The 132,990-nt window shown below is 31.8% G+C and overlaps 2 protein-coding genes across 2 annotated transcripts; one reads left to right on the plus strand and one right to left on the minus strand.

Annotated features, from left to right (window-relative positions):
- Nucleotides 1-20,159: 20,159 nt before the first annotated feature.
- LOC139485952 (polyunsaturated fatty acid (12S)/(13S)-lipoxygenase, epidermal-type-like) lies at nt 20,160-82,819 on the plus strand. The gene is made up of 15 exons (XM_071270632.1): nt 20,160-20,805; nt 49,046-49,093; nt 50,534-50,686; nt 51,045-51,151; nt 51,979-52,078; nt 54,563-54,652; nt 60,318-60,414; nt 63,772-63,889; nt 64,257-64,349; nt 66,595-66,655; nt 67,933-68,077; nt 76,979-77,076; nt 78,415-78,591; nt 79,620-79,783; nt 82,195-82,819. The coding sequence occupies exons 1-15, from the start codon at nt 20,179-20,181 to the stop codon at nt 82,331-82,333; spliced, it is 2,217 nt and encodes a 738-aa protein (XP_071126733.1). The 5' UTR covers nt 20,160-20,178; the 3' UTR covers nt 82,334-82,819.
- A 13,129-nt stretch (nt 82,820-95,948) lies between these two features.
- On the minus strand, nt 95,949-128,375 carry LOC139485993 (polypeptide N-acetylgalactosaminyltransferase 5-like). The gene is made up of 12 exons (XM_071270676.1): nt 128,251-128,375; nt 120,451-120,890; nt 118,070-118,223; nt 114,540-114,706; nt 113,999-114,163; nt 113,423-113,639; nt 112,973-113,090; nt 111,996-112,181; nt 111,287-111,415; nt 104,902-105,000; nt 103,472-103,600; nt 95,949-96,756 (listed from the first exon to the last, which is right to left on the minus strand). Exons 2-12 carry the CDS (start codon nt 120,878-120,880, stop codon nt 96,595-96,597), a joined length of 1,956 nt encoding a protein of 651 aa, XP_071126777.1. The 5' UTR covers nt 120,881-120,890; nt 128,251-128,375; the 3' UTR covers nt 95,949-96,594.
- Nucleotides 128,376-132,990: the final 4,615 nt, after the last annotated feature.

Genomic DNA, 132,990 nt, shown 5'->3' on the forward strand with positions numbered 1-132,990 from the left:
CTTGGCGTTCAAACATTTCATTTGTAGCGTTCCTTATGAAGGTAAATCCGAAAAAGCGCTTCGGACGCATGACATTTATTTTGTTTAAATTTTTAAAAACCATATTCGTGTATTTTTATTTCTGATGAAGCAAGAAATGTTATTAATCACATAACTCTCAATCAAATTAAAATGTACAAATTATCGTACTTTTTCATGACAACCGTAAGAACATAACCAGACATGCATACAGATACAAATATAAATTGGTACAAAGAATAATGGATGAATATAAACTCAACGACCAGCGCCAAACAATTTAATGAGAACTGACGTAATACAAGCCGGCTGACAAAAATAGTATGCGTGTGCAGGACGAGAACTATTTTTTCAAATAGATTTTACATTTTTAATTGAGTTCACCCGTTGACGTAAACATCTATACTTTTTAAGATTAATTGACTCAGGTTATTATTATATTATCCTTCTGTATGATAGATTGCATAAACAGTAAGTACATTTTAATGACTAAGACAAATATAAATGAGCTATGATCTTTCATTAGAGTAAGAATACACCAGCGAAATCACTGACATTTAGCGGGGTTGAAAGTATGTAAACTGTTTTAGGATGTTTTTTTTTGTAAAGGATTTTATTACTAGAGAAATAAAGGCAAGTTTTAGGTACTTGGAGACCGGGCATTTTTTAGATCTTTTTTTCAAAATCTGTTATTTTATTGTCTTCTATTCATTTCAATATTTTTGGGGTTTTTCTGTATACTGTGAACAGACATATACTATAATCTCTATATAACACATGTCCGCCGTTGACAGTAAATTTGGAACTGATAGTAAAATGCAAATAGTACATGTTATTAATAGTATACAATGTATGTATGGACATAGTATACAGAAAAAGCAAAAGTACGTATGCACATTATTTGCTATTTTAAACAGTCCTTAAAGGAAATGTTTTCTGTGTCCGATCAAGGAAACACTGTACCGCTGACTTGACAATTGTTCTGCTCTTAAAATAACCCAAACGGAATATTCATAAGCGAGGATGACAAATGCAACAATGCATAGTACCTATAGGAAACAAAGGCATGGTGATTAATATATTGTGGAAGGAAGAGAAGCTAAACACAAAATGAGGTCTCCTTATTTAATCGTATTTATAGATGATTATGTATTGGTTTCAATTATCACAAAACTTCATCAATTGAATGAAAGGGAAGATGATCGAGTCAAGATCAAGTTTATTCATTTTACATATTCTGCACATTTATTTCACAGAAAATTTTTAATTGGACAAACAATTTTTGTTGATGGAAATTCAGAAAAATCTTTGACCAAGGGTATCACCAGCCTAGTCCAGTAGTCAGCACTTCGGTGTTGACATGCATATCAATTATATTGTAATTTTTATAGATTTACTGTTTGCAATAGTATAAACTAGTTGAAATACTAAGGATTTTCTTTTACCAGGCGAAGATGACTGCAGCCGTATGTGGCACAACTTTGGAGTTTTGGGTCAGCAATGCTCTTTAACTTTGAACTTGTTTGGTTTTCTTACTAACTTTATCTGAGCATCACTTATGAGCTTTATATAGACGAAACATGTTTGTACAGAAGGATGATAGATTGATATCTTTAAAGCATAAATTTGCATCTCTGCCCACGGTGACGTTTTTTAGAATACAATCCTAAAAATGGTCATCTAACATAATATTTATATATTTATGCTACAGGTTGATTCAATATCATAAAAAAATCAGTACTAAAAAGTGAAATACATGGTTCAAATCAAATACCTTTCTAAATAAAATAGAGTATATGTGTTCAAAGACACATTTTTACTGTAAGCACTTGACAGACTTTCAAAGTAGACCTTAAAATGCATAACTGCAAACAACTTATTTGTTTCTGTGTTTTATCTTATGTCATTTAGGTGGTCTAGGTCAAGAACCAAGGTCATGATCTAAATTTCAATTTTAGCTTTTAATTTCCTTGCAAACCGTAGTAAGTATTGATTTTTCTTTTACCAAATTGTTCGTAACGATAAGCATTATCCTCAAAAATTTGGTTGAAAGAGTGCCATTCCCTTAATAGTCGTTTTCTCCCATGAACAATCTATAATAAATCACATGGTAAAACCATAGTATGATTTGTATAAATAGTTATATTTGGAGACTCTTTATCTTTGAAAAAGTCAAAGTCATGATTTAAGTTTTAACTTTAGATTTTTCTCGCATTTCCTTACAAACCGTAAGAAGGTTTAAAACAAAATCGTCCTGTCCCGAAGTAACTATGTACATGTATCTATCAATTGAGGTTAGCGTGACAATGTTCTGTATGAATTTTGGTTGTTTATTATATATTTCTTCCTTGTGACTCATTAGATATACCTAATATTTATAAAGTGATTGATTTAAATATATTATCGACTTATTATCGGAAAGCTACAAAGGACACCAAAAATGAATAGTGCAAAACAATTTAAATAGGAAAACCAATGGTATAATTTACATAAAACCGATAAAACGAGACACACTTATAAACTACATCAACAAACGACAACCACCGACTAATTAGATATAGGAAGATGTGGTGTGGTTGCCAATGAGACAACTCGCCATCCAAATAACAATTTATAAAAGTAAACCATTATAGGTCAATGTACGGCCTTCAAGACGGAACATTGGCCCACACCGACTAAAAAGTTATAAAGTGCTCCAAAATTAGGAGTGTAAAACCATTCAAACCATTCAAACGGGAAAATCAACGGTCTAATTTATATAAAAAAAAAACGAGAAACGAGAAACACGTATAAATAATACAAACAAATGACAACTACTGTACATCATATTCCTGACTTAGGACAGGTGCAAACATTTGAAGCGGGATTAAACGTTTTAATGGTACCAAACCTTCTCCATAAAAAAGTTCATATTATACAATAAAACGCGAAAATAATTAAAATTAATAAAAACCAAAACTATAAAGGATTTTGGTATACCCTTACAGATATTGTTAATTTATCGTTATCATCATCAACCGTCCCTTGTCTTTGAATAATTTTACTAATGACAATACTTTGTGAAAGTTGCGGACAAGATGTAATATCTGTTCTTGAACAATCAATTAAATACAGTGGGTTTCTTCAAATAAGATACAGGCTTAAATGCAGGCTCTAGAAGTTTCTAGCTATCTCTCTAAGGGAAAACACATGATAAAAAGATTGAAGGTATTTCTATATCATGTGAGAATGCGGTAAATCTGCTTGGAGTTACTATTGATTTTGTATTAAACTTTCATTAGCACATACTTATTATTTGTAAAATAACTACAAAACAATCAAACGTTTAAAAAAAGAATTGGGGAAACATTTAAGTTAACAAATTAAGGTCACTACTTTAGTTACTGACCTTTTACATTGCATTTCTGGGTTGAAAAAAAATACAAGAAAAATTACAAGTACGATTGCATCGTTTTATTAATGAAGATCAACAGATCTTTTACGAAACAGTTCTGTCGATTTCAAACTTTCCATCACTAAAAACTCGCAGAATGCGATCAATATGTGTGTTTCAAAGCACCATAATTTATTTATTATTTTGCGTTTCTATAAACTATTTTGAATCTTGAGGGTACATGAGTACTTAAGATTGTACACATGTAAAACAGATGTGAACGTTTGATTAGTTAAATTCCAATGATGTTTATATTCGTTTATGCAATGAATTGGATGTGACATTTTATCTATAGTACAGGATAAAGCTTTACTCATGCCAAGTATTTCTTTATTCGAAACAAAGGTAAATTCTGCCCTTTCTTTTTCGAAAAATGCAAACTAACAAAGATCAATATGGGAATATCAAAGAGAGTATTTCACCTTTACTAGCTATATATAAAGGACCATTACACTTGCTACAAGGTATTTGTCAATAATTAAATTTTGTGTTTTTACTGTTTTCTGATTTGTTAAAATTATTAGTTTTATTTTCAATGTTGTCAATTTTGATGGCGACACGCCCACTTTGACGTTGTGTATTGATATGCCAACATTTGTGTACGTTGTTATTGTTAATATAAATAATATAAAAAGGTTCTTTGAGCCTTAGTTTTGATAGAAGTTTATTTATAATGAATGGCAATAATTTATTTTGATTTTATTGAACCATAAAACTAATTTTTGACTTTTCACATTTTACATAATCCGCTTCGCGGATTATTCAATGTGAAGAGTCAAAAATTAGTTTTATGGTTCAATAAATTCAAAATAGATAATAGCCATTCATTAATTGTCTAGACCTTTCTTTCATACTTTGATTATGAATAATTAATAGGACCTTCAAGTAATACTAGAATTGCAATGCATGGGTTCTGGATTTAGGTATGTTTTGGTATTTCTTTTCTGTATTCTTAGTTTGTCTTTTTTTTCAATTATTCTCTTTTCTCTATATTTTAACCCCAAATAATTATCATTTTTTTTTCTATTTGACATTTCCCTCTATGCTTGATCTTTTGTCCCACTAGTTTCTGTTTTTGATTCTGTATATCCAATACGGACCCTCGTGCTTTGCAATGACTAATTGCAACCAGATTTAAATTGGGTTATCTTCCGTTTGTCAGAATAACAAAAATATTTAGTTTTTGTCACAGATGTTATGTATATAAAGTTGAAACAGTGCACATTGTTGTTATTGCTTCTCTTTTTCATTGTTGGTTGAACCTTTTTTATATTGAAGGTCACAAACAAAGAGTAATGTATCTTGTCGTCCTAGTTCACATACACTAATTGATTGATTGTAAATGTCTTTACGCATCTTTTTGACGAATAAAACGTCAGTTCATTGAGAGATATATATTCAAAAAAAGCAATAGTTTAAAGTTGAATACTTTTAAAAGTTTTATTTTATCACTTTGATTTTATTCGGACGATAGACGATAAAAATGGAAATTGAATGTCAAATGCAATGTAGATAATAGTATTTTTTCATTTTTACATGATACCAATTAATCAGAGACGTCTCTTGTACTATGTCGGTTTTGCAATGCCGGTAGGTAGAATAAAACGGGTGTATTATAAACATTCCATACACTGACCATGATGTCGTAAATGTGTTTCTTTGTTATCATTTAAATATTATTTCTATGATAAAATCATGTTTATCCTCAACAAATTTGATTCATTTAGGCCTAACAAAATGAAAACAGCACGTTATGGATTTTATGCGTCTGTACGTACCGCTTTTCTTGATGTACCTTCATAAGAAATATTTGAAAGCCAAGGATGTGTAAGACCCGAAACAGTTGAAAAGCTATACGACCAAAAGTGACATGAAAAAATTGGTCGACCCCATTTGATGTCAACTTTGTCTGAGTAATTTGAAACCTTAGTTTCTAAATAATTTCGACACGTATTATCGGACAAATTAATAGATAATGTTAGTACCGAAATACTGACTACTGTGCTGATGATACCCTGGGACTGCGCCTACTCTCACTGTCATAGGCAATACGATGATACAAATAGATATATATATATATATATACTATCGTATGTGTCACACATCAAGTGCTATAGATGGGAATCATAAATCTTATTGATACGTTCCATTAAGATCGTTCACCATTATAACAGATGATCATTGCAGACGTATCATGAAGAAGCGAGATAGGGGTCGGGATCGCATACATTAAATTTACTACAAGTCAATAGTTTGATATCGTATTCGTAATACATATTACACAACAATCAGATGGTAATCACATATATAATGCATATCATGACACATTTAGGTATATCATGGATATTCTACATAATTCAATATTGTACAAGGAGCATTCATGGAACTACGGAAAACTTGCGTGAAGTTCCCCGGGATAATGGTTAGCAACGTCCGGGGATATGGGTTAGCAACACCCAGGCGCTATGGGTTTTGTAACGACGTGCTTTAACCAATCAAAATCCTGGAAATATCCTAAGCCCGGGATAATAACGTTTATTCCATTGCATGTTGATTTTGAAAGCGAAATCAGCATTTGATTGGTTGAAACTATCACACGTGACGTCGAACAAAACATCATATTCCCCTCTGAGTATCATATTCCCCTCCAAGTATCATATTGCCTTCTGAACGTCGGGATTGCCTTGTGCAACGTTACATTCGTTATACTTAGAATTAAAAAAAAAGGTAGACAGTGGAATAACACATTCATTTGTCTTGGCTTCGTGAGATATGAATAGGTGTTCACCCTTGAAAAGTCATATTTACCTAGGGCAATGCCCTCGTGAAATATGACATTTCTGGGGTGAACAAATCTTCAGATTCCCCTCAGGCACGGGACATAAATGTATAATATCCATTTCAGCCTTTTATTCTCGTTTGTATTTCACAAAGTGGTAAATATACAATAAGACTACGTTCTTATTCTTAGTGAAACAAAATAGTTTTTCAAAGTTTTATATTCAAAACGAAGACGTTGCATGATTGCCAATGTCATAATCATTTGTCTTTATAAATAGCTAACTATGCATGCTAAGTAATAATATTATGTAATCCATAATGTTTTGTGTTACGCCTTTTAAAGTGCATTTTTGTAATTTGACATAACACACCTCTTTAAATATAATGGAACTACAAATCGTTAAAGATATCAGAGATTAAATTGCGTAATAAATATATGATATAGGGTATTCATTTAAAGTAGATAAGTAAGGGTTAAATTGCTCTTTGTTGCGTCCATTTACTCAAGATGTTAGGGTTCAATTAAAAATCCGATTAAGAGAACGTGATGTTTCCAAAATATAAGTATGTAGGCGATTCTGAGAAAATATGTTGGTGAAATTTTTAAAACATATTAACGTTGTAATTTATATTCTATTTGACAAAAAAAAATCTGTCAACTGTTAAATTGTTTCGCACAGTGTGTTGAAATGCACATGAAATATAGCCTTATACATTTTTTTTTATATCCCAATTTCATACAGTTAAAAATATTCCAACTATTTACTAAAGCAATTAATCTTTCATGTAGATATATCAAACTCAAATTTTATCTAAAAAAACCGTGATAAAGTAACAAGTAAGAAAACAAAAACTAGAAAAACAAGGGAAATACAAAATGGAAAGTGTTGAAATGCACATGAAGTATAGCCTTATACATTTTTAATATCCCGACTTCATACATCTAAAAAATATTTAAACTTTTGACTGATTAATGATACATGTAGATATATCAATAATCAAATCGTATCTAAGAATCCCGGGATAAAATACTAAGCAAAAAGAAAATTGAAATATCGAAATACAAGGGAAATACAAAATCACCGTGTATCATCATACAGCGGATATAGGTACTAACCAAGCGGGCATGATCGATTTTTTAACTGACACAGTAACGAAAATCTTTGTTTTGTTTTATCAACATTCAGTGCACATTTCTCAACATCTGAAATTTCTGCTCCAAAATAATTTTCGCATCGATATTTTGCTATTTATATGACAACTTATATATTTTAATAAGAACAATGAACTTGTAAATGCGCAAATAGTTGTAAATGTAGACACCAACATTCAATTTCTATACAATTGTCGCCACGTTAACATGTTTTAACTGAAAGAAAGCAAATACAGGACAAAAGTAATCATAAATCATAAACCTACCTGTGATTACTCATTCCTTAAAATCTTTTGGGTAATAAACGATTAAGAACATTTTGTTTTTGTGTACGGTGTACATCAACTTAACTATGCACCGTACAGAAGGATTTATGTGGTCAGCTAAACACCGTACACAACGCTTCTTTTCGGAATGAAATATCGAAAAAAACATATGCATGAAAGATGTCAATGCCAATTATTGATAAAACTATACTTATTACACACGCACAGTGGCCTTTTATCAGAAAACGAGTTGCAATGAATATAGAATTATATCGGATAAGACGGGTGCCAACTTCTTTGACAAGTATTTGCACATGTTTTTAGTAATCATTCTTGTTTTGGGGAAATAATGAGACATCTCTAATCATCAACCTACGACCAAATAATTTTTTAAAACAACAATTATGTTCAGTTTGAGGTACACATTGATATTATGTGACAAAACAAAGATTTTCATTGCCGTGTGAGGTCAAAATCGATCACGCCCGCTTAGTTAGTACCTATTTCCGGTGTACTGATGATACACGGTGAAAATGGAAATTCCTTTATAAAATGGCAAACGCACAAGCTCAAATGTATCGAAGAAATAGAAAACAACGGTTATATTCCTGACAATGTACATATATTCTCTTATGAAAAACATGGAGGATTAAACCTAGTTGTATAGCTCCCAATCGTATGACAGTCATATTTTATTCCATAATATTGACAACAATGCAAAAGTAAAACAAAGATACATAATAGGTAATTAGAGTACAGCTGTCAACATTGGAATACAATCACTATAAACAAAAAAATGTTTCCATATTGTTGTAGACAACTATATCAGCTAGAGTATGATAAATGCACGGGGAGTTTAAAAAAAAACATAGCCTATCCAATATCTTTGAGGAAAAAAATAATTTAAATATAACAATGTATATTACATCAGAGAAATAATTGTCAATTTGTAGTTCCGATTGTCCTATGCTTACATGACTTGCTCATAGTACTTTGAAGCATAAAAAGGTGACGACAAACTTCTTAAGGCAAACAGTACGATTTAGATTTTAAAGTATCATTTAATCAGTTATCATGTGTAAAAACATTCGGCAAGTCTTAAATCCAAAATCTGAAAGAAAAAAAAAGGCTTGTGAAACAAAAGAACGACTTAAAACGACAAATAGAATATTAAAAATGTACTTATATTCGGCTTTAAATATTTTTCTTAAAACCATTCACAACATAACCCACAAAAGTAAACCAGCTCCTTATACTGGACAAATTATTTGTCAAACCATCACATGTAATTTAAGAAGAAATAATGTATCCTGTTAATGAACATGATAGTAGTTTTCTTTTAAATTTGTTAAATCCCCACCAGATGCAATCAACTATTTTTGAACGGCTAGTATTCTTTACTACTAAAATCTACTTTTCAACATCAACATGCATTTGGATTAGAATACTTTGTCTTGCTTCCTTGCTTCTGTTTTCACTTAAAATATATTTTTTTGTGTACGTAGATGGCATTACTTAAACCAGTAACTTTAAGAAAAAGCATGTACAAGTAATGTTGAAAACGAGGCTATTGTAAATACTACTGATATCAGTATCTTTTGCAAATATTATTTCTAAAGATGTCCATCCATACTGACTGTACTAGTTTTATAAATTTCCGCTGTCATCTGGTTATTTTCCAATTATATATTAAAAAATTGAATTATCTTCAAACCTATTGCCTTCCTGGTGCACTTTTCTTTCTCATCCACGCTTGTGTGTCAAATATTGGTCTTTTTGGACTGTTACAATATCATATTTTGTTTTAATCTTGAAGATTGACTGATATGAAAACTGGTTATTTTTTAAATCAAGACTTACATTTGTACTGTTGATTATAATTTGTAACTTAAACAAATACGTATGTTCCTAACATACATGTAATAGGTATTACTAATTCTTTCAAAAGCTTATTACAAAAAAAAACTCCTTTATACCTTATACTATATACTCCATTCAGATTTTATCTATTCTTAATTTTATGTAATATTATGATGTGAAAATTCATTAATACTAGATCAGTCCATTTAAGTATTTAAAATTAAAAATTATCTATATAATCATTCTTCAAATAATTACTTGTTAAGTGACCATGACTAATATATATTGATAACTAAGACCCAATGAGTTAAAAATAAACAAATATGTTTAAGGTACAGCAATGTTAATTACAGTGATTATAATCCATCATTGAAGGCCCCCAGTGTGTGTATTGTTCCTTTTTGTATGGTGTCATACATATCTCTTAAAATAGACAAAAGGTACACAAGATTACATAAGGGATTGATTTATGTAATGTATGCATATAAACTCATCATGTATACAAAGATTGAAAAGATTACTCTAGACACAGTACGATATCACTGGTTCATATAAAGACGGTTACAAACCTAAAATATAGTATTTCTCGCCGGATAAATAATTAACACAAATACATCCAAGTTGGAGGTAATTTGAAAAACCTCTATTAATAGATCGAAAACAAGAAAATGTATTTCTCTAGTTTTGTGCTATTTTCACATTTCTTGATCGGTGTGAGAAAAATATTTCTCCTCACTAGTGAAATATCTGACCCTGACAAATGATTACATGTAGTCAACATTTGATTATGACGTCAAAATGTTTTTTTTTCTGCTGATTTTTTTTTTATTGTGACGTCTTGAAAAAAGGCGATCATGCCTGATGATGTAGCATATAAAGAACACAAGTCTCTAAAAATCTTTGAAAAAGAAGGATTAAAATCATCAGAGAAACATATTTCGATGCTATAACTCATGTATTACGATTTTTCTCCACTCTCGACAGTTAAATTTTAATTATTTAAAAAAGCTCGGCAAGCCTCGCGCTTGAAAAGATATAATTTAACAGTTTTGAGTACAGAAATATCGTAATACACTTGTTGCAGTGAAAGAATCTTTATTTTTCAAATCATGCTGCTATAGCTGATTCTGAGAAATGTTGTTTGAGATGTTCTATACAGTTATGTATCCTATAAGCTGTATTGCTTTCGGAATAAAGTATTATAATGCGGTAGCCTGAGATAATTCTCCCCATTGGGTTGACAAACAAAAAAGGAACGTTGGCATGACATACCATCAGTTGTTTTCTACATCAAATCTTTTCAACTAGGTAATACAGTTACGAACGATCATTAGGAACAGTGTAATGAAAAAAACTTCATCAAAATCTACCTTGACCAAAAACATTAATCAAAAACTTTAACTTGAAGCGGGACAGACGGACGAACGAACGAACAGACGAACAGTCCCACCGACCAGAAATTACAATGCCCCTTTACTATCGTAGGTGGGGCACAAAAAGTTTGGAAATTATGTGTAATCCACCATTTTCTTCATAAAGGAATGTCTGTACCAAGTAACAAATATGACAGTTGTTTTCCGATCATTTGACGGTTCTAAATTTTCATTGGTATTTTTGTTATTTTACTTTGCTGTTTTAAAATTTTCTTTCGCACGTTAACAGTAAAAGTACATTAATTAAATGTAAATAAGCCACATAGTTCATACATCTTTTTAATGAATTTTAAATCGGAAGTATAATGATGTATCATTAGATAACACTGCTAAATTGATAAAAAAGGGTTTTTAATCATGGAATTGTTGGAAAGTTTTACTAGAACTTTCTCATAACAGATACCAAGAGGAACAGCTTTTTTATCTGTTGATATTAATAGAATTTGAAAAAAGACAATATATTACAATCATGAGATCATCGCTAGAAAATGTATTTTAAATGTATTCTTTTACGTTTTTTTTTTGTGGAATGTTTTGAAGCTAAACATTGAACATATTGATTAAATCGACACATGTAAAATTGAAATGAGTGATAAATTATGTTTTGTAGAATTGATACATCTATACATTTATAGTACAAGAACATTTCGTACCGATTCAAGCAATGTTTCTCATCATTTAAAACAAACAAAATATTAAAAATGTATTGATATTTGGCTTTAAACAAACATTATTCTTTAAACCACAGTGAATGTGAGACCCACTTATCACATTTCAGTCATTTGTATATTCAAGATTGAACATTCTGATATCATGTTTGAAATAAGTTGTATGATGCTCTGATGATTTAAATGAATGTTATCGTGGTGGGTCTAAATTGTTGAAACCACAGGAAATGTGCAAAATTGTACAGCATAATATATGCAAATATGTACATTGTATTTTTATTTATTTGTTTTAGATTAAACGTTATTTTTTTTATATCAATATTTTTTTTATTATTATTTCTTTGTATGGGAAATAATTTGTATTATATCTACACAGGATGATTCAAATAATAATCAATGTCAGACATCCAGTATTTCATTATCTAAATTGAAAGAATTTAGCGTGTATAAAGTCTTAAAATTCAGTTTTGATTTTCACTGTGAATGTAATTCACCAAACATTTTCTATTTGACAAAAGATTATTTGTTTAATTACAGAAATGCAATAGGTACATGTATTTCGACAATATGGCTTTCGAAAATTGCTGTAAGGATCCAAGTGTCAGAATATGTACAAGTAAAAAATTATATTTTTCCTTTCAAAAATAGGGTAAAAATGTTAACATTTGCTCTTTTCGGTGTTGACTAATTCATTAAATCAAATCGATCTCGTGAAAGTTTCTTGCAGACAAGTGATCTTAAAACAAGCTCTAGCTACATCATGTCCATAATGCTTAACACGAGAATTACATACTATAATATATCTTTAGAAGATACGGAAACAGCTGATGTGGAGTATTTCAGATTATTACAACATTATTTCAACTACAGAAGTAATGTGAAAATACCAACATAGACATAATGTTTTGTCACTTTCTGGTAAATAAAGGCAACATCAATATATAGGCGTTCAAAAGTCATATTTCGATAGAGAGAACTATATTCTTATCACATAATCAACTTTGTTTGTGGCAGCAGTGTATTACACGAATGAAATTGTTACTCAATAAGCACAAGATTTTGAAACCTTTTATTGCCAACACAAAAATGTTCTTCATAAATTATTTATATATTATAAGACGGATAAGTAAATACAGCTTAATTTTTTTTGGATCTAAATAAAGCATTCATGTACTTAACCAAACAAGTAATTGTCTATTTAAATTGATAAAAAAGAAGTTCATGAAAACTAGATCAGAGGAAATAATGACTTATAATGAATCATGCATTAACATTTATGTAGGACTTAGACCGTAAATCTAGAAATACAGCATTTGCATTTATTTCCAGAGAGTCATGCATTTTTTTATTTTTTCCACATATACAGGGTAAAACCGTGTAAGCCAATCGTACATTTACTAAATAGGTTGGAACAGGTAAAATGGGTATGCACATAGAGAAATGATAATTGAAATAATTCTATTCAATATATTTATACTATCAAGAATTTTAATAGATTTAATTCCGTGAAATGATGTTCATATTTGGCAGTACAAAGTATATTTTGTTAACAATGGTATTTCCTGAAATCGTATCAAAATGTGCTGACGATCATTTGAAAGCGCATCCTGTTATTTGTATTAAATAATGTGATTTACTGAGTGTTATCTAGTACGTAGATATAACAAAAATTATTTAATAGAGCCGGATATAAAATGTAGATTAACGTGTTAAATGAGATTTTTTATCATAACAAAATCCTTTTAAATGATTTTAAATGTACGCTTGTGTATTGAATTACATTCATATAAGACCTAGGGCATGGAAACCTTGTGTATTATCTTAAAATAAGGCAAACGTCGTTTAGAATTGACAAAGAAGCCAACTATTATACATAGATATCTTAAAATTGATACTTTATCTAAAAATGAAAAGAAAAATACAAACATTCGTTCATATACATATTCTTGAAATTCAATTTCAATTTGAAGCAACAAAAAAGAATGTATATCTTTGTTGACATATTTTTATTTTTATTTTAGTGTGAAAAGGATTATAACACAGTGTGACTGATGTACCTTAGTTTTGAAATGTTAACCTAACATCTCTGTTTGTTACTTAAGAAAAAGCCAGAAGTACGTCATGAATATGACAGTTTTTATCAATTCCTTAAATTTATTTGAGCTTTTGATTTTGCCAATTGCTTAGGGACTTTCCGTTTAGAATTGTCCTCGGAGTTTGGTATTTTTGTTATTTTACTTTTTGTTTTGGTCAAGTTTTTGGTTATTCTGTTATACAATTGAAAGCTTCAGCTAGTCATAAAACCAGGTTTGATCCACCATTACCAAATCAGGAATATGACAGTTGTTATTTTAAAATTCGTTTCGATATGTTTTAGATTTAGATTTTGTATTTTGCTTAGTGACTTTCCGTTACAATTTCATTGGAGTGCGGTAGTTTTGTTACTTTATTTTACAACCATAGAGACCTCAGAAGAAAATTGTTAGGCATAGTTATTTTCGTGTTCAGTTAATTTTTTTGTAAACAAAATATAAACCAATATTAAAAAGTCAATTGTTCATGATTTTGTTTTTATTGATAGCCTTCATAGTTCAAAAATATATGGTTGCTAAGGCCTTTTATGTTCATAACAAATGGCTGTTATGCACAAAAATCATTCCTAAGAATAAAAATATTACTTCCAGTATTAAAATTGTCATATTTACTATTCATAGTCTTTCAAGTTCAAAAATATATGGTTGCTAAGGTGTTTTATGTTGTTGCTAGGGACTTTCACCGCTGACCCTGACCTAATTTTATAGATCATATTGTGCTGAACTTTTTTGCAATTAAAAGTTTTTTTCTATCTCTAACCTCTTTTGAGTTATAAGCGAAAAATCATCATTTCGGACCAGAAAAACGGTTTCCGTATCCTAGGTCCATAATAGTTGGTCCAATAATTTTGAACTCCACATAACAAATGTAGATCTGGACAAGACACACATTTTCTATGTTATATTTTATTAGCCATCTTTTGCGGTTATTGAGTAAATCCGATAACAAGCTAAGGTCAAATCTAGGTCATGACCTTGACCTTTGACTTTAAGTCAATTTTCTTAGTCACGTAAATTGATGATCATTAGTGAAGATCCTAGGTGGCTACAACTTACGGTTTCTGAGTTTTAGTGGCCAACCGACATCGGTTAATTTTCGAAGGGCATAACCCTACCAATGAGTCGCTGAATCTTTTCGATTCATGTGTAACGAAGAACCAGGGTTTGTTCCTGAACAAATTTCACCCTTTGTTTTTTTCTACCTATTATGGTTACGGAGTTAGAATGATAACAAGTTTTTCGGTGTTAGGGGAGATAACCCCTATAAAGGAAATGTTACGGGGTCGTGCCCTCACCACCAGTAAGGATCTATTTTGATATGAAAATATTAAAATTTCGTTTTAAAATATTAATTTCAGCGTCAAATGACAATTTATTGTACGCTGATTCCAAAAATATAAGGTTTCAATACAAAAAGACATAAATAAGGGAGATAATTTTCTACTTCCGGTACTGTCTTATAGTTAACTTGACGCTGATGGTTTTACATACTTTTACAATAATTTATTACAAAAAATAGCTACTTCCGGTTTACAAAAGGTCACTTCCGGTTAGCTTTTTCAACGTCATATTGCTTGCAACCTAATGCAAAAAGTCTAATAGATTTAACATGAATACATATAAGGTAAAAGCAAAGGTCAAAATCTAGAACCTTAAATTAACATATGACCTTGAGGTCAATAATTAAGGACCTCAAATCAAAAGACTCTAGGTCTCTACTTTATATTATTAATGAGATATATTACCATACGACTGATATTAGATATAAAAGGGGGGAAGGGAAATCACATCACATGTGTACGTACCCTTTCGACTAAAATTATGTGTAAGGGCATGTCGCGACTAACAATTGTGTGAAAATGTTTTGTCAATATCTTATACGATTTCTGAAAATGAGAGATAACAAGCCAAAATCAAAATTTTAAATATGACCTTGACCTTAGACCTTGACTTCATTTTCATTTTTTATCAAAGGACCTCAAATCAAAAGACCTTTATCACTTATGGTTTTCCAGTTAGAAATTCATTTCACTTATATCAAACAAAAAAGGGGAAATGACTCTCATATGGTGTCTCCGGATAGCTTTGGTCAATATTGATCAAATCGTCCTGAGGATATAACGAGCAATTTGGTAAAATAAATTTGTCGGTTTCTTATACGGTTGCGACATATAAGTAATAACAGTGATGGAGAGATAACTCTTACATGAAAAAGAATTTAGTTACGCGGTGTCAGTTTCAAAAGCGTATTTGCTGTTCGATATCATATACTATATGTCTAAGCGACATCTTGCAAAACAAAAAAAAAACAGTGAAGGAAAAAAAAGTTGGCGGAAGAAAAAAAATAATAATCAGAAGAAATCCAAAAGGTCTTCCACGGAAAGGTGGACAGACCTAATAATAATAATCAGAAGAAGAAATACAGTAAGGTTTTTCCTTTTAGAAAAGGGAAATACCTTAATAATCAGAAGAAATACAGTAAGGTCTTTCCTTATAGAAAAAGGAAAGACTTTAATTATATAGCATTCGGGAAATATCCTATTTATTACAAACCCGATACAGGGTTTCTGAAATCAAATTTCAAATAAAGATTATGTTGCATCTAACATAATGTATTCTAAAGTAGGCAATTCTGAGAAACCTTGTTGGAGGAATTTCTTAAAATTATATACTTACACGGGGAAATACAATCATCTATATTCCGACAACCAAATAAGGAAAATATGTCAACTGTTAAATCATTTTCCTTATTTGTTGTATTGCATATAAATAATTACTTCATATATTAACAAAAACCTGACAATACAAATTTATTTTATGTTCAGCTATAAACTATAATAAGAACAACATTCAAAAACTTATCAACCAAAATAAAAAAACATTATATGACATTACAATTTTGTTTGTTAAGTTTCATGTTTCTGAAAAATATTTATACATCTCATTAAATAAAACCTGATTTTGATTACGAATGACTGCAAAGTATTTGTTTTTTCGATGCTAAATTCCTCAAAATTTTCGGGAAATCGCATTCACTTTGTTGCCATGGCAACCATGGCCTAGCAATATTTTGGTGGTCATTTTTCTTACTTTATCACATGAGCACATGTTTTGGTTAAGTTTCACGAAAATCGGTGACAATGCGTGCCGGCCCCCTATACAAAATGATTGGTGGTAACAGAGAATTTCTTTCAACCTGTACATATCAAGCTTGTACTGAATTCTACTAAAAGCTATTATCTGGTATTGGATTGACTCAAAGCGAAAAGTATTAAAAACACTAAAGTTACCGCAGCAGATAATATAAAAAAGAGGATGTGATATGAATGCTAATATGAAACCTCTTTACAAACGACCAAATGACACATAACGTTCATGTAACATATATAAGTCAATAATGAGCAAAACCCATACTGTAATAAATAAGGGCAACAGTAGTATATATACCGTTGTTCGAAAGTCATAAATCGATTGCGGGAAAACAAATCTGGGTTACAACCCAAAACTGAGGTAACACATCAACTATATGAGGGAAACAACGAAACATCAAAATTCGAACACTGAAGTGCAACACATACTAAACAAACAAAAACCCGCAGAAGTCTGTAAATTTTCTTGAAGATAAAAAATGACTAAGTGATTTATTTCTCAGGTTATGTGAAGATCGAAATGACTGTTTAAGACTAATATGGAGCTACTAAATGTATAAGTATAACTGTAATTTAGAATGCGACCGAAACGTTTTATGTTATTCAACAAGAATTTTCAACCTAGATTTTAAATTTAATTGTCTACTCAAAATTCAAATTTTTATGGCCCCCCTACAAAAAAAAACAACCAAATCCATGGGTAACTTCCCCAATTCAGCATTCATCAGTAACTCAGCTTACAATTTAACGAAGCTTATTTCGGCAATCAATCCTTGGTTCTATGAGAGACGTCCAGACTGATTTCTGGTGAATGGAGTTTGCCACCATCATTACATGTTTATAATCCATTCTTTAGTTTTCTATGTTGTGTCATATGTACTGTTATTTGTCTGTGTGTATTTTTCATTTCTAGCCATGGCGTTGTCAGTTTATTTTCGATTTCTGAGTTTGACTGTCCCTTTGGTATCTTTCCCCCCTTTTTGTCAACAATTCGGAATGTTCGTTAGGTGAACTACAGAGTATAGTTAGTCAAGATGTATGTGTCTCAATTTACAAATACATATTTTCAGGGGTAGTCGTAACGTTATCTCTTTACCCTGGTCAAACTACGTTTCAGAACATATACTTTTTAAAATGCATTGGCAATATTAATCACATCCTGAATTTAAATGAAATAATAGCACATGGTCCTTATACATGTAAGTGTAAAATGATCAACACAACTCATTCATTCTCGATGTTTGAATTATGAAATTCACTTGGTGATCAGTCAAATATATTAAGACAAGCATGATATTGTCGATTTCTTCAAAATGTTTTGATTTACTGTCAATAATTATATAATGCAAGCAACATATTTTAGTTTTTTAGACGGATATATTGATGAAAACATAAAAGTAGTCCCTTCAAATGAAAAAAAAAAATGGTACAGGGAATTTACAGACGCACCATTCATGTAGACAATTAATAAGAGGATATATACATAGTACAGATAAATATGTTGCACATTGATCGGAAATGCATGGTATCAAAATTTACATATATAAAAAAAAATAATGAAATTCTATTATTCCTTCAATTTGAATAAAACAAAATAACTTTGAGATTCAATTGCATATCAAAGACGAATGTGTCAACCTGATGGTAAAACACATACATGTAGACCAAGGTTGCAAATGCAAGGGAATATTCGTATAACTTAATGTTAACGTCTACAGTGACAACATTAAGAAAAGATAACACGATGACTAGTAAACATGAGAGTTAAAGCTACGATTGAGATTAATAATCAATTATGATTTTGTATATTTAGATATTGTTAGAATCTTAGTTTGTTATAGATCCTTACCAAGTCTTGCTGTTTTTTTTAGTTCATTCTTCAATTTTTGTGATCTTTCTTATGTATGCTCGGGCATTGAACATCGGTACATTTCTATTGTCCGTCGTTAATAGGCAAATAGACTTATTCTTTTTATTTGTATATTTTATTTTTATTTTTTTAGAAAATACTCCTCTTTACTCAGTATTTGAATGTAAGTTTATACTTTCTATAATATTTCTTGGAATTGTTGTTTGTAAAGATGAACCAGCAAGTGAACCGTGTTATTGCGTAAGTTCCACTAAGGCAACAGTATAAAACTGTGTGCTGACATAATTCTTCTCAAAATCACATTGCTACTTCATAAGGTAAGTACCTTTGTTCAATTGTTCATTTCAATTAGGCATTTAATCTTCAAATTATTTCCTTTAAAAATATAAACATACAGTGAATAATACGACAAGTATTTAAAATACGACATTTTTAATATGTGTCATCAGATATTTGAATGGTGTCGTTTGATTTGATTATATTTAAACTGTATTGAAACGACGATTAAGTTTTTTTTTAAAGCAAAAATAGTCACAAAGAATTAGTCCATTTGTATTAATGAAGTGAACAAAATATATTCTACTAAAAATAACACATGCAAATGCTTTATTACTATTAATCTGTTTTAGTTAAAAAAAAAAAAAAGAAATTGTACATGAAAATCTATATTATTGAAAATGTTAATGGGGATTGTGTCATAGAGACAGAAACCCGTCAAAGAGCAGAAATCAAACGAAGGCCACCAATCGGTCTTCAATATAGCGAAAACTGTTATTTGCTGTACTGAAGACCCTCCGCAGACTTTTTTCATTCTGAAAATTTTATTCCATGTCAAAACGGCATAAAAATATCATGTTCACAGATAGAAGTTTTCGGACTTTAAGTAATGTTTGACAATACAAACACGTATCAGAAGGCTTTATCATTCTAAGAGAGGAAAAACATTTAAGATTAAATCAAAAATACATAGAAAATCCTAATATAAAATACACTCTACATGCTGATACATATCATCGAGGTCATGCATGTTTAGTTGCCTTTAAAAAAAAAAGGTTTTGTAATTTGGAAATAGGTTTATATTTCTTATACATCAACTATGCTATTTGTTCATGTAGTTTGTCCTGTTTCATGACTATCCGTATTTGGAGATGAGTCGTTGTCTTAGCCTTATTACAAGTCTCACAATTCAGTGTTACTTAATACGACAGCAATATACAGAATCCTATCTGGGAATCATGTTTATTTGAAATTCAATGACCCATTTAAAAATCAAGTCATTAAAAGCAAATATTTCGTAATATACATGTGGTCTCTTCAAATTTCTTAAAACGATTTGATAATGCCTTCTTTGTTTTGTCATACATAAATAAGGACCGAGCCATAAAGTATAATGAAATTAAAATAAAACTGTCAGAACTGTTTCGTTTCAGGGAGAACTTAAAGTAAAAAGCAACATGATTAAGTATATAGTATACACAATGGTATTCATTAGTAAGGTATGGTTTAAAGAATTTTTGTTTTATACGAAATATCTATTGAATTTTGGAGACAGATTGGGGACCTTGTTTCAAAAAATTGCATATATTGGTAAATGGATGGTATGGTATACCAAATATCTGCTAAACCTTCATGACGAACTGCATGCAATACGAATATCCCTCCAACCGGTCAATGCCAATATAGAAAATGCCGTTTATAATATTACTGTACAAGGAAATGGAATAGCGGTTCAATTCAATCAAATCGAAATAAATCAAGAATTAGGTAATGGTATACACATTTTTCAAGCCGCAGCTAATGGTGTACTCCCATTGGATATTTCAACCGTGATTGTAAATAGAAATGGTAACGACGGAGACCCAGAATGGTTCTTTCGGTGGATAGAAATAGATGGAGGAAATAGATTTTCATTTCATAAAATAATAACGCAAGCAGGTTTTTCCAGTAGAAAAGATACTCTTTTACCTCAAGATGAAGGCAATCAATTTCATAGAGATCTTCGAACCTTTAATCTTGCTGAGCAAAGACTTAAATATGGATATGGATTGTATAATGGAAATGATACAGAATTACCGGTCAAGGTAGATATCAATATCAATTCCTAAATATATATACATGTTTTATGTCACTTGTATAAATACTTGCAATTAAACTGACTTGGGATTATTGAATGTTTTGACATTCTACATTATAAAAAAAAACAAACGGGCAGTTTGATCCTGTTCAAATATTCCTTCCAGTGTATGGCTGTGGATTGTTCCATAAAAATGACACAAAAGTCATTCCAAATAGGTCTGAAATCTTTTCCTCCTTATAACATTAAAAAAATACCTATAGATATTTTTTTAAAGATTTTGACATTTCCATTTTATATGGGTTTTGAGGAGAGTTGATGCATGAATACCAACGTATATGCATTTCCTTTCATGCCAATTAGGGCTGCTTTTTTTTAATTTATGCATTTCTAACGTATAAAAGATTTAAAAATATAAAAACAGACTATTGATCAAAAATTGTTTCAAAAGGACAATATTGCCTTTAAAAGTGCAACAACTACGTTTTTTTTTACTTATTCGTAGATTTGTCATCTCGATATTTTTGCCTCTTTAATTTTTTCTCCATCTGCAATAATCTACCAACGCAAGAATAATAGTTAGCGCAAAACATTGATTAAATCCCCCTTCAATGTCTATCATATTGAGCCAACTTACAATTTCAACAATTTCAATTATTTTGAGTTGTGATCTCGGTTTTACTATGCCTTAATAAATATGTTTTATTTATTGCCTTGGTTTTTCGATAAAGGGTTAACAATAAAAAAAAAAAAAAAAATCAACGGCGATAACACCAAGGAGATTTGTAGATTTGCTGTCTAACGTTCCCTTTTATCTATTATCGATTTTCCTATCATAGGTCGGTGCTTTTCTCTGTGTTATTCGGCTTCCTCCACCAATATAATCTGCCCAACACGAAATAGCTCAAAAGCGGTGCTTGAAAATTGACGTTACAACACCAACACTAAATTAATATCCTATATTAGAAAATATGCCTAAATTTCCAAGGCAGTTGTCGGTCTTGGGTGGCTGTCATTCAGCTTTCTCTAAATTTCGTCCCATAGATGTTCAATGGGGTTAAATTCCAGACTTAAAGCGGGCTTAGGCATATTTGTCATGCTCATGCAATAAATTGTCATGCTGGACAGTGTTGTTTTGATAACGTGTAACATATGGCACAACAAGCGGTCGTAGAACGTAATCGGTATAACGGGCTGCATCGACAGCATTTCCTCTGCCTGGTCCAATATTTTGATAGACAACATGGCGTACTTTATGGCTCAAGCCTTAAGCGCCTCATACCATAAAGCTCGAACCTGCCCATGGGTCTCTTTGTTTATCATACAGATATCTGAAAATAGTTTGTCCTGTCCACAGGTTCATGTCTTGTCATTTGGATATGAAATTATGTACGACTTTCGTCTTAAAAGATAATCGTCCTTGACCTAAATAATGATTCTGGAAAAAAATTTCTAAAGGTTATTAGACGACGAACGCCAACTACATGTACATGTAATTTTAAAAGCTCACTTGATCTTTCAGGTAAGGTGAGATAAAAGTAATTGACAAAACAAAAATATGCTTTCATAATATATATCGCTCCTTGCATTGGTTGTTTTTTCTGACTGGTGTTTTTTTTTTTTTTGCATCTTTCTACGCTTAATTCTCCTTTGCCTTGGATTTACGATTCTGTTTTCCAGAAAATGTTCAAAAGAAAATTTTACACTGTACAGTGTTACATGTAATGCACATAAGGTGTTGTACAATTATAAACAATCTCGTCATTTGTGTTAGATTTGTCTTTACGGATTATAAATGATATCGTGAACGTTCGAAAAAATACTTATGCGAACAGGAATGACATATTTGCCACTAGAAATTTAGCTACCAACAAAATCAACCAACCGACATAAATTATATATTACATGTAATAGTATACTTTTCCAAGAAGAGGACTTCTCATACTTTTCATTATAAAGTACAAAGGAAATCAGTCAAGTCAGTCACATTGTTGGGTGATGTTTGGATTAGTTTTATAAACCTTATCGCTATTTGTCAGCCATAACTAGATACATATATCACACAGGTTCCCGTAAAATGTTTACGTCAAAATATCTGATGCCGCCACAATAGTGGTTGTTATATGCATCAAAAGTTAAAGTGGCCGGGTCAGCCAGGATTAGCGATAAGGTGTATCATACAAAACATCCTGAACCACTTGGTTTAAATCAGCACCCCTCAGCAAGCATGACTAATTTATGCGCAGACCCACCAATCACACAATAGCCGAAAGGAATCAGTGACGTACCCATCCATATTCAGAAGTGGGAGATACAGATACTGACTTCAGTGACAGTCATGTGTTTTAACAAGCTACCCTAACATCAAAATATGACTACATTATAATGCGGCTTTAAACATTTTTACTTAATAAAGTTCAAATGTGGTCAGTTTGTTTGATGCTGTTGAATATTTTTTTTGTATACGAGACAGTCTGAGGTATTCGAATTACTTAAATTTTGTTGCAAGACAATATTTTGAATAAAAAGAGGAGAGTCTCAGGATGTTGGCAATCTAGATTGATGGGGACACATTTCTTTTGTCATTGTATTGCAATATTGTTTCCATTTGTTTTATACAATCCATCCTGACATCAAAGTATTGCTGATTTACTATGCAGCTATATAGATTTACGTAATGAAGTACAAATATGATCAGTTTTGGTTGACACGTTAAAATAATTTTATCATATGAGTCAGCTTGAGGTATCAAATCACTAAAATTGTGTTGACGCATTAAAATAATTTTGTTATATGAGTCAGCTTAAGGGATCAAATCACTGAAATTTTGTTGCGAGACACTATTTTGAATAAAAGAGGATATGCTGGCGATCTAGATTGATTGGAATAATTTTTTGTCGTCATTTTATTGCAATGTTGCTATCATTTGTATAATGCAATGCATTCTGACATCAACATATTGCTGATTCACTATGCTGTTATATAGATTTACATAATCAAGTACAAATATGGTCAGTTTTGGTTGGTGCGTTAAAATAATTTTATTATGCAAGTCAGTCTGAGGTATCAAATCACTGAAATTTTGTTGCGAGACAATATTTTGAATAAAAAGAGGACGAATGTTGGTTGTCATTGTGTTTCAAGTTGTATAATGAATGCAATCCCTTCTGACATCAAAATTTTGCTGATTTGCTATGCTGCTATATAGATGTACATAATAAATATGATAAAGTGCATATATGGTTAGTTTTGGTTGAAATGTTTAAATATTTTTATTATATGAGTCAGCCTGAGGTTTCAAATCACTGAAATTGTGTTGCAAGACGATAATTTGAATAAAAAGAGGACATACTAACAATCTACAAAATTTATATAATGCAATATATTCTGACACCAAAATATTGCTGATTTACTATGCTGCTATATAGATTTACATAATAAACTGCAAATATGGTCATTTTTGGTTGACGCGTTAAAATGATTTGATAATATGAGTCAGCTTAATGTATCAAATCACTGAAATTTTGTTGCCAGACACTATTTTAATTAAAAAAAGGATATACTGGCAATCTAGATTGATTGGAGAAAACTTTTGTTGGCATTGCATTGTAATGTTGCTGTCATTTGTATAATGCAATGCATTCTGACATCAAAATATGATTCACTATGCAGCTATATATATAGATATGCATAATAAAGTGTAAATATGGTCAGTTTGGTTGAAGCATTGATACAATTTCATTATATTAAATCCCTGAAATTTTGTTGCAAGACACTTTTTTGAATGAAAAGAGGACAATAATTATGTTTGTATATAGTTGTCTTTTTGTCTATTACAAGTCCGTGTCCCGTTTTTGTTTTCACATGTAGGCTAAACGCAACAAAGATAAAAGCTTGAAAAATAATTGTTTTTTATAATTTCACTCAATCAAGAAATGTTTTACTGCATAAATGTAAATGCAGGGGCGGATCCAGAACTTGACATCATTGGGCACCATGAGACCAAAATTATTATTATTTTTTTTTTGGGGGGGGGGGGGGGTATCAACATCATTGTTTCTTTAGTTTCACTCTATTCTTAATTTTTGCTAATTGATCTGTAATATAATTGGTCTAAGCATGCATGTAAAATTTGCCACTGGATGTTAAGCAACAAAAAATCACCTCTGTTATTTATATTTATTGGTCCCATTAATTTCTTTTCTTTGAAAACCCATTCAAATCCTTATGCATGGTGACACATTCCTAATGTCATACATGTTTGCACATGAAACAGGAAAAATATCCTGTCATATATATAACGTACGGTATGCTTGGACCATGGAAGAAATATTACTTCCATGCTTGGACTAACATATAAACGTATTAGTTCCAGATTTTATTTTATAACATGCAACTGCGTATTTTCTCAAGACAATGACAACCAAATTATTTTTTGTGGAAAGAGGGGGCATTTTATTTTAACAAATTAATAACAATTAATTAATAATAATAATAACAAATTTTTGGTTTCCTGTGAAATTAAGGAGTGAAAAGAAAATACAACATTTAGACTAAGTTTAAAAAGTTTTGTTGGAAAAAACAAGTTGTTGAAAAAAGTCACAAAAAAGACAGTTTTGAAAGGAAAAAAAAACTAACAAATGGTAATGAGAGTATTTATGAAGACATATCTTATATATCGATACTAACACTCTTGTCACCAAACATTTATTTGTACATATTTGGTTTTTAAAAAACACAATTTTGGTTAGTACTTTCTTTCCTGATTCGAAGATTTAACGTGTTATAAAAATGTTGTAATATCAGAGACAGGTATTGAACGCCATTATAAAAAAAAATTAGCAGGTAATATACATGTTGATTTGTAATACCCGTAAATGTCAAGATATATCACTACATTATAGCCATACAGAATGCATCATACATGCCAATGAAATTCGTAAAGCATGACCATTCATGATTTAAGTGGGATCCTTAATATGGGATACAGTATTTAAAGGTTTATTCCTCCCATTCCCACTTTTTATAAATCAAGTAAGAAAGTTCAAATTTCATGTGGGAATAGGAGGAAAACTTGTACAAACAAAGGATAATATTGTATAAACATTGTTTAATCATCTTTTATCTGACTAGTGTGTATGAATTCTGTGTTTTTAATTTAAATAAATATAGTAAATTATTTTATTTCTTTTTGAAATAAATTATTTCTTTTAGAAATAAATAAATAGTTTATTGACGTCTCACCATTAATAAGTGAATAATGAATTTGAATTTATACACAACACAATATTTACATATGTCATTAAAACATTAAAAAATAGTAATGCCATTCTTAAAAGAATTGTGAGAGACAAAAAGTAAAAATTCACCAAACATTAAAGGATTTTATAAAACTGTGTACTTATTGAGGTTAAATTATAATAAATTACGAAAACTTTGCATTCTAAAAATTATCGATATATGAAAAACGTTTCCTTTTGTCTAAAATAGATTTGCAGGTATTGGCACATTTGTACATAACATTAACCTTTAGTCACCCTATATGTCCTCTTTTGTTATCAGGCAAAAACTTGATGGAGATAATCCGTCCATTTATTTTAAAATCGGTTAAAAGATTTATCTTAGCTAACACAGTAGTTTTACATATGTTGGTGGCATTATACCAGTCACTAATATTACACGATTCAAACTGCTGATAACGTCTGTAATTTAAATGTTTACATGCTGTAAACTAGTTCGATCTTGGCTGGAAGTAAACTGTATACCAGTGGATATATATATATATTGCGCCGTCAACCATTGCGCGAAATGTGTAAAGTTTGAAAAATAGGCTTGCTTTTCATTGTTCAATCTTATATTGTACTGTTCCAGGTTAACTCCGCCACATTATGTATGTACGTGCCTGTCCCAAGTCAGGAGCCTGTAATTCATTGGTTGTCGTTTGATGATGTATAATTACTTATTTGTTTATTGTTAATTTTTTTGTACATAAACTAGGCCGGCCCGTTAGTTTTCTCGTTTGAATTGTTTTACATCTGTCATTTCGGGGCCGTTTACAGCTGACTATATGGCGGTTAATTCTTTGCTCATTGATGAAGGCCGCACAAGGACCTACAGTTGTTAATTTTGAGTCATTTGGTCTCTGGTGGAGAATTTTCTCATTGGCAATCATACCACATCTTCTTGTTTATATTGGACAGGAGCAAAATATACCTTTGCCATATTAGTACAATGTATATGGTATCTGCTGCTATATGTGTAAGATTATTTTGATTACTGAAGATTAACACACACCCAATTGTGTTGTTGCTATTAGCAAAAATGTACCACCTTTAGTCATCAACTTTTTTTTTTATAAAAACTGGTACTAGGTTCGTTTTGCATTTGTTTTACGTGGAAATCTTGCAAGATGGAAAGGTTTTTTTATCATCAATCATTAATTTATGTGTTCAGATGGCAATGTTTTAAGTGTACAAATTCAAGCTTTATTACTTCTGTTTATCTGACTCATTTTTTATTCTAAGGTAATCTTTTGATGAAGAAAACGCATCTTACAAATAAAGTGATTTTCTTTTTGATTTTTTTTTTAAATAATATACTTTTATCAAGAAATATGTTTTCTTTCAAAAATACAGGTAAATCTTAGGTGAATAATTAACCTTGATCATTTGTTGATTGTTATTATAACAAATTAATTATCAAAACATCTATTGTACTTTGCTTTAGGGAATAGAAAGAATAGTGATTTTTTTAAGTGGGAATAGGAGGAAGACACCTATTTAGAGGACAATCATAATGTTTAATTGATTTAATACGTAGTAAAAACAAAATCATTTTGATAGCCAATATATTTACATCAAATATTACATATCTGACCTTATTGGTATACGGACAGAAAGTCACTGGACATAAAGTAACAAATTGTTCGAATATATTGAGCATGGAAGTATTATTTTGACATAATACTTCCATGATTAGAGAAAGATCTTGAAATTTCCCTAGGATTTTTTCAGTATACGGATATGGACAGTGTAAACTGCACATTACTAGAAAATAAAGAAATATTGATGGCAACTTTAAAACGTGGACAATGCACAAGCACTTGTCCCAGAAAAAATAATATTCCTATATACCTTTATATAACACGTGTCATTCAAAGAGACAGGAAATACAAAAATAATTAATTAAAAACACAAATAATCAAAATATTAATCTGCTGACCGAGTCCCTGAGGTAATTTTTCTAAGATATTTAAAACGAACCACATGGTATAATGCAGGCACGTGTCATCGATTACACACCTACTCAGCCATGAATTACACAATCAACAAAATCGATTGGAATATCTTTATTGCTTATGACTATAATGACATGAGAACAACGTTTTAAATAAAATAGAATTAAACATGTTCAACAATGATTTACATTGTTTCTGAATTGTTCCATGTTATTAAATATTTTAAAGGGACACTAGCTGTCAAATTTATGGTCTCCGATTAGACTAAAATTCTCCTATTTGATTTATGACAATGTAAAACATTTATCCAAACTACCAAAAGTATAAAATAAACAGTTTACAGAGCATGGGGTAGATAATATATAGGTTCGTTTCGTGTGTATTTTAGTCCAGACGCCATCTAATTAACTATCGATTTGACCTCATATGACCATATAAGCGATGTAAACATAAATAAAGATATGAATAGATTAAACCAACGCATGCAATTGGATTTTTATAGGTTCGTTTGATTTTATTTTATGATTAAAAATAGATGTTTCTCATTGCTTTTAACCGTATAAGAATGATTTTATGTGCATCGAATTAGTAATCAAATGATTTACCGTTGTTGAACTTTCATTGTTGACATTCTTTTTCTTTAAATAAGCAGTACATGTACAATGCATGCGTTGTCAATCTCTAGCTATGGGTTAAATTGAAGTTCACATGAATACGGATTTAAAGAGGTCGACTCATTCACTTGCAAGTGAATTACTAATTATCAATATTTCTTAGTGTAATTTGACAAAATTGAACCTTTTTGGCTGCAAAAAGCGAATTGTTATTTCACTATTTCACTTTCATTATTGATTGAACAAAAAAAATCAAACTTCATATTTTTTATATATCTCGTAGCTAGTGCCCCTTTACGGATAGTGCATTTCAGTGATTATGGAGAGAGAAAACATACTAACATTTTGTATTGATTTAAATTGAATAAATTTTAATTACAAAGTTTCTTTATATATATAAAAGTTCAGGAAAAACACAAAACTAAGACCGTGTATATTTACGCCAAACATTTTTCATTTTAAACTGAAATATAGATTTTGCAAAATACTCTACAAATTTTAAAGTTAATTCGTTTGATAAATGTAACAAAAATTTGATAAAGTCACTTCTTAAAATTCACTTTCGTTATGAAATTTGAAATTTGTTATTTTCATGAGATTACATTATTTGATTCCAAGAGGATAATATAAAAATAATGATAAGTTTGCTTAACAAATCTTCATCTGATCAACATTTTGAATAAATTAAAACATTTGAATTTGATAGTTTTAGAAAGAAAACAAAAATTCAATCTCCTTCTTAAAATCACAATATTGAAATTGCTAACTTAAGCATTTTTCAATTTGCCTTAAAAAATTGAAAAATGAAAAATGCTATAACGTGGAGCATTTTTCAATTTTACTTTAAAAATTGAAAAATGAAAAATGCTCCATCGTGTAGCATTTTTCAATTTTTGTTATCGTGTGACAAAATGAAAAATGCTCTAAAAAGGATTAAGAAATTGATATAAAAGATATTGGAAAATAGATAATCAAATTATTTTTTCATTCATTGTTTACACTTTAGAAATTTTGTTTTTATGCTTTAGATATAATACACATGTGTGTATGTGTGAACCCGTAAATACACATTTATTACCTAACCCCGAAAAAAATAGAACAACAACGCACCAGCAAAATTTTGTGATGTGGCGCAGGATTATTATGCAATTGTTATTTTCCTTGTTTAAAACCATGAATTTTATATTTCCCTATTTTGTTATTTACATTCAGGTTAACTAAGTATTTTCTATAGATTTGTTAAATGAAATAGATATTGGTATGTTGAATTCATTGATAGAGATATTTATTTTTACTCCCAAGATTAGTATTTGCATCGTTGCAAAACATTTGTAAACTTCTTTAAAAAGTTAATGTACATTGATTATATAAGATCCGAGCAACATGCTTCTATATTGATCAAAGCATAATCATGCCCGTTCTTCATAACACATATTAGTTGTGGCCTTACAAAGGATTATGCATAGCTGAAAGCAATTACAATATTCCATATAAAGCACTCAACGACAGAATAGTGTAACCGAAGCCGAGAGAGTTATTCCTGAATGAAAAGTAAATAAAAAATATTGTAACAGGAAATTTTATCAACATAAAATTTCGTACTTTCATGCACTGGCTACGGGTTTGGTGATACCCTCGTTGACAACCTAGAAAAGGTGTAAATATAAAAACAACACCTAGGAAAGCTGTTCTTTTCCCAGTCTCCCTGTATAAGGTTGATGAATATGCCATATTCCTTCTAAATACGGCTTATTTTGGAAGTCATTGAATGCTCCATTTCTTAACTAGATAAAAATTAATTTTGTATTTTTTTATGTTTTTTTTTTTTTGGCTGGTATATACTTAGCTATTTAGATACCAATTGCTTTAACATTTGGCATCCATCGTCTCTGTTTACAACTAGAACAAGCTGTGATCCACATCTCCGCATCTCAATCAGAATAAACCATGCTAAATTTTGGTCCCGCGAGGTTGATGTTGAATTTTACAGAAATTTTTCTGTTTTTAACTGAAATACATTATTTTGGAAAAACAGAAGCAGACATTTGAGTCAGTGCTTGGTGGAATTAGATACGACTGTCTCTAGGAGACAAGTTTTGAAAATTTAAGTGTTTAATTGATCCTTTGGTCTTTTATTTTTATTGTATGGTTTATTTGGTAAATGTATAGTCAAAATAGGTTTGAGACTGATATTGCTGATCACTTTGTTCATTTTGAGACAGATTTCTCTATTATTTGGAATGAACGTAAGGTGGCATTTCAGTTAAAAATGAACTTCAAATGTGAAGCTTGTTTACGTTTCTCTAGATATAAGAGGATGTGGTATGATAAGATAAGATAAGATATTTTTTATTTCCAATTATGGGCCCCAAAGGGCATAAACATTACAACATCAATAATTTTTTCATAATACAATACAAACAATGAGATAATAATAAAAAAAAAAAGATAAACGAGAACTATTTAAGTTCTTAAAGAATACGTAGATAAAGAATCTATAGTATGTTTTTTTTTTTTTATACTAATGCATTTTATTGCAAGTGTGGTTGATAAAGATAACAAACAAGCAGCCCAAAAAGAAAAAAAGAAAAATAGATATCCACATATGTATAGTACACAAAAAGTTGGATCAATTAAATATATGATAATTAGCCAAAAAGAAAGTAGAAATTAAACATGTCCATGACTCATCCTGTGTCAGCAGCAAATAGGAAAGCATTATGGTTTCCTAAAGGCAGCTGACACCAGGGGGCGATACCTTATGGGCCATAGGCATGTAAAATGTGTGTAAATGTCTCCTTCCTACCTGTATCAAAAGCAAACAAGGAAGCATCATAGGTAACTTGAATGCAGTTGATACCAGGGGACGATGCCTCAAGGATATAAGAAAACATTTGGATAAATAATATATCTTAACAATTATTATTTTTTTTTTTTTTAATCGGCTAGTATGTTTGTGATATTCAGATGAATATAATTTTCTATGTCCAATCAAATGTATATACACACATAGATTTCCTTTAACTAATCTTCACTAAGGAAGATGTTTGTATATAAAATTACATATTATTTTAAGTAACTCAACATTTTCTACACTAAATAACCAGATAATTTTGCTTTGACTGTTCATATGATTAAAATAAGAATTATATTGTGCAATACTAGCTAACATACAATTTCTATCATCCTCAAATTTGTTACAATCAAATAGAAAATGAGCCTCATCTTCGACAGTATTGGAAGAACATTTATTACATATTCTGTTAATTCGGGGAATACCCTGATATCTACCTAATTCTATTTGTAATCTATGAGAAGATACACGTAATTTAGTAAAACTTCTTCTAAGTTCAAAATTCTTGATCAATGTTAGATATTTTTCAAAACCAAAATTTGTTTTATATAAAAGGTAGGTTTTCAGTTTACTGTCTGAAAATTTATCTATTTGTTTTTTCCAACAGCTAATAAACAATATTGATAGCTTGGTTTGTATATATTTCTTAAATTTGTATAAGGATTCACAAAATGGAGCATTAACGGCATTTGTATAGTCAATACCAAGTATTTTAAAAACAACATTTATTGAACCATACCATGATGTTATATTCATGTGATGTAGTGTCTTTGATTGTGTGTATGCCTCTTTTAATAGAGGAAAATGATTACCTAAATTCTCTAATCTATACCAGTACAATAACATTCCTTTTATAATATTAAAATATATTGGAAATCTTCCAAGTTCAGATAACACTGCAGCATTTGTTGTTTTCTTGTGTACCCCAAGTATAAATTTACAAAATTTTATATGAAGTTTCTCACAGGGTAAACCTGAATATAGTTTTTCAAAAGATATATCTTCCTTCTTACATTTAGAGGAAAGAGAATTAAACATCCCCCATATTTCGCTACCATATAATAAAATAGGTTTTACAGTGTGGTCAAAAACATGAATACTTGTTTTTACATCAGGATTAAGTGATAAAAGATCTTTCCTTAATTTGAAATGAGCTTTCAGGGATTTTTTGTATAGTTCATTTTGAGCATAACTGAATGAACCAGATGAGCTTAAATATAAACCTAGGTATTTGTATTTTGAAACACATTCCAGATTTATATTCTGAAATGTGAATATCTGTTTTACATGTCTGCCTGCCTTGTTGAAAATCAGCACCTTTGTCTTATTAGTATTCACATTGAGACACCAATCTTTGCAAAATTTATCAAGCATTCCCAGCTTTTCTCGTAGTCCTTCAGCTGATGTAGATAATAAAACAATATCATCAGCATACATTAAACAATGTAGATCTTTGTCATTGACATTAACTGGGTCTCTAGTATCTGACAAATATCTGGGAAAATCATTTATGAATATCTTGAATAAATTCGGACTGAGGTTGTCACCTTGTTTGACTCCAATATCTAATGGGAAAAAATCACTTACTTGATTTTGAATTTTGACACATGATTTGCTAATTTCATACATACTTTTAATAATGTTATAAAAATAAGACCCAGCCCCAATATCTAGTAGTTTAATTTTGATCCCTGTATGTATAACAGTATCAAAAGCCTTCTGAAAATCAACAAAACAGGCAAACAGTCTACCTTCTTTTGAATTACAGTATTTGTTAATAAGACAGTTTAAAATAAACATATGATCTGCAGTTCTGGCTTTCCTTGTGAATCCAATTTGACTATCATGTATAATATTATGTTCCTGAAGAAATTTGTCTAGTCTTAGACTTAATATTCTATTAAAAAGCTTTCCAATTGCACTTGTTATTGTTATTCCTCTATAATTGTTAGGGTCACTTGTATCGTTGCTTTTAAAAATTGGTGTAATATAACCTTCAGCCCAAGATGTTGGGTATATACCTGAAGACAGACAAGTATTAAACATCTGTTGAAAACTTTTTAAAAGGAAAGTCTGTCCATTCTTTATCATATTATTACTAATGTTATCCAAGCCTGATGATTTATTGCATTTTAAGTGTGAAATGGCTTTGGATATTTCAGACTCAGTGATAACGGAGTCCAACTCGTTGAAACATTTTGAGTTTTCTAACTGTTTCAGTTTTTCACATAGCTCTGTATATCTACTTTGAAATTCACCTTTCAGTTGTGACAACTTTTGGAAATGTGATATCAAAGTTGATGGTTGTACTCCACATTTTTTTTTAGTTTCATTTTTTTCCTGTAGTTCATTAATTAAGTTCCAATACAGTTTTGGATTCTCTTCGTGCAAGGAGTCCAGCTGACTAATCAATGATTGTTTGTATTGTTTGTATTTATATTTCCTTAGTTTGGAGTATTCACGATTCAGTTTATAAAAGTGATTTTTGATAATTGGATCATATGGAAATCTTGAATAAATTTTTCCATAATTAAGCAAGTTAGTTCGAGCTTGTTGTAAACTTGCGTCAAACCACTTTTTGTTTTTTTGTTTGTTTGTGTGTTTTTTTAAAGGTCGTTTAAGTGATAGATTTGCTGCTGATAAAAAGATGTTTGAAAGTTTTGATGATGCTTCATCTACTGATGTCTGAGTAAATTGAATTGTGCTGTTGTTGAATTCTAGTATGTAATTTTGTAGTGTATCTGAAGAAAGTGTTTCTTGAAATTTTATTGCTGAACAGTCAGTCCAGATATAATTAGGTGTCATATTTTTCAACTGGATTGGAATATTATTTTCTCCAGGAACACAATATTTTGCAGATAATTCCCACTCAAGTTTACAATGACAATCAGATAATGTGGGAATAAATCTGGATACTTTAAAATACAGTACATTTTCAAGAATTTCTTCCGACACAGCAACATAATCAACCACACTTGCACCATTGGGGGTATAGCAAGTAAAATTACCAAATGTATCACCAAGAACTCTGCCATTTAAAATTCTTATTTGTTTACTAATGCAAAAATCCAAAACTTCTTTGCCTCTTTGATCAATTTTTTGGTCTCGACTTTTTCTTGTCATAATGTTTTTGTCAGTAGGGTATGTATCAAAAATTGGAGTAAATTTTGAATCATCGTTTACTATAAAGTCATTTTCAGAGCCTATTCTGGCATTAAAATCTCCACATAACAAAATTTCACCCATTTTTTTATACTGAAAGATATCTTTTTCTATGCATTCAAAAACATCAGAAGAGAGTTCTTGGGTATATTTAGACGTAACAGGGGGGTTGTACAGTACACAAATAAATAGGTCACTTTTAAATCCAAAAAAGGATTTTTCTAATTTAATCCATTGATAATCTGGATTACTGTTAATCAATATTTTGACATGAGGTTTAACGTGACTTTTCTGTAGAATTGCTATACCCCCAAAATGACGGTTATTATTTGATAATTTTCTACATATTGGATGATAATGAAATTTACCAATATTGTGTATTTGGGAATTATATCCCACATGAGTTTCGACTAAAAAAACAATGTCGTAATTCTCTATATGTTTCAGAAAAAGGGGATCCTCTGCTTTATTCATGCCCTTTGAAAATAAGCCACCTATATTCCAATAACCAAATTTTACAGATGATTGGTTTGATTTTGGCATTTTGGTTGATACAATTAAATCTGGTATAAATAATAGAATAGATTTTCTATCTATAAAAAAAAATAATAAAAATTTGTCTCTAAATAAAAGGAAGAGACAACAAGGAAAATATTCAGAAATGTAAATATTTGAAATAAGTAGATTTATTTAGAGGATAGTTTTTACAATGGTTTTCTAAATACAAATAGTCTATGATATAATGACAGATAATTTCTTTTCTATGTATCCTCTTTTAATTGAATAACTATTAAACTGATTTGGGTTGAATAACCTGATATCCTGGGTTAATTCAAGATCAAAAGTATGATTCAAATGTGAAGACTAAAAATAAAAATGAATAAAATAAAATAAAAAAGGCGAACTTTTATACCTAGCAGAGGTTACATATATATGACCATGTAATAGTGTGACTTCTTCACATAATGGCTGTTTCATTTGAAAAATCTATTCAAATGAGAATATGAATTTATCAGCCCAGAAAAAAAAGAAGAAATATATAAAGTTGTACATGTATATATAAATTATATGTAAATGACTTTAAACATGTTAAAGGAAGTCAACATAATGATATGGTAATATGTATAATATTAAAAAGTAAGTTATTCATGATGACCTCTGCCACGTCCACGTCCACGTCCTCTTGTGTTGCGCGATTTGGATCTACCTCTTGAATTTGGCATGGGAATGTTTAAGGCAGTGTGTATTCCACGCTTTAAGTTTGCCGATAGCTGAGACACGCCAGAGTCAGAGAGATGAAATTTATCTTCACTTAGTAGCTCTGCAATTGGGTTTCCATTTCGCAACATATTGCCATGATCAACAAGTAGAACATCTTTATTGTCATCATATATTTGTTTCAACAAGGCATTTATGATTTGTCCATTTGTGTTGAAAATTACACTGTCGAGTCGAGGAGTAGTAAGAGAGATGATGCAACCACTATTTTGCCATTTTTGAAGTGCAAGCTTGACAATATCTTGTATTTCTTCTACACATTGCTGTGGTGATTTTATTTTCAAATCATTCGTCAGGGAATGAAACACTACTAGATTTGGAATTATATCCGATATCTCCAAAATAGCTTGTTTAGTTTCTTCTAAATTGAAAGCAGTAACCTTATTGGTTGTAAATGATGGCGATAGCTTCTCTGCATTGATACGTTTGGTATTGGATGTACCAATTAAAATAATTGTTGGTTTGTTATCAATGTCAAGTTTAGATTTGTCAGTATATTTCGTGTCTGCATTAACAAGATGAAAATCTTCAAATCGAGAAATCATTTGGGAGCGGAGAGAGATATTTTCTTCTTGTAATTTCTCCAAGTGTTGAGTATGTCGTTTTAGAGTATCAGTTAGTTTGTCAATTTCTTCATTTTTGGTTTGTAGGCTTACCGATAGAAAGTCGATCTCAGAGTTTGAAGTAGTTAATACCTTTTTCATTTCTGCTCTAGTCTCCTCCAGTATTTGATTGTGACATTTCATCTGATCTTCATGTTGAGCTTTAATTAACATAATATTGCTTTGCTCGTGTTTTAATTTAACTTCCAAAGTCTGTTTTTCTGTTTGTACGGTTTTATATTTTAATTGTAATGTTGATATCTCATTGTCATCTTTTCTACCTTTTCCCAAGACTAGAACATCATCATTGCATTGTTTAACAGCAGTTAATACTTTGCTGAAGTTTTCATTGTGACTGTGTTCTATTTTAGCCAGCGTGTCAACTAAATTTAATTCAAGCCTTTGAAAATCATCTTTTTGAGGTTGATCTTCTTGTACTAGTACTGATTTTAACCCAGTCTGGGAGTCAGGTAATACACAAGTGACCTTGTCAACAGGGCATAATTCATTAATGTGTGTATTGTTATTGTCATCATGACATTCGTGTGAAATACATGTATTAGTAGGACTGGTTTGTGATATGTTTGTTAGAACTTTATCAAGAATATCTTTCAGAATTGGAAAATGAATATCCACAAACTCATAATAATGACTGCCTTGTACTCTTATTGTTCCTGTTGTGACAAAAAATGTAATATTAAATTGAAGTTCCCCCTTTTTTAATACTTCAATCATCACAGAATTTCCACTGTTGTTTCGGTTTTCCCATGTTTTGGGTTCGTCATACCATTCAATATCATAATCAGGTTCCTTTCCAAGATTGTCATAATAGTAAATATCTAGTGTTTTTATCCATGGTTGGATTCTGTCAAGGTTTGTGTAGAATGTGATGATTTTAGCATGTTCATCATACAAGTTTGGGTCAATTTGCTCGAAAAGGCTTAATTTTGCTTTACCAGTCCTCTTGTTAAGCTTTGATGGGAGAGATGAAAGAGGATAGTCATTAATGGTTTTGTCCATCGATAGGTCAATTTTCAATTTGCCTAAATCTACCATGATGACCGGCTTGTAGTCAACACGTGTTTATATAGTTATATGTGCACACACGTAAATCAGCGTAAATAAATGTTTGTAAATATAATTGATCGATCGGAAGTTATCTTAGTGTTTCTTCCTCTCTGATATAAATATTTGGTGTATTTTAAATGATGGAAACTGTTAAAAAACCCAGGATTCTCAGAATATTTTACCAGTGAATTTTTCCACCAACCGCCATTAATCAGGGGCGATAAACTCAAAAAAAAAGAGTGCCAATGACACAGCTCGCCTTCTAAGTCACAATTTTTAAAATAAAAACCATTATAGGTCAAAGTACGGTTTTCAACACAGAGTCTTGGTTCACACCAAACAATAAGCTATAAAGTGTCCCCAAAATGACTAGTGTAAAACTATTCAAACGGGAAAAACAACGGTCTAATCTATATACAGAACGAGAAACACTAATGAATCACATCAACAAATGACAACAAGGAACATTAAAAGGTAACAAAACCTTTAAACAGACTTATTAAGAAGGGATATAGTTACGAAACGGTTGTCAGGTCATTCAAGTTTTCATATTTTGGCTTTAATATTGATTCACTTATAGGGTATAACACATTTATTACAAAACCATGTGTTGGCATGACACGGGTTATGTTTTTCTCTTAAATATTTTATGTGTATAATATTGAACCCCTAACGGAAGTTGCCTGGTATTCCCATGATGAAGACATACTCTTTCAATCAGTTTAATTGAGGTCTGGAGCTGGCATGTCAGTAACTGCTAGTAGTCTGTAGTTATTTATGTATTATTGTCATTTTGTTTATTTTCTTTTGTTACCTCTTCTGACATCGGACTCGGACTGAATTTTACTGTGCATATGGTTATGCGTTTACTTTTCTACATTGGTCAGAGGTATAGGGGGAGGGTTGAGATCTCAAAAACATGTTTAACCCCACCGTATTTTTTCGCCTGTATCAGGTCAGGAGCCTCTGGCCTTTGTTCGTCTTGGATTATTTTTAATTTTATTTTTTTGTGTTTAATTTGTTTAGCATGAAGTCCATTATCGCTAAACTAGTATATATATTTGTTTAGGGGCAAGCTGAAGGACGCCTCCGGATGCGGAAGTTTCTCGCTGCATTGAACACCTATTGGTGACCTTCTGATGTTGTCTGTTCTATTGTCGGGTTGTTGTCTCTTTGACACATTCCCCATTTCCATTCTCAATTTTAGAAAAGGGTATTGTCTATTTAAAAAGATAGGAGATACAAAATTATTTTGTCTGAAGCTGTCAGGGAGAATTATAAAACCCTTGACATTAAAAATCCATATTTTGAGTGAGAGACGGGAGATCTTCCCATAATCCCCGCCCCTCCTCCCCCTCCAAAAAACAGTAAACAACACAACAATCTTATTGACTCGGTGTGCGCCTTTTCCTAAATTCCTTTTTTTGTTGTTCTCCAGATCCCACCTTTTATGTCCCCTTGATTTCACTACCCCAATTTTTATAATCCTATATCCAACATCCCCTTTTTGTAACCTCAACACCACCCCTCTATATATTCCGAGGGCTACTTGCAAGATTCATTTTGATCAAGATGGATTTTATGCCCAAAATTATCAGCATGGTATGGAACAGGATTAAGGTTGCGTGATCCCTGTAAAAAAACAAAACAGTTGTGACTTTCTGTTTACATAACGAATATAAAATGGGAGCGGACGAGCTACACAAAAAATAATAGTATCAACAAAGAGGCAATATCGGTAAATGTTTTAATCTAATTATTTAAAAATTTTCAAAATATGACAAGAGTGCACACGCTGAAGTCGCTCGCCTTCTTTACCAACCTTTGATAACATGTTGAGGGTTTCTGATTCCGAAATCCCGGGCTAAAAAAACATGAAATCCCAAGGTCCAAAATTAAAAAAAAAATCAATGAACATAATACCGAAGAAACGTTGCAATCTTATTTTTTCTGAGTTTCCCCAATAGCAAGTACAGAAAACATCACCAATTCATACATGTACATTTATAAAAATTCATATATATATAGCATGTATGGCACATGAAAATATATAAAGCTGCCGCGCGCTCTCCGTTTATTCATTTACTCGATTCGTGAATAGCATGCTTTGTAACTGAACTGACAAATACAAGTGTTTGTTTTATTCATAATTTCATAAAAAAAAAGAGATGTGGTATGATTGCCACTGACATATTTTTTTCCATAAGACATTAAATAATGATGAAGTAAGCAAGTATAATTCATAGTACAGTCTTCAACATTGATGAAAACCAATACCGCACAGGAAGCTACAAAAGATTCACAAATGAAAACAATACAATCCATTCGAGAAAAAATAACTTTACGGCGCATATATAGAACTCTTAGGAATTAGATCGTTTTAGGTGCACAACAACCTATAATCCATCATGTGTCTGAGCCTACAAAATCAGTCAGCACAATTGCAATCGATTTTGATAAAAAAAAAAATAAAATAAAAAAATACTGTAATTTTATTACCGATACCTAGGATTACGATAAGATTTTGAATCAATTATGTATCAAATATATCGACAGTTAATTTTTTATCAATTTTTTTCTGTAAGTTAGTATTCTCAGCAGAATCTCTATTAAAACTATGGCTTTATAATTCTCTTCATACCTTTTCTTCTATTACATCGCAACACGACGATTTGATATATACTGATATAAACAGAAAAAGATGTCGCTTACACAGCATCGCAATAACAACCCAACTAAACACACAACCAAAAGTCCCTTGGAAACACTTTTATTGTATTCAAGAGAAGACAGGTGTCTCTATACATGTACATATATAATGTCAACTTCCGAATCGTTTGAAAAGTCTGATATACCTTAAGCAACTATCCAGTCACACTGGAAAACTATCAAGTTATTTTTGAAAGTCACACTGGAAGTGCATTCGCTTGCACAAACTACATATAAACAAGGTTAAGTACTATAATAAATAAAAAAGAAGAAACTGGTAGCCTTATAAGTTCGTTTTGTTTGTTTTGTTTTTTTTATTTACTTTTATTAATATGTTTCGGAATTTAATGTGACGTCCATTTTCGATGAACTAGTACACATTTGTGTAAAGGGTCCACCATGTTCCCGATTTTCTCGCTGTATTGAAGACCCACTAATGGCCTTGGGCTGCTTTTGCTTTTTGGTCGGGTTGCTGTCTCTTTGTCAAATTCTCGTTCCTATTCTGACAACAGAAAGGAAAGGGTTTTATTTTATTTATAATTCAGGGGAAAGTAAAAAGTATGAAACAGTTTATTTTACCCTACAGTGGTTAAAGTTCCATAGCTTTTATATATTGTTACATAAAAAGGAGAGAAATGAAAGCTATGCTACCTAGTTTATCAACTTTCTGCCATTTACATTAAGTTAAACCTTGCACAATCATGTTTCCGTAAGCGTATCACAAAATGATATGAAACAATATTCCAAAACATAGTTCCCTGCAGAAAAATGATAATTATAAATAAATATGAAAGGACCATTATGTACATTTGTAACAAATAATTACGTGCTGGATTGATTGTTGGTTGCTAAACAAAAAATAGGTAGACGAAGCGAAATAAACTAGTTATAACTTTTAGTTTGTTATCATCATTATTATAGGAAATTAGCACGAACAAACCCAAAAATCGAAACAATAAAAGAAACGAAAAAAGAAAGATTTGAATAAAACGATGTAAAAATAAGTTATAGATGACAACAAATTGGACAAAGGACCACAACTGTAATACATTCATACACATATACAAATCAATAGCTTGGGATACTAGTAGGCAGGTACAGAAAAAGAAAGTTACTGTTTTAGAATATTAGTAGGGTTCAAGTCTCTGTCATGCTATTTGGGAGTAGTAAAGAACGCTACCAAGATAATGATATATAAGAAAAAAGCGACATGACTCGATAGAAGACGATTTTTACACACACACACAAAACTTGTACATTGACAAAAGATTTATCTATTAAATATTAACTTTTTATTTACCTTTCTTTTGACTAGCAAACAAAAATTAAGGCTATTCAAAAGAGATGTTTTATGTCCCGAATAAAACGCAAAATCCATGACCGATCATGGTAACAGTCACGAAAGCAGAAGGAATGTAGGATGAAAAACTTCAATCAAATAGTTTGGGGTGGGAGAGGGGGAGGGGTTGTAAAATTGCTGTGAGTTTGATTTATCAAAAATCGATTTTACATATTTCCATATTTTACAATCATTTTTTCTCAAATTAAGTTTAGAAAAAAAGGGGGGTGTCAGTTAAAAAACTATGTTTTTTTTTATCCTACATTGAACTTTTGATATCGTCCCTTACTTCTTTACTTTGTGGAAGCGTCATCCATGTGCATTATACGCTGTCATCATTGCAGAAGTTGAAACACTATGTATTTCCGTTGGTGCCCCCCTTTTGTGGGGAAAATTTGGTTAATCATATAGGGAATCACTAAAGCATGACTGGAGTCCTCCCCCCTGTAGGTTAGTCAGCCCCCCTCACCCCTTATGAAAAGTTCTTGACCCGCCACTGCTTTTTGCTGTCGCTAATGCTTTACCAACTCTAGCCTCAGACACGTTGATTCCTTTGCTTGATAAATGGTCTGTCATCATTTTCCGACCGTTTGTGGGTCCAGCCTGAAAATAACACACACTGTGCGCACACCATGTTTTAAATGTAACTACAATGTACTAGAATATGTTCCATGTACATGATGCATATGGCTTTGAATACGTGTGTGTCGATCAGTGTCAATCTGGTTGTTTTTCTACTTTCTTTTATTTCAAAAGAATATTGTTACTGACTGAGACCCATTTTTTGTGTCGACATATTTGTCCTATAATACTCGTTTTGCTTTCACATATTAAAGATGTAAAATCATATTGAATAAAAGGTAATAGAATGTACATAAAACAGAACCTCATAGGAACTGTTTTATGTTTTTTGAAATACTATTCACATAATTATGATTTGTCTTTGCTACATTTTGTTTCGGTAAAAGCAAATATAAAAAGTCATTCATCCTTCGAAATATACATTTACCACACCTACATGCATGCAAGTTTAGTTCATATTTTCTTTTATAAGATACTGCTTATTTGATATTCTGCGAGAATTGTGAAGATTATAAGCTTGGGAAAAAACAAGTTTGTGTTAAACAGATTCAAAATTAGGAAATGATATACAATGCAGAAAAATACAAATTTGAAGACAAATACTAGCGAAGTGATCAGAATAATATAACATCTACACCCATCCATCCAAACCCGCGAACCCTGCTCCTTGAGCATGTACAGAAACTGACATGGACACTATCTAATATTCTAATATTCTAATATTTTCCCTTCTTTCCTAACACGTTTGACACGTTCAGCCACGATATGGTTTAAAACTCCTTCGTCTACTCCTCATCGGCTAGTTATTCCATTTTCAGAATAAAAAACGACTTATTGTTCGCGCTGATGCATGCTTGATTCCTATAGCAGTCAAGTGTTGAGAAATGTCTTTGTGTGTTCTTCCGTCAAGCATCATTTGTTGAATCAAACATCAATGGTCTAAAAGTTCTACCATTCTTACAACATGTACATGTATGTGAGCAAGAGACTTTTTCACTTCGAGAGAACTGAATTAAAGATTTCGACCCCGACAATTCAAAGAAAGAAAAGACAAAGAAAAACAAAATTGAGATAGATAGACAGATAGATATATAATTATATATATATATATATGACATATGAATGACAGATTGCTAGATCGAAAGATATATATGAAAATGTATCTACAATGACGACTAGGTATATAAATATAAAAGAAAGAATGATTTGTTTTTGTGGTCATTATCGTACTTGTCAGTGTACCATTCTTGTTGGGAATTTGTTGATACCACACATAGTTCACACACACACACAGTGACACACACCTTAAAAAGATCTTTAAGATGTATTGACTTAAAACAAGAAAGAAGAGAACGGAAATAGTAAAACATTTAATAAAAAGTGTCAACAATTGAAACATTCGAAACGCCTATATTGAGACAAATTACATTTCGTTCTCATTATTAAACATTTAAATAATGAACATTTTTCAAATTTGAATATTGCACAGTAAAATGAAAAATGAGAAATTGAATCGTTTTTCATTTTTCATTTTCAAACGTCAAATTGAAAAAATGCTCCGCGTTGGAGCATTTTTCATTTTTCAATATTTGAAGTCAAATTGGAAAATGCTCCAGGCCAGAGCATTTTTCATTTTTCAATATTGCAAGTCAAATTAAAAAATGCTCCACGATAGAGCATTTTTCATTTTTCAATATTGTAAACTAAATTGAAAAATACAAAAGGTCAGTATTTTCAATATTTGCTTTTAAGAATGAGATTGAAATATGTTTTGTTTGCTAAAGCAAGCATATGCAAATGTTTAAATATATTAAAACTTTTGACAAAATAAAATCATTTTTAACACAAACTTATTGTTATTTGTTTTAATATCTTCGTAAAAAAAAAATGTAATTTCATGAGAATAACAAATTTCAAATCTTATAGAGAAATTGGTTTTTCGAAAGTGATTTGAATAGATTTTTGTTACATGTTATTAACCAACTACATTTAAAATTTTCAGAGTAATTTGAAAATTTATTTTTCATTTTAAAATGAAAAATGTTTGGCGTAAATGTACACGGACGAAACTATCTTTAAAATGAGTTTAATCTCAAAACCGAATTATAATTGTCTAGATAGCAAACCATGATCGCACAGACATCATCATCTAAGTAAAATGCTTCCCTTTATTGTTTGTTGAATTTGTATTTTATTTTTGGGTTTTTGATTTCTAAATATTCATTTATTTATTTTTGTGTCTTTTTCAATTTGTACTTGAACACATAAACTATGTATAACTAAATTAAATTGTGATTTTTATTGTCCTGTGACTTTCTGTCCTACATTCGTTTATTGAACATGAATGACCACCTATATGATATATACATTGATACCATGTGACATTCGAAACTACACATCACACAGTTTAAAAAAAATACAATTAGCAGTATACGTCGTCAACTCATTCAACATTTTGAAGTCTAGTGATAAGTTGACCTATCATAATTTAAAACAAGACACTTGATTAACGAATGAATGAATCTTATTCTTATCAACTAATGACATAGTTATAGAGACAATAAGTAGATACAACAATATAATATACAGTGCATGAATGAGGAAAATGATATACATTAACCAGGAGGAGAGACTTTCACATTAACAGCTTTAATATATCGACATAATTTTTCTAAAACTGTAATATTATTTGAGGGAAACAGATTACATAATTGCAAGGTGTTTGGATTTTTCCGACCAAATTCCGGTAAATATTTTTATTAACGAAAGATTTACAAGACAAAATATAATGATACTCGTCACCGATTTCAGCCGAGCCACAGATACGACAAAATCTATGATTTCTCGACAGATTGTGTCATCTCCCTGTCTCAACTGGTAGACGGTGGCTACCACATCTAAATTTACAAAACATATACATACAATTCAATGGTAAAATAGATATATATTCTTCAAATTTAAATTCTTTTTTAAATATTCTATAACATATACCTTTTGAGGTAGAATTCATATTTTCATACCATTCCTGTATACATTGGTCCTTCAGTTGTTGTTCTACACATTTAGAAATCCACAGAGCAAAAAAAGTACCCTGCCGATTCCAAATATTTGACATTCAACAATTGTCTTTCATAAAACATAACCATTTACTCTCCAAACAATAATTATTAGAATGGACGAATAATAGCTTATATTAAAGTGAAGAGACTTTACATTCTTTTCCAAGTAAAATACGACACAAAAACTTTACCATACGAACTCCTGCGTGAAATGAAATGGGATATCTTCCTAGCTCTCCGTAAATCATAAAAAAATTTCGGCTATATCTGATGGTAGAGGCTTAATTTCTTTTCCATCAATAAAAAGTCTGTCTCGTTTGATAAGAGCTTTTTTGTTTTGTTTTCGAGCTTCCGTATAATAAGGCCACAATAACTTTCTTCTTTCGTTGATTTCTTAAGGGAATTGTTCTGAAACACCAAAGTCGTCCCCTTAAGATTAGTTGCAGATTTCCGTACTATTTCTCTGCCCTTAAAGCTCTCGAATCTGCATACAATTGGTTTTGTTTTAAATGTTGTTCCGTCTCGATTTTTTCTCTCATTCAGCTGTCCGAATCGGTGAGCTTCTTTCATGAATAATTTCAAAATTCCTTCCGTTGTATCACTTTCCTCATTTTCCATTGTCATAGGAATTCCTGTGAACACTAGGTTTTCACGCATCGACCGAATCTGAAGATCTAGGTGTTTTTCTTGTAGTTCATCAAGATTGTTCTGTACCTTTGGATGTTTTCGACCACTTCGTTGTTTTCAGATCTAATAGCAGTAACTTTCAGATTTCATGTCGGATAGATCACTTCTATTTATTTAAACTGAGAGTTTATAAAGTTAAAACTGTTTTCTATTCATCCTACCATATCTGTAATTTGTCCTACATTGCTTGAAAATGTTTGCATACTTCTTTCAAATTTGTCAATTTGTTTACCAAAAGAGTCAACATCTCTTCCACCTTTCTGTCAAGATTGTTAATTTTGATGTTTGTGTCGTGTCCCATATTCATTGTTGAATGCATAACTTGTTGAAAATTTGGAATTGGTTGGGCTCCATAAGGATAGTAGCCCGTTAGTGAAGTAAAGTTTGGAGTTGACATTTGTTGTGTTTTATACTGTGGTATGTTGGATCTTCCAGGTAAAATAGGGGAATCAATATTTGGTATATACGTTGACATATTTACAGTCTGTAATTTATCAACAGTTTTATTTTTTAAACTTTTTTTTTGTTTGTTTACATTCTCATGTTTTGAATCGTGAGTACTACTTTGTTGTTTCTTACTTGGTTTCTCCGAGCTATCGTTTTCAGGTTTTGAAATCCTTCTTTTCTGACCTTTCTTGCCATCCTTTTTAGGATTCATGTAGTTGATACACTATTTGGGTAATAAATTCCACATAAAATAACTTTCACAATAATAGTTAACTTCTAGTTATTGTCTTTTTTTTTCGGGATAGAAAATTGGTCGACATATTTTCTCCACACATGCGCAATACTCCTATATAACAGCGGTATGGACTTTGCTCATTGTTGAAGGCCGTACGGTGACCTATAGTTGTTAATGTCTGTGTCATTTGGTCTCTTGTGGAGAGTTGTCGCATTGGCAATCATATCACAATTTCTTTTTTTTTTTCATATAAATATGAATAACAGCAGATAATTTCAAGATTTATTTAGTGTATCATTCGCCAAAAAATACAAATTTTATTGTCATATAATAGCGGTATTTTTAACATTGCCTATACGAGAGAGAGAGGTTTGGCTTGCCATAAAACCAGGTTCAACCTATCATTCTTAAATTGAGTAGATTCACAGTATTACTTCCATGATTCACTGTAACTCCATTTTACCAAGTTTTTTAAAAATTTACGCTACATTTTAAAAACGATCAGAAATTAATAATAAAAGCAGTGAAACCTATATCGTTGTTAATTAACGGAAGCCAATTTGGCCTCTACAGAAAGTCAGATCACGGATTAATTTATATTACAAGCAAAGTTGTATGCGTTCTTTATTTACCAATACATGTATATATATTTGATATGTTTTGTTTATTGTATATAACCATGACCTAGGAAGTCTTAATTTTTTATATTAATTTGCAATGTTGTGACCAAAATTCGTTTTTTAAAACAAATAAATAATTTTGAAGTCGCACGCTTTATTTGAAATTTAATTGCATTATGAGTAATTTCGGATCGTGTAGATATAATGGGGAATGGTGTATGGTGTAATGTGTAAGGTGTATGATGCAAAGGTGTAACGTGTATGGTGTAATGGTACAAGGTGTATGGTGTAATTGTGTATGGTGTATAGTGTAATTGTGTATGGTGTATGGTGTAATGGTGTATGGTGTTATTGGGAAGTTTACACCATCCAAGGACTGTATATAGATATAGGAAAATATGGAATGAGTGCCAATGAGACAACTCTCACTCCAAATAACAATTTATAAAAGTAAACCATTTTAGGTCAAAGTACGCTTTTCAACACGGAGCCCTGACTCACACCGAACTGCAAGCTATAAAGGGCTAAAATGATTAGTAATATAAAACCATTCAAACGGGAAAATCAACGGTCAAAAACATATTTATTGACATTAAAGATTTAAATGCATGATATCTTCGCTCAACTGGTAAACAATAAGTCAGTATTTCGTTACAAGAAATTATTTTTAACGTCTTCCTTATTCTGTGATAGATATCATGGTTTTGTTTGGAATTCTGTCTATAGTTAAGCATTTCTTTCCGTAAATTGAATATCACATTTTCATTTGAATGACAAATGAGGGACAGTCAAACTGATCGATCAAAAATAAACTGACAACGTCATGGCTAAAAAAGATAAAAGCAAACAGACAATTGATAGATCACGAGACACAACATAGAAAACTAAAAACTAAAAACGAGCGTATTGGTACTTACCTCAAGGAGAAAATAATTGATTTTTTTTGTGTATAAGAATTGATTCACAGTTTGTTATTTCCCTGCCTTTTTTGGGCTGAATATATGTCAACGATTTTCCTCACTGCCGATAACACATCGTATCATTTTGTACTAAATGTATATGTGAGTGTCTTCTTTGAGATACATGTACACACAATATTGCATCTAGTAACGAATTGAAGGTTCATTCGAGTACCACGTATATGTAGGAGTACATGGCAGGTGGATTATAATCTTTTTGATAAAAATTAAATTCAATTTACATCCAGCTATTAAGCTCATGAGCTATTGTGCTATATTTTTATTTTTTGTCTTCTTGTCTTTCTTGTTTTGATTATTTACTTTGTCTACAGAGTCTCAAAATGCTTTTTTGGTTTTTTATTTTGTTGACATAGTTTATGTTATAGGTGATTAAGATTAGAACCCATTGTTGACCGCAGCAAAATTTTCATTGACATTTTTACCAATTATGTCTGTCATACATAGTGGTAAATTTAATGGAATTGTATGCGACTGGTTCCATCTAGTAATGTCTACGTCAGAACAAAATAAGGAATATGACAGTTGTTTTCTACTAGATTGGTGTTTTTGGGCTTTTTATTTTGTCATTTGATAAAGTACTTTCCGTTTTTGAAGTTTCCTCGTCGGTCTATATTTTATCTTTGAACTATTTGGTAGCTTATGTCATTTTGATATAATAAAAAGCCACTTCATACATCAAAACAATGCTATACTTAAATAACCGTTAACAAAAACTATTATCGTATCTACTTAATTCAAGAATGCTTAACAAATTATCCTTCAATATCTTTACAGATTGCGAATTTGCCAGTGGAAGAGAATTTTTCTTTCTGCTACGTTTTGGTAAGTATGGAAAAAAGATAAACTTTTTCTAATTTACTACTTCTCATAATGATTTTCATACATAGTGTTAGATAATACTGTTGTAAATTTTATTAGAAAAGACATAATCTAAAAATAGTTATACAAACAGTAACATTCCATGTGTTTAGAAAATGAATATATTAGTTTCATAATAAAAACGTCAAACTGATAACCGTTACTCAAAAAAAATAAATTAGAAAATGCTTTATTATTTACCAGAGACCAAATAACGATTAAAAGAACAACAACAGATTTTTAGAGTAAATCGGTTCAATTTTATTTTTTTTGGGTGAACATTGTTTGTTTTTGAGTGAGAAAACATGCGATCAGGTCAATCAAATGCTATTTAGTTGTTATTAAATTTGAAAAAGAACAAAAGGTATTCTTGATTTATAAAAGAATGACTCTTTTCTAGTTTATAACTGTAACTAAGAGAAGGAACATATTATATATTACCAATAAATCACCACTGAGATGATATAGAACATTATTTTCCCGAAAAAAACAATGTCAATTGAGGCGAATATAAAAAAAGAAGATGTGGTATGATTGCCAATGAGACAACTGTCCACAAGAGACCAAAATGACACAGACATTAACACCTATAGGTCACCTTACGGCCTTCAACAATGAGCAAAGCCCATACCGCATAGTCAGCTATAAAAGACCCCTATATGACAATGTAAAACAATTCAAACGAGAAAACTAACGGCCTTATTTGTATAAAGAATGAACAAAACACAAATATTTAACACATAAACAAACGACAACCAATGAACTACAGGCTCCTGGCTTGGGGCAGGCACATAGTTAAATAATGTGGCGGGGTTAAACATGTTAGCGAGTTCCAAAACCTCCCCTACCCTGGGACAGCGGTATAACAGTTCAACATAAGAACGAACTATAAAAAGCAGTTGAAAAAGGTTTAACTCATCAGATGGATAAAAATACAAGTGAACGTGGCCGAGATTGTAAATGTTTTTTTAGAGTTAACAATCTGCTCTATCAATCTCTTACATTAGTGATATTTTATTTATGATTTATGATGGTGACTATTCATTCATTATTGTCTTTTACTGTTAAATTCTAAACTATGACGACACGTACGCAGTAACGTAACAGATACTAAAACACATCAGAAGTGAAGACATTTTCATTTATTTGACAGTCTATGAAAATGTTCTTCCGGGCCAAAACGTAGACAATGCTCATTGTCTTGGATTCATTCGTGCAAATTCAATTCATTGTTTATAGTTATCAAGTTCTGTTTGGTCTTCATGAGAGGATGACATTCGATAAATTGTTTCCGCTAAGTCCTGTGATAGATTAATTTATTCCTATCGTATTATACAATCGAAAGCAAGTATGATAAACAGTATCGACATAAAAAAATCAACTTGACTTCATATAATTTTACAGAAAAATAGTATAATTCCAACCGCTGGAATGCTTCTATCTGAAGGATACGTAATGTTCAAGATGTTATTGAATCGGTTTCCAGGTCTTCCTAGAAGGTGGTTATTTTTGGGAGAAATCAACACAGCTTACCAAATATATTTTAAAACACCAAGCGTAAGTAGAAAATAATATATCATTACACCAACTTATTATTACACGTATTATAATGTCCGTTTCGATGACAATGTCTTCAGTTTTTAATTTTACTGATGGTCATTTAGATTTAAACACATTTTCAAAAGATGTCTTAATTTGGACGTTTGAGTTACGCAAGTCATGGAGTATGACAGTTTCGGAGTTTTGTTATCCTCTGAAAGCTATTAAAATTGATGTTGTATGTCATTTGATATAATTATGATAAAGAGGAAGAAATTAACTTTGGTCATTGCAGTAACTTTAGTGAATTAAGGGATTTATGATAAAAAAAAATTATGCACTCATGCACGAAACAAATGTCGATTTAAATTTTCAGGGTAACATCAATTGGGAAAGCGATCAGCATTTTGCGCAGCAAAGACTTAACCAGTGCAACTCGTCGTTAATAAGGCGGGTAGATAATATAGATCAGATTGCAGACAAGTAAGACAGACCCCATTTATAACTTGGGAATCTGATATATTTCAAAACAATAATATTTAAAGAGATATGTTTTTTTTTTCTCCTTACGTTTTTTCTTTCATCGCAATAGACTGAACATATCATGTTTTGAATGCTATGAAATGATACAGATCACAGTGCACTAGACACATTTTTCTGCATGAAGATTTATCATAAACACTAGATATAGTAGTTTCAGAAAAGTGGGTAAAAACGATACAAACGGACTAGATATATGTTAAATAGAATGGAGATTGATAACAAGGAATGTGTAAAGGGTGTCAAGGGGACAACATCTCGAATTTGATTAATCAAAGGAGTTGACAACTAGATTTTAGTGTACAATCATAGTTTAAGTTGAACATGTTAAATAAGTATGTAGCACTTACCCATCGTTCCACAACGACACTCGTCATTGAGTAGAAGACCTGCTCTATGTCTGTCAGTGTACCAGTGTCTTCAGAGAGTATTAATCAAAGAAATATCCTGACATATATCGCTTGCAAGGAGTTACAAACGGATTGACTGAGACGTTTTAAAGCTTTGAACCGTTATTGTGAGGTATGTGTTTCACTAACTGTGGAAAGCCGTATGGAGACCTTCAATCACCTTTTTTAACGTTATTCGAACTTTGTAGGATATTTGTCTCATGATCAGTGGCAATAATACACCAACTTTCATTAAAACAAAACAAAAAACAACCTTCTTAGCTATTAGAATATTTGAAATACTAGTACATAAAATCATAAGAAACTATATGTGTTTTTCTTTTTTTCATGTATGTACATGCTTATGTTTCATATTCTAAGTTTGCCAAATGGAGGCCTCAATGCTATTGTTGACGTCAATGCAGCGATAGAAGGACAGCAATTATATTTCACCAACATCAACGTACCAGAAGGTTTAGCGGTAATGTAATTAGTAAACTCATTTCAAAAACAATTCTCACACACACACACACACACATCTTCACTATTTTAAACTCACCTTGCCTGAAATGCCAAAATAAGTTTTTCTCATCACTTAACGTTTGTCGCCATTGTCCGTCGCCGCAGTCCGTCGTCGTTAACTGTAATAAAATTCTTCTCACTCAAAACTACTGTGCCAAATTTAACATTATTATAGGGGTATCTTGTTAACAAAATTGTTTCCAACTAAAATAGAACATAGTGGTAAAATGCGGTTTTTGGTTTATATCTATGAAACTAAAGCATTTAGGGTATATCGGACTCAAGTATAAATGTTTAACAAATTGAGATCTATCTGCTCCAAATATTTGAAACGAATCAGATAATCTGTTGATGGATTGATGTCCCTTGCTTATTAATTTTGAGGAACTTTTACAGTTTTTGGATAATGTTTTGAATATTATTATAGAGATAGATCAACTGTAAACATCAATAATGTTCAATAAGGGAAGATCTACAAATGAGTCAACATGACCAGAATCGTCAAGTCATCCCTTAATGAGTCATTGCCCTTTAAAGTATATTTTTTACAATTTTTCGTATAAAGTTGTGTTATCTTTTACAAAAATCTTCTCCTCTGAAACAAATTTAATAGACGTGTCCACTATCATCATAAGAGTATTTTGTTTATAGAATATGTCCAATGCTAAAAATAGATCATGGAGGTAAAATGCAGTATTTGGCTAATACATGTGTCACTGAAACTAAAACAAAAGAATAATTGTTGCGTTATGTCATGCACCCACTGTAGACAAAACAATGTCAGGTGACCGACACACGCTTATTAGAGCCTTAAGTTTATTTGTAGGAGGATTGTCAAAACACAGGTTTTATAAATATCAATGTCTGGGTGTGAAATACTGGGAATAACCGGATTGCTTGTAATAGTAGGCGGGACACACGAAACACCAGTCTTAATGAGTGAGAGGATTTAGTGTGCATATAAAAGCAGTTCATGGTTGTTATTCATGAAAGATAATTTAACAATTCAAAATTTTCACTGCTAAAAAGCTTACATACATTTTGTAGACTTATACAGTGTTTGTAATTCACTAATTATGAGTTTTAATTAACATTGAATCTTTTATACAAATTGTCCCTTCTATCCCTACAACATGTACAAGATTATGTATATAAGGTCACCAAAGAGTGTTTAAAAATGTATTATGTATAGGAATTACATTAAATCAAAACCAAATCAAAGACAAAAAATAAATAATGTACACAACGGCGTGAACAACATTGAATTCTCCATATGTAATGTTTTGGAAGAAAATACTTCTATTTTGAGTGTGGGGAGGGGGATTGGTGGTTGAAGATTAACTTAAAGTTTGACTCCAAATGTCTTCCATACAGATCTTGAGAGAATGGTGTGTTTCCATTTCTAACAAAGTGGTTAAGTCATTCTTTTTAGGTTATTGAACACGTGTGTGTTTGTATGAGAAACGAAGAAACAATTGGTTGTTCAACTAAAAAGGCATACATTACCCCTCTCCCCTCTTTTCCTCCATTTCTCCCTTTTTCCTCTCATATCCCACCAAAGGCATAAATTGACTGATTTTAATCTATTGGGAAGTAGTCAAGTTAAGTTTAATTAAAACAAAAACAAATTGACATTGTTCACACCTTTTCTTTCGTTGATGATCGTTATATCTGTTTTAGCATCTTCAAAGGTATCGATGCGTCTGAATTTGTTGATTTTGTATTTGTCACATATATTTGCATGTTTTGCCAATGGATGATTATTTGTACCATTATGGCTAAATTTACATATTAGATAAATAAAGAGCGTATATCATTTTGATAATCGTCAATTGTTTAAAATACATGATAGGGACACCTATTTTGTAAATTCATTTGCTAATTTGTTGTAGCATTTGTTTCAATCTCTCATTTTGTTGATTAATGAATTACAAATATAAAAAAATATACAATTTTAAAAAGAAAAACAAATTCAAGGTAATCTAGATACAGATATACTATTATCGACAAAATATGATAATGGGAAAGTATTGTGATAGTTTCCGGATTGCAGCGATATTGCATGTCACGTTTTACCTTTTTTCGATAATTATATAAAGCTGAGAAATTCAAAGTCAAATACAGCAATTTAATAAAAAGGAGATACATGCATGTCCATGTAATTGTCAAATAACTCTAAAACGTGAATGCATTCTATCTTTGCAATCACTTGCCACTCTTTAAGCACTATTAATATCTGGTCATAAAATATAAAGCTCGTTTAAAAGGTGATTTGTTTTTTCGTCGCTATGCATGTACACTATATCGGCCCATGTAGTGTTATTGGTTCGATGTTGTTTGAATTCATATTCGATTTTGCCTCATTACAGGTAAACATTTGTTTGAGTTGAGATATAGTTGTGAAAAAAATTCTATTTGAATCTGCACAATTTTTTGTTACTAGATTCCTAGTCCGTTTGTGCTATTCGAAGTAACAGAGGACGGTATTCTTCCTGTCGCTATTAATCTGAATCAAGCTAATGGAGGACAACTTGTAAGTGAAAATTGATTATGACACATTATATACATTATAAATAAGTCGATTTGGAATGTTTTGTGAAGGTATGTATCGTCGTTGTTAAGGGATATTTCGCAGGGGGACTTTGATAATAATTTTCCATCACTCGTTTTCTAAATTTCTCCTACGGTTCTTGTAGTTAAAGTGATGTCTGGACATCTTGGGACTTCGTGTCGTTGTTATGAACTGGCTTGGCAGTAAGATAGGGACTCGCACATTCTGACCCATTTTTAAAGAATAAATAAAAAGAACTCAGTTTTGCTGACAGGTCATTTTTTTTTACTTAAACTTTCTTTTCTTTTTTTTTTAATCAAATTATTACAATACATAGTTTATACATTTTATCAGTACTGTCTTTTGACAAAGTACAGTTATTTCTGTTTCGTATATTTCTGAAGTTAACTAGTGAATTCTATGTCAATTAACTATGATATTTATATGCATTAATTCACATCTGCTTTTGATTTTATACGTTTATCTTCATTTATTGTTCGAGGAGTGAATAATCTCATGAAATTAAATACTAAAAGAGGGACGAAAGATACCAAAGGGACAGTCAAACTCATAAATCTAAAACAAACTGACAACGCCATGGCTAAAAATAAAAAAGACAAACAGAAAAACAATAGTACACACGGCACAACATAGAAAACTAAAGAATAAACAACACGAACCCCACCAAAAACTAGGGGTGATCTCAGGTGCTCCGGAAGGGTAAGCAGATCCTGCTCCACATGTGGCACCCGTCGTGTTGCTTAAGTGATTACAAATCCGGTAAATAGTCTAATTCGGTAGGTCATATTCATGAAAGGGAAGGGGATTGTAGTTACGACGTAAGGAACATATCCGATATCATTTGTGAAACGGTTATTCCATAACGGTCAACCAACTCGTGATGGCGTCCGTTAAATTTACGAAGGGATGATTTCAACTTCACCATTTGGAACTCTTGGTTTAATAGCTTCCTTGTGAGCAGCAAACCTCTATCAAGAAAATCATGATAGGAAATGCAAGCACGGGAATATCGTATCAATTGGGAGATATATACCCCGTATGCAGGTGCTGCTGGAATGTTGCTACTTAGAAATGGAAAGTTCACAATTGGAAAGCTGAAATCATCTCTTTTGTCGTAAAGTTTTGTTTTCAACCGACCCTCATTGTCAATTTCTAGATGTAAGTCAAGATATGAAGCCGACTTAACTGTATCTGTAGTATCCTTTATCTCTAGTTCGATTGGATAGATGCGTTCCACATAGTCACCAAATTTTGAATTGTTTAGTGAAAGAACATCATCTATATAGCGGAAAGTAGAGTTAAAGGATATTGCTAACTTCTTATCTTTCTTCCTAAGAAGTTCCTGCATGAAGTCAGCCTCATAATAATAAAGAAACAAGTCGGCGAGTAGAGGGGCACAGTTTGTTCCCATTGGAATGCCGACAGTCTGTTGAAAAACACGTCCTCCGAACGTAACAAATATGTTGTCAATCAAGAAATCAAGCATCTTGATAATATCAGTTTCAGAGAATTTTTTGTTTGAATCAGAGTGATTCTTTACAAAGTAGGATTTATCCCTCCCTAAGACAAGATACTTGTATCTACGTTGGCCATTCTTTTTTATGAAGCAAAGTAATATCAACTCTTTCAATTTGTCTTTTAGTTTGGAATGTGGAATACTTGTGTACAGGGTAGAAAAGTCAAATGTTTTAATACTGTTACAAGATGAAAGAGAGTTAGATTGTATGTACTCTAAAAGATCTTTTGAATTTTTAAGTATCCACATCTGATTCACGCCACCTCTAGAATAGGCAGTTTCACAATAACTTTGAAGCCCGTCTTTGATTGCTGATAAAATAGATGTTAATAATTTAGAAAGAGGTTTCGTGGAGCACTTGGAAGACCCAGCAATATACCGTTGTTTGTAAGGACACTTATGTAGTTTAGGTATCCAATACAGTGATGGAAGATCCAGTTCTTCATCTTTGGTTGAAATTCCAAAGGAACATAGAACAGACCTATGATTATCCAGGATTTCCTCTTTGGTAAGTGTCGTGAGGGTATATGTTGAGTTACCAAGTGAATTGTCAATACCTAATTCGTTTATCAAGCAGTTGATGTAGTGACTTTTACACACAAAAACGATGTTATTTGGGGCTTTATCTGCAGGGACAACAACATATTTGTCATGGAGGTCGGATAGGTGTTTTGCAACATTTGGGTCTTTAAAGATTGACGTAGCATGGGCATTGATGGACCCATTCAGTTTCTTAATTCTGATTTGTATCAACGACCTCACTGCCTTAATCCATTCGGAAAGAGTGTCTACGTCTTCCTTCTCGCGCTTAGCCCATTGCCTGGCATAATCCTCGACTGAATCCATCAAAATTTTAAAGTTGTATTTCCAATTGATGGATTTAGGCTCACGATATTTGGGACCTTTCGATAACACATTTCGTAGAGAAGTGTTATTAACAATGTTAAGGTCACCGGTAATAACGTGGCCAGCAGGATTATATGTGAATTTGGAACTAGCACAAGTGCAATCAGGAGGTTTAGACTTGAAGTCGTCAATATCGAGATCCTGCAAAACGCGTTTGTAATTGAAAATTTTAGTTGCAATAGGTTTGGTATAGGTATAAGAAATTATTGGTACAGACTGGTCTTTGAAATAAGGAGGTATTTTCGATTGCACTAATTTATGATGAAGGATATTGCCTAGGTTGACGCCATCGAGACCTTTGTTGGCAAAGGAAAGATTAAGAAAAGATCTTTTCTCTTTTTCATCTTTTCCAATGCGAACTGGCTTGAAAAGTCTGTGACTTGCAATATCCGAAATTATAGCTTCAAGTTTGTATTGGTTTGAATGAGGGTTTGTAACAGTGGATTCCAAACATAAATTGAACAGAGAATGAAGTTTCGAAAGGGGTAACGAATAAAGTTTCGTGCGAATGTGATGAATACCTAACGGCTTTTGTATGAATGGCAGCAAGTCATTAATAGAGACATCATGCAGAGAAGGCGATGTGTAATGACGATGACCATGACTGCGTCTACGTCGAGGAGTCGAGTTGAAAATATTCATCACATTCATCGAGTTACACGAAGGACTAGATAGAATACCTATACCATCAATTTTGTCATTGCAGCCATAAGGTGTTGCAGTTCCCAATTGTCTAATCCAGTAGTCTTCTTTTTGTCTACGGAGAGTCGTTGAAAGATTAGGATTGTTAGAGCTATGGTATATCTTTTCGATAATGCGAACTGTCATAGAAACGATGGAATGATCGGGCTGATTGAAATGCTGGTATAGAATGTCGTTAGCATTAAGGTTAATGTCTGATCTATGACCGCACATACGTTTGTTAAGCCTTCCTTTCGTTTCACCGACGTATACCAATCCGCAAAGGTTGCACTCTAATCCGTAGACGACATTTATCGATTTACAATTCAGATCATCGTAACTTCTGGTAAAATATGACTTCTTGGTCAAATTGCTAGTGAATTCAGCATCTGTAATTAAAATAGCACAAGTTTTGCAGCCTTTGGTCTCACATTTTGAAATGCGACAGTGTTGTACTGTGTCATCAAACACCAAAATGTCTTTAAGGAGAACTGAACATGGCTGTATATGTGTAATATTGCTATTGTCACTAGGACGATGATCTGAATGAGTCGTGTTTGAGATATTTGTCATGTCTGGTGATGAGGGGACACCTGCCGTATCAGACGACACCGTGTCCATGGTGACGTCTGTTTCGGACCTTTTTATACTGGGCGACGTCCGAGCCAGTTTCCTGTTTAATCTTCGTAAGTTCATGCAATTGTAGTTTTGCTACTGGGCGGATGATGTCCTCGGGGACAAAATGTCCACCAGCAGAGACATCGACCCAGTGGTAATAAAAGAGGGACGAAAGATACCAAAGGGACAGTCAAACTCATAAATCTAAAACAAACTGACAACGCCATGGCTAAAAATAAAAAAGACAAACAGAAAAACAATAGTACACACGGCACAACATAGAAAACTAAAGAATAAACAACACGAACCCCACCAAAAACTAGGGGTGATCTCAGGTGCTCCGGAAGGGTAAGCAGATCCTGCTCCACATGTGGCACCCGTCGTGTTGCTTAAGTGATTACAAATCCGGTAAATAGTCTAATTCGGTAGGTCATATTCATGAAAGGGAAGGGGATTGTAGTTACGACGTAAGGAACATATCCGATATCATTTGTGAAACGGTTATTCCATAACGGTCAACCAACTCGTGATGGCGTCCGTTAAATTTACGAAGGGATGATTTCAACTTCACCATTTGGAACTCTTGGTTTAATAGCTTCCTTGTGAGCAGCAAACCTCTATCAAGAAAATCATGATAGGAAATGCAAGCACGGGAATATCGTATCAATTGGGAGATATATACCCCGTATGCAGGTGCTGCTGGAATGTTGCTACTTAGAAATGGAAAGTTCACAATTGGAAAGCTGAAATCATCTCTTTTGTCGTAAAGTTTTGTTTTCAACCGACCCTCATTGTCAATTTCTAGATGTAAGTCAAGATATGAAGCCGACTTAACTGTATCTGTAGTATCCTTTATCTCTAGTTCGATTGGATAGATGCGTTCCACATAGTCACCAAATTTTGAATTGTTTAGTGAAAGAACATCATCTATATAGCGGAAAGTAGAGTTAAAGGATATTGCTAACTTCTTATCTTTCTTCCTAAGAAGTTCCTGCATGAAGTCAGCCTCATAATAATAAAGAAACAAGTCGGCGAGTAGAGGGGCACAGTTTGTTCCCATTGGAATGCCGACAGTCTGTTGAAAAACACGTCCTCCGAACGTAACAAATATGTTGTCAATCAAGAAATCAAGCATCTTGATAAGATGATAAATACATATACAATTTAATATATCTTTAGCCATTAAATTATACCCCTATTTTTTTTATTATTATTATCATATATGCTTTATTTTAACTCAAATGCATGTATCTAAACTATAGATAAATAAAACTAACTTACGTTTTAAAGGAATAAATAAAAAGAACTCATTTCTGCTGGCAAGAAAACTATGTAAAAAAAACCTGATTATATTTGTTGTATAGGTCCCGTTGAATACATGGCATCATTTTCTTCCCGTGCAAACTGAGGTCATTTGCAAATAATGGCCAAACATATTTGTTTCTTCATGATATGCGAAACGCACTTTGTTTTCGAAAAGCATCCGAATTAATAGTTCTACAATTAAATTAAAAAAAACACACATTTTGATTGAAACTCAATTTCGGATCTTTTCAATAAAAGATGATTTAGATTTGTTAAATTTTAAATATTATTTGATACATATGCCAATCATCGTATCATTTAATAATTTTAACTGAAACCATTATTTGGTATAAAATGCAGTCTTGCCAAAAAATATATTCTGATATATATATGCTCATCGTATAACTTGACATTTGTTATATATATTATTTTGTATTGTAATTGTTCAGTGTGAGGTCACTTTGACATTTTAAATTTGTATAATCAAATTTGAAGGATACATAGTTTGATAAAAGTAGCTGAAATTGGATTCATAAGTAGATTACTAATGCGACATTTCCTTTTTTCTGATATTTCTGAATGCATGAGTTTTTACTAAAGGTGTTTCAACCGGATGACGCACCAAATGCGTGGCGACGAGCTAAGATGTGGGCCAATTTAGCAGATGCATCGATGCAACTCAGCGTTACCCATTTAGGTATGCATAATTTAGATTTTAATAGATGTTAATATCCTTTCATTCCTCGAGAGCAAATGAGATTGAAATGTCTACTATTAGCAGTATTTGTTATTATAGTTTGTTTTCTAGTTTAAATGGTGATTTTCACTAGTGGTTTCCTTCCATAAGTGACTGAATTATGTTACGTGCAAATTTATTGAATGCCCAACGGCTTCTATACAAATGGCAGTATGTCATAAATAGGGACATCATGGAGAAGATGATGTATAATATCCATGTGTGCGTCTACATATATTGAGAATCAAAGTTTGAAATATTCATAACATTCACCGATCTTTAATAATGATTAGGTATAATATATTTTTCTAACTTTTTTGATTTGTGCGTCACTAATCAGTCTTTTGTAGACGTTGTTCGCGCCAGACGTACACACTTGTAATCACGTTTCTTATGATAAGTTCATCTTTACCATTTATCATTTGTTAATTGTGTCAGTAAATCCGTAATTTGTCCAATCTCATTTTTTGATTCAAGTAGTCTGCATTCTGTCTACAGAGAGATGTTGCAAGTAAAAAAAACTCGTTATAAAAAGGACGGTTGATGGATTGTTAGTCCTGTATATTAATTTCTCTGATTTGGTTTAGTGTGTCGGATATCCTGACTTAGAGATATGAAAATGTCTCAATAATCTTTTTATATTTGTGTCGTCCTCATCGAAACCTTATCGATCGATTGATGATTGTCCTATTCCAGATTGAAATTTATTGAGTAGGTCTGGATTCGCAATGTTGACCTTACTTCTATCAAGTAGACGGGTTTTGTACATTTTGGAGTTTATGCATTGGCCTTAGTTTGTACTGAATATTTTGATAAGTTGCCAGTAAATGTATTAGTTGATGTATACTAATATTGACCGTACATACCGATAGAAGTTGACATTGCAGCTTTGTTCAAAACAAAACGTGTGGATTAATGAGAAGATCTATTTTTACAATGAAAACTGTCCTTTTTTTTTCTAATAAAATTTCATCATCCTGCATACACGAAATGCATATCTCCCAGTTGATACGGTAATTCGTGATCTGCGTCTCGTAGAAGATTGCTGCTTACAAGAAAACTATTGCATAAATTATTCTATGTGGTTAAGTTGATTTAAGTTATCAAAGGTACCAGGATTATAATTTAATACGCCAGACGCGCATTTCGTTAAAATAAGACAAATCAGTGACGCTCATATAAAAATAGTCTATAAGCCAAACAAGCTACATGTAAGTACAAAGTTTAAGAGCATTGAGGACCCAAAATTCCAAAAATAAATTGCCAAATACGGCTAAGGTTATCTATAATCAATTTATTCAACAATTTCCCTTGGATAGGAAAATCCTTAGTTTTTTCGAAGTTATCCATCTGATAGTTTAGTCATCATATTTGATTTCATTTGCTTCTTTGATCTACCGTATCTTGGCAGAGTTATAACAATTGTTTTTTTAGTATATAATTGCTGGTTGATACTGTTGAGCGATTGGTTTTATAATTTTTTAAGCATGTTATTTGATCATATGTGTGTACTACTATCTTTTTTGCTCGATTGTGACATTCATGAATGCGACGTAATACTTGCTTTTTTCACGGGTGTTAACTTCGATCATAACTAATAACCTGATACCTAATACCTTACCTCGATTTTCGAGGGATTTGTGTTGCTCAAATTTTAGTTTTGTATGTAATGGTCATATCCTCATATTGTCATTCTGTCTATGTATTGTTCTCCAATGGTGTTTAAATTGGCTGCATGATTTACGACTGATTTACTTGTAAAAATGTATCTTTTCTGTGTTTTTGTAATACAAAATTGAAAACAAGCTCGTTGTCTATCTTTCTAGAAAGAAATCATAATGAAATGAAGGTATTACATATCTGTAATACGTCAAACATAAACAAGTTAGGATTATATATAAATATATTGCATATGTCTCAATGATATTTTTTTTAATTATTTACCGAATGTGAAAAAAGAGTCGAAAGATACTTAAAGGACATTCAAACTACCGTAAATTCAGAAATTATTGCGTGCATTTATTATTGCGATTTTTTCATTTTAGACTCAAATGCGATTTTAATTTTTACGATTTTGAAAAAAATCCTGTTAAATTCATATAAAATATTTCAAAATGCGATTTTAAATTATTGCGTTTACAACTCTGTTGCATTTTTCGCAATAAAAAAAACTCGCATTAATTTCTTAATTTACAGTAATCAGTCCAAAATGAATTGATAACCATATGGTTAACAGAGCAAATGATCAACAAACAAACTATTGTACACAACACAACATAAAACAATAAACAACGAGAAACACAAAAGCCACAAAAACATACGGTTATGTCCGAAGGTTTGGACGGATAGGCAGACTTTGCTACAGATTTTATGTTGCTGATGTCAGTACAACCCCTGTTATAATTATAATTGAATAGGTCACATTTGGAAAAAGGGAAAACGGTCTTGAATACATCAGGGTGTACATACATGTATTAATATTCATGCAATTGTTCAGATGTATGGACTTAAAGAATTTCAGGAATTATTGTAACATGACTTTAGAGCGAAGTTTTTAACATATTTTGGAATGATAAATTGAACATTTCGTGTGCGTTTCTTGTAGTTTCTAAGTTGTTTTTTGCAATATATAGCATATCATTTTGAGTAAAATACGAAGTGGACATTTAAATTGTATCAATCAAGAAAAAGACTCTGATACAGCAAACAAGAAAGACGACGAACACACATGTTGCTCAAATACAATAAAGAAAACTAAAGACTTGGCAGCATCAATTTCAAGAGAGCTGAAGGTTATCTCAAGTGCTCCGATGGGTTAACAGATCATGAAATATTCAAATGTTTAGTAAAGATTTCGATACCTAAATAAAATGCAAATGAGAAAATATAATTAAGCACTGTATTCAACATTCACAATTAATTCATTTTGTTCTGATCAGTTTAATAATCAATTTGCATTATCCATGTAATAACATCATACTTTCCAAAAGCAAATGTTTGGTTTTTTTCAAATGGAAGAACATTCAAACATGTTATAAAAAAGGAATTTTGATCTATTTTGTATGATTCATAAATGTATATCAAATCAATTCCAAACAGTTACAGACTTTGCATAGAGATTATTTTAACAGAGGTATTGATATTCGTCTGCATAAGGCTTATTGTTAAGCAACGCAGCTCACATGCTTGTTTGAAATCAAAGCTCTAGTATTGCTGCATTATTTTTATGTCCGACCTTAAAGTTTTTCAAACATTTACACTAAATGTGATTTAATAATATGTTTATTGCATTCATATAACAGTTTTAATTCATTGCAGGTCTAACTCATGTATTAATGGAAGGCATTGCTATTTGTGTACACCGCAATCTCTCATCAAGACATCCGATTTATAAATTGCTTGTACCACATTTTTATTATACCCTTGCTATAAACGAGTAAGTTACAAATTTAGTTCATTTTACAAACGAAGGATATTTTTTTCAAAAAGTTAAAGTTCAAAAAAACAAATCTGTAAAACTTGGTCAGAACATCTTTTTAATGCGGTCTTTGCATTTCTATATCTTAAGATTTTGTCTGATTTGTCCTTCATCGTTCTTTTATTTAGCGCAAAACGGTAAACCATTCACTCGAAAGTAACATTTTGCAGATGATATCATTCATTTTAAAATACGAAAACAAAATTGTTCTCAAAGGTGTATCTCCTTCTAATATTAACGTGTGCAAAAATGCATTCATCTTTCTCATTTGAAATTCAATTGACAAGAACAAAGTGTTTTTATAAAAAGATAACCATTTTTGCAGATTGGCACGCGAAACACTGTTCAAAACTGGGGGATATCTAGACAATACTATGAACATTCAATCAGCTGGAGTTCTGCAATTGATTAGACAAAGGTATGTGTCTTTTTTATACAATTTTGTTGAGTATTGTGTTATGATTTATCGTTTGTGGTTTCAATTTCAAATATATTTTTACCGATATCTCTTTAACATTGCCTTCAAAGCGGGAGGGTTTGAGTAGACAAAGTAAAAGGCTCTCCAAAACATTTGGTTTTAAAATGTCCTATACCAATAGAGAAATATGACATTGGTTCTCAAATATTCTGCGTCTATGTATGTTGGCGTTTATTTTTGTTGCACTTAAATGCTTCTGTTGTTCCGTTGTTTTCCTTTTATTGTTAGGTTTCCGTTGGTTTTTGTTGTAACATACATTTGTTTTCTCTAAATCTGCTGCTTCCAGTTTAAAGTAATACAAAGTTAAATCACAAACATAATGAGCTCGGAGAATAATTAATATATATTTTAAAACATGAATTTAAAATGGTATGTCATGCATAATTAAAAGAAGAGGAAATGCAAAAAAAAACTCAAAGAACTAAATAGAAAAGGACGAAATGATCTGATTTTCAAAAATGACCTGTTTGGTCGGTCGTATTCGGTTGTCTATGAATATAATTTCTGTCATTTTGATGGATGTAAAATTTTGTTACTGTGTTTTTTACACATTAAAATCCATTGCTTCCAGTATTAGTGATGTTAATTCTTTTATAGTGAACTTTGATATATTATTTCATTATGCTTTAGATCATAGGGCATAGTGGGACTATATGTGTCAAAGTTGGATGAAGGGCAACTCTGCCTGTTCAAACAACGACTGTTTGTATGCGTCTTATGCCTTCATTTCATGACGTTAACGCAGTTCCGATTCATTAAATTATTGAGTAAACACCAAGACGAGCACCATGATCTTTTAAACTTTTGTTTCATTTTGTAAATACTGTGAACCTCAAATGCTTTTACCGAAAAAAAAGGTCTTCACTGGGAATCCTAGAGCTAAAATGTGTACACTTGAGATTAACGAGGACAATACTCTGTACCCCTTTTTTGTAATTTTTGCATGAGGTATTTTAACAAAGATTGTTAGTGGTTCAGACTAGTGTTTGTCAAAGACATGTCTACTAAGATAGTGAATGCTGCATTCAAATAGGGGCTGTTCAATTCATTCTCAGAAATTTTGCAAATGTCGAAAAAAGAAAACACCCTTTTCTATTTAAAATAGATATTCTACATTATAAAGGGTCGACGTTAAGTTATGATTGGCACTTAAAAAACTTTTACAAGTTTAATTTAAAATTAGACTATAACAAAAGGTTGCCACATATGCAATATGATGGGCACACCAACCTTCAAAAATAGGTCCCTTGTATGTTGCGTTCTCCGTGTAATCCTAAGATATATTTTATGGTTAATAGCTTTTCTCTAAAGTAGTTAACCAAAGCTATAAATAAATTCTTCTACTTATTAGTATGTTACAAGAATTAAGATTTATGTCTACCGGCACACATTGCAGTCATGTCTGGATTCTTTATTATGTGATGCTGGAAAATTCCTATTTTCAAATTAAATTTGAAATTAATATAGTCTTGTTTAACAAAATTAAGATATGTGAAAGAAACGTCTGAAATAAATTATTAATCGTTGGTCTTTAACGCCACTTTCATAATTTGTTTGCTATTTCATGTCGGCCAGTGCTGCTTCTATTTTTTAAAAAGAAATACAAAGCTAAATCACAAACATAATGAGTTCGAGAATAATCAAAAGGGCGCATTCGCTCAAATACATCAAACGAATTGATAACAACTGTCATACTTATGACTTGGAAAAGACATTTTCTTCTGCAGGAAATGGTGGATTAATTATAAAAAGAGAAGTTGTTGTATTATTGCCAATGAGACAACTGTCCACAAGAGACCAACATGATACAGATTAAACCTAATTTTATAGATAACTTCACCTCTCACTTGTAAGACAGTTGCATAACATTCCATTACATTGACAATGATATGTGAACAAAGCAAACAGGCAGTTTAATAAAAAAATGTAAATAATGGGGAAAGAACAGTCAACATTAATTTAAACACTATATAATTAAATAAGCCAAATGAAAACGTCTCTTGGAAACTGGAAACGGATTTTTGTTTGAAAAATGTATGTTTTCATCCTTCACAAATTTATGTTTTCATCCTTCACAAATTTATGTTTTCATCCTTCACAAATTTATGTTTTCATCCTTCACAAATTTATCCAGTTGACAAGAATAATGGCGAGGTGTTTTAAATTCATGTATGTGTATGTATAGGTTGGGCGACTGGAATATGAATATCGATGGCACGTTTCCAAGAGATCTAGTTGATAGAGGTGTAAGTACATGTTGTATAGGATTAAATGTAACACTTCGTTTCTCATTGGATATACTCTTTTAAAAATAGTTTAATATTTGTTTTGTATGTTTGCATGCTTTTATACATGTGTCTAATTAAAAGAAGATGTGGTATGAGTGCCAATGGAGCAACTCTTCATCCAAGTCACAATTTATAAAAGTAAATCATTTTAGGTCAAAGTACGGTCTTCAACACAGAGCCTTGGCTCACACTGAACAGCAAACTATAAAGGGCCCAAAATATACAAGTGTAAAACTATTTCAACCGAAAAACCAACTATCAAATCCATATAAAAAACGAAAAACCAAATCAACAAACTAATGAACATCAGATGTCTATAAGTCAGTTTTAGATGTAGAATACGTTAGTATACGGATAGTAAATAAACTATCATTGTGAAAAAAAGGTGCAAAACACATCACTTAATGAATTGTATACGTTCGATGTGATTTTTATGGAGAAATTCTCATCGGGGACGCGTTCAAGTCGAATATTTGAAATTACAATGTGTAAGAAACAAGGCTCCGATCTTTATCATGGCAGTGCATAGCTGAAACGATTAATGACTTACGCATTACGATTTAGGTTTCAGGGGGCCTGTAAATAAGTAAAGTGCTAATTATTGGTTTTTGAATGTTGATACAACACTCATTTTAGAAATAAAAATACTGTTAATTTTGAGTATGACTAAATGTTAATGTTAGTCCTTAAACTCCAATTTTTCACTATGTGTACTATGATTAACACTTTCATCTTCGATACAGATTACAATGATGGCATAAATAAATACTAGCATCTTAATATCTTCTCAGCTTATTAATTTTCTATTTGTTTTAAATTTTGTGTCTTTTATAATACTATTATCGTGTATCTTTTACAGTGTTATATATTCCCCTTTAGTAGATATATTTCATTCTTTATATACATGTATTTGCGCATCCAAATGCGTAGTTTTACATTGAAAGAGAGTTAAGATAACATATCCCTGTCCATTAAATTCTGTAATATCAGGTTTCCAACATATCCATATGTATTGATCAGCATATGAATATGAACCACCGATACCAAAAACAAAATGAACATGGCTGCTTGGACAGATTCAAATAAAATAATCTATTGTTCAATCTTTTAAGACAGAGCTAGACTAATATGCACCCTGATCACGCTTCAACATACTTCTATATTCGTCGTTACATTAATGAACATATCTATAAGTGTATATGCTAAAGTATGAAACTTATGAAATGTCTTTGCAGCTTATAAACCAAAATGATGATGGAGAAAACCAGGTTAACATCCCTGGGTTTTTCTATGCCGATGATGGTTTGCGACTATACAATGCTATACATGATTATGTACATCAATATGTCCATCACTACTATTCAGGAATAAATGACGAGGGTAAGTTACTTTTAACTGGTAAAATTATAATATTGACCTTTATTACCTAATTGAAAGAGGTAAATTCAGTTCATGATGTCTACGTCATGAGTTCCGTCATAATTATAGATAAAACGGAAATTGGTTATTTAGTTGTACATTTAGGAACCTAACAGTGTAACAAATATTTATTCGCTAGAGGATGGGAAAATCATGAAATGATATTGATATTGTCATAAATGAATAAGAACAATATAATGAAAAGGAGTAAATCAAAAGGAGGAGCTATCCCATTCGTACTGCTCTGTTATAAAATGAACTCGTTATAAGGACAATGTGAATTTGTGAAGGAGTTTTGTTTAAATTGCATTCAAAACGAATCCTTCAATTTCAATCATTTCTTTTAAAGAAAAGAAAAACAGCGTTGCACAAAACATCCAAAACATGTTTATCGCTGACTAAACCCATTTTCGATGTTGGATGTGTACTAATTGATAATTTAGTCTTCGAAACATGATTTTGTATAAAATGTTATTGGTTTCGAACGAGCTTTTATTACTGTTACATGCTTAGATCTGTAATTAGTGTTTTTTTTTTGTTATGGTTTACAAGTACTCGGTCAGATCAAATTTTTTTTTTTGATTGGTATTTTTAAGTGTAGCTTTTTCAAAGGATGTTTATAGTTCGACCTTATATCGTAGTTTTACACCACAGTCCTAGGTTAAGGGCCTAATATGTGTAACACCACAGTCCTATGTTAAGGCGCTAATATCTGTTACCTCGACACATTCTGCATTCTGTATGTATGTACCTGCCCTAAGTCAGGAACCTGTTATTCAGTGGTTGTCGTTTGTTGCTGTTTTACCTACTAGTAATTATTTTTCGTTCATCATTTGTATATAAATTAGGACTTTAGTTTTCTCGTTTGAATTGTTTTATATTGGTCATTGTGGGGCGTTCTATAGCTGACTATGTGTTATGGGCTTTGCTCTTTGTTGAAGGCCATGGGGTGACCTATAGTTGTTTATTTCTATGTCATTTATCTCTTACGAAGATTTGTCTAATTGGAAAGCAAACCACAGCTTTTTTTTTATCAATTTTCAAAACTGATAAATGATTGATAATGAAATATTGTGGGGAACCAGCTCCATTTACGAGAATTTTCATATGTTAACATATTAAACAAAATCAAAAAGGGCTCTATTAGCTAAAGGAGTAGGTCCGGTAAGGACCGATTTTGGCCTCAAATTTCAGGTTCATCTGACTAAAGATTTTGACCACTTTTTAAACACTTAAGTGTCTATTTTATTTGAATTAATTAGTTTATGTGAAAGATTTTAACAGATTTAGTCATTAAAAACGATCCGATTCAAGCTCAAATATGAAAAATCTACATAATATGCCGAAAAATGGCACTTTTAAGATGGTTTTTGGTAAAAATGAAAGTGGCCGCATCCGTGTTCATCCTCAACCTTTATATATGTTATGTATTATCATAAAATACAACTTACATTTCAATATTAAGGATGAACACGAATGCGGCCACTTTCGTTTTACACGAAAACCGTCTAAAATTTAACTAAAATGCTAGAATTATCAGGATTTCAGTAATTAAGCATGACTTAATGGTGCAAGTACCGGATATATGTGCATTGTATTGTCAAAAACAGCCCATATTTATGTAGCAGAAGCATTCTACTGTCCAATGAATAACTAAAGGTTTACATTTTAACAATTTGGTAAAACTGCTATATTTTGGGGCCAAAAAGGGGTCTTACTGAATCTACTCCTATGAATGACACAGATCTTAGAAGGACTCGGTTGTAATATTTAGTTCCTGTAGGTTACATCGCTGGTTTACAATTTTAAGAAAGGCCATTTGTTTGCAGTATATATTTAACTTTCCAGAGCCCCTCAGATCTCCACGGTTTTGTTAATTCGTGATTCTTTAAAAACTTAATTGCGACGTTTTACTACAAGGATTACTATTAGTTCAACAATTTTTCGACCTTATGTACTGTTTTACAGGCACAATGTGGTTATATTTTTTTTCTAAAATGATTGGCAAGTGTCACTTCCCTAACGGTAATGAGGGTTGTTTATATGGTAATATCAATTGTATCCGTTTGTTGGGATATCTTCCATTTTGAAGAGATATCAAGCTTATTATTTAAAGTGCTGATGTCTAACATTTCCAATCATTAACAAATAACGCTTTAACTGGTGCTTATCTCTGAGAAATGTAACTTATAAAATTTACGAATTTAACATTAATTTATTAAAGGAATGATCAAATAACAGCAAAATCATGTTGCACTCGTAGATAGTTATCAAAGGTACCTGGATTATAATCTAATACGTCAGACGCGCGTTTCGTCTACATACACTACAAACTGCTCAGATTCTAAATTGACTAGTTTTTGTGCTCGACCAGTAAAATCGAGCACACATTTTACTCGACTAGTCTCGACACTATTTCGACTGTATTTAACTGTGCTTAAGTGTACTTGACTAGTTCACGACTTAACTTAATTAGTCTGATCCAGTACTTCAGTAGAGGATCTTGGTTTAGTCTGAAATGGTCTGGACCAAGGCTCGACCTGTCTTGACCTGTCTTGAATCCGTCTCAACCAGTCTCGACCTGTCTCGACTAGTCTTGACCTTCAAATTTAGTCTTGACCGGTGTAAATCAGCCATTCTAACTAAACTAAATATTACTCCAACAAAATTCAAGCTTATTTGGTAGTTTGATTTATTGCTGTGAAATGAAAGAATTTAATTTTACAATAGGTAAAAATAAAAATGATTAAATTCAAGTAGGCATCTTTAATTTTTTCCGTATTTTTTTCAAATCAACTTGGATTTTCATCAAACTATGCAGCTATCTTAAATATATATTAGGCTTACTGAATCCCTGGTCATTATGTAGTTTGGTGTATTGCTGTCAAATTTAAGAATTAAATTAATCTAGGTAAAAAAGGCTAGGATTTGCGATTTCGGGCAAAACAGAGATACATGTAGTACACTTTAATATTTTTAATTACTTTTCAAAATCAACTTGGAATTTCATCAAACTATACAGCTATCTTGTTGATGTGTTAATCTGACTAAATCACTGGTAATTTTTTAGTTTGGTGTATTACTGTTAAATTTAAGAATTCACTAAATCTAGGTAAAAATAGCTACGATATTAGAAATATATCTTTCCTTATAATTTGGAAAAAAGTATATCTAAAATAGTTATATAATTCTTTTAAAGTTTTATTCCTTTTTGATACATATTATACAAATATGTCAAAAAGGGATTACACATTAAAGCAAATATCAAAATAGTCAATCTTATGATTTGTGGTGATTTATAAAGCAATACCTCCTGCTTAGGGCAAACATATGAAAAAGATCACATCTACCAGAGAGTTTTAAATTCTAAATAACATTCATTCAAAGTTGCAACATCCTGTTAAATCTAAATCGCAAGTTTTTTTTTTAATTGCCTAGATAAGTAATACTCGAGATTATTGTTAAAGTGCCATGTCATTAAATTTGACAAAAATATATTTGAAGATTTGATTAAAATAAATTTTTACTGTAACTTTGGAACACATTTCCTTTTTTAAACGGTTCAAAGGGATTGTTATGAAAGTTCATGATATTAAATTCTTGTTTTAACAAAAAAAGGTGTCTTTTTTTAAGAATTCGTAACTTTTTTCAAATCAGCTTGGATCGTAATGAAAGTTTTCAGCTATCTTTATTATATAGTTCTCAAACAAAAACAGGTTGTTTTGCATGTTGGTGTTTTGCTGTCAAATTTAATGACCTAGTTAATAGTTTATAAAATTTTCAGTTTTGACAAAATTCAGATAGATACCTATATTTAAGATATTCAAATTTGACCATGTTGACAGCAATAAACTAAATTACCAAATAACTTGGGTTTTTTTTAAGAATAATATATAACAAAACTAACATAGCTGTATAGTTTAAAGAAAATCTAAGTTGATTTGAAAAAAAAAGTACTATATGAATTTTGACCAAACTGCAAATCCTAGCCTTTTTGACCTAGATTAATTAAATTCTTAAATTTGACAGCAATACACCAAACTTCATGACAACCTGGGATTCAGTCAGATTAATACATCACCAAAAGTAGCTGTATAGTTTGATGAAAATCTGAGTTGATTCAAAAATTTATCAAGAAACTTAAAGTGTACCCATACGGAAAAATGATAAGATGGCTAACTGCATTGATCAACTGGCTGCCGGTTGAACTAACAGTTGAGGGCTAGCTGGCCATCAGTTGAGCAAATAGTCGAGGGACAGTTGAGGGCTTCCCGACATCTATCAAACATACAGTGCTTGGCCAGGTTTGAGTTGAGCTGAGATGCACAACACCTAGCCCTCAACTATTTTGCTTAAAACAGCTAACCCTCAACTGTCCGCCACATGGCTATCAACTGGTCCTCAACTTTTTTTCTGTAGGGATACTATCTGAACTTTGTCCAGATTTTCAAATCCTAGCTTGTTTCACCTAGATTTATTTGATTCTTAAATTTGACAGCAATACACCAACATACATAATGACCGGGGATTCAGTAAGATCAATGCATTGCTAAAATAGCTGTATATAAAAAAGAAGATGTGGTATGATTGCCAATGAGACAACTATCCACAAAAGACCAAAATGACACAGACATTAACAATTATAGGTCACCGTACGGCCTTCAATAATGAGCAAAGCCCATACCGCATTGTGAGCTATAAAAGGACCCCATGAGACAATGTAAAACAATTGAAACGAGAAAACTAACGGCCTTATTTATGTAAATAAAAATGAACGAAAAACAAATATGTAACACATAAACAAACAACAACCACTAAATTACATACAGGCTCCTGAATAGTTGGAAGAAAATCCACACTGATTTGAAAAAGTTATTAAAACATTAAAATGTACTATCTCCATTTTGTTCAAACTGCAAATTTTAGCTTTTTTTTACCCAGATTAATTTGATTCTTTAATTTGACAGCAATACACTAACCTACATAATGACATGTGATTCAGTAAGATCAATGCATTGCTAAAATAGCTGCATTGTTGGATGAAAATCCACATTGATTTGAAAAAGTTCTTAAAAAAATCGAAGTGTACTAACTCACACACCATCTTTCCATATCTATATCTGTTTTGTCCGAACTGCAAATTCTAGCTTTTTTTACCTAGATTAATTTGATTCTGAAATTTGACAGCAATACAACAACATACATAATGACCTGTGTCTTAATAAGATCAATGTATTGCTAAAATATCTGCATAGTTTGTTGAAAATCCAAGTTGATTTAAAAATGGTATTAAAAAAATTAAAGTGTACTAGACTCATACCACATCTTCCTACATGCATCTCTGTTTTGTCCAAATTGCAAATCCTAGCCTTTTTTACCTAGATTAATTTTATTTTTAAATTTGACAGTAATACACCAAACTGCATAATGACCGGGGATTCAGTAAGCTTAATATATATCAACGATAGCTGCTTAGTTTGATGAAAATCCAAGTTGATTTGAAACAGTTATTAAAAAAATTAAAGTGTACTATCTCTATTTTGTCCAAATTGCAAATCATAGCCTTTTTTACCTAGATTAATTTAACTCTTAAATTTGACAGTAATACATCAAACTACATAATGACCGGGGATTCAGTTAATTTAATATATATCTAAGATAGTTGCATAGTTAGATGAAAATTCAAGTTGATTTGGAAAAAGAATTATAAAATTTAAAGTGTACTATCTCTATTTTGTCCGAAATTGCAAATCCTAGCCTTGTTTACCTAGATTAATTTAGTTCTTAAATTTTACAGCAATACACCAAACTACATTATGACCGGGGATTATGTTAGCTTAATATATATCTAAGATAGCTGTATCGTTTGATGAAAATCCAAGCTGATTCGAAAATATATATAAAAAAAAAGATGTCTATTTGAATTTAATCATTTATATTTTTACCTTAATTCTTTTATTTCATAGCAATGAATCAAACTACCAAGTAAGCTCGAATTTTGAAAGACCAATATTTAATTTAGTTAGATGGGCTGATTTATACCAGTCAAGATTAAATTTGAAAATCAAGACTAGTCAAGACAGGTCGAAACTGGTTGATACTGAGTAGAGACAGGTCGAGGCAGGTCGAGCCTTGGTCGAGTTCATTTGAGACTACACCATGATCATCAAGTACTTAACCAGACTAATTAGATTATGTCGAGACCTAGTCGAGTACAATTAAGTACAGTTCAGTACAGTCGAGACAATGTCGAGACTAGTCGAGTAAAATGTATGCTCGATTTTACTATACGAACACAAAAACTAGTCAATTCAGACTCTTAGCAGGTTGTAGTGATAAGACTCATCAGTAACGCTCAGTTCAAAATAGATATGAAGCCAAACAAGTACAAAGTTGCATTGAAGAGCATTGAGGACCCAAAATTCCAAAATATTGGGCGAATTATAGCTAAGGTAATCTATTCCTGGGATAAGAAATTCCTTAGTGTTTCAAAAATCTAAAGTTTTATAACAGGAAATTTATAAAAATTACCATATAATTGATATTAATGTCAACACCGGAGTGCTGCCTACTGGACTGGTGATACCCTCGGGGACGACACGTCCATCATCCATGGCATCGACCCAGTACACGTGATGCAAAAAGTTATCAAGGTTATCAGAATTTTTAATTTAAAACGCAAGAAGCGCGTTTTGTCTACATAAGACTCATGAGTGAATTAACTAGTCCAATCAAAATGGACGTCATTCTAAACTCCGAAGTATATCTTTTTTTGTTCTTTGAAGTGACAAATTGTTGATCAAGAAGAAATTGTTTTTTTGTATTTTTGAATACTTTTTAAACTGTGTGTGCATTAAATGAGTATGAGGTAATAGTGTATCGTATGTCTTTTAAGGCAGGACTCTAATATTGTTAGTTGCATAGTGTGTTAGTGACCTAATACGATATAAACCGGGTCATTAAATTCCATATTAATACGATATAAACAGAGTCAGTAAATTCCATATGGAATGTACTGACCAAGTTTATATCGTATTAGGTAACTAGCACATTATGTAACAAATTTATCTTACCGACTAACCTTATTTTTCGGTGTTTAATTTTAAGGCCTACTTCCATTTGTCTGCACACAAAAAACTAATGTCATTAATAACAATTTAATATCAACAACCTTGATATAACAATATAAAATGGAACTTTCAATAGATTTAAATAAGCAATAAGCAAATAACACAAAAAAGTCGTAACTCCACTACTTACTGTGTATTGAAATAAGGCCAGCATCCCTACTTACCTAATATGGAATATACACGGTCTGCACACGGACGCATTAAACCAATATATTCCTAGAAAAAAATAGGAGGTAAGATATTTTGTTATGCTGATTTTATCTGATGTGTAATACATTATGTATAATGTAAGACTGTTCCACAGAAATAACCACTGACTTACATGTGTACTTACATACTTACTATAATATTAACTAAAATAAAAAATCATACGAGACTAAAAAGGATCAGTAACATGTTTTTAGATCTCAATATCTCTAGCCAATGCAGAACACAAACACACATCAATACGCTCAGTAAAACGAAGCCCGAGTTATACATGTTTAGCTATCAAAGTTCAAGTTCCTGGAATATGGAAGCGATTATGGCGAATCAATTTTATAAACGTGTTAACATCTTTTTTCACTTAAGAAAATCGTCATTATTAAATCTCATTTGATGAATTACAAAATGTAAACAATAACCGATACATTTTATAGCGATGTCATCATTAGAACTAAAGAAACACAATTATAGTCAGTTGCATTTTTATACGCCCGTCAAAATTTTAACGGGACGTATTATGGTATACAAATGTCCGATGTCCGTCCGTCTGTCTGTCCGTCTGTCTGTCCGTCCGTCTGTCCGTCTGTCTGTCCGGCGTAAACATGTCGCACCGTAACTTGAGAACGACTTATCCAAATTTCATGAAACTTAATATAGTTGTTTCTTATTATAGTCAAATGATCTGTATATTTTTTGGTGAAAATTAGATTAAAACTTTTTGAGTTACGGCACTTTGTAACTAAAACAGGGGTGTGTTTTTTTCACATGTCGCACCGTATCTCAAAAATGATTCTTGATTATGGCTTAAAACTTTAAACACTTCTTAGTTATATTAATCTTAATATCTGTATACTTTTTGGTGATGATTCAAAATTTTATTTTTTAGTTATTGAGTATTTTGGTAAAAAGGGGGAGGGTTTTTTACATGTCGCACCATATCTCAAAAACGATTAATGATTATTTCTTAAAACTTTACACATGTCTTTGTTACATTAATCTAAAGATCTGTATACTTTTTGGTGATGATTCAAAACTTTATTTTGAGTTATTGAGTATTTTTTTAAAAAGGGGGAGGGTTTTTTTTACATCATATCGCGTCGTATCTCAAAAATAATTTATGATTATTGCTTAAAACTTTACACACTTCTTTGTTATATTAATCTAAAGATCTGTATACTTTTTGGTTTTGATTCAAAATTTTATAAAAAAAAAACAAGGTTGGGGGTTTCACATGTCCCGCCGTGTCTCAAAAACAATATATGGTTATTGCTTAAAACTTTCTCCGAAACTATTTATGATTATTGCATAAAACTTCCACACAAGACGTCGGGCGTATCATGCCTCTCATGGCGCAGCTGTTTATTAAGAATCTTCTGTACTATTTTGGTGTCTGTTTGTCTTTTTATTTTTTAGCCATGGCGTTGTCATTTATTTGCAATGTATGAGTTTCACTGTACCTCTGATACCTTTCGAACCTATTTTACAGACTATATTTGCAAACACTAATATTTGTCTTGCTTGATTAAAGGTATATTAGATAGGTTGTTAGGCGACACTGAGATCCAGGCCTTTTACGCAGAACTAGTACTACCACGTGCACAAGATAATGGAGGCATTGGAATGGAGGTACGTTAACCACCATCTACAATTTAACAATCAATATTTTAATTATTCTCACCTCGACGAAAGTGGCAAAAATCGTGCAATAAAGGTGTGCTGTTTCCATTAGCCGGGGCATCTTCTATTTTTGGATTGTGATTTTGAAAATTTAAGGAGATTCCCTAGTGGAAGGTTCATCTAAACAGCTATGGCTTTTGCATAAGTATACAAACACAATGTCACTTTGAATATCAATAACGTCTACTATGTCCTATATTGAGCCTACCAATGTTTTTGTGTATATATAAGACAAATGAAGAGAGATATAACAAGAACATGAAGGAAATTTGTTGAAAAATAGAAATACGATAATTAAAAAAATATTATGTTACGTTCATTGCATTGTCGTCGTAGAAGGTTCATATTTTGAGAAGTACTATTTATACATAATACATGTATAATATATATGTTCCAGACCGTATGAGTATTTGGACCGTACGCGTACGGTCTGGACCGTATGCGTACTTTTCAAAATACTCATACGGTCGGACCGTACGCGTACGGTCTGACTAATATCAAGAAGTTGTCAAAGTTAATTAGATCCATATAACAGATCAATATAACTTAACTCTCAAATAGATATAAAAAAGTTTAATTGTAATTGAAAAAAAAACTTTATATTTTAATGATTTAAAAAATTCACGCTAATTGAATCTGTTAATCTCTTGTATTTAACATGTCGATCTCTTAGTAAAATAATTGAATTATGATCACTCAAATTGATTGAGAGTACCAAAATTAGGATCAAGATATACAATTAAACAAATATTTAATTTCAATTGTTCATTTGTTCATTTTATCCGTGTAATTGTAATAATATTAAATTGGTAAATCTGAAAATAAAGATTGTGATTAATGTTAATTTTTTTGAAATTTAACCCATATGATCTAATAACATGTATGGTCAGCTCGTTCTGGACCATACGCGTATACTCATACGGTCCGACTGTACGCGTATGGTCGGACCGTACGAGTATACGTATACGGTCCGGACCGTACGCATACGGTCCAAATACTCATATGGTCTGGAACATATACATTAAAACTACAACAGAAAAACAACCTTAAGTGTTTGGTACTTTGAAATAACATAACAATTCATATGTACTTCGTATTTTACAATTCAGTGAGTAAGATTTGTCTGAAATACTCAATTTAAAATTCTACAGGTAAATAAGATAACTGATACAGAAGTCTTATCTATTTTTTGAAAAATCACGGACTATTAATGGCGAAATATGACTGTTTTGTCGATAAAAAAAACATCATCTTTGATACTATCAAGTAAGACAACTAATTTTACAGGGAGTTCAAATTCCAGGAGACAACGGCAGATTTGATACAACTGGTCAGCTTGTTGATACCCTAACGTCTACAATATTCATATGTTCGGTTATGCATGCTGCTACGAATTTTCCGCAGTATGATCAATATGGATTCCCGCCAAATTATTCAACATTACTTCATGGAATACCAAATGCGGTATGTTTGTTTTAATTTGTTTATCAATTATGCTCGTGTTTTATGTAAGCATTCCATATTCTAATGGTTGGAATAAAAAATATTTAAAAAAAATATAAATGTATTATATATTTAACAGATTAGTTAAAAGCTATTTTATCATCGAAATACTAAGGATTTTCTTATCCAAGGCATAGATTACCTTAGCCGTATTTGGCCCAACTTTTGGGAATATTGGGTCCACAATGCACTTCAACTTTACACTTGTTTTGCTTTTCAAATATCTTGATCAGAACGTCACTGATGAGTCTTTTGTAGGCGAAACGCGCGTTTGGCGTAAATTATAAGCCTGGTACCTTTGATAACTTTTTTGATATTTGACTGATTATTCTTATATGACGTGATTCTTCGCTTTTTGAATAAACCCATGCTTGAAATCGAATAAACATTCGTATATTGCAAGTGCAGCATAATGATTTTTTTTTTTCATATTTGCATGCATTTTATATATATTTCATTAACTTGAAACACTTCCTAACTTTTAAATGATGCACATATTGTTACTAATTCACTTATTATGACTGCAATGTGTTGCAATTCGAAATTGAAATGATTGACCTAGATACAATAACCTCTGAAAAATCACATTTCTAGTCGCTTGCTTGTTTACAAACAAAAAATGGAGGTTCATGGAAGAGCCTACACAAACCCTGTACACTTATACACATCGGACATAGAAATTAACCTAATTGTCCTAATCAGAAACGAAATAATTCATGCAAGCTATATTTTATTGTAGTTTTAACATGGGTAGGTATTATATCCGTTTTATATTAGCCCTCACTATCGCTTGGGCATATATTATAACAGATAGAATACCTACCCATGTTAAAACTACAATAAAGTATAGCTTTCAATTGAAAGAAAAGACTATGCTTGTATTTTAGGTGATTTATGAGCATGACAAGTGACATGGCAAAACAAATGACTATAGATAAATCGGTATATTTCGGATGAATTAAAATACTACCGTTTGTATTTTTTTTAAGGAGGGCATAGACGACCAAGCTGTACTAGATTGTCTTCCATCAGTTAGAGAAACATTTGACATCATGACAAATTTTGCCCTTCTCAGTCAGGAAACAACACAACCACTCGGACAGTCTGAAGTTCAATTAATTAAAGACCCTAATGCAGTCACAATCCTTAATACGTAAGTAGTATAGGATGAAGTGCAACGTTCTTAAATCTAAGTAAGACTTCTGGTCTTTGCAAATACCCAACGCCATGTCTGTATTGAATAAGCCTTAATTTTAACCTAGTGTTTTATAAATTTTTCAATGATTTGACTTTCATCGTGAATTTTCCTGTCCTTCGATTCCTTTAAGAACACGAAATTTTCTCCTAAAAATAAACAAAAGTAATATGTTTTAGACGAGTAAAGCAATATGTTAAGAAATGATAACGGATTCAATGACCTAACAATTTACCATATATGCAAAGGTTAAAGTTCAGGTTTTTTTTCACGAACAGAACGAACGAAAAGGGATCATTGCATAAAAAGAAAAGGAAAACTCATATTTTGTGTCATCAAGTTACTTACAACGTTAATAAATTATTTTATAAATATACATTTTCAGTTTGGAAGCTTGTACGTCATGTATGTACCTTTGAGAACATATTACAAACATGATATCACATACAGCCAGCTGAGATACAAAATAATAATATCATTTTTAATTTCATTAATTAGAAAATAAAATTATTTTAACCAGTATAGTTGAAGAGTTTGAAGACTTTTTACTCGTCAGTTTTTCGATGTTTATATGTTGAAAATACGCCATGTTATGCTTTTCAAAGACTGGTATGTGTCTCAACTCAGTGTATATGTACAGTATTGAATCACATTTTAGTGATATTTTGTCTTTACATCAAAGGTGTTGTGTGTGCTTAGTGTCTCTCTTCTGAGTCACGTTTATTTTCCGACGGATTCGTTTATATATATAAATATATATATATATATATATATATATATATATATATATATTCCTTATCTTCTTTAGCAAACAAATAAACACTTTAAATTTCAAAATGACGGAAGTCAAAAGCGTTAATAGTAAATCCTTTTTGATTCCAACGCATGTTCAGTATAATGGCACAACAATTCCATTCAATTTGATTAAAAGGTGTATTTAAAGTCTATATTCAATAAACTGCATAAGCATAAGCTCTAGTGAGATTTTTAATTCATCTAAATATCCTAATATATACACAACTAAAAACGAGATTAAATCAATACAATTTAAAACATATAGTACGTAGTAAGATACCGTAGATGACATATAAAGTTCAAAGCATAGTATGCAAAATGAATTATTTATAAAATATAGCACTAGTTAAGAACAATAAGCACACATCAAATGATCACACCATTTTTTTTTAAAGCACACGCATAATTTAAGTTAAACAGTGTGCAATTGTCCTAATACGAGAATTTATCGGGTTAATCAAATTCATATTGGATGAGGCGAAGAGTACAATTGAACACTGTGTAACGAATTTATCCTGATTTTGTTATATTACATGTTATTATTTACAAATTCAATTTTAGGACCAAATGTATTTTACATATTTAATATAAAACTGTGAAAAAATAAAACTATAAGACTACAAAGCATTTTTTTATAAGGTCAAGGGAGATAGTTCCAATTGACGTAGTAGATAAGGAGATAATTCCAATTGACGTAATAAATAAGGGAGATAATTCCAATTGACACATAAGAAATTGTACTTAAATTTATTAGGACAATATCAGTCAATCAAATTGCGAAAAATTACTCTAATTTAGGACAAACCACTATATGGATGCACTGCATGCACTGGCATGAGCTGTTATTTGAATTCAATATGTGTACCATTGTTTTTAATTGGTCAAAAGATGATTCCATTTGACAATTGTCTGCATTCCAGATTTGTGAAGCATTGTAGCGAAACAATCTTAAACCTTACCTCGTAGGTTTGACTCTCTGGAGAACTGCTGTGTCCTGTGATCTTCAATCATACTTAATAATTTTGATATCAATTAAATCATGAAGATAGCTTGGACTTATTTTATGAATTATTTGAAAAGTTTTCGTTGGAATAGTTTTTATTCTTCTGATTTTTTACAGAAGGTTATTTTGATTTTTTTAGCAATTTTTCGTATGAACTATGGGCATAGTCTTCATAGATGAATAAAAGAGCTCTTCCTTGATTTTTTCCATTTCAACAATGTTGTTCGCTATGGTAGGAGCAAAAAACTAGACGATAGTAAAAATTATAAAGAATAAATATTATGTAGTTTACTATTAATCTACCGAGACTGTTAGCGTATATGTAACTGTATTGATACCTTTTTACATATTCTAGATATATGAGTGTTTAAGTTTAAGTCTGAATGTATATTTATTCCAAAAAGTTGAAGATTTTCTTCACCAAAAAAAATGGTTTCTATTTAAATTAATTGTCAAACAATGTTTTCATAATTTCAATAGTTTTCATGAACCTTCAAAAATAATTTCTCATGAACAATAACTGTTTAATCTGAATTAATGCATGTTTCGTTCAAGTCACTGTATTTTATAGGTTCAGAGCAGAATTGGCCCTTATCGAACAAGAGATTAATTTGCGGAACCAAGAAATCATAGCAGGAAACCTGAATCCAAATTTTATTCCATATACTAGACTTTTACCAAGCAATATTCCGAATTCAATTGCAATTTGAAAAACAAAGTGGTTGTAAATGCCATCAACATGTAACCAACATATATGTTAGTTGATTTATTAGTCAAAACATTTGTTTTAGTATCTAGCCGTTATAACTCCCAAAAGGATGGATTAGAACTTTAAAATTTGTGATTTGTTTTTAAAAACTACAGTTGTTTACATCATCGCCCTTTGGTCTCCGGATGATAAACGTCTTTTGTATTTAAAAACATGTATTTTGTAATTTTATATATGTATAATAACACTAAATGTATATTAAACATTGATTGTATAATTTAATTTTAAAGACAACAAACATGACAAAAAGCAGAACAGTTGGTATACTACAATGATTTTCTGCAGAAATATCTTTTTTTAATATTTTGCAAATTAGAAATAACATATTTATCATGGTTATATATCTATACTTATCGACAGGATACCTTGAAAACGTCTAATAATTGTGACATATGTGTCTTCTTTGTTTAAACAAAAGGATATCGATAATGTGTACATTTTTCTTGGTAGTAATTAGATATTGAAAGATACTTACATGTGTTTGTTTTATAATAATAAAGATGATTAAACAATCATGTTGACTGTTGTACCTTCATTTTTACTTTTTTTAGTTCACTCATCGTTGTCAATATAATGGAATTTGATGCAACTGTCATACAGGTGAGAGGTTTAGCTAGCCATACAACCATTTTCAATATACTATTATCAATATGATCATTTACCTGTACAAAGTCAAGAACTTTACATTTGTTATCTATTCGTTTCATGTGTTTGGGCATTAGATTTTGCCATTTGATTAGGGACTTTCCTTTTTGAATTTTCCTTGGAGTTCAGTATGTTTGTGATTTTACTTTTTGTATATTTATTTTGTCGCTTTGTGATGGTAAAATGAGAGGATTAGCGCTATTTACCCAGGTTTAATCCACCATTTTCAACATTTGAAAATGTCTGTACTAAGTAAGGAATATGACAGTTCTTGTCCATTCGTTTTTTTATTGGATTTTGCCATGTGATTATAAACTTTCCGATAAGATTTTCCTGTAAGTTCAGTATTTTTGTGATTGTTTTTATACAACTATAGGTTACATTTCAGTAAGTATGGATGATACAATTTAACATACAAACTCCATTTGGGGCGAAAACTGTGACACTTTTAATATGAAGTTTAGTGATAATTATATCCTAGAATAGAAAGTTGGTATGCATTTCTATTCTATTCAAATGTCAAAACATAGGGCTGTGCGGCAGATATTCATCATTTATATGCCCTGAACTTGATAGAGTTTAAACTTATCCTAAATTTGTGTACTAGCCCAACCTGTTCTTGTTGCCTACTTCTGAAATCATTTTTCTCCGCTATAGTATGTGTTTATACTGGTAACAGTCCCACGTAATGTCTCTATGAGATGAAACATATAGATCATATCTGGGAACCAGTATGTCAACAAATAAATAAAGGCAACAGTAGTATACCGCTGTTCAAACTGATAATCCGTGGACAAAAAACAAAATCGGGGTAACAAACTAAAACGGGGGGAAACACATAAATATAAGAGGAGAACAACGACACAACACTACAATGTAACTAACACACACAGAAACGAACCAAGCATCAGACAAAATCCCACGAGAATAACAAATATAACATCAAAACCAAATACATGAATTTGGGATAGACAAGTTCCGTGACACGTCTTATCGCAATGTCAATTTTCACTCAAAAATAAGAGAAAACAAACGACGCAACGTTAAATTGTAACAGAAACGAACTATAATATAACAATGGCCATATTCCTGACTTGGTACAGGACATTTTTAAAGGAAAAAATGGTGGGCTGAACCTGGTTTTGTGGCATGCCAAACCTCGCAGTTTAATGGCAATGTTAAATATAACATAGAAATGACAACATAATATTACAGGACTACAATACAAATAAATAGGAAAACGTATTAGACAAAGAAACACATGATTAATGAAATTATTTATGAATATTATTTATTTCCTTAAAAGAGGCATGGTTTGAGAAACAGCTGTATTTACAAAGTGCAACCCATAATAGATAACACAAAGATGATAGACTTATTATATTCAAAATTGTTTGCTGGGAAAAATACACTAAGATACGTATTATTTTACTCATTATAACTAATTAATTCTCCAAGTTAAACTTTGGAAGCTTTAATGATACCTTTATTGTATAGAAATTAGGGAAATCGATATAGTAAATGTTTTCGTTCAATCACATTGGGTTAACGTTCTATAATATTTTGGATTTCAAGCGCGAAGGGTCCCCATTTGATATCAAGGAAGGATATGTATAATGCATAGTATCCCCAAAAATATTTATATCGTTATTGTTCTAAATTACCTATCATCACATTTGTACGTTAAAAGATGTCCAGTTTGAACAGTTCTGTCAGAATTTCAATACAGGTTACACCATACCGCTATTCATTCCAATCGTACCGACTGATAAGCGTTGATCTATTTGAAAAACTCTATCATTTGTATTTCAAGGGTCACTATTTGATCAATCGTTTTCAATCGTTACGGTCTTTTTTGAGTTATTCAACTCACTCAATTGAAATTACACAACTTTTTCATAAGAATGATTTATGCATCAAACTTTTAAGAGAGACATCGTAAACACATCAAAATAAGCACTTTTTATGATTTTAATATGCGTTTAAACAAGTAGATCATAATCAATAACATGTTCAAAACATTTCCACTTTAAACTTTTTCCTCCATCAGCTCGTTACAGATGCCCTTGGTTTTTGCGACACTTGACCCAAACAGGAAGCTGTCTAAGTTACTCTTTTCCCGTATTTGACTAATTAGCAAACAGGTGTATTCATACTCATTAAAGATGTATTACCCGACATCTTTATTATTTTTTTGTTTTATTAATCTATAGTGGGTTTTTTTTTTTTATTTATAGGACTAGTGTGGTTTATCTTTTTATGCCCCACCTACGATAGTAGAGGGGCATTATGTTTTCTGGTCTGTGCCTCCGTTCGTCCGTCCTTCTGTGCGTCCGTCCGTCCGTCCGTCTGTCAGGTTAAAGTTTTTGGTCAAGGTAGTTTTTGATGAAGTTGAAGTCCAATCAACTTGAAACTTAGTACACTTGTTGAATATGATATGATCTTTCTAATTTTAAAGCCAAATTAGACTTTTGACCCCAATTTCACGGTCTAAAGAACATAGAAAATGAAAGTGAAAGTTTCAGGTTAAAGTTTTTGGTCATGGTAGTTTTTGGTGAAGTTAAAGTCCAAACAACTTGAAACTTTGTACACATATTCCCTATGGTATGATCTTTCTTATTTTAATGCCAAATTAGATTTTTTACCCAATTTTACGGTCCATTAAACATGAAAAATGATAGTGCGAGTGGGGCATCCGTGTACTTAGGACACATTCTTGTTCTATGTATACTGTATTCATTTTTAATAAGCATTGCGTCGTTTTCATATACTGTTATATTATTCATATCAAAATTAAAATTAATAAAAACGTTACAAGTAATCATTAATAGTTTTTTTACACCATTCTTATATATCTTATATATATAAAAAATCTTTTTCGTTACCAAACAAGACATGACACATTTTTTTTCAAAGGTCAATGTCGTAATTTTTCTATTCCTCTAATTTTCAATGGAATATTTTTTTCACTTTCGTCCTAAGATATGTGTTTTGTAATCAACAATTCATAGACAGTTTGTTTGCGTGGTGTCATTTCATCACATTTTAACACCCTCTACAAAACAAAATCTATAAAATATTCCAAATGGTTAAGTAAACTCATCTTATCATATGGCATCCGAAATACTTCGTTAACTTAAAAAAAAACATTCTTTTGACACTTGGCCGAAACGATCATTGGGGTATATGTGTCCGATGATCCCACTTTCCAATAAACATGGATAAAAACCAAACATACAAGGTAAACTGGACGTTTTGTCCTGAAAACCATTAATAATAGAGAATAGTTGAAAAGAACATAAATACTAAACATGGTTAGGTATATCTACTATTATGTATCTTTATCAATTGTTTAAGATTGGTTCTTATCATCCTTAAATATATTACCATGATAACATAAAAGAAATAACATTTCTACAAGTAAGTCAAACATTACCTTAAGTTGTCAGATGAATCCTCACAGAAATGATTGCCTGAAATGACGATCCACCAATTTGTTCTGGTGTTGCGTATTACCTTGAAAGCTTTATAAATAATTTTTCAGAACTGATATGAAAATTTGTCAACATGTCCTAAATCGTCAGACGACTTCCTAAAGTAGTTATTCTCGCTTAATGTTGATCTTAACAAATATGGTGCATGCTTGACCAGTATAAACAGTAGATTACTAAAAACTGTAAAAAAACCTAATGGAAAAGCATCAACTATTACATATCTTGCTATTTTAGTAATTCTCTCCGTGTGGAGGTGTAAACATTGTGGTGTTTACAAATTTTAACTTGTTGAAGCAATTAATTACTTAGTACTTAGATGAAGCATATCCAGTGAAATAAAAAGAAGTATTTCATAATATTCGCCAGGATTCCGTTTTTAGTGAACAATATAGCTGGACCAATTATTACATATCTTGCTATTTTAGTAACTCTCTCCGTGTGGAGGTGTAAACATTGTGGTATTTACAAAGTTTAACTTGGTGAAGCAATAAATTACATGTAGATTTATTTCCATGTTTTCGTTTTAAATATTACAAATATTCAAACATAATTTAGAATTGATGAAACCCAATTTCCTATTATTAGACATATAATTTGTTAGTAGGAGTGTGGTTGAACGGCCGCCTGTACATGTAGTATATGCACAACCCACGTAATAAAACTATATTATGAAGTTGTTAACTATAATTTGTCGTAATTGCTTCGAAATTACCCATCAAATAAAAATCAAATCAGAAAATAAAATGTCACTGTTACATTATTTAACAGGTTTTTATTTAAGGGTTGTAATTTACTTCTTCTGAAATGATCACATCTCAGTACTTCGTGGATATTAAAGAACTCTTGATTTTTTTAATACAGTTTGTTATAACATATTTAAGTATTCTAAATTCTAAATGTCCTCGACGAATTAAACGGACGTTGTTTTTAATTTCAAAAGTAGAACAGAATGTAGTCGGGTGAGGTTTAGGAATTTTTGTCAGATGTTCTTCTTGTGTTTTTCCCTACTAAACATGGTAAAATATTTTACCCCATTCCACCCACATATTGTTCATATCAGACGTCAATAGCTCACAAAAAGGTTATAACCAAAATCTAAGCAGATTCTAGATTAAGTATCAATTTTAAAAAGTTCTAAATCTTTTCAATTTATTTTCACCTAAGTACATCCTTAATAAATATTATGTTAAGCCATATCCCACATTTTTATGAGACGTCCGGTGTTTCAAAGCTTTAAGATCGTCTTTGGGGAATATTTTAAATTGTGTGTCCAATTTGTAACTGTACAACTGTAGATATATTTCTATAGTTGCATTATCAAGCACGCCGCCGTGTATATAAAAAAGTAACCACGATAATAAGCAATGAATCCAGCTCCGATCTATTAGTCCCGCTGATCGGTGAAAAAATTGCTCAAATAATGAGGAAAGCACCAAATTTTGCATGATGGTACATTTTTGTGTTATGAGCAATATTAGCTATGGACCCACCCTCAACAGTCAATGTGGCAGCTTATTTCAAGATGGCTGCCATAAATTCTAAGATATGTTACAGTACTGAACAAACCACAGTGAATTTGATGCTGGAAGCACAAAAATCAACATTTTTGAATGACTTGGTGTACTTAGCAAGATTTTGTTTTGATTTATCTTTAAAATTCAAAATGGTGGCTATTTTCATAATGGCTGCCTTGAAAAATAAGCAAATAATCATTATTGAGAGTTGACCTGAATTTAAGCATTTTAATGATGTATAATGTTATTATGTCTCTGTCCCAGTTCTGTCCTTTTTGTTTTTGCCTGGCTTGTCATTTCATACACAAAGTAGTAGCTTTCATTAAAAGCTGCACTATGTGTTGTCTTTTGTCACACATAAAAGCTGTGATTTGGGATTTATCTGCCCATAGATATTATTCAGTGCCTATCTTATTTCTTGGGTCGCAATATTTAGCAATTTAAGATATTATACTGTGATTTGAGAATTATTTAAACACATATCAGTGAGATGGCAGGAGTTGAGGACAACAAGAACAAGAACATTGAAATGGTAGAAACCGAATCACGTTGGTGTATGGAGAAGCAAACAGCTGTAGACGCTTTAACAGAGGACAACTCAGAAATGACTATAAAACATTGTACAAAGAATGTTTAGCAGATAGGAAATCTAATGCTCAAAGAACAGCTGAGATTTAACACAATATAAAACAGAGCGAAGCGCGACTTCATTAAATATGTGTTGGTCTCATTACGATGTAAGCTGAACAGAAAGATGCAATGAATATTAATAACGAACAGATTAGAGCAATATCGCAGCAACTTTAGCAGTCTGAAGACATAATATACAATAAGGCTAGTGGTAATTTCTTGGAGGAATCGATGGTCAGACCAATAAGATATTAAAAATGTTGTTGTGAGACGGATGGACAAGCTGGCAACAACTGAGGAAGGAGACACAGTTCAAGTTAAAAGTGCATTTGAACAGCAGGGTATCTTCCAACAACTGGGATCTGTTGTAAGTTAATTAGTGGACAATCAAAATAAAGAAGTTTAAATTCCTCCAATGGACACATCATCTAAGCCAACATTTGACCGTAGCCAGTACAACGCAAGTTTACCAAAAGTACACAACAAAATCCCTGCCTTGTGTCTATTCCCAATTATAGTTCGCATGAACCATCAACCGCGCTAAGTATGTTGAAGGTATCTTCACCTAACGTCGAAAGTCGAAATTCCTATGTCAGGGCCCTTGGCTCTGCATGAGACAGTTCAAATTATCCAACAACAACCTCCATGCAATTTAAGAACATACTAGAAACCTCTAGTACTAATCAAAGATACCATCAAAAGGCTTATGTGTCTTTTTACGCACACTTACCACCTATTATGAGTCAATGATATTTAGTTTAGAGCAGCACATCATTACAGAAACAATTTGCTGTAAGTGGATCCTATCAAGTTTCTCCAAAGCTGACTACAGTGCCTTCTTACGGTATGATCCCAGTCGAGTCAATGGAAAATCCTCTTCCCACATTTATCACACCAATTATGAAAACCTCGTCAGCCCCTGAAGCTCTAATAGGCTTCCCATAATAGCAAGCTGACTCCACTGACCGATCCAGGAAGGGAAAGAGGAAACATAAAGAGTGTGGCAACAGCTCTTCTTCAGTATCATCATTGGAGAGAGAATATACCCGATGGCAAGAAAATCTTGGTGTAATAGACCGGAGGCGAAGACCACAGCTCCCAAAAATGCAAATACTTAATTGAAAAAAAATCCTTGAATTTGGAGACATTCATTTACCAATTTAAACAAACTGCCGGTAGATGACCATGGGAAAACAGGAAAAATGTGTGTAGGCTCCAAAATTGCAAGGTTGATGTTGGCTTTGAGTACGCTCGCGAGGTAAACACAGATGATGATTCATAGGCCTTAAGAAAACATTAGAACAACACCTCAGCAAGAAATATGATCAAACCTGATTGGAACCGAAGCATTCCTCCCATGATGTAAAGACAAAGATTCTACAAGGCATGTAAAAGAGAAGAAACCAGAACATTCAACAAGGCGTTTAAACAATTGAAAACCTCAATTACAAACCAGATGGCGATATATCGATCAAACAGTGCCAATTATGCCCATCGGCAAGTCTACTTTGCTGATGGCGCAGTATCACCGACCGATTAAAGAAATATGAGCAGTCCTTTAAAAGATGAGCTGCATAACCTCACACAAATTGTCATAAAACTAGCTGATGTTATGCTTTCAAATTATCAGCATAACCGTGGATTGGCCGATCAATATAAACTTGGTCCTTCTTGTAGATAATCATGGAGTATTACCAGTTCAATGGAAGATCTCCTGATCAATACAATTGCGATAGATCGCCAGATAGAAATACACTAAAGTTTAATGCCTATCGACCAGCATTACCCCTACTAAGCCAGAGATCATAATTATAGTCCATAAGGACAGCGGTTGGCATCTCAACGGACAAACTCCAGAAATCCCGTTTGTTTCAGACAACGGTCACCTTCACAAGGATACAGAGCAAATCAAAGCGCAACCACAACAATGGAGTCTTTCAACAGCAAAGGATCGGACCAGTAGACCAACGCTCGAATCTCAAGTCTATTGGCCATGAAACATCCCTTCATCACAAAATCGAACAGATGCTCACGGCCTCGTCCGATAATGTCATCATACGAACAATTTGAAAGACCTTGACAGCTTGTTATTGGGAAGATCATAAAGTACGACTCTCGACATTGATAGAGAAAACATACAATGAGATGTGAGCAATGAACACACGATGTTATACTTAGGCTAGACAGTTTGGACACACAGAGTGCAGTGATACATCTGAGTACTCCCACACTTACCATCAACAATAAAATGATAAATGCGGAATTTGGTAGCAGTGGAAACGAGATTTTAACTCAGCAAGTTTGCATAAAACGAACCATCACTGTTCCGCAAAACTAAACTCAGATATGACTGTTACCATTTAAACTAATAAAAGTGCTGACGAGGAGTGCATATGAGGACCATGCTCGCTCACTAATTGCGAATTGGTTTCGCACGTAATTGGAAAAGGAAATAGTTATCCCTTGACAATTTTAAATGATGCCATAGAATAATTTGACGATAAAGTGAGTACGGCAGATGAAAACGCGATAAATGACAAAGACGTGGCATTGATGAGACACGAGACAAGGTGCCCTCGGCACTGCATCAACGTTCAGATAAGTAACTTAATATTCCACCACTTTAAACCGACCTATATCAACGTTCAATCAGCTCGCGTCAACCTTTTTCATTCCAACCTTTAAAACTTAAAGCGTTTAAAGAACAATTACAATAACACGTAACATATTGATTAACATTTTGAATTCTATTATTTGTTTTTATATATGCAGTCATATATGCAAATGTATGTGTTATAGAAATAACACAATTTTTTTTTTCATATTTTAAAATTAACTGATAACAAATTCAAGAACATGGAGACCATTTTTAAAGAATCATTAATTAAAATTCGAAAATATATAGAATACCTTGTGGACAATCTTGATATTTATAAAGTTTTCCCGCCATCTTAAAATGGCAGCCATATTGGATTTTTCAGAATGGGTTCATAGCTGATATCAAAGGGTATATAACCAAGAACTACTGTGCAAAGTTTCATGCTTTCCTCATCAAGTGAGCAATTTTGCTCTATATCTGCACCAATCGGCCGGACTATATCGTATCGACTGAAATTTACATTGATTGAGATGATTTTTGCTAAATATACTAAATTCTTTTTGACACATTCCCCATTTTCATTCTCAATTTTATTTTAAAAAACGAAAATTCACGATCGCAAACTTCAAGGCATTCTTTTTTTTCACCGTAAACTCATGATCAAGAAAGCAAAAAGCTTACGGTTTCGAATGAAGTATGTGAACAAGGGGTCTCGGTGGCCGAGTGGTGTAAGTAGTTACTATTATTATCACTAGCAAGTCAACACTGAGGTTGTGAATTCGAACCCCGCCCGTACGGGTGCACTCGACTTCAATCTTAATTGATTAGGATTGTCAGCTTTCCTATCGAAAGTCGGTGGTTTTCTCCGGGCACTCAGGCTTCCACCACCAATACAAACTGACCGCCACGAAATAGCCAACAAGCGGTGCTTAAAGTGGCGTTAAAACACAAAAAAATCAAATATTTGTGTACAACACAAGCTTAGGAGAATAATCTACCAAACTGTATCGATAGTAGACTTAACTTCATGTCAAATTATAAATCTTCAACATATATTGTTGTGAGCACATATTCCTTATATACGAAAGCCGACAAGGCTCTCCTATAATTCAGAATTCAACATTCGGAATTCGAAATTCAGCATTCGGAATTCGAAATTCAGCATTCAGAATTCGGAATTCAGAATTCGGAAATATTACTTTTTAATGTTAAAAACTTAGTTATTATTGTAATAATTACTATTTAGTTTTCATTTTTGTATGAAAATTTAATACCGGTCTTTATATCATCTACTCCTTCTTATATAAAGAAATTCTATTTATTTGTCCATGGCCTAAACAACTGAAAAATTAGCACTTAGATTTATAATTCTCTGTGTCTTAATTCTTAATTAGTAAATTCCTCATTGAAACTTCATAGATTTTGAACTTATAATGATTTTAACATTTAATATTTAATAATATAATTATATAATTCGATGTCATGTATCACGTTTATGAACATATAACATCACATGTTAAACTATAATGAGGTATGACTGGGGGTCTTCAGTTCTTTATTTTTTTTATTTTTTCTGTCATTATCTTTTCTCTATTCTTTGAAAATTTTGTCTATTTTTTTCTATTATTCTTTATATTGTAGCACATCATTAATTTCTTTTGACAAAATTGTTTATGGCTATTTTTCTCTATGTTTGCGTGTCTTTTTTCTATAATATGATGGTGCTTTATTCTCTATTCTGTACACCCAATCCAGACCCCAAACAATGTTAAAAGCTACAAACTGGTACTTAGCATATCCGGCGAAAGGATAAGATGTATTTCATTATATTCTCGAGGATCCCGTTTTTAGTGAACATTATAGCTGGACCAAGTATTACATATCTTGCTATTATTATGAATTTGTTTGCCTTTTATGGTCTTTCCGATAAGGCTATCAAGACGCCATCAACAATTGTCATGCAAGGACTTGCTGTAGCCGACAGCTTGACTGCATTGTGTATTTATGGGTTCGAGCCGATATTTGAAAGTTATTATGAAAATATTGGTAGACCTGGTTCCAACAACAATTTTACCATACCCATTGCCAGCTTAGAGGAAATCAGAGACATCAATATTGACATAACAGATACTAAAAATCTATTGGATATCAAATACCCACTGTGTGTCATACACTTCTGTGCTACCCAGTTAGCCGACTGCTTCCATCTAGTTTCTGTTCTTTTGACAGCTTCGCTCGGACTACAAAAAATGTTCGCTGTACTTAAACCGTTCTGGAGTATGACAATTATAACAAATAAAAAGTCGGTTATCATATGTTGCATTTGGTTTTTTGTTGCAATAGCAATCAGCGTACCTAGAATGTTAGTCGTTTCCTTTGAACCTGTGAAGGATAGTGCGTGTTATATATCAAAACCCAACGGAATACTTGAGGGTTACGTTCTAACATTTTATCCAATCTTATTCAATCTTCTATTGATTTTTTCACTATGTACAATGCTAGTATCATCATGTTATATAACTTTTATATTGTGTAGCAGAAAACGAGTAAGGAGACATTCTTCAGCCTCGATGTCGGAAAAGAAGTCATGTGTTCTTATCGTCACAGTGATGATAGTTTTCATACTTTCGGAAATACCTCGACTTGTCCTAAATACATCAGTGATCACGACCTATGCTTCAGATCTGGGAAAGGAAAATATTGCATGGACTAAAGTAAAAGACGAAATTGAGAAAGAGTCCACTGTTTGCTTCAAAAGAGCTGAAGATAGTGTTTTGACGACTATTTTATCAGATTTAAACATTTCCGATATCGAACATCTGAATAACAAAGTACAAACTGTATGTGAGAACAAGAATTATTCGAAATCGATTGATATGGACTACGTTGATTGGCTAATCGATTATGTTGAAAACCAGATTTACAAATATTATGGACTGCAACTGAAAATTAGAATCAAAGAAAAATATGAAAATATGATAGAGGACCTATTTGAAAAGCTGTCATCATTAACTGAGACAAACTACCGTAAGGCTATTTTGAGAATAAAACCAACTTTAAACTGTTACGATAACATTATTAAAGCGGAAATCGTCATGATCACGTTAATTCTCAATTACAGTGAATGCTACGAGAGTTTGATTAACTCCCTTCATAATAATCTCCCTTTTCTTTTACTAGGTGCATCTCCGTACAGCGAACCAATGAACTACGTGTTGAATATTATTTGGGGGAATATTAATATAAGCATAGAGAACTTCAAACTTTTAACCGAAATCTTAAAAATGTCTACCGTTTTGGGTTGTGCATCAAACTTCTTAATTTACATACTGATGAGTCAGAAATTAAGGCGAACATTTTTGTTTAAATTGAATGTTTGTAATTGTGTTAATCCAATAAACGCCTTTAAAACGGAAACCTTAGTAACTTCTTTACGAGAAAAATAATTCATACCTAACTTTGTTTTAGGAATATTTGTTCCTAAATGCTCTTCAACTTCGTACTTTATTTGGCCTTTTAACATTTTTTTATTCGAGCGTCATTGCTGAGTCTTTTATAGAAGTAACGCGCGTCTGGCGTAAATGAAAAAAAATGTTATCCTGGTACATGCATCTATGATGAGTTTATTTATTGTAAGCATTCATTGTTTGTGCTATGGTCCGACACATGTATCTACTTCGGGCTTAATGAAAGTGTTCTAGTCTAGTAGACTGACGATTAATTTCATTAGACAAAGTTATAATTTCAATTTGTGTATTTACGTATCTTAATGGAAGTGTTTTAGTCTAGTAGACTTATAATAATTTCATTAGACTTAGTTATAATTTCTATTTGTGTACTTACGTATCTTAATGGAAGTGTTCTAGTCAAGTAGACTTATGAATAATTTCATTAGAATAAGTTCTAATTTTTTTTCTGCGTCTTTACGTATCTTAATGAAAGTGTTCTAGTCTAGTAGACTTATGATTAATTTCATTAGACTAAATTATAATTTTTATTTGTGTAATTACGTATCTTAATGGAAGTGTTCTAGTCTAATAGACTTATGAATAATTTCATTAGACTAAGTTATAATTTTTTTCTGTGTCTTTTCGTATCTTAATGAAACTGTTCTAGTCTAGTAGACTTATGATTTATTTCATTAGACTAAGTTATCATTTTTATTTGTGTAATTACGTACATGTATATTAATGGAAGTATTCTAGTCTAGAAGACTTATGATTAATTGCATTAGACTTAGTTATCATTTTTATTTGTGTATTTACGTAACTAACATGTATTTTGTTGCTATAAAAGATTTGTCTGGTTGACAATATGATAAAATGACCTTATTCTGTCACACGTATAACGTGTATAAGAAGAAAAGATAATGTATAATTGATACATTGTCAGTTCATTTTCGATTGATTATTTGGCCTAACTGATATTCATGCTATATCTACGGTTTTGGTGCAATTATGCTTGATAGTAAAACAGGGTCATATGAATATAGATAAGTGTCTTACGTGAATTGGTATGTAAGGATGATAAATGATCGTACAGCCTTCAGCATCGAAACTTCAGCATCGAAAAAAAACCATACCATACAGTAAGATAATAAAGGGCAAAACATTGACATTTTTAAATTATCCGATTGAAAACACATAGGCCAGAAATGCAGAACGTAAATAAAACTGACAATTTGAAAATTATTTAATAGACAAAATGATTAAATGAAATACATGTAATGATTTTCTTTCTTTGATGTAATAACAAAAAAGAAAGACACACACAAATTAACATGAATAATGTTACTTTCACACACATAAAGACACTCTCTAACAAGTATACATTTAGTAGAAGACGGGTATAAAACCATGACATCGAATCAAATTGTCCATTTGATTTTGTAAAGTGTTTTGAAATATTTTATAGGGCTTTGAATATGTTGAAATAAGTACATTTTTGTCATAGTGAGATATTTAAAAAAAATTGTGTGAAGTATTAATTTTGGAATTTCGTTTGAATGTCATGAATTATATCAAAGCATGTACAATTACAAAGAGATGGTGGTCACTTTTGTAAAAACGGCACAAAAAAATAGTGTAAAAAATCATCAATTTATATCAAAATTAAATAATAAAAAAAGTCAGAACAAACACTCGATTTCATCGTTTAAAAAATGAGTTATCTTGTTTATATTGTCAAGAGCTTCCTGTACATGGACAGATAAACAAAGTTAATTTGGAAGTTAAGTAGCATTTTACATCACAATTTCTCTGTTTTATATATACATTTGTAAGTAGCATGTCATTTGAATATTTAATGTTATTCAATGAAGTTAATCTCTTGAATTCCAGTTCCTGGTTGCTCCTTTTGGTCGTGTTCTGTTCCAAAGCCAAATTTGATAATCTGTTCCTAAACAAGTGTTCATAAACAATTTCTTTCCATCTTGTGAAATTTCAAGGCACTTATTTGTCAGCACATGGTATAGTGTATTGTCCTAAATAGAATACAAATAAAATTAGATAGAACTTATTTAAAGCAAACATTATATTTAGAGTATTGAGATTCTGAACATGCACAGTGTATGTTGTGATTACATGTAATATAAAATAAAATTGGTGTTGACACATAAACAAGAAATAATTAAATATGGTCTGGAATGAAATTTTATAAAGCGATTAACAAACTTGCCATTCTAATTATACATTCTTTCTTCCATGCCACGAAAAAAGTAATTTGCAAACGCGTCAACTTCGTTCTGGTATCTATGATGAGTTTATTTGCAAAAGCTTCATTTCTCAAATAGAAACTGTAATATGTTTGTGCTGACAACACATGTTACTTTGATATCTCTCATTAGCTAAATGTTTTTTTGTAAGAGAGTATGTGATAAAGATAAATATTAACCTTTTTATCAATTTTAAAATTGACGTTACCACATATATTCTTACAATTAGCTGGAATGTTCTCTATAGCAATTATATTTGCGACGTTATAATCTTACCAATTGCTATCTTACTAGAGAAAAATTACATTTCCCCATAAATATGTTGGCCTTTTTTGTACCAAAGGCAGGTGAAGGAAGTAAACTTAGGACCGCTGTGATTGGATGTAAGGGTATAATATATTTTTTTATTTATCTATCAATAACTGCAGTGTGTATATTTACAATATACTTTTGAAACCTTTTGAAATATATTCTAGAGAATTTTTCAAAAAGTCTTCCAAAATTTCATAAATTTGGTGTAAAATTACGTTGGTCATGGATAACATAAACAAGCTCCGTTGGAAGTTGGTCATGATTCTATTTCTATTAAAACAGAAAAATAAGATTTAATCATTCAGCATTAAATCAATTTAATCAATTGAGAGTATCGTCTGCTAAACCAGAGTTAACTTTTTCTTTAATTTTGATGGACCTAAGCGTCTTTTGTTAACCTACATTTTTCATAAGCGGTTTTCCCGCTTTTATTTGGTATAAAGTTGCATGCTTTTCGTGATTTGTTCAGTGTGTGATTTGAACTCTGAAGGAACACAAAAAAAGAACAGGTGGATTCAGACATAAGTAGTTATAACAATGCCAAGAGGTAGAGGTAGACGTCGCCGACAGGACCCGGTTAGAGGTCAGAAGCTACGGGTTCGGAGAGCTCCTAGGGAAGTACAACAGCCACAACCAGTTGTCAGAAATGTGGGAAGACGTCCGCCAGCTGATGTAGAGCAAGAAGCATATATAGAAAGAAGACTGCGGGTTGATGAACCCGAAATTAGTTGACATGCGAATGAATGAGCCGCAATTAGCTGTCTTAGGTGAGGTTAATGAAGTTTATAATGAACCTATAATGTTACCGACTTTTAATGAAGTTGACATATTTATAAGCCAAAAACTAAGGATAAATTTTGAAATCTTGAATACTTTGTCTCTTATGAATCGTAAAAATGTTAACAGCCAAACAAATCACGAAAGCACAATTAGCATTAATGAGGGTATGCTAGTTATTCCGAACAAAGTTAAAAAAACATACTGTTAGTTCTGTTGTAGATTATATTGATTCATTCATTGCCTATGCCCAGGTTCTTATCAAAAGGTATCTTGGAAAGGCAAATGAACTTTTCTCGTATTTGTCTATATTAAGGGGTGCAGCAGCTAATCATTCTTTTGAAAAATGGTATTCTTATGACCAACAATCCCGTTTAAGGGTAATAACGGATCATAAAAAGAAATGGTCCTCCATAGATGTTTTTTTGTGGTTACGTCTTTTAACTACCAATACTCAAAAACAACAACAAGCTGATGTTAGTTATAAATGCTACGATTTTGTTTTTAAAGGTTTTTGCAATAAACGCAATTGACAATACAGACATGCATGTCTCAAATGTGGTTTGGATCATTCTTCCTTAAGATGTCGTCGATTTACGGATAATGAAGTTGATACTGATCAATCTAGGTATAATAGGAATGACATTGCACATTTGCTAAACAACTCACCTAATAGACAAAACCCAAACGGAAGTTTTAACAAAAGATAATTTACATATTTTCAGAACTACATCCAGACAAGTTTAATATTAAGGCTCGAGGAACATAGTCGATTAATGTAAATGAACTCTTTTATAATGCTGATTTACATTTGTATGCTGACAGTGCAAGTGGTTTTTCATTGGGTTGTGCAGTTTATTTAAATGGATCATGGACATTTTTACAATAGCCATATAATTGGGACAAAGTTTTATTAGTTGACATCACTTATTTGAAAATAATACCTATGCTTTGGTAATCTTTTTATGCATTTTAAATGAATTTCATTCTGTTAATTTGGCTATTGTGGCAATTTGAAATATAAATTATAAGGCTTCAAACAGCATTTAACTTCGCTTTTGTTGCATTTTTACGTGTGAATGAACTTGCCACTACATCAAATGTTGAACATAGGCGAGATGTTTATATTGATAATGTAAAATCAGCTTTTTGTTACTATATTTTTTTTTCAAACCCTGATCAAAAGGGAGATCTGTTACTGTAAAAAGTTTGTTGATAAAAATAAATAATATGAGATTTGTCCTCTACATAGTTTGCAAATGAGACCTGAAACTAGAGGCTCTAAAGAGCCTGTGTCGCTCACCTTGGTCTATGCGAATATTAAACAAAGGAAGCAGATGGATCCATGACAAAATTGTGTTTTGGTGATGGTGATGTGTTTGTACATCTTACTTTACTAAACAGTCTTGCTGCTTACAATTATCTCTATCTATAATGAACTTGGCCCAGTAGTTTCAGTGGCAAATGTTAATAAAAATTTACAAATTTTATGAAAATTGTTTATAATTGACTAGAAAAGGACAATAACTCCTTACGGGGTCAATTGACCATTTCGGTCATGTTGCCTTATTTGTAAATCTTACTTTGCTGAACATTATTGCTGTTTACAGTTTATCTCTATCTATAATAATATTCAAGATAATAACCAAAAACAGCAAAATTTCCTTAAAATACCTATTCAGGGGCAGCAATCCAACAACGGGTTGTCTGATTCATCTGAAAATTTGAGGGCAGATAGATCTTTACCTGATAAACAATTTTATCCCCATGTCAGATTTGCTCTAAATACTTTGGTTTTTGAGGTATAAGCCAAAAACTGCATTTTACCCCTATGTTCTATTTTTAGCTGTGGTGGCCATCTTGATTTGATGACCGGGTCACCGGACACATTTTTTAAATTATAAACCCCAAAGATGATTGTGGCCAAGTTTGGTTTAATTTGGCCCAGTAGTTTCAGAGGAGAAGATTTCTGTCAAAGAAAACTAAGATTTACGAAAAATGGTTAAAAATTGACTATAAAGGGCAATAACTCCTAAAGGGGTCAACTGACCATTTCGGTCAAGTTGACTTATTTGTAAATCTTACTTTGTTGAACATTATTGCTGTTTACAGTTTATCTATATCTATAATAATATTCAAGATAATAACCAAAAACAGCAAAATTTCCTTAAAATTACTGATTCAGGGGCAGTAACCCAATAACGGGTTGTGTGATTCATCTCAAAATTTCAGGGCAGATAGATCTTGACCTGATAAACAATTGTATCCCATGTCAGATTTGCTTTAAATGCTTTGGTTTTTGAGTTATAAGCCAAAAACTGCATTTGACCCCTATGTTTTATTTTTGGCCGTGTCACCGGACATTTTTTTTTAAATAGATACCCTTAACATGATTGTGGCCAAGTTTGGATTAATTTGTTCCAGTAGTTTCAGAGAAGAAGATTTTTGTAAAAGATAACTAAGATTTACGAAAAATGGTTAAAAATTGATTAAAAAGGGCAAAAACTCCTAAAGGGGTCAACTGACCATTTCGGTCACGTTGACTTATTTGTAAATCTTACTTTGCTGAACATTATTGCTGTTTACAGTTTATCTCTATCTATAATAATATTCAAGATAATAACCAAAAACAGCAAAATTTCCTTAAAATTATCAATTCAGGGGGAGCAACCCAACAACGGGGTGCTCGATTCATCTGAAAATTTGAGGGCAAATAGATCTTGACCTGATAAACAATTTTACTCATCTCAGATTTGCTCTAAATGCTTTGGTTTTTGAGTTATAAGCCAAAAACCCTATTTTACCCCTATGTTCTATTTTTAGCCATGGTGGCCATCTTGGTTGGTTGGCCGGGTCACGCCACAAATGTTTTAAACTAGATACCCCAATAATCATTGGGGCCAAGTTTGGATTAATTTGTCCCAGTAGTTTCAGAGGAGAAGATTTTTTTAAAAGATAACTAAGATTTACGAAAAATGGTTAAACATGGACTAAAAAGGGCAATAACTCCTAAAGGGGTCAACTGACCATTTCGGTCACGTTGACTTATTTGTAAATCGTACTTTGCTTAACATTATTGCTGTTTACAGTTTATCTCTATCTATAATAATATTCAAGATAATAACCAAAAACAGCAAAATTTCCTTAAAATTATCAATTCAGGGGCAGCAACCCAACAACGGTTTGTCCGATTCATCTGAAAATTTCAGGGTAGATAGATGTTGACCTGATAAACAATTTTACTTATGTCAGATTTGCTCTTAACGATTTGGTTTTTGAGTTATTAGCCAAAAACTGCATTTTACCCCTATGTTCTATTTTTAGCCATGGCGGCCATCTTGGTTGGTTCGCCGGGTCACGCCACACATTTTTTAAACTAGATACCCCAATGATGATTGTGGTTAAGTTTGGTTTAATTTGGCATAGTAGTTTCAGAGGAGAAGATTTTTGTAAAAGTTTAGGACGACGGACGACGACGACGGACGATGGACGACGGATGACGGACACAAAGTAATGGGAAAAGCTCACTTGGCCCTTCGGGCCAGGTGAGCTAAAAAGTGATCCTCTTTTATTACATACTAATGGGAAATCTTTATAAGAGTTCAGTTTCAAATGGATTTAAACATTCAAATTGGAATCCAGTTTTTGAGTTTAGACACACATTTATTTAATACCCATTCGTATAGAATAAGAGAAGCGACATCAGTCTTTTTGTCTTGTAACTCTGAAATTAGATAAAACCATTGGGCGCGGGATGTCTTCATCATTCCAGAGCTACATTAGAATTCCCAATTTTTAATTTTGGTTTAATAAAATGACATTTGGTTTATTGGTTTATTTTTGTAATTTAGTTCAAAATTTATGCAGTTTTTATAAACATGCAATAAGTTGAACAGTGCTGTTGAATTTACAATTTTGTTGTAAGTTGTAAATACAGTCAAGTGAATAAATGTTGAGTTGTACACGTTGTTTATAGTTGTACTGTTGTATAGTATAGTTGATACACTCCGTTTTAACTGTTGCATAGTACAGTTGATATACCCCGTTTTAACTGTTCTAAAGTATGTTTTGATATACTATTTTGAACTGGTGTCTTCCTCCTATTCCCACTTTTTAAAAATACTATTCCTTCTATTCCCACTTGCAAATAACAATAGTAAGTGCTTGTCATGGATTGATAAATTTTGTTTGGCGATTCTGACAAACGGAGTTTGCTAGCATTTTGCTGAATTTATCACAGTTGGCGTCTGGTAGCCCAGTTGCCATTTGGAGAAAACATATGATGGTTGCCCTTCAATGTTTTTATCTTGGACATTAATGAGATATTGTCGATGAATGCAAATTCGTTGGCCGGTTGATACATAGTTGAACTGTCCTTATAAATCCATGACAAAAAATTGCAAAATTCACACTTACTATTTGTTGTTTTTTTATTATGATCATATGTTATATAGTTTGTCTTACAATTTGTTTACATTTATTTAACGAAGGTAATCTGGAGTAGTTGGAATTTGGGTATCTTTTATCTGGTATATCGTATCCCGGGTGCCGCATGTGGAGCAGGATCTGCTTATAATTACCCTTCCGGAGCACCTGACATCACCCCTAGTTTTTTGTGGGGTTCGTGTTGTTTATTCTTTAGTTTTCTATGTTGTGTCATATGTACTATTGTTTTTCTGTTTGTCTTTATCATTTTTAGCCATGGCGTTGTCAGTTTGTTTTAGATTTATGAGTTTGACTGTCCCTTTGGTATCTTTCGTCCCTCTTTTAATTGACTTCTGTTGGTTTCTTTCGAATATTTAATAATAAAGTATTAACACTTCATATTACTGTTTTATCCAGGTTTTTATCATAAAAAGTTGCAAATTTATAAAACTTTAGTATTGTCGCCTATGGCAGAATAAATAGTACCGTTTTTCCTTTTAGTAGGGTTATTGTGTTATTGATTTTAGAAATATACACGAGAAGAAGGAGGAAAACTATGATGACGACTATTCACTAATTGACAAACAAAATGCATATTCAAGACAAGCTAAATTTTTGCCGTTTGTGCAATATGAATATGAATATGAATATGAACCCTGCTTTATATTAAGCTGGATTTTATATGAGTTGATTCACATTGCAACAGTTTACAGAAAGACATGGCATTATTCCAGACTCATTATAAAAACTCGGGCCGTGCCGACCAGTTTTTGCTCTTTCTCATTATAATAACGTGTATAGAGGAAAATTTTATACGTTTACTTATGAATAGTAATTGCTGTTAGATTATTAACTTGCATACATGTATATGTCATTAAATCGACAGCTGAAAAGCAATAGAACAACTGTATTGTTAATTATTCAGAAATCCTGAGGATAAAAACGAAAATGTTAAAATTTAAGATCATACCTCTCTAAACTCCCATGCTTGGTCACCGCCCATCTGATGACAGGATTGAACTTGTATGACAGGGTTACCACTGTAATCAAAACACCCATAGTCACGTCGTATTTCTCTGGCTGTAGTCATATACCATAGCTAAAGAATAGAGGAAATACAATGTTAGTATCTGTGATAATATTTTGCGGTCTTGAAAATGTTGTTATATAATTTCTCATGTTTGTTTTCTGATCTATAAAGCAACAACAAAACAGACAAAGGATTGTAAACATTAGAGAATTTATGCTTTTTTATGAAGCTTTGCAGGCCTCATTTATCACACAATGATTATGTTACTAACGACTTTCATTTTTTAATTAATATTTCAAATTTAGAGAAATTTTCAAAGATGCTATTGCTTTGTCAGAAAAGTGTCATGCTAAAAACACTAAATTATTATTTTGAGTTCGATTTACTCAATCATTTCAAATGTCAGGAGATAAGAAATGATTGTATTAGAGACGACCATTAATCATAGTTCTAATGATGTTAATGTAAGCAACGATTTGCAAACGTGGGACCTACAAAATTGAGCCAAACACATACAGTAAAGTTACCTACCAAATGCATGACAACATGCGAAACGGTTTTAAGAGTACGATAAAAAAAAAATGACAGAGAACATTTAACTATACTAATCGAAATTCGAACTTCCGGAAATACACATAATAATTATGACGGGATTAAACATCTTTGTGGGCGCTTCACACTCCACCTACCGAAAACGGTGATGATAAAGTATTTTTTGTTTCAAAGTATGAACTGTTGTTGGACAATCCTTATTTTTTTCCTTTAGGATATATATTTACTTGCATTTTTAGTATTGAATCTATGATTGATATTTCATCTCCCCCTTTTCTAATTAATCACAGAGCTGGTTCTTTTGTAAACAATTCCATCATGAAAAGTCGTAACAAACGCAAACTAAATCCGTATGTTATAACTATAATACATTAGTCATGTTACTATCCCCAAAAGTCATACCTGGAAGAATCACAATTTTCTCCAACAAACGCAATTTTAGTGAAATATTGACGTTCAAATGCCGTAGGGCTGTAGAAAGATTGAAACAGTCTGCTAACTAGATATATTATAGATCTGCAAATAAGTTTTTAGACAAAATTGTACCATGCTGACATATAATAAGTCAGCATGATACACTTATCTCTCAAAACTAATTTTCAAATCTATATGTATAACAAACCAGGTCAAGTTGATCGTTCGAATAAGAAAAGAATTTTCATTATAATATACAAATCAATTTATTTGTATAATTATACTACTCACTAAAATGAAGTTTGAGCAATAAATATAATAAATTACATGAAGCAAAAATCAGCTAATGTTACAAAAATGATAATGATTAGAATTAATGACATAAAAGTTACTATCAATCTTACATTTTGTGTTACTGAACAGTTTTCCATTGAAAGGGGCTTCCCTACTTGTCCATAATCACAATTGCCTGTAAGGCAGTAAGGTCGAGTCTTTGCTCTTATCTGAAAATATATCGTTACATAAGTTTTAACAACAATTCCTCTAATAATACTTGCAACTATTTCAGCTATCAAGCTAAATGTTGCCCTCGTATATTTCCTTTCTACAGTTTTAATTTAACAACAACGTTTAAAGTGTTTTTCAAAGATAAATCATCTGCTTGTAAACTGCTTGCACTTGATTCAAGTTTTAACTCTTTCTTTGCACATGAAAGTATGTAATTATTTGCTGCCTTTTATGAGGGATTATGTGTTGCATTTTGTAAATTCAGCTGTTTCACAAACCACGCCTTATTTGGGGTGATATATACCGTTACTCTTCATAAATATGTAGTTTTGTTTATGTTTTTGAACTTGATCTTGTTCCCAAACATGACTATATGTTTTATCTTATAAAGACATAACTTCTGGATGTTACCAGCATATATACACACAGTAAATGTGAATTTTGAATTACCAGGGTCCCCAAAGTTAAAAGAATAGTAGTAAAGAATGTAAGTATAAGTTTAAACTCTTTTGTTTGGGGCATATTCATGTTGAAAATATGCCGCACATTCCTTTGTTTTGACCTTTGAATGAAAATGGTAGTGCAAATCAACATCTCATCTAGGATATATTTTTACACGAAACTGCATAGTAAAAGTGTCACAGCTTTAGTGGTAAAGGGAGTTCCTATGGGAAATTACATTTTCTATATTTACAGAAATGTAACCTTTTGTAAACATAAATAGTGTTGTAAGAAACAAATTTATTACCCGCAGTTATTCTGAAGATTGCACAGCAGAACATAATATAATTTTATTTACTTCTGAATATCTTCAGGAACTTACAAAATTAGAAATTTCAAACATTCGAGACATGCCTAAAGTTGGTTCTGCATGCAATGCATATGGGTGAATCAATAAACTAATCATAAATACATGTACTAGGCTTTATATTTTGTACACCAGTCGCAAGTTTCGTTTACAAAGGTCATTGTACACGTACATGATGTATCAGTGACGTTGGAATAAAAACATTAAAAAGGCAAACCAGATCATGACAAAATTATTGTATTTTCTAATGCCACTAGATAAAAAAAGGGTATTTTGGAAAAAGCAGAGAAGCAATTTATCAACAGGCAATACAAATGAACTTCTTTAAAATCAATAAATCTATGTGTATTTCTTCAATAACCTTGATAGACTTAAAATCAAGAGCTTGATAAAAAAAAAAGGAGCGACTTGTATTTTGTCGAACTCTTAATTATATGTGTGCCGTGGCTTATTATTATTTTTTGGTAATCGTTAGGTTTCTGCCATTCCGTATAGCGGATTATTTTTGCGGGGTGTAAATTTTCGCTTATTTTCACAGATAGAACGAAATCGCCAATTTTAATGTGCACATGGAAAGGTATTGATAAAAGTTTTGAATCCGCCGTAATAATAACCGCCAAAATATTTCGTATACATGTACCTTATTCAATGAAAATCGCGAAATTTTCACCCGCGAAAATAACCCGGTATACGGTATACGCTTTAACCACTGTATTATTTTTATTTATCATGGACAATATTACATCAAAAGGTTTTCGTGGAAACTTTGTCATAGATTGGTCATGGTACGTAATAAATATTCACAGCAATGCATTATCTACGAGCATTATCTTACTCGTTGATTTATTACGGAAGCCGATAAGGGCCATTCAAAAAAAAAAAATTATGTCGTAATTACGACATAGCATGTCGTAATTTCGACATAACATGTCGTTATAACGACATCGCTATGTCGTAATTTCGACATAACATGTCGTTATAACGACATCGCTATGTCGTAATTTCGACATATCATGTCGTAATAACGACATCACTATGTCGTTATAACGACAAAGCTATGTCGTAATAACGACATCGCTATATATTATATAAAAGAATATGTATTATGATTGCCAAGAGACTAAATGACACAGAAATTAACAACTATAGGTCATCATAATGCCCCCAATAATTAGAAAAGCCCCACATAGTCAGCTATAAAAGAGGGAGGAAAGATACCAGAGGGAGAGCCCCCGAAATGCTGTGTGGCAGACAGTGTTATTAATCAATTATTAGCTCCCTTGGTAAAACTCCAAATTTCATATTTAATGTATTTCATTGTTAAATAATTTACATGAAGCTTAATAAGTATATATTTGTTAATTGCATAGATTTTGCTATTTGAATTCATTGGTTAAAGATATTTATTTATATTGTAAAGTTTAATATTTGCATCGTTGCAAAATCTTTGGTTACCTTCTTTGAATAGATTCAGTGAGAAACTTATATATTTTATAGATCCGAAGTAATTTTATCGACCGTGTATGTTTGTTGTAACATTCATTCCTTCCAAGGCAAGCCAAGTTATCCATCTCCCTATAAAACTTCAAGCCTTTTGTATCAAAGTTGAATTCAAGTCTTTGATTGCACTATTTCTACTTTCAAACGGTGGGCACGATGTTCCTACAACGCCTAGGATTTAAAACAGAATCTTCGAAATTTCATCCGCAAAACAAAATAAAAATAAAAATGTTAGAAAGCACGAAACAATATTGTAACAAATTCAGTATATGTTTTAAATTATGTTTTTACAGCTCCTGATCATATACTAAGTAATATCTAGTATATTTGAGGATTAAAATAAGAAAGCTATGTGAAAAAAAAAAACGGATGTCCAACGTTACATTTATGAAAAACTGTTTTAACTCTTATGTATAGTGATCCTATTTCTTATTCTCTGATCTTCTTGATTCTTGGCAGGAACAACGACATGTGTTGGTTCTCTGTGCCGTTAAAGCCGTTATTTTGCCAAATTTCATTTGACTCGGTGGCTGCATATTAAGCTGGAATAAGAAAAATGTCCAACGACGTTTTTCATTAACTCAACGACTGAAAGTGAATTTTATAAGTAGATAAAGCAGACAATGAATAAAAAGAGTAAGACAATAATAATATCTAACAAAAGTACAAATATTTGCCTCATGTGAGTTCAAATATTGCTGATTCAATAAAATCTTCTCTACACAGTCGTTTTTCAAACGGTAGCCATTTTGTCCAAGTTGATATTTCATTTTTCAAAGCAGTTAACGCGTATTTTTTATAATTGATAAAAACAAAAGTTAGATACACGAAGAGTAAAAAATGCCAAGATTCTTTTCTTATTACCTACATATTTGGGTCTTAAAGGAATAAAATGCTTCCACACATTACAAAACGGTAGCCAATTTGTCCAAACGTCTGAAAACGTCTAAAATCCTAAAGACGCTAATTTCCGACGTTATATGTGCTAAAGTTTCAATTAAATGTTCATGATAATTAAAACAAATCGTGTTATGAAATTTGGAAAAAGAGGTTGATGATTGCTGCCGAAAAAAAAGAATAGTGCATGTTGCTATAGACTCCGCCCGGGGACATAGGTTCGACACAGGTTAAATTTTGCAATTTTTATTAATCGTTTATAGCTTTTAACGATTTATTTAAAAGAATTGGGAAATGGGGAAAACATCCCATTACATGAACTTCATCCAACTTTTGCAAAGACAAATTGGAGACACCAAGACAGTCCTCTAAATGTAAAATGCGAATTGAAAATTATGTTACGGAAGTACTCCGAAATAGATCATTTAAAGTCGTCACTTCAGTAAGGTGCAATCACCAATATTAAAAGACTTAATACCAGTTCACGGAATGTTTTACTTCGCGATTTGTCCTGCTATTCATGTTATAACGGTCGTGATGAAAATAATTCCTGTACTAGCGAAGCTGGAACTTTTCGTCAATACAAACTTGTGCATGAAATGAAGGTAATTGAAAGACGAATCCCAAACAGCGACGAAAACCGTTTCATCAAATTAATAAAAACCCGGGATTATATTTGCCATTTTCGCTGACGATCCAGGAGTAGATTACTATATTTTAGAATGTATATCAGAAGTAAAACCCTATAGATGACTTGGGAAATAAAGCCAAGGTTCAAGTAATTGAAGGGGTGTATTTCGACAACCTATGTGCCAGGGAAAATACAATTCTATTCAAATTTAACCAATGGTAAAATGTTTGATTTACTTTCAGAGTGTCAGATATATTTGTATTGGTTGAATTAAAATATAGAAATTTTACACAATGACAGATGATATGCACCTTGAAAGTTAAACATCCTATGATAAAACAAAAATATGGAAAACCGTATACATGTACTTCCGTCCCATCTTTCCTTCCTACATTACTTGCGACAGTACTGCATTTTTAGTTGAAATAACTTAAAAGGTAAACATTATTAAATCGATTTCCACAACTCGAGGTAATTTTTGATAAAATGACATCACAAAACGAAAAGAACCAGAATCAACCAACAATATAAAAAACCGAATAAAACTTGCAAAAATTAAACGAAGTCAAAAACCCTCTTCGACGCCGCATGTTTAAAAAGTGTAACGTCGTGTTGTAGGAATATCGTGCCAAACGTTTGAAAGTAGAAATAGAGCTATCAATATTTTTATTACAAGAAGCCATGTAGTTTGCGCTTATATAAATGGAGGTGGAATGCTTGGCATGCAATGTCAGTCCTCATAATTTCCACGTCTTAATTGTTTATTTCAAACTTTTCTAGCTATACAGCCCTTCACGACAGGTAACATATAAAACTAAGACGGGATATATAAGTTTCTCCTTGAAGGTATCCAAAGAAGGTAACCAAAGATTTTGCGACGATGCAAATATTAAACTTTACAATATAAATAAAAAATCTTTAACCAATGAATTCAAATAGCAAAAGCTATGCAATTAACAAATATATACTTATTAAGCTTCATGTAAATTATTTAACAATGAAATACATTAAATATGAAATTTGGAGTTTTACCAAGGGAGCTAATAATTAATTAATAACACTGTATACCACACAGCATTTCGGGGACTCTTCCTTTGGTATCTTTCCTCCCTCTTTTATAGCTGACTAATCGGGGGCTTTTCTAATTATTGGGGGCATTATGATGACCTATAGTTGTTAATTTCTGTGTCATTTAGTCTCTTGGCAATCATAATACATATTCTTTTATATATAGCGATGTCGTTATTACGACATAGCTATGTCGTTTTAACGACATAGTGATGTCGTTATTACGACATGATATGTCGAAATTACGACATAGCGATGTCGTTATAACGACATGTTATGTCGAAATTACGACAAAGCGATGTCGTAATAACGACATGTTATGTCGAAATTACGACATGCTATGTCGTAATTACGACATAAAATTTTTTTTTTGAATGGCCCTTATCGGCTTCCGTAATTTATATCCGTTTGTTTAAAATTAGAGAAGTTTGAAGAATTGTACTGTCACTTCGTCTTGTGTATCATTTACAAACAGTTATGTTGGCGTCTTCGTGTATTGATCAGAGTCATGTATTATATTACAAATACCCGACGAATTAGAAAACAGCAGATTTGTGCGTTCAAAGTGATAAATTGAATTGTATATGAACCATAATGTGGAAAGCAAATATCAAGCATACTAATAAGAGTATACAATAAAATTGAGAATGGAAATGGGGAATGTGCCAAAGAGACAACAACCCGACCATAGAAAAAAACAACAGCAGAAGGTCACCAACAGGTCTTCAATGTAGCGAGAAATTCCCGCACCCGGAGGCGTCTTTCAGCTGGCCCCTAAACAAATATATACTAGTTCAGTGATAATGAACGCCATACTAATTTCCAAATTGTACACAAGAAACTAAAATTAAAATAATACAATAAAACATTTTGCTAGACTGTTACCCATGTATCGTGCCTAATTATTAGTATATAAAAACGAAAGTGTGCCCATATTTACCAATGCTGAAAATATGTTTATGTGCAATTATATTTCAGAATGATAAAAATGTCTTTTTTATAAATATTTTGAACAAACTGATTTACAAATTTTCAAACTTATCTTATTTAGAACAAATTTGAATATGTTCCCCATTAAATATTTGGAAGTAATTGCATATCAAAACTAATTTGCTGCTCTTGAAAACATCTTTATTAAAAAGTATTCATGGAACACTCCTATGTTTGTTCTTCCTCTTTCAATACTTTACAGTGGCACCACTTTCAAAACTGTATGAGTTTATGTAATAACAAAATATTTATAAAAAAAAAAAATATTTCATTTTTAATGTTCAACTTGTTTGAGCTGATCTCTTTGATCTAAGATAATGTTAAATTAACCTCTACATGCTAAACAAATATTAATAATAGAACGTTAATAATTGTGTAAATGCTATACCTGTCCATATGCCAAGGATTCTCCTGGTACCCACATTTCAGGATAAACATTTTTCAGGAACCATTCAAAACTCTTGCATTTCAATTTCTTTCGTAGTTCAATTCTTGAAGTTATATTACCGTAATCTCCCTGCAATACAACAATAAGGCGATGTAGTATGACTGCGAATGAGACAACTTACCACCAAGTTCAAATTAAGTTGATGTAAACAAATATGGGCAACCGTACGACCGTACAAATATATAATACCGATTAGTACCCTTTTTAACCTATGTGGCACAGTGTCAATAGTGAAAATGTGAGATTTTCACATTGTTTCGTCAATTGTAGACGTTTTCGAAGAGTCTGTGTAAATATAACCAAAGTTGAAGTAGTTCGCTAATACGATCAAAGCTACATTTATCATTTTAGTATCTTTGTAAGTCACTCTTGTCCAAGAGGCTTATAACTTTACTTCAAGCTGATTTAGGTAATACATGTGTAACCTTACCCGAAACTTAATAAGAGAAATAAATAAACGTAAAATTCAAAAGGTGTCATTCGAATGATTTACTCAAACGGTACAGATATTTATTCGGGTGCACACGATAGATGACCAGTGTATGCTTCCCATGAGGGATATTTCGATAACAGAAAGAAAAAGAATCCAACTATAAGATGCCAACGTAATGTGGAGTTAAAATAAAGTCTTAGAAGTATAATATATTACCAGATTATGGCCTATTCTGTCATAATAGTATTCTTTATAATCATCTAGCCACACTTCGCATAAGCGAACATTATTTTTCAACAACACATTTACGTTTGATCTCCATTTGTAAGGGGATCGTTTTCTAAATATATGTCCGACATGAGAACATGGCGTTGTTTCCAATGTACCACCACACATCCAAATCTGCAATTCAAACACAACAGGATATTACAACTGGTTTACAATAGAGATTTATTTTTTCGAGAATCATTTGCCAATTATCATGAGTATGTATACAATACAAAAACGGTTGCATGTAAAGCAAGATAAATGTGCTTTGTGTTTATACCTTTTCTTGTTACTTCCTTTCATATTTTTTTTCTTTTTGAAGTGATTATGATTATAAAGCAATGTTGACTGCTGTACCCTCATTTTTTATATTATACCTAGTATATCCAAAATTGAGAATTAGTTTTAATCGCATATTGTTGTCAATATAATGGAATTTTATGAGACTGTCATACAAGGGAAAGGTTAAGCTAGGTTTGATCCATCGTTTATACATAAGAAAACGCCGGGTCTAAGTCAGGATTATGACAGTTGTTATCCTTTCGTTTATAGTAATTGAGCTTTTTATTATACCATTTATTACAGACTTTCATTTAGAATTTTCTCCAGAGTTCGGTAGTTTTCTTATTTCATAATGAATAAAGTGATCTTCAAAAATTCAATATTTCGATTTACAATCTGGGCAAAACAAACATCAAATGTTGCTGATTATTTAAACGAACAAAGTTTTGTCAATTTGGTTAGTTTTTAACCAAACTATTTCATAAACGTATCAAAGATACAAGTATTAAAATGTATTCGTTTATAAAAGACTTATCAGTGACGTTTCAATCAAAAGTTATCCTTGATTTTAAAATACACCATATATTTGTACATTAGTGCAAATGTAAAGGTATCAGTACTTGTATATATAATACAGAACATACTCTAAATGATATTTCTAGATTTTCACCTCCCCATATATCCATCCCATCATCGTACGTGCCAATATAAGTAAAGTATGCATGACTGATCGCAAATAATCCACCAGCCATGGTCGGTGATCTGCAAAATAAAGATTCTTGTTTCATTAGCCAGACAAAAACATAATACTGTACATTAGATTTGCTGGTATCTTTAACACAAGTGACACAATTGTTCTTGTTTACAAGTGTTTATCATATCCCAGCTACTTATTTAATTTAATATAAAATGAATGAAAATTGATCTTCTTTGTCAGACGTTTTATTGTATGTCAACTTTTGGAACCAAGCAATACATGAAATTTTCCCCTGAAAATTAATACATGAATAGTAAAACAAAAGAAACATACTACGTAAAATAGTATTTAACATTATAAAAATACATCAACTTTAGGTTTATATTATTTCTGTTACCTAACCGGCGTATGGTCTTCGTAATTTCTTCGTTTCCGTTCTTCTTCGGGTATACCATGCCACGTAAAAACCATATTCCAATCAAACCCCCCTACACTAGTAGCTTTTGCATCTTGGAACTGGAAGCCAAATGTGTCATCGTTAATAACATCTATGACAGGTGTGACAACGGTCGTCCAGTTTTTGGCTATTCTATCTAACATTGGTTCAATCCAGCCTGAAATGGTAAATGCTGTGTCAGATTCTGTGACCTCAATCCTCATCAAAATCGTACTTTGTTAGCCTTTTTAAATATTTTCATTCGACCGTCATTGATGAATCTTTTTTAGACAAAACGTGCGTATGGTGTACAAATTTTAAATACTTCAAAATTAAATATTCTTGAATTTGTTTTTAGAACTATTTGAAAGTGTTTAATAAAGTCAGCAGAAGAGTAATTTCCGATGTCCGAATTTCATAAATCGATTGAGACGGACATAACATACAGTATGTCTATGTAACTAGTTAATTGCGGAATTACCCGGAATATTTCACTTCCATATAATATATTATGATATATTCAAAGTCTGTACTTACCTTCAGCACATTCAATGTGAGAATCAAGGAATACCAGCACGGTGCCCGTTGCTGCTCTATATCCTCGTAACCTCGCTCTGATCAGACCTTCTCTATTTAACGCTCTTACAACTTTTACTTTCGGGAAGTCCTCTAGATATTTGTCTAATGGTTCTGCTAAGTGAGCTAAAATTCATCAATTGTTACAAAATATATCTAAATATCTGTGACACATTGGTATAAGGTATATATACATGTTTCTTTTGGGGTGTTTTGAGTTATTGACTTATTAATGTCTTATTTTGTACTACATCTACTTGTGAGACTATAGAATGGAAATAAAACATCTCTATACAATGTAGTTGTACAGCCTTAAATTTTTTTAGTTATGAAATTATGCCCAACTATTACGGTTTTGCCCTATGTTCGTATAAATGACCCCGTAAATGATAGTTGTTTTACTCAAGTCGAGTCATTCATTTGTGAACATCAATGCCAATATAAACTAGATAAGTAATGGGCTTCTGAAGATATATAGCTATAAGCAATGATAAATACTTACGCATGTCAGAGCAGTCATCTGCTAATATAACTTCTCTGAGAAGATGCTTAGGCGTTCTATTGACAATACTGTGGACGGATCGTAGTAGCACAGACCAAGCCTCGTTGTGAAATGTAACAATAACACTAACGTCGGGTAAGTTCTCGGGATATTTGATAAGTTTGCATCTAAAATTAACATTATATTTTAGTCTTAAAAAGACGGTTCTCAGGACAAACAACTTGTGGAAATTTCACAGTTTGTTTGATATGAGCGTGTCGATCGTGAAAAAGAGACAACTTAAGGTGGTCCATAACACTTCAGAGAGATAACTATTTAAATCAAAGCGCTGTAAGCGCTGAAGGCAGTTAACCAAAAACCAAGGCAAATGTAATTATGAAAACTGTGGCAATGTTGCCTCAACATTAAACATTCATATATAGTACATTCATGTTTATCTAATGATTTATTTATTAAGGCAAATAATTTATATGTTATCAAGGTTTCAAAAGCAATGCATATACAGTATCAATGTATATTTTTTATGGTGAGTCTGCAGTGGTACAAGTTCCCAATGATTGCAGTTGTTCTACTTGGTAGTTAACCTTGGTTTTATTTGACTGCTAGAAGTTCAATTTGACTTAGTATGAACATGTAATAGTATGAATGGACTGGTTTCCCTGGAAAGAAAACTGAGTTTGTGTTCTATAGTACAAAAGTTATGAGACACGAATCAGACAAATGTTCACTACAACAGGGATCAAAGGTGGGGTCTGACTGACCTGCCCATAGTAAATGTAAATGATTTGTTATTTTGTCCCATACATATGAATATATATAATTTAGGGGTGGGGATCTCAACGGTTTTCAAGTTCTCAAACAGGTAGGGGTAGGCAGAGGATTTAGGGGGGCAGGGGGCCCGGCCCCCCCTTTTTTGGAAAAAATTTGGTTGCTTATATAGGGAATCACTGAAGCGTGACTGGAGCGGGCCCCTCTTAGGTCAGTTAGTGGGCCCCACTTATAAAAATTTCTGGATCCGCCACTGGGGGTAGGGTGACCCTAGGGACTTCCCCTACATTTCATTTTATTTTTTATATTGTCCCATACATGAATATATATGGTTTAGGGGTGGGGATCTCATTGGTTTCCAAGTTCTCAAACAGAAGGGGTAGGGTGACCCAAGGGACTTCCCCTATATTTCATTTAATTAGTTATATTGATCCATACATGAATATATATTGTTTTGGTGTGGGGATCTCGACCGTTTCCAAGTTCTCAAACAGGAGGGTTGGGATGACCACAGGGACTTCCCCTATATTTCATTTGATTTGTTATATTGTCCCATACATGAGTATATATGGTTTAGGGGTAAGGATCTTGACCATTTCCAAGTTCTCAAACAGGAGGGTGAACAGTGACCTCAGGGACTCCCCCTATCTTTCATCTGATTTGTTATATTGTCCCATACATGAATATATATGGTTTAGGGATGGGGATCTCGACCATTTTTAAATTCTAAAACAGGAGGGGTGGGGTGACCCCTAGCAACTCTTCCTATATTTCATTTGATTTTTCATATTGTCACAAACATGAATATATATGGTTAAGGGGTGTGGATCTCGACCGTTTCCAAGTTCTCAAACAGGAGGGGGTGGGGTAACTCCAGGGACTCCCCCTATATTTCATTTTTTATTTATTATATTGTCCTATACTTGAATATATGCAGGGGCGGATTCAGACGAGGGAGGGTTGCGGGCTTGCACCCCCCTTAAATTTGCAAAGCATGGGTTGTTCTCAGCTTAATAAAGAATATTCCGAGAATTTTACCTCAATTTTTTTTTAGCCTCGCTCTGCTCAGCGAAAATTTAAGTTTGCGCCCCTCCTAACCTAAAATCCTGGATCTGCCCCCTCATATGGTTTAGGGGTGGGGAGCTCGACCGTTTCCAAGTTATCAAACAGGAGGGGGTAGAGTGGCCCAAAGAATGCCGACTATATATCATATGATTTACTTACATTAAGGTATATATAATATACAGTTAGTTGCATTATTAGTGAAAATAAAGAATGAAACTTTCAGCTACTTTAATTGACCCTTCAAAATTGAGAAAAAAACAAATAACCCCTCGAAATTGCAGTAAACTTTACACTTTAAAAGCATCTCACATGCATTATCAACATTTATCATTTATAAAGAAAATTTAGACTGTGACCATGAACATGTATATTGTTAGATATACTGTTCCCAGCTGTCTTGTTGTATTGGATTTTTAAATTAAAATTTGTCAAAAAGTAATTTTGAGTTTCTGAATAAAATATTTTTCTGCTTTTTCTTTCTTTTACATATATCTTTTGGTTTACAATACTAGTGTTTATATTCATTTACCATGCATAGATGTATTTTTTCACCTGCTTGTATTTATTGTGTAAATGATCGCCAAACCCGGAATTACCCTTATCCGCTCCCGGAATCGGAATCCGATTTTGTAAAATTTTGTCTTCACGGCCGCCATTGTTATGTGTTTACAATGTTGTTTTTGTCAATCAGATACGATTTTACTCGAATTTATACAATATTTGTCGGCGATTTTCTGTATAAAGCTAGCGGTTGAACAAAATGAACATCGCCGTCATGAATAATAATGATAAAAATAAGTTTTTAGCTCGTTTAATTGGAGACTGGTGAACATGGTGAAAAGGTTTGCAAAGTAATTTCTTATTTTCTTTCAAATGTAAGGTGACTACGTCGGGCGTAGCTAGAAACCAACTATCCTAGTCGAAATTCCGCTTGCAAAAGTGGAAGGTCGCGGACCTCGGACCACCGCTAATTTGCACACCTGGCTCCAAATTGAAAAGCTACGAAAATTTCTTTTTCTAATTTGAAATTGCCGCCAACAGCATGATCAGTTGAACTTATTATATAATAGACTACTGACGTAGTTGTACTACGTATTGATGACAAACAATATTCCTGCGACTTTTGTCATTTGGGAAATCTAAACTACTTGTCTTAAGAGATTTTCGGCGATTAAATATTTCATACAATTGTTCTTTGACATCTTAGCTAAAAGCACAAGTCATAATGAACTACACAAGGATTCTTAATAAGCACTACTTCCTATGTGTAACTTTAAAACTTTTGGATAAATCGACGATCATTTAAGGTTTTTCTGGTCATTTTTTTTGTAATCCAGAATAAAAAGTATTAAAAAAGTGTTCAATTAGTTATATATAACATAGTAGCAAGCTAGATAATAACAATGGCAAGTATTTCAGGATTTATTGGGTAGAACACAAATCTAGGGTGCTCGCATAATGCAGCTTAACTGCATAAAAATCAGCTTAAGGTTTTAATCAGATTATATCGTTAAGGAAATATTATCTTCGAAATTATAAAAATTGGTGTTTGTCAAACTGCTTTTATGTATCCAATGAAATGTACCAAATGTGCATTTACAAATTATTGCCTCGTACGTCATTTTGTTTTTCTAATTGCGAAAGTTTATATGAACGTTGGAGACGGATTAAAACAAAGGGTATTTATGATACATTACTTTTCATCTCTAGGGTCTTGTAATGTTCTGTCTAATGATATACGGTTACTGAGATATTCGTTGAATGCATTGTTTTTCCATCCAGTTTTATAATCCCTCTTTTGTTCTTCGGATAACGAATCTTTACTAATGTTGACTGGTTGTCCATTTTCTCCTGTAACAGGAATAATCATTATATTACTAAATGTCTTATAGTCTTCTAGTTTGAATTGGTTAACAATAGACTAAGTCAGTTTTGGGCCCTTTATATTTTGTTGTTTTGGTGCGAGCAAAAGCTCTGTGTTGAATTGGAGACTATTCTTTAATCTATAATCATGGTTTACTTTTACAAACTTTGACTTTGACATTTTTCTTTTTATAGTTCTTTTACTTGTATAATGATAAGCTGTCAGTTAAAGTCTTTTGAAATTTTAATGACTTTTTAATAGTTTCAATGGTTAATATATCGAAAACGAGGCCTATTTATTGTTTTTGCTCTTTGAATTCCTCTATTAGTTCACTATCAATATAAACTAGTGTTTCGAAAAGTTAATTACTTTGAAACTGAGATTAAGTGAACTCCCTTAATAAATATAAAGATTAAAAACTCAAACAAATCAATCGAATGGGAGACAACTGTAATTATCCTGACTTGGTACAGGCATTTATAGCTTTCTTTTGGATATGAGACAAGACTCTGTGTTGAAAGCCGTACATAGAACTATAATAGTTTACTTTTTTTGAGTTCTTTTCACATTGTGACTTGGATGAAGAGTTGTTTCAATTAGCACACATACCACATCTTCTGCTTTACATTATCTTAGGCAGAAAACGGTGGATTAAACCTGGGTATATAGTTAGCTAAACCTTTCAGCTTTTTTTGTATGACAGTCGTATCAAATCAAATCAATGATACAGCAACAGATAATTAAACTTGAACTGCACATTACGAGGAATTAAGCAAATGTCAAAGATAGTGAATGCCAACATACGAGACCAATAAAAGACAGCTATGATGTATATCGTACGATTAATTTCCATTTGGACATCATATGATTATTTCATAGAAAGAGTTTCTGATGTGTGTGTGTGTGTGTGTGTGTGTGTGTGTGTGTCGATGGACTGATGAGCCAGTCTTGAACAGTGACTATGTTTGTATTCATACATTGGTACCAGCATACTTCCACCAATGAAAAAATAAATGTCTTCGTCTTATTGTAAATGTAGATTTATATTTTGGAAGAACGGAATTTTAGAAGAAGTAGAAAATAAAACAAAGGAAAAAAAAACAAAGAAAAAGAAAATGGTGATAACTTGATACGAATGTGTTACTTTACGAGTAACTGTCATTGTAATAAGATATCAAATTTAGTAAAAAAAAAATGTTTTGTCTAGTAGATCTTTCTTTTTTGTTAAATAGTAGGCTTTGAGATAGCGTTATTACACATTTATTCATTTATACATGTACATTGTATGTTGACTATTTTATAGGATTTATATCTTAAATTATAATTTTGCACTTCAGAGATCAACATATAGATTTACATTCACATTGAATTTCTTAACTTTTTTTAAGTTCTTAATCCTCTTTGGAGATTTACCTAAATATAATATTTATCGTAGTTAAAAATGAACTTCATAAACTTGGTGGATTAAACCTAGTTTTATAGCACTTCAGGTATAGCAAGTGCAAAATAATATAGATTAGGTTTTCTACACATTGATATCGTAAACTATCAGTATTACGGTGTCTTCAACCTATGCCAACATTTGATAAAAATATATTCAACCCATGCCTACAAACAAAACACAATAGGTGTTGTTATAGCAATTATTAATTAATGAAAGGTAAAATACAGTCAGTATATTTAAGCATTAAAATTTTACTCTTTGAAAATTCAGAAACTAAAATAAAGTATTTGCAAAATTGTGTTGTAGTAAAAAATGAATTATTAAAAAATATCTAAGAAGACAAAAACGGTTAAATAGAACCCTTGATACTAACAAAATTTTGTTGATAAAAACATAAAATTCATAATAAAGAAATAGATTAAATTTTTTAACTTAAACACTTTTAAAATATAACAATACTTATAAAAACAAGCGTTAAAATAAAGCTATTTCATTGGTGCAAAGGAGTAGGTCCAGCTAAGGCCCACTTTTTGACAAAAACTATATGAAAAGTGACATTTTTAGCCATATTTGATAGATTTTTCATATTTAAGCTTCAATCAGAGCTTATTTAATGACTAAATCAGTTAAAAACTTTAACACAAACTAAGTGAATCAACTGAAATAGACATTTAACTGTTTAAAAAGTGTTCAAAATCATTCCATAGATGAACCTGAAATTTGAGGCCAAAATCCAAATGTTGGCAAAGGTTGAATGAACCCAGTATTACCTAGTCCTTCCTTCACAAGTACGTCAAATTTTGGAAGGTCCTTCAGTGGTGGTTTTATTTGTAATTTTTCATCTTTTTTATTTACTTCCTGTTTATTTTCATCTATATTCACATTTTGTTCCTGAATATTATCAATTTGTTGATCAACAGCTGGTTCATTCATTTTGTCGTGTATTGGAGAATTAGGAGATTCCGGATTTTTATCATGGTCGTCTGGTGGTTCTAAAGGTTTTACATGGTCACGTGGTGGTGTATTTTCATTGATGGCTTGTCTCAATTTGACATCATAGACATCCATACTTTCTGTATCAACGTCATTCGGTCCCGTCATATCTTCGACCATGAATATTGAATACCAGAGAAATGCGACTAAAAGTAATAGGAATATTGGTGCTGATAATTTCCTCCGGAGCAGTCGTACTAAATTCATTTTTATGGTCCTGAAACGATTACAAATAGCATGGTTTATTAACACTAAATAAAGTGATGTTAGAGAGTATTTCTTAAACGTTTTTATTGTTATGTAAAACTTGATGTGGTAAAACAATTTCAAATAATATTTGTAACATTTCTTATCAAACATGTATTTCATGCGCATTTTGCAACCAACTTCTTTACGTATATTTGTACATGTATGTATGCATTATTCATTTAGTATTAAGATATTTAAATAATTATACACCCATGGCTTTCGAATGTTTTAGTTTTGGTCCCGATGAAAAGTTCTATCAATTTTGTCTAATACTTAAGGTAGATGGATGTGGAAGGGATCTAAATTATATTTTTAGATTTTTTTTAATAATTTGTAAAAATGTAGTTTATATCATGCTTTTTTCAAAAAAGATACTACAAAAGATGGATTAACAAACATACAACAGTTTAATTTGAATTGATTAGCATAATGATATTAAGATACAACGTATACATGTATATGGATCTGGTTCACATTCGAAAGAACTATTTTTTTGCATGAACAATATGCTTTTATGATTGATAATACTCAAAACCTTAAAGTTTTATTTGTCTTGTAGCCATATAAGAAACGAAATAGGAAGTTATTTTTTACATCAATTTATAGTAAGAAACATTTAGAATTATCAATGTTCCTAGATTACAGAACTATCATGTTGTTTATCTTACAGTCATTTTAAAAATATTTCTCATTGTTGAAGACCTTATGGTTGTTTATTCTTGCTAATATCAGCTTAATTTGAGTTTTGTTAGATAGTTGTTTCATTGGCAATCATACCTAGTCGCCCTATTTTTAAAATAAATATAGAACAACACTTAAGGTGGTACCCAACACTACAGGGAGATAACTCTGTAAAGTCAGCTTAACGTTTTAATTACGTTGTGTTGTAAAAGGAATATTAAGCTTCTCAATGATCAAAATTGGTGTTTGTCAAATTGCTATAAAACCAGTGTAATTTTTCTGGCAAAACGGTTTACATTTTTGTTAAAGTATTTACTTTGACAAAATTTTATGAAAATTAAACGAGCCAAATTAATTTAAGAGAAAGTGTTGGGTAAAATATATATAGAACAACACTTAATAGTTTTACCCTTTCAAATGATCTTCATTAAACTACGCCTATCAAGAACCTCATGTTACGATAAAATAAATGTTATCTTATTTGTAACCGTTTCTATTTTACTTGTTTGTATTTTTGTTTTTGATAAAAGAGCAGTTACTGTAAGATGGTTGATTACTAATTAATCCCTTATATAAATTTCGTCATTGTTACAACTGATTATTTAAAAAAAAAATGCGTTTGCAAGTTAATGCTTAAAAATGAAAAGTCAGCAGAATTTGGCATAGGCTTCCCTATGTTATGTGTTTTACTTGATGTCCGACAACTGTCGAAGACATTGTACATTTGGAAACATTTGCTTTTAACATAACATGCGAAATGTCATTTACAAAATTTAATATTGTTTCGTACATTTCTAATTCTATGACATTATTTGGATAAGAAGTATCGATCCTTAACATGGGTACCCCGATTTTCTTTTTGTACGCTGTATTTATTAGCACCTGTTATAAGTATATGTACATATCTACTAAATTCTAAGAATCTAGATCTCGATGTATTGTTTACATCGTATTCTTATTACGTGAGATTAGCGTCAGTTAAATAGACGTATATGCATTCTGAACTGATAATCCCTAAAGCTAGGTAATCCTTTATAACATTGAAACAATAAAGTATTGCATGTTTGCAATAACTATAAGACAAAAAACGATATAACAACGTCAGATAACTAATCCGTATTATCTTGAGACATAATTTAAAATGATTTTAATACCCTTTTCCGGTTAGCTCTACATTTTATCACATGTCATTGAATGACAACGAACGCAGCAAAATAGATTACTTTACTTAACTGCTGAATCAAAAACCATTTTGTTTGTTTAAAAAAAGACGGGTGACACACGTGGACCTCAGTTTTTAATTTCCTGTGTTATGTGCGCGTGTTATGTTTTACATTCTGTTGTGTATCGTTTTGTCCCTTTTCATATTTTCCCATGACATTGTTAGTTTTATTTCGCTTATGTGCTTCAAGGTACCCTTGGGTATTGTTTGCCTCTGTGTTATTGTAATTATACTTTTAATGCATAACTATTCCTGTTAAATGATTCAACATTGTATGAAAGCTTCAACTTCGAAAACTGATGCCCTACTTCGATAAACCGATCTCATACTTCGATAAACCGATGTCCTACTTCGATTAACCGATCACCTACTTCGATGAATCGATTTCCTACTTCGACGAACTGATGTCCAACTTCTGCAAACCGAGGTCAAACTTCGACAAACCGATGTCCAACTTCGACAAACCGATCCTGTTCGGCGTAATTTTTAAAAAACTAAGCATAAGTTTGCGACTGTCTCTGACAATATGGGCTTTTAAGTTTCTTTTAAAATTAGTTACAGCTTTTCATTTATAGACATATATATTAGATTGTTGGTTTTCCCGTTTGAATGGTTTTACACTAGTAATTTTGGAGCCCTTTATAGCTTGTTGTTCAATGTGAGCCAAGGCTCCGTGTTGAAGGCCGTACATTGACCTATAATGGTTTACTTTTTTAAATTGTTATTTGGAAAGAGAGTTCAACTTGTCTCATTGGCACTCACACCACATCTTCCAATATCTATATAACTAACTATTCACACATTCCTCTCTAGATTTCCAAAATTCTAGTATTATTTAAAATTGACAATATTCTAAAACAAATATAGTTTGAAACTTTAACAATGTGATTGCATTGCGCAAATATAGTCCCCGACTGTTTGGTATAATATTTTCCACTGGGCGTTAAGCAAACACCTTGCTATATGTATAGCCATCGATATAAAAGCTTGTAAACTGTATGTTATCCCTGGTGGCATGGAATACGACGGATTCAATTATTTAGGACTGTTTGTATACAGTTTTTTCGCTTTCACCTACACTGTTACAAGAATTGTCTTGGGCATTGTTAAAAAAATAACACATTGGGATATTCTAATTAAATGTATTTAAAAGTTTTTTGTGACATCCCAACTTGTCATAATACATTTAAGTTGAGTCGAAAGTATGAAATAAAAATAGCTATGTCGTATAAGTGTAATTTTACACTAATGGAGACATTCAAAATTGAAGTCCCTGAAGGTTTATAAAACAAATCTGAAATAAAAAAATGCGGATTATTCCCTACTTTAAGTTTACAGTTGTTATCATATATATGTTATTGATATTATGGCGTTGTCACTAGATATTTAACTTAATACCAATAAAACGTTTCAAAAATTATTTTATTCAATTAAGTCAAGGGAAATTTCGTTTATGATCACATAGTTTTAAACTTAACCCTTCCTTTTTACACACCAACACAATGATTTAACAGAAAGCAGAGACTCATACGAACGGGCATATCATGTATCATAATAAATCTGAAATGACATAAACATTTAATTTTTTTAACGTTGTAACGTTCATGAATTAAGCGAATATTGGGCGTACGCCTCCCCCTTTTTAAGCGTCAAAATAATTATATCATATTTTTCTTGATTATGTAGAATGTAATCGTCTTTCTTAGAAATCCTGGGTCCGACCCTTGTATTGGTAGCTCTTATAATTTTATTTCTTTTAAACTGAATTGTAATTTTATTTCTTTTAAACTGAATTGTTTTCTGCGTTTTGTTGTGCAGTTTTATTCCTCTGTGACAAGATGCAAAGGAGGAGGATTGAAATATCACAAAACATTTTTTACCCAGCATTTTTGTGCCTGCCATTAGTGATGAACCTCTAGGCTTTGTTGGTCGTGTTGTTTTGAAATTAAGGTTTATTTGTATGTTTTAGAGTAAAGTGTGGTCTCTTCTTGCTCAACTAGTATACACTATTATTTAGGGGCCTTCGGTTGCAGGTGTTTCTCACTACGTCAAAAACCATTTGGTGGCCTTGGGTTGTTTTCTGTTCTTTGTCCAGTTGTTTTCTCTTTAACATTTTACGTTTCTATTCTCAATTATATCTAGTTTAAACAGTTCAAACTGGAGACAGCCTTTCGTTTTGAAGTGTAAGTTTTTGCTTTTTCTGTAATTACTAGTACATTTATTTCAACATATGCAGTGTGGTCACCCCTTGGATTAGTTTGTGTGTTTAGACATATATTGATAAATACACTGCAACATCCGGTCAGAAAAATCAGATTCATCGTGTAGAAAGTATACAATGAAAGCTCTCTGCACATGAAAGAACCATTGCAAAATTTCTCTTAGTGTTCATATTTGAAATTTGTTCGGCAGCATATCTGTCCGTATCCAGCATATTAATCTAATTTTCCAGTGATAATCTATATGTCACGCACTGCACCCGGTGTATGTATTGTTTATTTGTTCACGTCTTGGACATGCATGAAATGTTTTCATTTGATTTAATCAATCATCAATCAATCAATCAATTAATTAATCAATCAGTAGATCAATTGGTCAATCAATCAATTAATTAACCCATCAATTAATTAATTAACTAATCAATTCAACCAATTCAATCCAGGTTATCGGTCTGCTTTCAAATGTCAATAGCATGCTATTCTCTATAATGTTCATGTAATATATGACACTCGTGATAACGTTTTTTCTTCTTCGGGGTATCCACGATATAGTATGAAAAGTTATTAAACTTCCTCCCCCTATCAATTTTTCAAGATCTAAAAACTAACAAACATCTTCCTGGGATAAAAAAGAATAAGTAAAGACAAGACAGTGTAATTTCAAAATACCTTAACTCCGCCATTAATGTCAATTTTAAATATGACAAACATCTTCCTCGGATAAAAATGAATAAGTAACGACAAGACAGTGTACACTCCGCCATTGATGTCAATTTCAATGTGTTCTGCAATATGCATAGGAAATTGAATTTTATAAATATTTAACGGATTTTTAAAAAATTAAAGATCAACAGAACTTGCCAACGAATACTCAAGCTGTTGCTAGATTTTGCAACGTTTATTAGACGAAGGTTAAATATTGTTCTTGTCACAAATCGATGTACTCATCAATGTACTATCTTAAATGAATAAAAACCGACTAATCGACATTATATAATATTTGGATTATCTCAATTATCTCAAATATCCAAATAAGATGTAGTATGGTGGCCATCTTGAGACATCTCTTTACCAAATGACGTAGATTTTTTATACAACTATAGATCACCATACAACAATAAGCACAATCCTAACCAGATGTGAATTCAGGATTTTGAAAAAAAGGGGGCTCAAACAAGACAACATTTGGAGTAAAACACGTAAAAAGTCTTATCAACCATAAATGTAGCTCCATAAAGGAAAACCGGGCATCATCCCTTTCTCAATCCGCATCTGCATACCGCATGGTTAGGTTAAAAAATGCGCAGACATGACACTTGATTTATTCTTTGTTCATTCCGAAGCGGTTTATCAACATAACATCAAATATTTGCCACTGAATCAGTGTTAGGTAAACTTCAATCGAACAATCAATCATCTGGTATTTTGACTTTATTTTTCTAAGGTAAAGTAAATTATTAGTTGGATTTATAACGCTCTTTTAAAAATGTGATTTAAAAACAAAACGATGTACTTTGTTTTGAAGCGTTCGTGTTAGTGAGGTGAGAATATTTTTACTTATGTTATACTAATAAATTTAAATATTAAAAGCACTCCGTAACTTTAAAGATCGGTTCATAAATAAAAAAACAGGATATAACCAATCACCAAAAATAAAAGACATTACAAGCAGACCACATCAACCAACAACTTCTCCGACAATAAAGAGAAAAATACAAAATGTTTGATTTTTTTAAAGATAATTATTTTATTGTTGACTCAAACGGACGTCTTTGAACTTTCGTTCCGTTCGATTAACAATTTGAATAAGGGAACAATTATAATTTAACTTCAAAAGGAGGGAAGAGGGGTGAAGGGATGGGGTTATGGTCCCCCTCCAATTTGCCGACTAAATATAATATGGTCAAGCAGAGGACAAAAACATGTTCTGAATCCTTTTTTCCCATACATTTGTACCTTAGAGTGTTATTTTTTTAACAATATAATTTAGTTGATTGTTGAAAAACTAAATAAATTAAAATTTCTAAGGATTTTCTTATCCCAGGCATAGATTACCTTAGCCGTATTTGGCACAACTTTTTGGAATTTTGGATCCTCATTGCGTCTTTGTACTTGTTTGGCTTTATAAATATTTTGATATGAGCGTCACTGATGAGTCGTATGTAGACGAAACGCGCGTCGGCGTACTAAATTATAATCCTGGTACCTTTGATAACTATCTGACTGAGACAAAAACAAATCCATGATCCCTAAAAGTTCAATGAGTGTTCCCTAAGTACCAATTGTGAAATACAAATCATGTACGTAACAAGATTGATGTCTTTAACGTCCAGCGCAAAATATAATACATCTACATATTCATGACGAGAACAAGTAAGTGTTTTATGATCATTAACCTTGCATAACAATAGACCGGCATGCTGAGTCAAATTGCAATGTGCTAGTTAACTAGGAAACGGTCTGACGGATTTCGAGCCCACCAGTCTTAAAACCGCTTGTTTGGCGGAGAAGAAGCCATTTCCAAGCTTTAAGTCTTTGTTTTGACAAGGTAGGGAGGACGTTACAAGAAAGACGAATACTACTTAGTAATTTCCAGCGGCAAATATTTAATGTATGTTCAAGACGAAAACAAATCAACAATAGTTACAATGTAATAGAGGTCGTCTAGGATAAAGGGGGAATCGGTTATATTTATTTCGTTATAACTGAAGTTATATTTTACCTTAAGTTATCACGAAATATATATAACCGATTCCCCCCTGTATCCTAGACGACCTCTATTTATTTCGTGATAACTTTAGGTAAAATTTACCTTAAGTTATCACGGAATTTTACTTTAAAGTTATCACGAAATAAATATAACCGATTCCCCCCTATATCCTAGACGACCTCTATTACATTGTTATTATGTTGATTTGTTTAAATAGGAAACTTAATTGAAAAAAAAGCATTTTAAAATGTATGTTCGTTTAAAGCACTTTCCTAGTTTTAAATAGTATTCAGTGCCTCTTGAAGACTAGAGGTGTCCTATCGTATAAAACTTAATTTGAAATAATAAATATTGGGCCACAACTTTACATTTTGATTTTTTTAAGTGTTTATAAAACTTTGGGGTAAAAAATGGCCTACTTGTTCGTTTTTCCTCTATTTATATAATATGAAAAAAATTAAAATCCAACAAAACTAAATAAACTACGTTTTCTTACCTGATCAATGTTGAAAGATGAATACACAGGATGATAATATTTTAGATAATCAATTTCATTGTCCATTTTTCAAATGAACAGCTGTTTCGTCATATATTCTCCTCATTGTCAAACTGCTTGATTCGATGCATGAATTGATTTTCACTAGTTATTTATCACATTTGACACGTGGGACTTAGATTACGTTTTTACACCCTCAATCCGAATTTTATGCTTTTATGTCAATGTATTCTCATTGAGATAAGTTGTATTTTACTGTTTATGTTTAAAATTTACGATTTTCCTTCTTTTTTAAAATGTTAATAGGAGGAAATGCAAAAAAGGCCTTTGACATTATCTAATACGGAATATATACTTTTTTGGGTTGATACTTAAATTTTAATATTGAATGATTGATTGAGTGGTGCTTAATGTCACTTTCAGCACTAATATGGTATTTCATGTTTGTCAATTTTTATTGGTGGATATGAAGCTGGGGTGTCCTGATAGAACAAGCGACCTTCGATAGGAAAACTAACACTCACGGCGTAGTCAATTAAGATTGGAGTCGATAGCTCTTGCCACGACGAGCGGGATCCGAACTCACATACCCGATTTCGAGAGAGTAGGGATGCAGTAGTTTGACTGCATGTTTACATGTACGTTTAAAAAAACCGATGCCAAGTTGAAAGTTTTGAAAATTACAGTCATATATTAAACAAATATTCTAAAAGGAGACCTGTATTTTTTTTATTGAGTCTTTGCTTGAAAAAGGCAAATGATTTCCGAATGTCATTTGATTCTATTTAGATCTGACTACATGTATGTCACATATTCGATCCGAATGGAAATAGAAGGGAATTTAAAAAAGGACTGTAACATGATTATATCATACGGAATATATTTAAAAGAATTCAGTTATAAAAGCATGAACCGTATTAAATAAACACGCACAGCAACTTATCTAATGAATCCATATATATATATATAAACGCCTAAAAAGTGTACATAACAACACCAATGATATAAAAAGGAACTATAAATGTAATTATTTATAAATATTTCGGATAACAGATATCCTTCGTCAGTCAGATTCTGATGTTAAATGAATCATCTTTAAGTCTTCTTAGATTAAACTTTTACTAAATCTTGAAATTTATACAATAAAAAAGCCCACAGACAAACATCAATATCTGTCTCCTTCAAGTTGTCACCCTAAACATTGCACCAAGAGCATTCCCTACAGCCAGACAATACGAATAAAAAGGATTTGCTCCACCAACGATGTTGCCAAAAAACGACTACAAGAACTTCGCGGTCACCTAAAACATCGAGGCTACAAAAGGAAAGACATTGATAAAGGTTTTTCTCGTGCTAGAAACATAAGCCGAGATGAACTTTTACAATATAAAGTCAAAAAGGTCAACAGGAGGGTGCCTTTTGTGTTGACTTACAATCCAAAATTTGACAACTTGTCTCACCTTATCCGCGAAAGTTGGAAAGTTATCGAAAAACATCCTAAACTATCCAAGATCTTTCCCGAGCCACCTGTACTGGCTTTCCGCAGGCCCAAAAGCCTTAAAGACTTGCTGGTGAGAGCTGAGTTATCCTCTCAAGCAGGCTCTTCGTCAGTGGGCTCTTGTAAGGGTTGTGGAAACAAACGATGTCTGACTTGCAAACAAATACTGGATACCCAGACTTTTAACAGTCACTCCACTGGTACAGAATACACCATATTTTGCAATGTTAATTGCAAGCCTACAAATGTTGTGTATCTCCTACAGTGTAAATGTGGTAAACAGTATGTAGGCGAGTCAGAACAGCCGTTTCACAAACGAATGAACGGTAATCGTAGCGACTACCAATGCAAACCAGACCTCCCTCTTAGTCGACATTTGAGATCCCCTGGCCACACTAAGGCAGATCTCAATCGACTGACCATTACTATCATTGACCACAACTCTGTTTGGTCTAGGGAGGATAGACTTACTCGGGAAAGATTTTGGATTAGAAAATTAACAACTTTGGCACCAAATGGGATAAATGAAAAGATGTAGTTCGACACCATGCAGTGCTTCACATCTGGGTTATATTACTTATTATTACAGTCTCCGTTTCTATTTCTTTACCTTACTCATCACTAAAATAAATCTGTTGAATATAACAATTTAAATTGCTTAATTTTTTGAGGGATGTATAAGTACCAAGCCACGTCCAACTATTTTACTTTAGTCAAAATTTGTTATCATATTTTAACGGCCGTTTGTTTTAAACATCGCAGACTCTAATGTAACTACACTACAGTTGTCAAATCTGAAATATTTAGAAATTTAGACCGTTCAGTGCTGTTTATTTGGAGTTCTTATTGACGCAATCTTCCTTGTAACATCATAATATCGACACCGTTAAAGCTTTTAAATTGTGCTAGTTCACATCGCACATTATTATTTTTATTTAAAGCATATATGTGAACTCTCTGATGTAATTAGTCGTATAACCTATGTCATATTCAACAAATTTTTAGAATGGTGCAAGCGTCTTAACTGAGGTTCGGTTTGCCTTTTTTATTGTATAAATTTCAAGATTTAGTAAAAGTTTAATCTAAGAAGACTTAAAGATGATTCATTTAACATCAGAATCTGACTGACGAAGGATATCTGTTATCCGAAATATTTATAAATAATTACATTTATAGTTCCTTTTTATATCATTGGTGTTGTTATGTACACTTTTTAGGCGTTTATATAATTTATTTTATTGTGTACATGTATCGTTACTTGTAACGATCCAGCTCCCACGTGGGAAAAATCGTTGACTATTATTCAGACGTTTGATATATATATATATATATATAATGTCTAAAAATAGCAACAATCAACATTCAATCTAATTAAGCGTGGATCAGTTTGTGAAGATAAACTGATACAGTTACTGAATTAAAATTATATAAATGTCTAAGAATATAACTAAAACACACTAATTGATACATTAAAAAGTTCTATTAGATGTTAAATAGAAATACGCAATATGTCGCTAAACAAATTAGCTTCATCAGGCGTGTGCATCTCTCAAGGTGAAATCGGATGCATGACAAAAAAAAATTTTTGTAGCTTAATCTATACAAGATTTGAGGGATGGGTGTAACATATTAATTCGGTCATAAAATATGTTTGTAGCTACAACTACATGAAGTTGGAATAAAAGTTTAACACATTTATAGATGTTCGATTAATTGTATGAATTTTTATAAATTAATCTGTATGATTTCAAGATAGCTATGGTTTTGATTTGCTTTGAAATCTTTTTTCGTCTCTCTCATTGAGTCCATCAGGTTCAAGAGTTCGTAACTGGTGCATCCAAAATCTCTCTCTTTTTTGTCTTCCTTGTGTATCCCAATTTTGATTTTTCTCAATGATTTGAAATGTGATGTTTTCAAAATCATGTCCTGCTCTTAAAAGGTGTCTTGTAATTGGGCAGTTCCTTTCTTTTGTATAAAATGACCGATGGTTATTTAGTCGGATGTTAAATGGGGTTTCTGTTTCACCAACATATTGTAATTTGCAAGTTCCACACGTTAGAACATAAATGCAATTTTGCGTTTTGCAATTTGATGTTATAAATATGTTGTAATTTTTCTTTGTGACTGTGCTGATGAACTGGGTTTCTATATTGGCGACTTTGCAGCACTTACAATTGCCCCTTCCGCATTGTTTATAACCTCCGATTGTTGATATCTCCCGTTTAGATACTTTGGATGATACTAGAATATCTTTGAGGTTTTTTGGTCTGCGGTAAGCCATAACGGGAGGTGATGGAAAAATCTCGCTTAAGGAAGGATCATTTTCAATAAGACGCCAGTGTTTGTGGACAATTGATGAAATATTTGTCAGATGAGGATGAAAGCTAACAACAAACGGGATTTTATTTGTCTGGGCCGTCTTTTCTTTGTATTCAAGTAGGTTTGTTCGTTCTTTTTCGTTTGCTTTTCCGAAAGCTTCTGAAATGCTTTTGTTCTTATAACCTCTTGATTTGAGTTGCTGTCTGAGTTGCCCTAAACGATGGTTTAACTTTGATTCCGATGAACAAATCCGTTTTAACCTGATGGCTTGGCTGTACGGAATGCTCCGGGAGCAGTGTTTCGGGTGACAACTCTTCGGAGAGAGAAATTGGTGTTTATCAGTTTTTTTGGTGTGAAGGTCTGTTGTCATGACTCCGTTTTCTAAAGTTATGGTGGTGTCGAGAAACGCAATTTTCTCATTTGAAACTTCAGATGTGAACTTGATCGATTGATGAAAGTTGTTACAGAAATCGAGAAATTCTTGCAGGCGTTCTGCAGTTTCGTTCCATTTGATGTCGATGTCATCAATATATATATATACATATATACAGATTCAGATTCAATATTTTATTAGTAAGAGTCTCACCACTTGTAATACATATAATACAATTTTTGTACATGTATGTTAATTTAAAACGGATAATGATATACAGTGTATGCAGTACTTAGTCTACATAAGTAAATATATTTTGATAAAATTGCATTTTATGAAGTCCCTGTTATTGTGTACTGGTATATTTTTTGGCTAATTATGTATCACACATCAATGCTTATATTCGTTGAAGGGCGACTGTCCTTTTTTTATTCTTTATTATTATGTTAACGTTTGGAGTATAATTCTTTCCATTTTTAATATCTGATAATTACATGTATATCATGTCGATAGGGACTTATGAAAGGAGATTATTTCTTCTGTTATATAG

This window comes from Mytilus edulis, chromosome 8 (assembly GCF_963676685.1).
Source record: "Mytilus edulis chromosome 8, xbMytEdul2.2, whole genome shotgun sequence".
Classification (NCBI taxonomy): Eukaryota; Metazoa; Mollusca; class Bivalvia; order Mytilida; family Mytilidae; genus Mytilus; species Mytilus edulis.

Excerpts from the sequence above, each read along its gene's own strand:
- LOC139485952 (XM_071270632.1), top strand. The coding sequence starts at position 20,179 with ATGATTAAGTATATAGTATACACAATGGTATTCATTAGTAAGGTATGG. Across the intron at positions 60,415-63,771 it reads ACTCAGCGTTACCCATTTAG|GTCTAACTCATGTATTAATG; the intron begins GTATGCATAATT and ends AATTCATTGCAG. Across the intron at positions 68,078-76,978 it reads TTCAGGAATAAATGACGAGG|GTATATTAGATAGGTTGTTA; the intron begins GTAAGTTACTTT and ends GCTTGATTAAAG.
- LOC139485993 (XM_071270676.1), bottom strand. The coding sequence starts at position 120,880 with ATGAATTTAGTACGACTGCTCCGGAGGAAATTATCAGCACCAATATTC. Across the intron at positions 113,091-113,422 it reads GAAGACCATACGCCGGTTAG|ATCACCGACCATGGCTGGTG; the intron begins GTAACAGAAATA and ends TTTATTTTGCAG. Across the intron at positions 103,601-104,901 it reads ACTGTTCAGTAACACAAAAT|CTATGGTATATGACTACAGC; the intron begins GTAAGATTGATA and ends TCTATTCTTTAG.